Source organism: Metopolophium dirhodum, chromosome 1, assembly GCF_019925205.1.
Source record: "Metopolophium dirhodum isolate CAU chromosome 1, ASM1992520v1, whole genome shotgun sequence".
Classification (NCBI taxonomy): Eukaryota; Metazoa; Arthropoda; class Insecta; order Hemiptera; family Aphididae; genus Metopolophium; species Metopolophium dirhodum.
In genome coordinates, this window is record NC_083560.1 from 24,085,457 (window position 1) to 24,229,635 (window position 144,179).

General features: G+C 28.5%; 6 protein-coding genes, 1 long non-coding RNA gene and 5 pseudogenes across 8 annotated transcripts; 5 read left to right on the forward strand and 7 right to left on the reverse strand.

Annotated features, from left to right (window-relative positions):
* Positions 1–17,596: 17,596 nt before the first annotated feature.
* Positions 17,597–20,847, reverse strand: LOC132936357 (uncharacterized). 2 transcript variants are annotated; one of them, XM_061003076.1, is made up of 2 exons: positions 20,674–20,847; positions 17,597–18,818 (listed from the first exon to the last, which is right to left on the reverse strand). In XM_061003076.1, the coding sequence occupies exon 2, from the start codon at positions 18,591–18,593 to the stop codon at positions 17,766–17,768; it is 828 nt and encodes a 275-aa protein (XP_060859059.1). In that variant the 5' UTR covers positions 18,594–18,818; positions 20,674–20,847; the 3' UTR covers positions 17,597–17,765. The 2 variants fall into 2 exon arrangements, with proteins under 2 accessions (XP_060859059.1, XP_060859058.1); XM_061003075.1 differs by having other exon boundaries at positions 20,629–20,847.
* A 5,391-nt stretch (positions 20,848–26,238) lies between these two features.
* Positions 26,239–29,616, reverse strand: LOC132936894 (tRNA selenocysteine 1-associated protein 1-like). The gene is given in 6 exon segments (XM_061003697.1): positions 26,239–26,452; positions 26,455–26,513; positions 27,758–27,917; positions 28,032–28,191; positions 29,020–29,208; positions 29,278–29,616. Coding segments are annotated over 6 exon segments (837 nt in total). The 5' UTR covers positions 29,482–29,616; the 3' UTR covers positions 26,239–26,387.
* Positions 29,617–36,951: 7,335 nt separating this feature from the next.
* LOC132934732 (chromobox protein homolog 5-like) lies at positions 36,952–39,731 on the forward strand. Its single transcript, XM_061001072.1, has 2 exons — positions 36,952–37,212; positions 39,191–39,731. The coding sequence occupies exons 1-2, from the start codon at positions 37,202–37,204 to the stop codon at positions 39,729–39,731; spliced, it is 552 nt and encodes a 183-aa protein (XP_060857055.1). The 5' UTR covers positions 36,952–37,201.
* A 1,695-nt stretch (positions 39,732–41,426) lies between these two features.
* On the reverse strand, positions 41,427–43,687 carry LOC132934739 (uncharacterized; annotated as a pseudogene).
* Positions 43,688–44,307: 620 nt separating this feature from the next.
* On the forward strand, positions 44,308–47,965 carry LOC132936139 (heterochromatin protein 1-like). The gene is made up of 3 exons (XM_061002828.1): positions 44,308–44,319; positions 44,416–44,655; positions 47,527–47,965. Exons 2-3 carry the CDS (start codon positions 44,645–44,647, stop codon positions 47,945–47,947), a joined length of 432 nt encoding a protein of 143 aa, XP_060858811.1. The 5' UTR covers positions 44,308–44,319; positions 44,416–44,644; the 3' UTR covers positions 47,948–47,965.
* A 13,423-nt stretch (positions 47,966–61,388) lies between these two features.
* Positions 61,389–62,541, forward strand: LOC132934755 (uncharacterized; annotated as a pseudogene).
* Positions 62,542–65,997: 3,456 nt separating this feature from the next.
* LOC132934765 (chromobox protein homolog 5-like) lies at positions 65,998–68,777 on the forward strand. The gene is made up of 2 exons (XM_061001107.1): positions 65,998–66,258; positions 68,237–68,777. The coding sequence occupies exons 1-2, from the start codon at positions 66,248–66,250 to the stop codon at positions 68,775–68,777; spliced, it is 552 nt and encodes a 183-aa protein (XP_060857090.1). The 5' UTR covers positions 65,998–66,247.
* Positions 68,778–71,796: 3,019 nt separating this feature from the next.
* Positions 71,797–73,071, reverse strand: LOC132934774 (uncharacterized; annotated as a pseudogene).
* Positions 73,072–75,474: 2,403 nt separating this feature from the next.
* Positions 75,475–78,979, forward strand: LOC132937072 (chromobox protein homolog 1-like; annotated as a pseudogene).
* Positions 78,980–84,276: 5,297 nt separating this feature from the next.
* Positions 84,277–85,114, reverse strand: LOC132933882 (uncharacterized). The gene is made up of 3 exons (XR_009662953.1): positions 84,994–85,114; positions 84,756–84,928; positions 84,277–84,332 (listed from the first exon to the last, which is right to left on the reverse strand). It is a non-coding gene; the product is annotated as an uncharacterized LOC132933882 (long non-coding RNA).
* A 10,332-nt stretch (positions 85,115–95,446) lies between these two features.
* Positions 95,447–109,765, reverse strand: LOC132933482 (endoplasmic reticulum chaperone BiP-like; annotated as a pseudogene).
* On the reverse strand, positions 101,677–107,139 carry LOC132933483 (uncharacterized). The gene is made up of 10 exons (XM_060999752.1): positions 107,065–107,139; positions 106,233–106,352; positions 105,886–106,048; positions 105,685–105,815; positions 105,101–105,168; positions 104,584–104,875; positions 103,497–103,657; positions 103,078–103,318; positions 102,866–103,017; positions 101,677–101,895 (listed from the first exon to the last, which is right to left on the reverse strand). The coding sequence occupies exons 6-10, from the start codon at positions 104,729–104,731 to the stop codon at positions 101,800–101,802; spliced, it is 798 nt and encodes a 265-aa protein (XP_060855735.1). The 5' UTR covers positions 104,732–104,875; positions 105,101–105,168; positions 105,685–105,815; positions 105,886–106,048; positions 106,233–106,352; positions 107,065–107,139; the 3' UTR covers positions 101,677–101,799.
* Positions 109,766–144,179: the final 34,414 nt, after the last annotated feature.

Genomic DNA, 144,179 nt, shown 5'->3' on the forward strand with positions numbered 1-144,179 from the left:
CTGTAATATTATTCAGGATAGGTTAGCCTGATAGTATTGTGTATATAAACATACAATAACAAGAATGTATGTATGTTCCCACATGTATGCACATTGTAGCATGAGCCTGTATGGAAAATGACTAATAATATGAAAATGTTTAATTGTTAAATTGATAAAGATGTTGGTAAGATAGGTACTACAGATGTGACGTTAATTATTGTATATTTCTAAATTTAGGTAATAAACCGCATAAAGTATCTGCTGAAATGAGAGATATTGTTAATAGTTCTTAATTTTCCGATATTATAACTTATACAATAATATATGGCGGTGGTGTTATATGTCTGTGTGTATGCACACGGTAAAATAAAAATATTATACAAGTGATATGACTGTTGTACGTATGTGCTGATAAAATATACGCATCGGCCACTTGAGTGATATGTAAGTTGTTGATGTGCAAGCACATATGCGTTTTCTCATATGTAAGCGTGAAAAAATATGTTTTCGAGAGTGTTTCGTTGGTGGTGACTGTGACTGGTAATGGTGTGTGTGTTTTTCCCGTGTACGTGCATGAATTAATATATATATATGTCGGTCAGGTTATTGATAATATGTAAGTTGTTGTATGCGCGTTCGTGTATGTGTTTTCTCATGCACAGGTATGAAAAATATAGAACACGAGATCAGAGGATCGAGGGATCAAGAATAAGTGATAGGTAATGATTAAGGATTAGTGATCAAGAGGGGTATATGTGTAATAATAATATGGTAGGTGTGATACATAATGTAAAAAATAAATATTACACAAGTGATATGGCTTTTACATGTATGTTTTTCTCATTCGTTCTTAAAATATATCAATTGTTGATTAACAATAGTTAAGGTTTTATTAGCATACAAACATGTAGATGCATGACTAGTCTTGATGAGTGTTGTTTTTCTCGGATGTATTACATAACAATTGATCAAGACGTTGTTTGATACATAATGTATCCGTTGGTTCGAAAGTATAAAGGAGATATGAAAATTAATATACCGTTGGATATATAATATACGTATCATATACGTTTTTATATATTATTACCTAGAAGTTGACGAAATACCGAGAAATATATGTTACTCAGATAATGATACAATTTTATAATCCATTTAATGGATAAGTAAGAACCTTGTAAATATTTATTGTAAACCTTAATATTATTTTAATAATTGAAAATACTTTTTATATATCGTGTCTTTTTGTTTCATATAAATTATTTAATTTCCTATAAATATTAGAATAATCTACGTCTCACATTGCGTAGGTGCTGGTGCGGGGTGTTTGGCGAATGTTGATTGAGACGGCTGTGGTGTAACCTTATGTAGCATTATTACCAATAAATAAAAAAACTTTGTATCATGATCGGGGGGGGGGGGGGGACGAGCAGTTAAATATAATATATTCAGGGAGAATCGTAGGATCCTATAGATATAAATACCATAGGTTAGGGGCAGATATGTAAATATCAGAATCTTAAATAATATATTTAAATTACTAAGATTCCATTTCAGTTATAATTATGGTTTATTGTCTACTAAGCACTGACAAATAATAATAATACTCGCAAATATAATATTCCTAAGCTATGTTCTATTATAATATGTGACTGTATCGTAGTCATACATAGTCGTAGTGTGTATTGAGATATGAGGTGTATAGTGAACTGCTTTATTAATCCATGGTGTGTGTTGGTCATAGCCCTTGCAATTATGTGTGTGTGTTTTAATATTAATGTATCGATCAGCAGTTAATCGTACATAAGGTAGAGTTCGTATTATATACATAAGTGTTATGAAACATATAAATATGTTATATTATTATATTTATAATTGTTACAACTTGTTTTTAAATATCACGGTTGTTTTTATTTTACACAAAAATTAAAATATTAAAATGAAAAGTAAGTATAAGCATATTTGTGTTTAATTCAAATATATTAGATTAAATGTTGTATTATTTCAAACATTAAAATAAATGTAGTAGGTATATAAACGGTGAAGTCGAAATAGGATACTATAATTTTTGCATTTAGTGACCAAACTATATACTCAAAGACGACGTCCAAGACCCTCAGAGTCGATATCCTCTATTCTCCTTAGTCAGTATACCTACTAGTTACACAAATTCATAATATTGTGTGTCATAAATATATAATTTTGTGTATGTTGTCGAGTAATCCTTTGAGCTGTATAAAATAGTTAGATCTATGTATTTTAATAGGAATTACAATTTTGTAGTCGTAATTAACGAGGGATGGCGTGGGTGAAAATACTTTCTAGGGTGGATGGATTGGAATGTTTAAATGCATCTACGTAATTGCGACTATGTTTTTTGTAAGTATGACTTTTGTGTCTTAATATATTGATATGTACCTAAGCTGTATAATATGTTTGGTTGTGTGTGTGTTTGTGATGTTGTATGTGTGAATATATGTACATAAACTAAATATATATGAATACTGCATATACATATATATTATAATATGTTTGGGTGTTTGTGATACCTGATGAATGTGTGTATGTATGTATATAATATGCGACTATGTAAGTATCTAAATATGTATGAACTATCCTATGGGTATATGAGTGTAAGTGTGTTGTGCTAGAGAAATGTGTGAATGAAACTCATCATCATCTGTAAACGATTAAACGATTCACCATATATACATATATATATATTATAATTAATATTTCCGTATGTTGTCGGGGAGAGGAATGTGTGAATGCAAGCGAATGTACCTATATTCCGACGTGTATATTTTGAAAATAAATATTTTTACGAGTTTATGTCTGTGTGTGTGTGTGTGTGTTTGAGATTTATTCTCATGTATAACGAAGGACTGGGCGGCTTGTTTGTATACTATATGGAATACTGGAATCGCGTGTGTGTGTGTGTGTGTGTGTGTGTGTGTGATGTGATGTGATATGAATGTATGTATCTATGCATGCATGCGTGTACCTATGTATGATAAGGTATATAATATATATGTTGAGCTTGTGTGTGTTGTAAATATTATCATATAAGTTCAGAATGAAAACTGATGAGTACTGTATGGTGTGTAATACTATATTATAGTTTGTATGTGTATGGTTATATCATATTTATATGAATAAATATACCTATGCGTTTTATTGATATGTAAGTAATAAGTATATAATATTATGGTATAATATTTGTATATAGGTATGTGTGAATGTGTGATGTTGTAGGTACCTTATATTATATTATGAGCATAACGTATGTTCGTATATATATATGTATGTATGTGTATGTGGGTATGTATGTATGTATGTATGTATGTATGTATGTATGTATGCATGTATGTGTATGTGTGTATGTATGTATGTGTGTTTGTATGTAAGTGCGTATGTGTGTTTGTATGTATGTATATATAAGTTCAGAATGAAAACTGAAGAGTACTGTATAATGTTTAATAGTACCTATATTATAGTTTGTATGTGTATGGTTATATCATATTTATATGATGCGTTTTATTGATATGTAAGTAATAAGTATATTAATTGTATAATAATATGTTCAGGGGTTTGTGATAATGATGTGTGTATAATTGTTTAGATATATGTAAGTACCTATGTATATTATATGTAGACTATATTATAATATATTTGAATGTGTTTGTTTGAGATGTATAACGTGTGTGTTTGTATGTATGTATAGATGTGATAACTGATAACATAGATATGATAACGCGGTGGCGAGCTCGCGCGCGTTCGCGGCGGCCCTTTGTAAGGTTTAGTGGCTGTGGTGGTGGTGGGGGAAATTATACATCTCGTACGTATGTGAACGATTGTCGTAAACACCAGTTAAATGAGATAGAATATACCTTGTAATCATAAGGGAGTAAGTTGCGCAGAGGTGTGGTTGTCGTCTGGGAAGCGACCTGTTCGAGTTCGAATCCCGGTTCGGCAAAAAAATTTTTAAATTATTTTCCGCGGCTAATTGATATGGAAGAGTGGCGGGGGGGAATATCGTACAAGTGCGTGATTGATGGTGGGGGGCATACGAAGAGCGGGGTAGCGGGGGGAATCTCGTGTACGTATGCGATATGGGTTGTGCAGAGGTGTATAGATGTATATGGGTTGTGCAACGGGCTTCGCGGGATGTGCCATCAGGTATAGGGATGTGCTAGCAGGCAGGATGCGGTTTCAGAACTCTCTTTTTTATCATCCTACTTTAATACACAGAATTATACTGGAAGTCATAAAATGCGTGGGCTGGAACGATGTTCACTCAAATCACATCCGTGAGCCGAGATACAGTATCTATAGGCAAGGGGTACGGGGAACTTCATATAAAAGGGAGCCCGAATCGGCCTGTTTTCAGACGTGTACTACCACCCATTAGTGCAAGCACCTTCACGCCACTCTGTACTACATTATTTTGGACTTAGAAAATTATCGAACAATATAATAAAATTCACAATAAACAACATTTGTCTTTTATTTATTCAACAACCACGACTTCAACATCAAATAAAGTGTCTGCGACCTGCATCTATAATATCTTGGCAGCCACTTATCTACTATCAGTACTACGATAGTAGGTACCAAGCAGCCAAGCATATTACAAATTTATTATAGTGCATATTATACTATTATGTACCTGTCGTGTATTAGTAAATGAGTATCTTCTAAGTACAGACAAGGAACAAAAATATAGGTGAGTAGGTACCTATATTTTTGTGCCTTTTGGGCTCTTCTGGCCTGCTGAAATTTTATAACTACCTACCTATCGACAGTTTTGTAAAGAATACATTTATTACAGAGTACTCCCTGAGTAGTATAAAATTATCAGGAATTTTAAAATATGGTCTTCATTCTTCAGGTATACTTAAAAATTCTAAAAATCAGAATAAATGCATGTTTTAAAAATAATTATGTATATTACATATTTTTTTAAAATCAGACACGGGCCAAACCTAATTTTCCAGAATATTTTAATCTGCGATTAAATAGTTGTACGCAGACGATATTCCAGATCAAAATTTGTTTTAGCGGATTCTAACGTTATTTGTCGTACACAAACGAGTTGTCAGTGTTTAGGTAAAAAAAATTCTAATCTACGCAAACGAATATCGCCCTTATGTACTATCCAGGATAGTCGGTATAATTGCCATAATATGGGTATTTTTTTGATGCAGGTGACCGAGCGCGAGGGTTCGATTCCCCTCAAAAAACGTTTAGAACAGTCGGTGTATAATTATTATTAAAAGTGTCTGCGCAGTGAAATAATTTTGTCGTCTTCACCTGCGTAGTTATATTTTATTTTATTCACAGTCAATAACCACACGATAAATGAGCGCGAACGAGTATCCAGATACAAAATATTTGTTGCATTGTACTGAGAAGGGAGATTTGTGGAAAAAAAAACGTAAATATATCATAATAAAGGTATACAAAAACCGATGTCGAACGACGGATTCGAATTTACATTCCATTATCGTGTAACATTGTATGTATACAGAGTGATTCGCCAAGTATGCTCACCCTTTTTCTTCAATAATGGAACCATTTGGAATCTGATTTTTGGAATATTCAAATACACCCAAGGACCATATTTTTAAATTCTTGAGATATTTTTGTGCTACCATCTTAAGGAGCGTCCCATTTGAAAAAACAGAAGTTTGTAGTACAAAATTCAAGTGAAAATGTTAGTAATTATTATTGACCTATCAATATAAATAGTTTTTAACAATGATCCAAGTATAAAAAAAAAAAAACAAACACGCTACACCTAATATTACATATACCTAGTTTGTATTTTTGTAAAATCATTTTTAATACAAACATTTTTATAACTCAGACATTACTCAATAGGTTTTGATTTTAGTTCCATAAAAATTTTTAAGAAAATTATCCGCTAAATAATTTTTAGCAAAAAAGGAGTTTTCATTTAATAAATAGACATTTGTATCGCCACACGACACTCCTTCAGTATGAAAATATGATCTTTAGGTAATATTATCATAAAATGTTCATATGAAAAATAGAAGTGAGTATGTTTGATAAAATCACCCTGTATAAGAGCATAAAATGTGGTCCGCGTATGAGTAGGCGCGTGAAACGGCAGGGGAGTGACGCAGTGAAGCCGTAGGTATTCGGCGGCTGAGTGTGAAATTCGACTCGTGATCTTGCACGTGCGTGTGTGGGTGGTTTATATGGGTTTACGTGCGTTAGGGTGTCTGTGTGTGACCGTGTGTTTGGCGTGTGAAAAACCTAAATGCCTATAGTTTTATGTCTAATACACGACGCGAACATTTCATTTGTTGTTGGCGTCGTTTTGATTTTACCAGAGGGGTCGAACACATCATATTACGCAGTACCGTCAAACGGGCCAACTTGGGGCGTGTGTTTAACTTAGGCCAAAAATATTATATTTAAGTTACCTCCATAACGGTCTCTAATCAATTAATTAACTAATGTGATACAAATATTCCGTTATTATCTTAACAATATTTAAAATCACTTTGGTAGTGTTGGAGCATCAAATTTTGAACATATAAGTAAGTAATAGTTTTAATTAATTAATTTTATGTTGAATGTCAATCGTTTTGAAAAGGTCTGAAAACTTACACTAATACTCATTGAATTAGACGTTTTACATAAAAATTGATAGTAAAAAATATCTTCGGACGTGTGTTAAATTTACTACTCTATATTATAAATTATTATAATCCTGCATACATTTCTGTAAACTACATTTTAGTTATTTAGTCCAACTTGAGCCACTGTTATAACACTGGTTTTTTAATATTATTTACATATTATAATACCTACTTATTTAATTGGTCAACAAAAATGTTTTAATTTTTTTTAGTATACTCACTATGTACAAAAAATATTTGTTAAATTCAGATAATTGTATAGTATTTTTTAAAAATTTTAAATAGTACCCTTAATTGGTTTAAGTAAATTATATAATAGGTTTTTCATAAGAAAAACACGAGTCCATGTACAATTCAGTACAATATGGGGCATGCAGAAAAATACTAAAATAACATAGAAGGAATAATTTGTATGGTTCGAATGCAACAGAAATGAATAAATCAAACCTTAACTAAAAAAAAATGTTACATTGAAAATATCTCTAGATTAATTCATATTAAAGTTATTTACAATAGGATTTCAAAACTGACCCAAGTTGGCCCTTATGACAGTATTAAACACACGACTGTTAATATTGTAAAAGTAAAAAACATTGAGTAAGTACCGATGATCCTGAGGTTTTTTCCTATTGAAATTCTGATAAATTCGGGAGTGGTTGTTTTTTTTTGTATCGTGCCAGTTAAATACATACCGACGTCGGAATGAAAAAAAAAATTTTAAAAATAAAACATTATGATATTATATTGTTGTTGAACGCGTCCGCATTCAAACCTTTGTAAGCCAATAGTATGTTCACCTGCGTTTTTTTTTCCATTATAATATTATAATGAATTCAATCTCTGATTTTTAAAAGAGCATTAAATTATACAGTACTACACACAAGAGTACAATACTGTTAATTGAAAAAGTAAAATAAATATTAAGTAGGTTAGTATCTTACCATCTGGAGTTTTTTTTCGATAAATTTGATACTAGTTGTTTTGTATCATGACAATCAATTACAAATGGAATGAAAAGAAATAAAATATTTTGGGATTATGATATTATACTGTTGTACGTACCCTCATGCAAATATTTGTAAACCAAGCATGTCCACCTCCATTTACGAACAATCTCGAGAGTTAAAAATTATTATGTCCATTAAATGTGATTACGAATTCCAAAAATCAGATTTAGAATGTCTGCGTCGTTGAAAAAAAATGGGCGAGCGTGCTTGAAATTAACAGGGACTGAGTTCCGGCTCGCAATATTAGGTTTTGCATACGTTCCGGTTGGTTAAATTTAGAGTTCAATAGTTTTGGGTCGTAGAAATATTAAATAAATATTGAAAAATAATAAATAAAATTGCCACTCGGTAAGACGTTTCCAACATTAAGAGGATTAAAATAAAATTATCAAATTTCCTTTTGATAAATAATAATATAATAGAAGTCGTCCAACAGGCTTTAACGTTGCCGACTGTCGTTCTTTTCTTCGTCTTATAGCAATCAGGGCCTCCACAAAGAAAAACTTAAATTGTAAAATTTAAGTTATATTATGTAATATTGTTTTCAACGGGGCCCGAGTTAATTTATAGTTCTGCTTTACCGAGATAAAAAAAAATATGTGGGGGACTGATTTAAATAAAGACATTTTGATCGAAAATTGTACCTATGCATTGTACCTAATATAAACATAAATTAAGTTCCGTTTCGTAAAATTATCTATTTCAAGCACTGTGAATAACTCTGTATAAAAATATATTTTAGGTGTCTTTCCGTTTGACAGAAGAAGAATAATAAAACAGTTATAGCTTGCACATATTATTAATAATTTAATATGTAGGTAGGTACGCATAATTGTATGTTTCATCATACACATACACAATACTCAGATACACATCTGGAGATCTCTAAACGTCGTATATAATATGCGCCTATAGGTCCCTATATATTATTCAAACTAGAAAACAGTGACAATAACGAGATGCGCAATTGGATTGTCTATTGACACTAATATAATTTATACACATATGTATTGAATATTTTATTTATAATTGTATGTATATGTAGTATTTACATGTTATATTCATATTATATTGTATAGGTAGTATTGTAAATAACTTCTCAGCAGTCAGTGAAAAATAATCAAGATGGACTTTACTGCGTATCCGTATAATGTATGTTATCTATATAGATATTGAACACGTATAGTTTAGGTAGGTCTACGTCTACGACCATTGGCGTAACGATGGGGAAGTAACTACCTCCAGAATACAACAACTAGATTCACTTTCCTACCAAAAAGATATTGAGGTTGAAAATAGAACGATAATTTTATTTAGACTACCTACATAATATTATCGTGTAGGTGCACAGACACACAAAAAAACATTTTTAAAACATCATTGTAAAATTATTGATTTTAACATTCATCATTACTCCGCTCAGAATCTAAATTAATTATAGTCCATTAATTATCAATTTAAATTTATATTATTATACATACTATTGTTTAATAATGATTAAATACAATTATTATTCGTATTAATAATTAAATAATTATTTCGTTTACATCTTGTATTTTAAATAAGAGAGCACAAAGTTAAATAAAACGTCGTCGACTCAAATGTACCGTCGTTGGTTATTCAGTTATTGGTAGGCATATAATATATGCAGTACGTATACAACAATTTAAATACACGCAGTTAGCTTGGCACATTTATTTAGGTCACCAATTAATATTTTTGAAGGGCCTCATTAGGAATCTGAAAATTTTTCGAGGGCCATTAAAATTCTAAGTACATATTTTCAACATTTAATACTATAATAGGACAATAGGTATTATTTTAAAATTGGATGTAATGAGAACATTATTTTTTTATTTATTATTTTAAACATTAAGAACATAATTAATATTACAAACATTTGAAAAAATTAACTATATATACAATAAAATAGAAATTTGTTTAGTGAGAAAAATGACAAATCCTGCTCTCGAATGACTGTTTAAAATTGGGGGTCTGGTTAGTGCATGCTATCTTCATAATCATTTCAAGATGTTTGTTGGTTAGCCGGGATCTGAACTTGTGTTGAATAATATAATTCATTTTTGAAAAAGATGATTCCAAAACATACGTGGAGCCAAACATCGTACACATTTTTAGTATTAATTATTTTAGCGTTGGGTATTTCTTTTCGGACACATATTTTAACCAAAATTAAATAATAATAATAAAAATTAAAAATAATAATTTAACCAATTAACACGAAAAAAATTACAATGTAATACAACGGCGGAAATCGACGGACTGACTACGTAGATGTAAAATCAACTAGCAGTCACCCAATGACACAATTAAAGTTTAGATAAGATATGGCGATATGCTTTGCGACCAATTTATCAACAGTTGTCGGTGAAAACCAATAATATTTAACAAAAATAATAATTTACAACAATAACACATAGAATTTTGTCGATATATTTGTTTTATTTTTTGTCTGCGGGCCGGATAAAATTTGTTTGAGGGCCGTATGCTGCCCGTGGGCCGTTATTTAGTGACCTATGCTGTATAGTATGTAGGTAAATAAAATGATAGTTTTTAGGGTACTTTTGGCTTTCAGTAAGAACTATAGGTATGTATGAGGAACCTTTTATTACATTTTCAAATTATTAGTAGTTAGTTATAAAAATTTTATATATATTTGAACATTTGAACTTCAAACGATTATTAAAAAAATTTGCATTTCATATTTATTATTTTTAAAATGCTAAAATTTCCAAGCTTTTTGACCAAGCATATCTAATTTTATCAATAAAATATGAATTAAAAATAAGTGGTAATAAAACGTTGGAATGTGCTAATAAAACATGCAAGGCCAAATTGGTCTTCAACAAGGAAAAAACTCTATTACAAGAAAAATCAGTTTTGGATCATAGTCATGAAGCAGATTCTACAATATTGAACGTCAAGCAGTAAATAATAATATCAACCGAAAAATATCTGAAAGCAATATAAACGCAATGCCATCTAAAATAATGAGAAAAGAACTTCGTAGGTAGTTTAGAAAACGACACACAATATTACTGACTAATGATATTTCATATATTCGTAGAAATTTATATAATAAAAAACCAAATATCACCCACCACTTCCCAAGGATATTAATAAAGTACACGAAGTTCTAATAAATATGAATATTTGATGACTAAGAAAAATGAAAAATTTTTGCTAATTAATGATAACTGATAAGGAAACAAATATAATTATATTTACATGTCTCACAAATTTAAAATATTTATGTTCTATGGAAAAAGTTTTTATGGGTGGAACATTCCAGTACTGTACTAAGTTTTTTACCAGTTTTTTTTACTGCATTGTTTTCAAAATGGTATATATACGTCTCTGGTGGGACTAGGACGACGAGCCGACCTCTTACGAGTCGACAACCGACAAGCCGACGGTGACGTTGGGTATTATTATTGCGATAAAGATATTATTATTAAATTATGTACCTACCTATATAATTCCAAATTATATCGATATTTATCAAAGCAATTATTTGAGATAAGATATCAGCCCAATATACAATATTAAGCTCAAATGTTATAATAAAACAACGAAGGTATCGCTTACCAATAAAAAAAACAAACTTGGACCTATTTGGATCTAATCTAGATGAAATGGTAACCCTCTCTGTAAGGCTTAGAACGCCAATTGAAATTGATAGCGCTATTGAACAATTAACTAACAATGTTATTAAGGCAGCGAAATTGGCAACACCTGAAATACCATCAAGAAGTGAATCGTGAAATCACATACCCTATGAAAATATTTTCAAAATTGTATGGTATATAGAAAATGAAAATATAAACATTCAGTAAAATTTTCATGTATCTACAGTCACTTTTTTTTTATTTACAACAAAATAAGAATATTGTTACATGAGAAATCAAATGAATATCAAATGTTGTAAAAATATGAATTTCAAACGCTTAAAAAAATTTAATTTGACCTTCTTGTAGACATTTTAGATTCTGGCGAAGCGATGAATGTATTGATTTTACAATGATGTGTGTTTTTCATCACTTTTTAGGACAGTAAAAGTGCTTGGATTTTCTTCAACAGTAACTTTTCTGATAGAAAAGTGAATTAAGTTGGTACTTTGGGGGGGTCAAAATTAAAAATTTCTCAGTAGTTTTCAAATGCGACGTGAAAAACAAAAGAAAAATTAAGGGAAAACGGGAATTTTTACGTAAAATCTGTTTTCGAGAAAATCGATTTTGGTTTTTGGTGCAACTCTAAAACAAATGACCGTAGGTACATGCACTTTTGACTAAATGTTTATGTTAGCATTTTCTATACACCATAACATTTTCCAAATATTTTGACTTATTTTGAGCTGTTTACGGACATTTTCAGTATTCATTTTTTTTTAGTTTTTTTTTTCTATAAATATCAATAAAATTTAATCTGTTTGGTAAAAAAACTTGAAAATTTATTAGAATGCTCCTAGGTTATTGTTTTAAAGGCAGATGAAAAAAATTAAAAATACTTAGTCACAGGAAGACAAACTTATGGATAGTCTTATATTTTGAAATCTTAGATTTAAAAAGAAAATTTTTTATGAATTCTCAACTCAAAATAATTTGCTAATTCTTGTGATTTTTCAGTATTTTTTCAAGATTTGAACTTTAAATGCTTATAAATAAAAACTGTTGCTCTGGATTTTTATTTTTTTTCATCTTTGACACAATAACCTAGGAGCCTTCTATTAAATTTGCAAGCTTTTTTAATCAAAAAATACAATTTTATTGATATCTATAGAAATTCGCATTTTATACCGTGGTACACAATCACTCATTTCGATCAATGTACTGCAAAATGACTGCACATCATCTCTTTTAAAACAAATTTATAATAAAACATTTTCTTGTGCGATAACTAAGGCTGAATCGATTGTTTTAAATGTGTTAACTCCTTTCACCATGCAACAAATTTGTAAGGGAATAGAAAATATAAATTTTGCTTTAATTATGATAGATACTTCTAACTACAAGAAACTAAAATTCGTACCCATTTTAATACGTTATTTCAAACCAAATTCGAGAATACAAATCAAAATTTTTGAAGTAACAAATTTAATAGGAGAAACAGCAAATATTTTATCAACTTATATAATTGAAAGTTTGAAAAAGCATAAGTTGTCAGATAAAATTATTTGGAGATGTTTTAAGAAAAGGTTCAAATAATGTTTTTTCAATTTTAAATAAGAATTAAAAAACGAATATTTTTGGGGTAGGTTGCGCTGCTCATATTTTGCACAACGCAATGCAATCAAGTGCTGATGTGTTACTTGTTGATATAGAAATCATAGTTAACAAAATTTTTCAATATTTTCATATCTATACAGTTCGAGTTGAACATTTGAAAGAGTTCTGTGAATATGCAAATGTTGAATATAAAAATATTCTTGGAAGTGTAAAAACTCGTTGGCTATCCTTATTACCTGCAATAACTAGAATTATTGATATTTACCCGGGCTTAAAATCATACTTAGAGAAACAAGGAAAGTGTCCTACAATATTAAAATCGTTTTTTAATGATCCTATGTCTATAGTTTACATTTTTTGCAAAGCCAAGGTTCACAGGTTGTCTGTGATACTGTAACAAAAATAGAAGGATATAAAATATCAGCCTGTGAAGTTGCAGAGGAATTGGAAATTTTAGTTGGAAAAATAAAAAATAGAAAAAATCTTAACTTTCTTACAACAAATATTTTATTGCTTTTAAATGGTTTAAAAAACAATGTGTAATGAAAACTCATTTAAAAAAAGTACTGATCTATTTTATAATACTTTTTTATCTTACGTAGAAAAATAGGGTTGCCACTTTGACCACTTGGACCCAACGAAATATTCTGTCCTACTTGGGAAAATGTTCAAAAATGTATTAAATTTCTTATGGAAAACAACCAAAATAATTCTAACTTAAAATTGGATGAAGATAATTTATTTGATGAATTCAGCCATGTAGAACAAATTTTTAAGCCACAAATTCATGAATGTCAAGAAATTCAGCCAAAGAAGAAGTTAAGTAGTGTGAAATATTTGAATACACTTAAGCTCATAACATTGATACAACTAACATATCAAAAATTTTAGAATATTCTTTGGCAATGCTGGGTGCAAATGCTGCAGTAGAACGGATTTTTTCAACCATTAATGTGTTGTGTTTTTTTCTGATGAAAAAAATCGTTTTTTGGTTGAAACTATCAAATCAATTATAATTGTAAAAACACATTTTAAAAACTTATCTTGTAATGAGTTTTATAAAATTCTATTAAAAGAAACTAAGTTACTCGATGAAATCAGTTCAGCACAGAAGTACACAAAAACATCAAATGAAGAAATTTACCTACCATTGCCATAAAAATAATTTTTTTTTGGATTTTTGTGTACATATATTAATATTTTAATTGTATTTAAAAACTATTATACAGCATACATTTAATTTGTTTTTTATATTAATATATTTAGTTAAGTAACTTAAGTGTCCCGTATTTTTATTTTATTTTTATAGTCACCCTATGCTAATTTAAACATTCAGTCAAAATTGCATGTACCTACGGTCATTTGTTTTAGAGTTGCACCAAAAACCAAAATCGATTTTCTCAAATACAGATTTTGCGTAAAAATTTACGTTTTTCCTAATTTTTCTTTTGTTTTTCACGGCGCTTTTGAAAATTAATGGGAAATTTTTACTTATGATCCCCCAAAGTACCAACTAGATTCACTTTCCTATCAGAAAAGTTACTTTTGAAGAAAAACACACTTCATTGTAAAATCAATACATTCATCGCTTCACTCAGAATGAATATACAATATACAACAGAAAAGCCGATGTGTTATGCTCTAATGTTATATTGAATCAGTGATGTTTGTACCTTCATCGTATTTTATTTTATAATATTGAAGTGTTATTTGTTGAACAATAAACTTATTATAGATGTATATGTATGGTCCAAAAAAAGTGCGTAAAAATCGGTACAACTGGGATTATTTCTATTACGTGAGTCTAAAATAGAAAATGATTAAATATTGATTTTTTCAACTAAATTTGAAATTGAAAAACTTAAAAGAGCTAAATTTTGAATCATGGAGGGGACTTTCAAGACATTCACAAATATATTTTTACAAATGTACACTATTCACGCACCAGTTGGAGGAATAAACTCGAGAATTCTTCCACTCGTTTATTTTTTAATATCAAATAAAAATCAAAAATATTATGGATATTTATTTCAAGATCTGATTGAGATAGGCAAAACTATGGTTATAAATTTTATCCAGCATGTATTATTACTGATTTCGAAAAAGCAGCAATTAATGCAATACACAATATATTTCCAGAATGTGTCCAATAAGGGTGCTTTTTTATTTGGCACAGAATATCTGGAGGAAAATTCAATCGTGTGGATTGGCTACTGAGTATGGCACCGATAAACATTTTAGTTGAAAATTACGCTATATTCCTGCATTGGCATTTTTACAACCAAATAAAAAATTAGCAGCATTCAATGAAATAAAATAGTATATACCAATCGGGATTTATAATTGGTTTGATGAGACTTATGTAAATGGAAAAATTCGTCAAAATTTAGAAATGGAACAATATTTCGGTCTCCACCCTTATTTCCACCATAATTGTGGTCAGTAAGTCATAACAACAAATTTGATATACCTCGAACTTTTACAAATTTATTAACGAACAGCGGCAAATGAAAGAAGATGGGTGAATTTCAAGATATGAATTTTTGAAAAAAGTATGTTTTAAGAATAAACAACAAAATGTTAATTAGGTATTGTTTTATTATTTTATTTTTTAAATTAAAATTTTTTTTTTGATTTTATGATCACTACGACCTCTTAAAATAGTTTTTAGTAATAATAATATTTTTCAATTTTAAAATTGGTTTTTCTTCTATTGAGTATATGATGTACCATGATGTTAATAGCTACCGATAAACTACGAATTATAGCTGTCATAACTCGTATTATACCTAATTAAGAGGGCGCCACACCCGTATGTGTTGTCTCCGTCTTACAAACGCGTAACATACCAAATTTACCCTCAGAAATTCAAGTTTTATGCTGTTAGTTTAAAAATTGGAGTGAATCGACCTATTATTAAACTTGATGGTAAGAACATTACCTGTGTTTTGTTGGAAGTTTTTTTACGATGATTCAGTTTTTAAGTGAGTTATGGCGTGTATAATAAATGTAAATTAAAAATGCTCATAACTCACTTAAAAACTGAATCATCGTAAAAAAATTTCCAACAAAACACAGATAATGTTCTTACCATTAAGTTTCATAATAGGTCGATTCACTCCAATTTTTAAACGAACGGCATAAAACTCGAATTTCTGAGCGTAAATTTGGTATGTTCCGCGTTTGTAAGACGGAGACAACACATGCGGGTGTGGCGTCCTCTTAAACGATAAATGTATATATAGGTTATCGTATCGATATGTATATATGTAGTATATAATATAGAAAGTATATAATATAAATTGCAGCAGTTTGTATAATGTATCTTATCGGTTTTGTCGCAGATTCTGTAATGTTAATTTATTTTTCGCTGCAGTTTACATATCAACTTTTAGAAAAAGGTTAATTTTACCGCAGTTTACCGTCTCCCGAAAAAAAACCGAACGGAAGAAAAGCACATGGAAATAAAGCCCACGGATAAGAAAATCCACCGAAAAAATGTTTAATGTAAATATGAACACAAATAAATTCTAGGCTAAAATGCACTTTACCAACCCCCTCACATTTTCAATTTTTTTTTTAAATGACTTGTTTTTTATGCTTAAAACGACGTTGTAAAATTTTTTACCGGAAACAATAATTTTAGAAGCTACAGCCTTCCAAAGTTTGCGATTTTACGTTTATGTGCTTATGCGCGCAACACTACCTACTGGCTACTTGACTGCCACGCGAAGCGCTTATAACAAATTTTTAAATAAAAATTATAATATATAAAAAAATAATTTATAATTTATATATAAAAAAAAATAAATTAAAAAAAATTTTAAACCCATATACTGCTATAAAATATATCGAGTGGTAAGAGGTCTGTGGTTTTTAACTTCTGTATGTATTCATACACTATTCTCTATTTACAACCTATAAATTATTTTAGAAGAATAAAATTATTAGAAAATATCAAAAGAAATATATTATAATGTATTTTATTATTATTTATGATGCGATCAAATGTTTCAGACTGAATGTGATATTGGTGCTGTGTTTGGTCTTGGATTTCCTCCGTTTACTAGTGGTCCATTCAGATGGGTTGATTGGTATGGTGCTAATAAGCTTGTGTCAAAAATGCAAACATTCCAAAACAATAATTATGGTCAACCATTTAAACCTTGTCAATTATTGTTAGATACCACTAAGGATAAATCCAAAAAGTTTTATCCATCTTGTATTATTTAATAGTTGTTAATAAAAATACTGTGATACCCATAGATCTTATACTAATAGACAGATTATGCATGTAGTTCCAGAGGCCAGATGTGAGTGCACTGTTCTGGTGATACCACACTTCATTACACATGCGCCTAAGAATTTTTTATTATTACAATAACTGTATTACTGCAAACTCTAAAGCATGAAACCACACTACCCATCGGTGAATTGTTTTGATGCTCTGTCTAGTACTATAATGGCTGGTGCTACCAAACATTGAATATCATAATGAAGTATACATTTATTGATAACAGTAGATGTTATATTATCTTTACATGTTTTTAAAGTACAGTACGCTAGTACCTAATCCATACAATATATTTTATATTAATAACTTTATTTAAATATTTCAAATTTACAATGAATATAATACAGTTCAGTACGATAATAATAAATAAAAGTACATTATAATAGTAGTATTGCAATATCTAAAAATAACTAAATTATTTAATTTTAAACACCTTTCTTAATCATGTTAGAGTTATATGTCATGAATATTGAGTATAGAATATAGTACTATATACATATACAAAATAACTCAATGGTATATAACAAAAATATTTACTTGTTTGTACACTTACATTGGTATAGAATATTTATTCAATTGTATAAATTAGATTAAATGGACATCCATTTTCATAAGCATACTTCAAACAATCCAAATGTCCTCTCTCTGCCGCTTTGTAGCTTGTATTTATATCCCATCTGCAACCATTTTCATGAGCATATGTCAAACACTTTAATTGTCCACCCGATGCAGCTTGAGAACAGGTATAAGCGTCCCATCTGCAACCATTTTCATGTGCATATTTCAAACAGTTAATATGTCCATTATACGCTGAGAATGTACAAGTGTCTTCGTTCCACAAACATCCATTTTCAAAACAATACTTTAAGCATTCCAAATGTCCATTAAAAGCTGCCAGCATACATGTTCTTTCATTCCATGGACATCCATGTGTGTGAGCATATTTTAAACACTCTAAATGTCCACCTTTTGCAGCACTGTCTGTTGTACTGAAGTTCCACAGACAATTGTTTTCATGTGCGTATTTCAAACAATTTATATCACCATTACGCGCAGCATTAGAACATGTGTATTTGTCCCAGGCACAGCCGTTTTCATGAGAATATATTAAACAATCCAAATGCCCATTTTCGGCCGCAGTAGAACATGTCCTAGTGTCCCAAGAAAATTGCATCAAACGAGCAAATTTCAAACAGTCCAAATGTCCATATTTTGCGGCTCTGGCACATACTAAAGTATTTAATCTATGGATTTGTTTTGTCCCCTTGGTTATTTGAATAAGATCATCACAACAACTTTTAATATTGATTTTGATAATATTCTTGGGGACAGTGTTATACCAGTGTCTCTGACTTTTGTCGCAAGAATAATATGCTAACTTAGCTAGTGTTAACATGATATATTTTGTATAATAATTTTATTTACAACCGTTCGGTTTAAGGACTTTTTTTTATCAAAACAGAATTATAGATTCTGATTCTGAATAGATCTTGATGTAAGTTATATATAAATTAAACCAATTATTAATCATATATATTTACTTCACAATTTTCATTCCCTAAGAACTGCACATTTACCATGTTGTCTGATATATTAAGTACCACAACAATTAATGTATAATCTGAAAAAAAAAATTTTAAAAAACTTATTATTATAGTTACATAAATCTTATTATTATCTATGCTTAAAATGCATAAATAGAGACTAATATTAAACACATGTTAGAGACAATGTTAAAAATCATAAGATACGTTCTAATAAAAATAATAAGTACTATCAAAAGGTAGGTAATTAATAATATAATTATTAATTTCATTCAAATTTGAACATAAAATATCTTTTAAAAAGACTGTGATTATATAATTTTTAAATTTTTTGGTTATACTACGAAATATATAGAATATATAATGTTTCAACTGATAACAGTTATACAACAACGGAGCACGGCCATACATGTTACATGGTTATTGGTAGGTGGTAGTCACGATCATAGGAAAAAGATTATAAATGGTTATTTTATATTATTTGTTATTATATATTTTATATTTAATTATTAATATTTTTCTGATAAATTGTTTCAAAAGTTCCAGAAAATGTTTAAAAAAAGCTATTAATTTTCTGTATTTTACAATAAATTTGTTCTCTTTTTTTGTTAAAGTTTGTTTTTATTAGAACTATAGTGTTTGGGGTCTAGACTTACTAGTTGAGTAGCCAGTAACCAAAGTAAACACTTACTAATTAAATCATTACATAAGTACTAATTAAAATTACTGCTAATATTAAAACCTAATATTCAAAACTTAGAACCAAATCCAATACATTTTCATATACGTATTTACTATTAGTTATTAATTTATTACCAGACTGCCATTACATAACTTATTCATCAATAAACTGGAATATTATTGATATTACATTCTTATTACACTCTGGTAGCTATATATTTAACAATTATCTAAACTCCATACAGTTTTTGTAAAATACTATGTTATACAGGTATTATACAATTAAAAATAAAATACAGTATTCTTACATCACTAGGTATAACTAACGTCTAACAGTTTTAAAATGTACTTTTATGATTTTGTAATTTATTATAAATCTGTTAACTATTATTTAAAGATTATTTACCTATTCTAGAACAATGTAAGTTCTAAGAGCAGCTATGTTCTAAACTGAATTCGATTTCAGAATCTCATACATACTATCTTATCTCACTCCTACTTCTTGGTGGTCAAACAACGTATGTTGTCTAGTTTCCACATTACAATACGGTATATCTGATCAGACACAGTATCTAAAGTATATGATCCTGCTTTGACAATAATGTTATTGTTTAGCTGTTTATGCTTAATATTAATATGTTCATACTTATAACAAATTAACTTCCTATGCAAAATATATTTATAATATAAAATAACATTAAACATCAGTTTATACTGTTACTGGTCGATTATACTAATTAAATGAAAATGTACCCTATGTATGATATATTATATATGGATCTGTATAGAATCTAGAGATTACACGAGCTTCCTGTATTGAAAGCCTGCATCGTAGTTTGAAATTTGAATCATATAATACTGCATCATAGACTAATAATATATTTTAAGTTTATGGTTTAAATTAGCTTTTAGAATGTATTGTTGAGACCAATTGAGCTATTACAAAAAGTAGGGAGGGAGAAACAACTTTTATTAACATTAAATAAAATAAAATCGAGCTGCTCAGTATGCAAGTTTCCAATAGACACAGCATACATATTAATTAATACATAAATACATATGGACAAAGTGAAATTTACAGTATTTGATAAAAATAGTAATTAAGAAGTCATAACAAGGCGAGAATCGGTTAATAAACAAAATAACGTTACAGTCTAAATCACTCGGTCATTTTGGTAATCAATAATTCAAAAACATAGTACGTACCTTCAATAAAAAAATTAAAAGACGATTGTACCAAATAGTACCTACTTGAGAAACTCGTCAAGACAACAAAGTATGAATTAAACGGCAACTATCGCTCCATCCTCAATGCATACTATTAAATTACTTCTTAACGTGTCGTTAAGAATCTAAGCTTAAGTAGTTAATATTATGAAAACGTGATTTTTAAATAAAATAATAAAATAAGTTTACGAGGATTACATTATTTTCATCGGGTATTTACGACTAATCACGATGTAGAAAAGATAAGGTGATAACACTCGTCACAGCGTCTTAGTTGAAATAGAATCCATCAAGAGCGCCACAGTATTCGAAGGCCTATACTAATAAGTTATTGTAATGGCCGTGTTACGTCCCAACCGACGTCGATATATACATCAACGCAGAAATGAATACGTGATGTACTAGGTTATGATGAATGTTTATTAACGAAGTACAAAATTACAATATTATAATTTATGGTGTAGAAGAGTAGTGTTACGACTCTAATATAGAATTTAAACTGTGAGTGGTGTTACGACCTGACTCTGAATGTCCCTAAACCGTTTGACGAGCTCTTGTCCTGGGCTTCTATATATATGATCGAGTCCTTTGGAATGGGTAAGCTTTGTCATGAGACAGAGTTCGGGTCTCGTACTTGGTATGCTGGTCGACTCGTATCCTTCGTATGGGTGTTAGCTTTCCAGGGAAGATACGTATGACGACACCTTCTATAGTTTAATTATTTTCACTACGCTTTTGCAATGACCTCCGCATGATATTATATACCAATTGCCTTATTAGTTATATTTTCAAATATTATTAGAAACGTGCGCTACGCTGTACATAGTTAATATATGACTTAATACGTAGGTACTCATCTGTACTCATTCATGATTCATATACGAAGTTAGGAAACTCAAGTTAAGATTTTAACTTAAATTACGTATATATAAATATGTTATATTTTTTAAAAACTCATTTGGTATTTTGGTATTATTTGTGTAAACGCATAAACAACTGATCATTTTAAAAATAAAAAAAAATTAAAAAACTTTTACTATAAAGCACATTTAACTTATTTAGTAAGCAACTGCGTTTTAAACTAACACAGTTCTGATTGTTTGTATAAATTGTTATGTTTTTTATTTATTTCTCTAACAGAATTCGCTTCATTGCATACAAACACATTCTGCTCTAAAACATAATTATGCATCGGGTCATTTCTCTGGAATTTTCTTCACATTCGAATGATATAGGTAATGTTTGATTCTGTCACAAGATGCTTCATTACACTGAAAAGTAAATCATTGTGCAGATGTTCAGACGTCCAGTAGTAAGTTTTTTGACAAATAGCGTCTTCAATCTGTTTTAAAAAGTGTACCTAATATTTGGTATCAGTTTTTTAAAGATAAAATTGTTCCAATTACTTACCTGATAAATTGTTTCATAAAGTTCTTTTGATGGAACTAATAAATAACCAATATTTTTGTGATTTTTGTGAAAATTTGAACTTTAAATGCTTATAAAAAAATTGTGACTAAACTGCTTTTGTTCCATTTGAAAATGGTGGGAACAAATGCACTTTACCAATCCCTCACGATTTTCAATTTTTTTTTCTAATTGACTTGTTTTTTTATGGTTAAAACAACGGTGTAAATTACCGTACATTTTTTTACCGGAAACTATTATTTTAAAAGTTATAGCCTTCCAAAGTTTGAGATTTTACTTTTATGTGCTTCCGCGCAACGCTTCTTGACTGCTACGCGCAGCGCCTATAACAAATTTTAATTTTTTTTCTTTTACGTATTTTAACAAGTTGTGGGACATTTTTCTGGTGAAAAAAAATGTTGGTGAAATAAAATTTGGGGCCCGAATTTAGTTTTGAAGTTATAGCTAATCGATGTTTTCAGTTTATATTATTGTAACCGATAAATACTCAATATGCTACATTTTTCATCGGCTGAACTGTTGCAAACTACGCTGCGCTCGGTCAAAAAAATCGAAAATATCCCTCGATTTGTTATGTAAAACCACGTTAGGTAGGCCTCGGGGTTCTAGGTCACTTTGTACGGTCGAGCATTAAAAGTGCGAAACGCGGACACTTTGTACTATTATATACATAAAGTATACATATTATAAATATAGGTTATATACCTAAGTAGTAAGTATATATAATATTATAAATTATAATGTAAATTATTAAAATAGAAAAACTAAAAATAAAAAGTAAATTGTTTCTATGACTAATTTCGACCAAAAGGTCGTCAATAGGTAAAAACGCCAATGAAGTCATTTATCTACATTCTTTGGAAATCCGTTCATTTTCTTTATACAATTTTACTAATCCAAGTTGCTGAATTTGTCGCCATACAGACTGGCATAAATGAAAAAAGCTACCTTGAATCTGGATGTCATTAAAAACTCGATTTATTACGTTTATTACACCTAACTCGTGAAGATGTCGGTTGTGACAGTTATCATGTGACAGTGTGTCTTAGTGAAATGCATTTCAACGATAAACGCAAATGACAAGTATTTAACGTAGATATCGCGATTGTGAAATGTATATGTACCCATGAGATTCCCCAGATTATATAAAATGTATTTATAAAATTTTTAGTAAAATTTGTCATATATAATATATAGTATTATTTACTTGCTAACTTAGGTATATAACTTATATTTATAATATATATACTTTATGTATATAATAGTACAAAGTGTCCGCGTTCTGCAAAGTACCTTTTTACCCGACCGTACAAAGTGTCCGCGTTATACATTTTGAACAATGGTCCGTACAAAGTGACCGTTTACCAGGCCTCGGAATTAAACAATGTTGTTAAAAAGCAATTATCTTCAGATAGATGACAGGCTGATAAACCCTACATAAAAAAAAAATAAAATTTGTTATAGGCGCTGCGCATGGCAGTTAAGTACGAAAGCACATAAATGTTAAATCGCAAACTTTGGAAGGCTATAACTTCTAAAATAATAGTTTCCGGTAAAAAAAAAAATACACCATCGTTTTAATCATAAGAAATTAATCGTTTTGAAATTAAAAATATTGAAAACCGTGAAGGGGTTGGTAAAATGCATTTGTTCCAAATTCTGATTGCACCATTCTACTTACCTCGTTGAAATATACCAATAGGTTTAAATATCAAACTAAACTGCATTATTACAATATATTTTTGCAATATTAGTGTTTATTACAAAGTACTTAATATTATCTTAATTACAGCAACCATAGCTGGGGATTTAGGTTTTTATTTGTTCTTTCTATAAAATATACTATATTAGTACAATAGTAGGTACCAAAAAATAATAATATTTATTTAATTAAAAAATAATACATAAATATGGTTTGCCAGTTATGCGTGGGCTCAGGACCTAAAGGATTGAATTGATATTTTTGAAAGTCCACTTTTTGATACACACATGTTTAATGTTTATGTATAAATGTATAAGAGTATAAATATATAATGTATAGAGAGTGCATATTATATTTTTATATAATATATACTTTGTTAATAAATAAATAAAATAATATCGTTTGACAAAAAAAATGAATTTCATACAAAACTCGATTTATATTATAAAGATAAACCTGGCAAAAAACCTCGCAAAAAACGATACAGCTTCGACGAAATGAATTCTATGATACAAAATTTAGTATAAGCCAAATTAAATAAGTAAGTTATTTAATTAAATATTTAAATACAATCAATATATATTATCTACAATTAGAAAAAAGAAAACGATGCATGAATTTTATCTTTTGAAAAATTTGATAAATAAATATTATAAATATTTATGTCATCGAGCCACAAAAGATGAAGAGGTCTATAAAATTATTTACATATGGTAAAGAAATTGGCACTATCTAATATTTTACAATTCAATAAACCTTTGTTTGGCCAGGCTTGTCCGCATTTACCTAATAATCCAATAATCCCATTTCCAATATGGTAACCTTCGACGTCTGTAGTTATTTTGTCATATTTTCTTGTCTTGAAACGTTGTTTTTTATTTTTGTTAAAGTTTCTTCAAACCAATAATTTAAATTTTATTTTCTCCGAGTAGATTTGTCATAAATGGCTTGATCGGTATAATTCTCCAAAAATGATTTAAATTCGATCTTATTAATTTATTTTAATATTATATTAGACGAAAATAATATGACTTACATGCAACAAAATTAAATGTCGATTTTTCGTAGTTTGTTCGTCTGCAGTTCGATCATCTATATTATTGTCTTCGAAACGACCGTTTAAATTTCCACTGCTGCTAAACGGAGTCGTCTGTAATATAATTTTGATGTATGCAGAAACATTTTAGTTTTTACAATTTAATGACAGGTGATTCAAAGACAAAACGATATTATATCTTAACAAATACCAATTGCGTCTATCCTAACTAGTAACTATTTACCATCGCGTTTCCACGCAGTGTGTCTCCTATTTCCATTCAATTAGCAATCACCGCCTCTTGTTCATATAAGTTGTAACAGGACTATTTAACAAATTGTCATAACAAACGTTGGTATATTTGTCAAATAGTCCCGTTACAAACTGTATATGTTAGCGTTAAAGTAGTACAATGGTGATTATAATGGTGGTATTTCATGAAAACCTAGCCATTAAATGCTACTGCGTATGGACCCCACTTCGCCCATACATATAACTATAATATACTTTATGTGATATATACTATATAGTATATTACTACACGCAATTTTTTCAAGTTAAGTAAGAAAATCAAAAAAAAATTTAACAGCGATTATTATTTTTAAGTTGTTTATGCTATTATTTTTTAAACAATTTATATTTTATAAGTTTACTACAGTGCATTTTACACTGTAATTTTCGAAACACTTAAAGTACATTTAAAAAAAAAGTGGATGAGTGGATGTCACTCTGCTGTACAGTAGGTTACAAATGGGTCACTGTAATGTATGGTGTAAAATTTGAATTCAATGATATAATATCATTGTATAAGAAAAACGAATCTGAGCGAAAACGGTCAGTCAGCCTATGATATTACCAAGTATATTGCATGATATTATTGCGAATAAAGTAATTTATATATAATCTATTTACGTGGAGCCTTGTTTAAAATGTTCAATCCTTAGCCATAAAAGTTAAACATTTTATACATTTTTAACTACAAAATAATTAATAAATTATAAATTTGATAAAAGTTGTCAAAATTTGAACTTAAATGCTTATAAAAAAAATGGTGCCTATGTATTTTTAATATTTTTCAACTGCTACTAGAACGATATATCAGTAGCCTTATATTAAATATTCACGCTTTTTTATGCTAATATAAACATTCAGTGAAATTTTCAACTATCTACAGTCATTCGTTTTTTAATTACAATAAAATAAGAAAATAATTGTTACATGAGAAATCGAGTGTAACTTATCCACTCTGTTGTCTATTTTAAACTTATGCAATTGTATAATTCATTTTTGCAACAGATATTTTAAAAGACTCATTGTTTTATAATTTTAATCAAATAATTAATATTAAAAAAACATATACTACAATAATTGACACAAAGTTATTATTTTTATTACATTATAAAAACATGATTGGTAGGAATGATTTAAAAATATGATTCATAAATTAGAACACCAATCTGAAATGTTAAAATAAACTTGAAAATGTATCTAAATACTTTATATTGTTATTATTATTAATATCATTTAAATATCTTCTATAGTGTTGAGTCGTCGCCATTTAGAACATTCAATTCATTTTTTTACTTTGCGGTCTCTTTCCAGATTGAGCGAGATGCGAGATGCATGATGCCAGTAGCAGTTTCAAAATATTGTTCATCATCTTGACTGACCTTCCATCCTTCAGAGTCATTTGAAGCACTGAAACAATAAATTAAATAATAGTACTGGATTTCATATTTCAATTACACTACAGTAGTATTTTAAACTAATCAATTATCACAAAATTAAAATTAAAATTGTAATAAAATAGCATAACGCAAATTTATTTTTTTAATACCTTAACCAAATCTATGAAATTACTTAACTTTTTTATACCTACCTTAAAATAATAAATAATAAATAATATAATTAGTTAAATAAAATATTTATAGCTCTTTCAAATTTTTTTTTTTATTATTCAACTTTTATTATACCTAATTATCATAATTAATTATTATTCATTTATAAAAATACCATTAAATCACAATTACTTAAGTACCAGTAGAATACATAATTTTTTAGGAGCAAAGGATATAACAGGAGTGCCCAAACGAAGCTCGCAAGCTGCATGCGTATCTTAAACTAGTTTCGTGTGGCTTTTGAACTAAGCTTAGACTAAAATTAATGAATATTATTCCGTAAGAATTGTAAGATAGCGTTTTCATCACCGTTAGTTTTGTTTTCATTACAGTCGATATTATAGATTAAAACAGCAGCGGTAGCTGTGATTTTTATTATGTGTAGCCAAAATTGTGGAGCACATGTTCCGGAAGAAAACTACCCAAAATTGTGTCTTAATTTTATAAACAAAGCTTTATAATGTGGCCCGCCTCGAATTAGCTTTATAAATTAGGGTTAGTGGCCATCTCCGGGATATCAATACAACTTATTGTACCTAATGTTCCTATTGCATAATATGTAACTGGCAAGTACCTATTATATTTTAATAAAATAAAAAAATAATTTAGCAAATTTTTAAAGAATTAAAAATAATATTAGTATTTTTAATGATTTTAATCATAATTTAGTAATTATTTTAATTTTAATATTTATACATTTCGTGTTTCTATGGGAAAATTATTTATGACGGGGCGGAGGGGACCTATTACTAACTACCGTGTGGGAACTACAGCGAGTAGATAATAGAGTTGTGTACAAAACTGTGAAATTTATGTTATTAGAATACAAAGAGGACCTTACCACAATAGTTAATTCATTAGTAAAACACTTACAGTTTAATAACAGAGTATGCAAGTAATTAATTTAGACATCCCTTTAAAGTGCTTATAGTTTCAAATTAACAAATTGATATTATTATTTGTTAAAGTAGTATTGAATACTTTATTGTTATACATTTGAAATTGTATTGTGAAGTTAATTAAAAAAAAAATAAGCAATCTTACACAGGAAGTTTTGATTTTGGTATGACACTGCTAACCATAATGGGTTTAGAACCAAGGCCTGAAAAACCGTTCATATTGTTAAGACAGTGTTTTTGCTCTTCTTCACTGCCAAAATTAATAAAACCATATCCTTTACTGAAACCAGCACTGTCCAAGACCACTGAAAAATTATAACTGCATATTAAACTACTATTATAATGAAAATGCGATTTATAAATAGAATTTTTAAGTACCTATGTATGGCAATCGTATTATTACAAGCTATCATTATTACCTTTAGCTGTACGTATAGATGAATAGCGACAAGCAAACGTCTTAAATAACTGATAGTCATCTACACCTGGGCTTAGTTTACCTAACCACACAGAAAAATCTCTATCGCTTGCAGTAGTTTTTCCAGGACTTCCAGCATGATTGAGTTTGAATTTAACAGGCTGTAAACAATATTTATACAAAATATTTATGAAATTCTAAATTCTATAAACTTTATTTCCAACAAATATCTAAGGAGTATTAATTGTTTAAAAACAGTTATTTACACTATTTCACATTTAAAAAATAATTATTTATATTTAATTCATCTTTAATATTACACAATGTTGAACAAAAATGTGTTGTTTACAAACAAAAATGTATTGTATAATTCTTTATATTATACTTATATTTAAATATACATTTTTAATTTCATATTCCAAAGCAGATTTTTATTCGGAGTATAGATGGATTTCCATCTGATTAAAATTGAAATTAATTAAGTGACATAACATATCTAGCAGCAAGCATTTATTATGATTTATGTTTTGTTGGGCAGACATACTTATACTATTTTATTTTGTAGATTTAAAATCATATAGGCAATGCAGTTAACCTGCGGTAGTTGCAATAACAAAATTGAATTTACTGAACAATTATATAGGTAGTCGCTAGTCATGATAACTATTAAGCCTAATTACCACACCAACTTACTGCCTCTACTGTATAAATATTGTTATTCAAGAGTTTGAGTGTCATATTTTCCCGCCCCTAACAATATAATATTATAAGTATTTTGAAAATGATGACCTCTTACTAAAGTGCTGGTTAAGTGTCGCTACTTCTTGTATATAGGTACAATTAACTAAATATATCGTATATACATAGATATATAAATATATGTATAAATAAATCCCTTGTTTTTGCTAATTTTTCAATAGTAAATTTACCACTAGACTTGGCTCAATGATTACTAAACAAGATAACTAAAAACCAAAATCACAACTTACTGGAATAGTACCAGGTATATATTTTCCATTGAGTTTATGCATAACAGATACTGGATCATAGAAATCAACAAATGCGTAGCCAGCAATTTCCCCAGTATTTTTATTAGGCATCAACTTAACATTCGTTGGATATTCTCCCATCTTTTGAAATGCACCTGTGATGAAACTTTCAGTCATATAAGGTTCCACCTAGAATAATAATATGTACTTCGTAGGTAGGTAATGATTATAAATTACTTATTATTTCACAAAACATACGCGCCCCATCCATATACTTGTAACCTTTTTGTCAGGAGTTGATGCTTGTGGCTGTTTGCCAGGTACTGTTGGCCTTATAAATGTTGCAGCTGTTCGAGTTGGTTGTGGAGTGCTGTAAGCCTGTTGTTGGTTATAATTGTACATTTGATTGTTATTAGATGGACATAATTGCTGATATTTTTGAATGTACTGATTTGTATACATTTTGATTAAAATTATACAAATGGAAGAACAGTAAAAAACTAATAACTTATTATTGAAAAATTATTTAGTTTTCACATGCAAATTCCAAATATTCAACAATTGGAATAATTATTTAACACAACAACACAGATAACATAATGGTCTCATATGCGCACTGGGAGGTTAGCCACGACCGGAGACGCCACCGTTACCGCGCTATCGCACCACGATTAAAGATAAACAGGTTGTCAGCTTGTACAGGTTGACTAGCAAAAATTAACCATTAGCGTTCCAAGTGGTAGTATTACAATTAACTGATTATAGATATTATATATTATGTGTATAATTTAGTTCTAAATATCGACACATATGGTAGAATGTTGACATCAAGTAGTTAATTTTTTTAGCTGTTTAATGCAGTCACTTTGTAAATCGATCTGAAAGCTGTTTATTATAGGGCGATGTGCAACCGATATATCTTTAATCGTGACAGGCACACAGCAAAATAAGTCATAAATCATAATCATGGTTCAAAATTTGAAAAACTTATCATTACAGCAATATTAAATGTATTAATAACTATCTACTTATAATAAATAATAATCAATTATTAATTAATAGTTGCCGATTTTGATGTAAACAAATACTAAGTTGTATGTAGATATAATAAAAAATATAATTTTTTACATATTTTCGAATATTTTGATAATTAAAATGTATATTTTACAATTTTCTTATAGTATACTATAAATTCTAACTCAAATTATTAGCGTGAGTGGGGTTCAATGTGTATACCTGCCGCTAAATTACAATCTCGTACACACATGCACTTGTCAATAACTCGATATCACTATATTAAAATTTTTAATTCACTGTATAAATTTTATTACAACACAATTATTGTTTTGAGAAAACCAAAGTTACCAACTTAACGTAGTCTGATTTTAAATCTGTTAAAATATTTGAATCTAGCAGAAGAATTTCTATAGATCGTACGGAACATTTAATATTTTTAATTTTTCATTTAACTACAATAATTATTAGATGAATCCCGTTTTTACGTTTTCAATTAAAGTTTAAAATTAAATGAGATTAAATTTGTTTGAAGTGGGACTACTAATACTACTTAGATAGGAATCACTTATCACCTACTACTACATAATACTTACCACTTACCACTACTATGCATCTACGTTCGCATACGCTCTATGGACATTTTTCTGCATTGAAATGCATAGCCTGAAAAATCCTTTCGAGTCATCGTAAATTCAAGTCATCATAAATCGACTCATACCTATTCGAATTATCGAAGTACCATGTATTTGGAAACCACAATAACATTACCCGGCAATGTGGCTGACCTTTCACACCAATTTCTAATTGCAGAATTAAAATAATATGGAAAATATTATGGTACTTGTTTTTGTTATAGCCCCTTAGCTTAGCTCGCCTCCACCCAAACTTGTAATAGCCCTGCAAAATAAATTATTCAGTTGTTTCTTAAAATATTAATAAACCTATACAAATTCAACTGTATTTCATATCTCCTGTATTTTTGTAAATGTACTTACTTTAAATGTTTCAAAAAATACAGTGTAAAATGCACTGTAAGTAAGTAAACATAGTATGAATTGTTTAAAAAATAATAGCATAAACAACTTATAAATAATTATTGCTTTTAAAAATTTTAAATGCATATGAAAAATAATTATGCTTGTGTGTCTTTATAATATTTTTGAACTATTATTAATATAATTTATGAGGAACCTTGGATTGAATTTTCAAGCTTTTTTAACAAGTGAAAAATAAATTAACTAAATTACATCAGTGAGGGTAGGTTATTATTTTATTATTATTTTAATTGTAGATTATTATAAATTCAGATATTTATGTCGTAATTTGAATTTTTTTTTTAACATAAGGTTATGTTTTAAAAACCTGATACACTGATATAATACAGTCAATATGTTTATGCAGCTATCTATTAATAACATATTAATATTAATAAGAGTCTTTATAATATATGCCCACACATATATTTATTTATTATATAATATATACATAGGTATAATATAATATTTATTTAGTAGGGTAGGAATGATTGGTGATTTAATCATAACATGCCAAGTGATAAAAGAAGATAGTATACTCTAAGATATATTTTATATTTATTTAACTCCCTTTCTGTGTTTGTTGAAATTTAGGTTTTTTTGCATTGTTATGGTTGCACCGCAGACAAGAGTTGTTGACAAAGTTATAGGTACTTCAGTATGTTGCGTATCTTGTGCTGACTATGCTGGTTCTTTAGTTGATTTGAACAGTTGTACCCAGGAACAAACGTTTACATGTTGTTGATTGTACGTCTTTGTGAAAAAATGAATAGGTATAAAATGAATCAATAGTCAATAGCTTATAGAAGTTCGTTACTATAATTATGATTACAAGACTTAATAAATTAAGCAATTTTACCTATTCTTATCAATATGTTTTTTTTTATTACCAAAATGTACCTACTTGGCTACTTATATGGTAAAAAAATATTATACACTATAAAGTTAAAGGTACCTACTAAGAGATACTATATGCTATTTTGCTATTATATTCTTACTACTTAAAATTTGTGAGCCATAACTAATTTTTTTTCAAAATTAAAATTAGACAACGTTAAAAACTTTAATTTTGTTAAACCAATAAATAAGTTACTGTAAAGTTCATAGAGTAAATCTTATATTGCAATAGAGTTATTGACTTGTGCATGTATCATGTATATAGTAAAATTTCATGAAATTTAAAAAAAAAATGTTTCGGTATTTTAATAAATAAATAAATTTTGTTTTATTTTTAAATAAGTTTTATATTTACATATAATTGTCATAAATCACCTTCATAATTGTATGGTACCTAAATATATACCTAACCTTTGGTATAATACATTTAAAATGGTATTCAAATTTTTAAATATTTTAATGTTTAAATAAAACAAGTATGTTTACCTACTGAATTCTTACACTAGAATTTAAAACTCTGGACATTGTGTTAAAAAAAAAAATTGTGTTTTTATTTGTGTAAAAAGAATTTCAATGTTTCACGTTTTTGTGAAATATTTCAAAATGATATTTCAACCATATACTTCAAACGCTACATGTATGTATGAGATCAGCATTCATTGAACCTCCCTCACTATTATAATCATTTACAACTAACACATGGATCCCAGGTGACTTTGACGAGAATAGAAACTGCCCCTTAAATAATTAAAGGTAAAATTGGTAAATTTTATTGAAATTTGATTTATAGTGTACATATTAAATTTCATCTCAATATTATAGATTATTATTAAAACTCCCAATTGTTTTCACCGGAAAATCAAAAAAAAAAAATTAAAATAGCCTAACTACTTGGCCCCATAAAAAATGTCTAATTGAGGCTATATTTTTATATTGTGGATAAGTGGATGTTGCTCTGCTGTACAGTAGGTTACAAGTGGGTCACTGTAATGGATGGTGTTAAATTTGAATTCAATGATTTAATATAATTGTATAAGAAAAACAGTTCTGAGGGAAAACGGGTCAGTCAGCCTATGATATTACCAAGTATATTTCATGATATTATTGTGAATAAAGTAATTTATATATAACCTATTTACGTGGAACCTTGTTTAAAATTTTCAATCCTTAGCCATAAAAGTTAAACATTTTATACATTTTTAACTACAAAATAATTAATAAATTATAAATTTGAACTTTAAATGCTTATAAAAAAAATGGTGCCTATGTATTTTTAATATTTTTCAACTGCTATTAGAACGATATATCAGGAGCCTCTATTATTTATTTTTATTTTAGATTTTGGGTTTTCGTTTGATCACTACGAAACTCGAGATTCTGTTCTTTTGGTGCACGAGGATTCAAAAAGGTCCTATGATCGAAATACGTACGACTATTATTTCACCCATAATCGAAGTAACAAATGTTGAAAAACGCATTATGTGATTATTCGTATAACCATACGTTTCCTATTATGGTATACGTCTGTTTAATGTTCTAAGTAATAATTATTTTGAAATTTTTTTTCGCATTTATTTTAGTAGACGTGTAGCTCATTATTTATTATTGTAAATCGATAGGTATATTAGAATAAAATAATAGATAAATTCACTCATATATATACATTTTAGCTAACAACACAAAATTGGAACGGCTGGATGTACATTTCGAAGTACTAGCTCCTTCAATATTGGTTGTATCGTCTTGAAATCTTTGAGGTTCAATGTAGTGAGAACTCTAGATCATATTTCTGTTCTAAAAAAAGCCGCGTATCAATTTTAAGTAGGATAAATTAGAAAAACAAAATTTCCCGCCAATTTTTTTTTTTGAAAAATTTAAATTTTGAACACGTAATTTACCTTCTTAATAATTGTGATAAAAAACTTTTACTAGCTGGAAAATTATCTACGTACGCTTCTGCTTCGATCCTTGAAGGTTTCATAAAGATAGGACTTTTATTGATGGATTTAGGTTTTCGATATAATACGAATTTGAAAAACCTATCTAAAAACATAAATCATTCAATAAAAGTCCTATCTTTATGAAACCTTCAACCTACTCCGATTATGGGCGAAATAGTAGTCGTACGTATTTTGATCATAGGGCCTTTTTGAATCCTCGTACACCGAAAGAACAGAATCTCGAGTTTCGTAGTGATCAAACGAAAACCCAAAATCCAAAATACACGTAACTACGTAATTTTCTAAGTACAAAAAATACACGAAAAATCTTAACTCCCGAACCAAAAGTCGGATGACCTCGATCTCGATACCCATCGATACAGCGCAAAGTCCTCTATAACAGCCGACTACAAAAACGGCTAAATAAACCTTTTCCAAAGGAAGGGGGGGGGGGGGGGGGGGGTTCGAGGACCTCCGACTTCGGGAGTACGTTTTAGAAGGGCCTAAACCGAAACGTTTGGGAACTTAAAAGTATAATATTATCTTATGTGAACGTCATATACAACTTATAATGGATTTATTGAACTTAAAAACTATTATGTACATATTTAGATACGTTTTTTGCATTTGGTAATTACGCCAGCAGCATACAACATTCTATGCCAGATTGCCAGTAGTTTTCCTAGAAGTAGTTACCTATTCATATGATCACATAAGAAATCTATTTAAGGGTGTTCAACATGAACAATTGTTTAAATAATTGATGAACTTTAAATTTCAATCATCAAAGGTAATGTATGCGTTTCGAAAATAATTATAATTAAAATAAATGTATTTTGTTATAATACGATAATATGACATGTCTGATGTCTTGAAGTTTACTAACGCTGGACAATAGGTATAAACGTTTACTAAACTAATAAATAACAGATGTATATTATAATATTAGGTATATACTCTATTCAAAACTATTGTGGTCGTCTGTTTGTGCATGAGATTAATCACACATAGGAGAACGAGAAATGGTGAAATCTAAAGTTTATCGATAGAGAATTTTATGGAGATTCCATTTAAATGATTGGTGTAACGAAATTTACAGTTGTTAAATAGAAAGCTTTCAAAAAGCATAAAAAAAACCCAAAAAACCATACATAAATTGCTTTATCAATAAATTTTAATATGTCAATGTAGATTTATACACAAGTTTATAGTAGCTACTGTGATGTTATATGTTATATTTTATCATTTAAAGTATGATCAATATGTGACAATATATTGTATTAGTACTATAGTACTATATAATATTATATTCTTTTTTTATTAATTTTATTTTATTTTGTATAAACTGATTTACCTATAAATTAGTTAAGTATTATTTTTTTACTGTGTTATCACATTTAATAAGATAACAATATACAATTTTTAATTTTATAACTTAATTAAATTAAATTTAAACAAAATGCCTCTTTAAAATACCGTCTTGATCCAATTATCTAAAAGATAAGGTTATATATTATGTTGAAATCGAAGCACTCTTTCTGGTAGAAATTTTGTATAGGTACAGGATAAAAAAATAAAATAAACACCATTGTAAAACCACTAAGTGAAAATGTTCCAAAATTATAATTTTTGATTTCATGGAGTATGATTAGAAATTTACATATATATGGTACACATTAACAATTGTACCTACATGATAAAGTTTGTGGCAATAATTGACGATTAATTTTTTTTGTTAAAAGTCATTTTCATAGATGTATAGGCGGTATATAAAGGCGTAGCCATCGCCTTTGTTCGATAACTGAACAATAATAATATTATGACTGTCGAGACTGTCTGTGGTATGAATATGTTTTATAATTTAGACAGTTCACAGTTTATTAAATGTTTATGTTGTGTTTATTACATATGCGTGTTCAAATTTGATTATTAGTTTAAAATCTAAATTAAATTAGTTTCTTACTTATTCTTAATATAATAAACACTTATTCAGTTATTCCGAAAAAAACTAATTTGTAACAATTAAATTTAAAAAAATTATTATTAAAAATTAGTTCTAATTGATTACGTTTTGTATGTTAGGAAAGTATAGGAAAATGTGAGTCTACCCAAGAAAAAAAATCAAAATCCTGAGTGTACCCTTGTACATCAAATAAATTCAATATTTAACTACCTATACATGATAAATCTATATTAACTATAAATATTTAACTCCAAGGGCCTAAAAACAATGGCGTAAAATATGTCAGAGATAACTATGAAAGCATACACGTTCTTCAAATAAATTAGTCCGCACCATCTCTAAAATCAATATATTAAATTAAAAATATAAACAATAACAAAAATGTTACACCAATAGCGGCTATAGGTTGGAAGAGTAGGGCATAGGTGGTATAAATTATACTAAGAGTAGGTAGCGAAGTCAAATCGGTTTGGCGGTGTGATTTCTGAGTTTCCAATCACGATTACAAAATCGATTACCTATTAATTGAACTTTATAAGCTTTTGATATTTTTGAATATTTAGCTGTTTTTTATATATAATTATGACAAATTCCCAAAGGCATGTAAAATAATAGATGTTTAGCAATGGTTTTCAATTTTAATAACTTTGGATTAAAGTTATACTTAAAGAAATCTAAATATATTAAAAAAACACAAAAATAAAATTGTTCAATAGGTTTCTTTTTTCTGTGAATGTCAATAAAATTTTATTTGTTTGGTAAAATGGCTGAAAATTTAATACAAGGCTCTCAATATATTGTTACAATGATATTATTTGAAAAGTATTTAAAATCCATAATCACAATTTTTTTATAAGTATTTAAACTTCAGATATTGTCAAAATACGTAAAGTGTGCAAGTTATTTTGAGTTGGAAATTTAAAATATTTTTTTTTTTTGATAACATGATAACATGATGTAAACAAATCGCCCCTAAGACACCGTATTACTATGTACGGTATAATATACAACGTCTTAGTTCGTAAACGTAACCACTACCGCTATCATGTCGACCATGACGACTGTTGTCGATTTATTTTCTTCCATTCGGGCGTCGCTGTTCCATTGTTGGGTCTGTCGTTTCACTTATTGCTCCTCGCTCGTCGTCTGTTGTCTGTCCGCTCATCACCACTCCTCAACAGTACCAAACAGCTAACCACATTAAAACGCAGCCGAAGCAGTCGCCGTCGTTCCTGTGGCTACGCACCTCTGTCCTTACGAATCCCGCCGAGTGGTTGAAAGGTATTTTCCCGACGCTGAGCATTTGTTTCCGGTCGATTCATTCCTTCGATATGTTTTCAAGGTGAGTGTCAACTAATATTCACGCGCGTACACGGTTTTTAAAAGCGGATTTCATCGTTTGCGCTCACTGTTTCCATATCATCGAGAGTACATTTTCGCGAAATCTAATGAAAACATTAAAAACGTGACCCATACACAAACGCTCAGATACACCTCACCCTTCCCCTTCACCGCAAAAGCAACTGACGCCGCCGCCATCGTCCAAATATTATATGCTGGTTACGGAATAACATTTGAAAAATTACGAAAACCAGTTGGAATATACGGTGGATATCAACTGTTTATGGTCTAATGTTTGTATCTTACACCTACGTAGTTTGCGCACAGCCCGAAAAACAATATTGAGAATATGAGAATACGCGTACGTTACCGCCGTCAAACTGTTCGCGCGCACGCATCCCCGCGTTCGCTTACAAATAAAAAATAAATACATTACCTATAATGTTGTGTGCGGACTGTCGGCGATCCAAAAGACGATTGTTTTGAATAAAGGTTGAAGTCAATTAAACAATAAATTAAATAATTGTGGTTTTTCAATATTATGAATGTATTTTCATTCGTTTTCGTGTTACCTACTAGTAGTGTGGTGCTGCTATCTTTTATTATTAACTATTTAAATAACAAACAATCATATTATGCAACTAAAATGGTGTCGTAAAAGCAATATTTTACTTGGAATGTATGATTTTCATTTTAAGGTTTAACTTCATTTTTATTTTATTTTTTCAATACAAGCATACTTGCAAATTATTAACTATTTAAATAACAAACAATTATATGTAAATCAATCAAAGTATTATTTAACTTGGAATAATATTTATTTTTTGTTAGTAATTGAACGTAATATTTTCTGTGGTTCATATTTTTTCGCACGTGGTTTATACTCAAGAGTGGATCGGCCCACCAGGATTTCGGGAGTTTTCACATAGGATTGCCCACTAGCAATTATATTTTTGTGATACCAATACTTAATTTTGAATAGTTAAAAAAAAAAAATACAAAATATTACAACCCCAAATTTTAAATTGTTGGAACAAACAAGGATTTGAATAAGTCTTATATTATGTAATACTACCCTAGTACTCTATCACTAAAATTTAAGCACACTTTAAACATAATATAACCTATTTGTTGAGTAAAGCTTAAATTTAATTAAGTTCCTATATTGAAACTTTTAAATATTTAAATCAATCTTAAAACCGTGGAAGGTACTGAATATTCATTAGATGTATAATATTTAATGATACAATAATAGGTATGATGATTAACTTTCATTTTCTTCATCATTAGGTGTAGCACTATATTATGGAAAATTGTTTACGTTTGGGATTTGTTGTACTATATCATTTGTTAATTTTAACAATGTATAATACATTTGTTGTCTCATAAAAGTGCGCAAATTTTACATTTAGCAGATCAAGTTTAGCTCCGTTAGTTTAAAAATTAGAGGGAATTTACCTAAATTAAAATATAACAAAAAGCCTAGGAGAAGCCAGTTTTACCTTTATATTTTAATTTTAAAGAGATTAATCAGTATTATAAAACTGTAAATTGTTTGTTTATCTTAAAATACTCATATCTTGCTTCAAAATTAAAATATGATAAAAGGATTATGAGATGCCCTAGATAATAATCTTACCTCTAAACTGTATAAGAGGTCAATTAACCTTAATTTTTGAACTAACGGAGCTAATTGTGATCTGCTGGGCGTAAGATTCGGATTGTTACAAGCTTGTAGATCGGAGACAACAAATGTCTGTGTAGCGTCCTCTTCAATAAAAAATAAAAAATATGATATACCAATAATTTCAGTGTTTATTTGAAATAATGCTTATTTGCTGACATACTTAAAGTAATGTCCTATGGATAACAATTTACGTGATGTTTTTTGGTGTCATCATTTTTCCAAGTTATTTAAAATAAATTATATATCTCTTTTGATTTATTATCATTAACATATTAATGTATTTTTGTTCCAGAACTAGAGAAGCCGTTGCAAACATAGAACCTAGTGGTACTGCTGCAGAAGAGGAATATTCTGTGGAAAAAGTTTTAGATAAACGTACAAGAAACAATCAAATAGAATATTTACTTAAATGGGATGGCTACAATCATCATCATAATACTTGGGAACCCCTCGAAAATCTTGATTGCAAAGACTTAATAAACGAGTACGAAGAAACGGAAAGAAAAAGAACGGAAAAAGTTGGGCGTGGTGGCAGTGGCTATAAACGTACACTTTCAACTTCAATGGTTAAAACTGTTGGGTTATTAAAAGGTCATCGTAAGATCAGGAATAAAAAGAACAATGTAATTGACAATTATGACTCGGACAATGACGAATTACCAATTATGAAAATTCCAGAAAGAATTATGGGTGCAACTGATGCTAGTGGCCAATTGATATTTTTAATGAAGTGGAGAGGAGTAAAAGAACTCGATTTAATCCCAGCTAAAGAGGCTAATTTAAAGTGGCCTCAAATTGTTATTCAGTTCTATGAAGAAAGATTTGAAATATGAATCTTGAAATATAAAATGGTGTTTGACTATTATAATGTGAATAAAGATTACATGTGCTCAAAAAATAAAATTTTTTTTTTTTATCAAATCCTATGGTAAATGTTATCAATTATTTAATGTGTTGATTATATGTGGCAGTTATGCCTTACAAATGAAAATATCAGATTCTCTATTATAAAATACTTCAATGTAAGTAACTATATAAAATTTCATAAACTGTATCCTTATTTTAATTTTTTTAAGTGGTTATAAAATATATAAAATAGGGTAATATGTGAGATTTGCAATTTTGAATTAAGTTGTTTTTAATTAAATAATATAAGTGAAAAAAGTTGTACAATTAGTATGCATTTAAAAAATACAATATGTTAGATGTATACTTATAGGTTAGGCACTATGTATATTTAAAATTATTATTATTAACTTGCTACAGTTACTCAAAACTAATGTGAAATAGTTTTTAATAAAAATTAAAAAAAAAATAACCTTTTAAAAGGTAAATCATAAAAATAAGACATATCAGTTATATGCATATTATACAAGGTATAGTAAAATTAAGAATAAAATAATATTGTATTGAAAAAATATAGTCTAAATTGTGAAAATAATATTTTCAATATGGTTCTAATCACCTCATTTTATATGAATGTAGTTAAATTTTTAAATTTCCATTAGTTGTATCATAGTCTATGTAGGGTTGCCATACGTCCCGGTTTTGCCGGGTGTTAACGCCCAAAGCAGGGGCTACCCGAAGGACCACTCGGTGATGCCCGAGCACAATTTCTCGAATTAAGTAGGCCCAAGTAATCACTAACGCCGGCAATTTCGCTGGGTAGGCTACTAAACGTGCCTTCGTCTGATCTTATGGTGGATAGGCAATTCTACGCACGACGACGACGACGACAACGACGAGGAGCGGGAGGGATCTAACGAGGAATGACGATGGTGCAAGTTAATTATGGGGGGGGGGGGGGGGTGTCTCTGTGATCGATTCGGTTTGGTGCAATGACCACAGAGCTCACAAAATCAGGGAGAATACTTAAGACTACTTAATCCTAATGAGGGCTTGAGAGGACGCTGAACTGGAGCACTCGGTAGGGGTCGACCTGGACGACCTGGGCGGCCTCTCACACAACGTATGTGTTGCTGGCGGACTTACGCGTCGGCACTCTCATTGATCGTGACGTGGACTCCAGGACAGCAATACACAATAGTCGGGAGACACTGACTATGTTGAGCAGATGAGAGGAGGTAATATAAATTTAACAGTACCTTAAGACGTGCGCTGGGTCTTTATTTGAATGTAGTGAACAATAAAATCTGTGCGTTCACGGATGTGTATAATAGTATATGATATAATCTCTTTGATTGATGAATTTTAGAATAATAATAATACTTATGAATCGCAGAATAATAATAATAATTTTAATAAATACTATGCGCTCAATGCGACTTAAATAATACAAAAAAAAACGACGACGAAAAACACCGCTAGCGAGACACGAATAAAATATAGTTTTTACGTAAAAAATAATAATACGAAGAAAAAAAAGGGCGTTGGCCGAATAATACAAATATCACGAACAACAAAACAAAAACAATGATAATCGCGAGGCCAACGAACGAGCAAATGATTGCACACAGAAGACAAAACAAAGAGCATAAATAAAATAACAATTACAATCATTTAACAATTTATACATGACGGAATGGTGGATAGACGAGGAGTACGGTGGGTCTGGAAGGGAACCATAATTCTCTTTCTGGTACCCGTTTGTCGTAAAGTTTTTCATCTTCATACCTATGGTAGTAAGACATACATGTTTTATTAGATGTGTTGTATGATGTAACCTTTTTTGAACCATATTCAATTCATACGATTCAAACAACTCAACCAAAGACACAGAAACCTCTAATTTTTTATTAAATAAAAAAATCAAATATCGATCTTAAAAACAAATGTATCTTTTAATAACATTATTCATACCCATTTGGAATTACATATTCAACTATAGGGTTTAAGCTAAACCATCAAATTTACAAAAACATTCAGGTATATCAATGATTTTCACTCCACCTAATAACACTATTAACAGATACACACTACTACATCTCCAAACACACTTTAACAAATCAATAGAACAAAAATATCACCATCAACCCTTAAGGCTTTAAAAGTTTTAGTTTAACATTTTATGATATAGTAATATTATTAATATGTGTGTAATGTGTTATTAATCAGTGTCAAAAAATGAAAACATATTAGAATTCAAGTAATTCATGTTCTAAAAATTTAAATGCTTGCTATTTAAATAACTTATCAATTAAATCAAAAAAATGTATTACCTTTTAATTAATCCTCTCTTAAAAGCAATTACCAATTGTTTGCAAAAAACTATATTTTTCATATTGTTTAACGATTTATGTATTGAATTAATAGTATGGAGCAAATATACCAATATATTTTTATCACCCAGCAATATGTCTAAAGCTCTAGATACAGGTTTCATGACCTAAAATATAAGATAATCTTTAGAATATATTTTAAACATATTAGGAAATAATTATTAAATATGCGTATTTATGCATAAAATTTACATTGCAGCATTCTTTTAAAAATGAGACTTCCTGAAGTCTTGAAATAGTAGACCATTGCAACAATGGATTTTATAGCATCATATTATGAATTCCATCTAAACATAAAACATATGATATTATTATTTATTAATAATTAATTTTTTTTTTAAGGCAAAATATTAGAAAAATAATTAGAAAATACCTTGTGGGATTAGACGTTATGAGATAACGACCAAGATGATATTTTACGATATCTGCACTTAAAATAGACTAATTTTGTTTGTTAAAAATTGCTTGGCACTTTTGAATACTCTCTTACTGATTATGTTATTTACAACGTATTTTTCAGCATTTTTGATATCAATTGAAGCAATTAAATTCACTGTGTGTGCATTGTTGTTGTTGTTGTGTGTTGATGAGTGGGTAACAATATTCTTAAGAAATTATCAACAGATGGTGGTTCACTTTCAAGAGTATTTGTTCTTTCTACAGAGACTTCATTTTCTTCAGTTACACCAATCATCATCATAACTGTATACTCTAGAAAATAAAAATATTTTTTTTGCTTAAATATACTAAGAAAAATTATAAATATTTAGTTAATAATTATATAGATACTAATATACTATATTTATTTTAAATTATCAGTGTTTCAAATATTATTACCAATCTATTAATTTGCGACAAGTGGATCAATTGTCTCTTAAGCTAATGTCAATTGAAACCAAAATAATCATTGAGTATTTATATTATTTTATTATCTTATATCAATTATATTTAAGTATTAATTTACCTATAAGTTATATTTTTTTTTAATTATATTTTGAAAATGCTTAACTCATAATTTATAAATTATTATTCTGAATTATAAGAAAAATTATATTAAATAAATATAAATGCTAAAATATTAAAAAAGAAAAATCACAAATATCATTTTTAAATACTTACCTACTATAAAGTGATATAACTATATAATTAAGTATTAATGTACATATTGCATATCTGTGTTGTTGAACAAAAATTAAATATATTATTTAAATACTGGAAGTACAAAATTGTTTCCAACAAAATCTATAAAAGAGTTAGCATAGCATAAATAAAAATATACAAAATTTTTAATTGATTTATAAACTAAAATATGAATTATAAGTTATAACTAATAATTGTAAGATTGTTATTTGAGTTCATAATTTAATTTATTCAGTAATTATAAACAAATTCATATAAAATAATAATCATAATCATAATTACCTAAAACTTTTGACAAAATTTGCTGCATTGTCAGTGACTTTTTATGTTGTTTTATTCTGAATTTTAAATTCGTTCAGTACTTTGTATATAGATTCAGCAATATTGTCAAATGTGTGTCTTCCTCTCATTTGTCTACATGAAACAGTTGTTTCTAATATAACTGACTTTGGATAAGTGAACGGGTTAACAATACGTTTTTAATGACAAGCGAGGCGTGGTGACTTTAAATATTAAAAAAAGGTTAGATAAGTTTTATCATCGTAATAAACACGACTTGAGATTATAGATGATAATTAATAAATAATAGATACGACATACTTGAGGACGGCACGGTCCTGAATCAGACCGTATTTAACCTTTAGTGAGGAGATTTGTTTAGATATCAATATATGATAACTGAATATTTATTATTTTAAATACTGATGAATAGCGGTGCAGTTACATTTGAAGACAACTGTAGTCCATAAAATTCATAAATTGATAGGTAAAATACAAGACGTACTGATCCAACCGTCATTATAATTATAAAGTATAAACACAGATCATATAGAATGTTCACATTATAATCATTAATCTGTAGTGTAAACTATAAATTAGACATCGCTTTTAGTTTTTTACAATAAGTAACTTACTTGTCGTAGTTTTGGATTTTAAATTATGTATTTAAATTTTAGAAATGAATATCAACATATCTCACGATGTCTTATCATATTATCATGATGCAAACAAATCGCTGCGAGATGTCGTATTACCATGTCCGGTATAATAATATACAATGTCTTAGTTCGAGGGCCGTAGGCGTAACCACTACCGCGACTATACCGCCACTGACGTCGATATATTTTCTTCCATTCAGGCGTCGCCGTTTCTTTGTTGAGGCTGTCGTTTCACTTGTTGCTCTCCGCTCGTCGTCTGACGTCTGTCCGCTCTTCACCGGTCCAAACAGCTAACCACATTACATCGCAGCCGAAGCAGTCGCCGTCGTTCCAGTGGCCACGCTCCTTCGTACTCACGGATCCTGACGAGTGGTTGAGTGGTATTTCCCGACGCTGAGCATTCATTTCCAGTCGATTCATTCCTTCGATATGTCTTCAAGGTGAGTGTCAACTAATATTCACGTGCGTGCACGGCCGTCCACCTCCCGTTCACTCGGTTTTTACCCGTGGGTTTCATCGTTTGCGCTCGCTGTTCACATATCGTCGAAATAGACCGCGCGAGAGCTAGGTGGAAGTTGACCCGTGTACATTTTCTCGAAATCGAATCAAAAAATTATACACGTTACCCATACATCATCGTTCAAAATGGCGTCGCCGCCGCCCCCCACCCTTCTGCCGCCATCATTCAAATATTTTATGCTGGTTACGAAATAACGTTTGATATATGTCGAAAACCATTTGGAATATACGGTGGATAAACGATATTCCGATCGCAAATCTCAACTGTTTATGATCCAATGTTTGTATTTTAAACTTGCGTAGTTGTGCTCAGCCAGAAGCACAATATTGAGCTTTTCGGAATACGCGTACCAATGTTATCACGGCCAAACTATTCGCGCCCGCGTCCACGTCTGCTAACAAATAAAAAATAATTAATACATTAGGTACCCATATTGTTGTGTGCAGACACCGGACGGTCGGCGATCCAAGAGACGATTGTTGGGTATATTTCTAGGTTACGGGAAACCTTTTTTTTGCATTTTTTTTTTTTTTTGAAATATATGAAGTTAAGTACGCTGCAAATGATGGTGAAGTCAGAATTTGGTGCTTGGGTATAGTTTCAAAAAAGCATATAATACGTAAAATAACTTATAAATGTAACGTCGCCAAACGGGCCGTCGTGGCCCAGTACTCAATACTCAGTGGTGGATTGGCCCACCGGGAATTCCCGATGGATTGCTCCCTATTCAATAATCTGTTTTTAACTATTTTTCTTTAAGTGTTTTATCACTTAAATACAATTTTTGATAACGAAATAGAAAATAAAAAAACACCTTTCTTGTGCTTATTTAGTGGTTGGATGCAACTTATATGGGTACGTAGGGAGGTGCTTACTATATTTTTGGATGGAAATATATAGTATGCACTGTACTGTGTATACTGTAATCTAAATACCCCAGAATAGATATAATATATACCTCACAAAATATATTAAGCAATTAAAATATTGTTTTTAGTAATTTGTTAATAAATAATAATATTAAATAATTTTTTTATGTGATTATCATATCATTACCTAGTTAATGCGTTTTTGATGTTCAGAGTGTGATATCAATACTCAATTTTGAATAGTGAATAAAAACAAATTCAAAATATTACTACATAGGCCCCAAATTTCAAATTGTTGGAAGTAACAAGAATTTGAATAAGTCTTATATTATGTAAGACTACCCTAGTACTCTACCATTAACATTTAAGCACACTTATAAAAATATTACCTATGCGTTGAGTAAAACCTAAATTAAATTTAAATTGAAACAGTTAAATATTATAGACCAATCCTAAAACTGCGGTTGGTATTGAATATTCATTAGGTATATAGTATTAAATGATACAATAAAATGCATAATAATAAACTATTGTTTTTCCAAAAAACCAATTAACAAAGCTTACTATGATAAATCATGCGAATAGGTATATTTATTTGTATGATTCTTCTGAAACGGTTTCTTCAACTTCTTGTAATCAATTACAGTGAATGCTAATACAATTTGTGTGCTTATTAATAGTGTCAGTGTTGTATAAAAATACTTTTAAAAAGTATTTGAGTAGTATGTTTTAATATACTATTAAAAAATATTATTTAAAATATTATCAAAAAAAAATGTTTTCTTTTGTATTTATGTCTTAGGCATTAAATAAGATTTATTTTTATCAATTAGTACCTACATTTTACTAACCAACACATGGATTTTTTTTCATCAATCTTCCGCATTTTAAATATTAGTTTATTATAACTCCAGTAACATTTTTAATTGCAAATATCAGTAAAGCTTTGCTTGAAGTTTCTGACAGTTAAATTTAAATTAAATATTAACAAAATAATAGTTAAAAAAAATTATTCATTATAGCACTATATTATGGAAATGCGTTTACGTTAGGGATATTGATGTACTATATTATTTATTAATATTACCAATGTATAATATATTTTATAAACCAATTATTAGTATGTAGGTAGTAGATGAATACATTTCAAAACATTGTTTGTTCGATTCAATGACAAATCAGTAACTATAAAAAATGTTCCTAACCATCAAGAAGTTAAAAGGCGAACTATTTACAATATTTTTCCACACCAAAATATTTCCCAAATCTGCCCCTGAGTATAGGTACTTAATCGTTTTGTTTTTTCTATCAAAATGCACTTAAAAGGACACTACTCAGACATGTTTGCTATCTCCGTCTTATAAGTGAGTCAATTTTACATTTAGCAGATCAAGTTTAGCTCTGTTAGTTTTAAAAATTGATCTCTTATACAATTTAAAAGCAAAATTGGCAAATCCTAGCCTTTTTTTTATTTATATTAAAGAGATTTATAAGTATTTTAAAATTGTAAAATTTTTGTATATCTTAAAATACTCATAACACGCTTTAAAATTAAAATATAATAAAAAGCCTCTGAGATACCCTGGATAATAATCTTATCTTTAAACTATATAAGAGGTCTATTCACTCTAATTTTTAAACTAACTGAGCTAACTGTGATCTGCTGAGCTTAAAATTTGGTATGTTACAAACTTGACGGAGACAACAAATGTCTGTGTAGCGTCCTCTTAAATAAAAAATAAAAATATTGAAGTACCTATAATTTCAGCGTTTATTTGAATTAATGCTTATTTGCTAATGACCTATGGATAACAATTGACATGATGATTTTTGGTGTCATATGTAACCAAATTATTTAAAATAAATTATACATATCTTTTGATATATTATAATATTAACATATTAATGTATTTTTGTTCCAGAAAGAGAGAAAGCAAGAATTCAATAAACGAGTTCAATACAAAACTAAGACAAGAAGAAAAGAAAAGTAAAAAGAACGAAAAAATTGGGCGTGGTGACTGTACACTTTTAAAATCAACAGTTACAACTAGTGGTTCACTAGAAGCTTGTCATCAAAAAATCATGATTGCAAAGGATGATATTGACAATATTGATACCGTCAATGATTTTTCTGACAAACCAAATATGAAAATTCCGGAAAAAATTATCACTGCAACTGATTTAAATGGCCAATTGGAAATTTTGATGAAGTGGAAAGGAATAGAAGAAATGGAATTAATCCCAGCTAAAAAGGCTAATTTAATGTGGCCTCAAATGATTATCAAGTTTTATGAAGAAAATATCACATGGAGTTTGCCCTCTGGAAATATAAAAGGTGTTTAACTATTTTAATATGAATACGGATTACATGTGTTCAAAAAATAACATTTATTTTGTATCAAATCTTATAGTAAATGTTTTCAATTATTTTATTTTTTGATTTTTTGTAGCAGTTATGCCTTACAAATAAAAATATCAGTTAATCAATTAAAAAATACTTAGATGTTAGTTACTAAATAAAATTTCAATTAAGATTGATAAAATGTAATGATATTACATATTATCATTATCCGTTTATGTTAATAATTAACTTATTAATCTTGAATTTTTTTATTATTTTTTTGTTTAAATTAAAATTTAATAGTGAATCATTTAATCTTAAACGCAAAAATTATATGTTTATTTAAGTTTATTTTTTTGTTCATATATTGGGCTTAAACATTCTTAATTTGTTTTATTTTAAACATTAAAGTATTTTTCACCATATTATTTTATTTTTTATTATAACTTTTAAAGATAAGTTAGAACTAATAATATCTTTCAAGAATTCCCATTTCAAATCTTCAATTTTATTATAATATGGCGTATTGTAAGCGAATGTGTATCTATGTTAAGAGGACGTGATACCCGCACGTGTTGTATCTGTTTTACAAGTAAGTAACATAGCAAACTCTACGCAAAGCAGAACACGTGTAGCTCCGTTAGTTTAAAAATTAGAGTGGATTGACCTCTTATAAAATCTAAAGGTAAGACTATTATCTAGACAACCTCATGGGCTTTTTCTTATGTTTTAATTTTAAAGCAAGCTATGAGTATTTTAAAATTGTAAATTGTTTGTACATTTTAAAGTACCCAGAACTCACTTAAAAATTAAAATATAGTATAAAGCTCATGAGGTTGTCTAGATAATAATCTTATCACTATCGTCTTTGATTTAGTTTAAACAATATTTTTAGTTCAATATAACCAATATAAGTTGGGGTGCCGTTTGCGGCAATGCATACTTATAAAATATATAATTATAATACTTGTAGTTAGCAGCGGTACATTGGTTAAATGGTTAGCCTAGTTATAAAAATGTTGATGAGTTCCTATTAAATTTACTCAACAAAAATATTATACAGTATTAAAACTTTTACGGTGAAATTCCCACCTCTAGTTATAGTCATGAATCTATACTTTAATCACGTTAAGGAACTTCGGTGGCGATCCAATTTTAGTCGGACCACACCAGTTTGTCCCGCCTACCAAGCCAACCATCTTTGTGGTAAAGCTACTCCTCCGTGCACAAATCGGCCACCGAGATTCCTTCTTATCTTGAACGGAGTATAGGTAAATTCATGGTACGAACATGGTTTGTTTTATAGAACGTTAAAAATTGGGTATGGGGGCAAGGGCCACATAAGCATACGATTCGCCACTCAAAATATTGAATAGGAAAATTATATATGAAGAACTCAAATTAAATATTAAAGTATAAAATGTTGTCAATATCTGTTGTATAACTGACAATCATGGGAAATATATTCTATACTGACTTGTCATCTATTGATTATTCATTTAGGTAGGTACCTATTTAGAGATTAGACTACCGTCACTGGCTCACTGTACCATAATCAACTGCATGTGTATAAAATTGTTAGCACGAATTACGTGTTGATGTGGTTCAAAAATTGATGAGCATCTTATGGTCATCCGTTATTATAACATAGAACAATATTGTTGTATTGTACTAACGAAAAATGAACATTGCACAACAAACGTCAAACATTGTATTATCAGTATAGATATTATGAATTATGATAGGGTAAAATATTTGTAAATACTAAATTGTAACCCAGTTACTGTGAATCACACGAGACGCCACAGATTAGATTTACAATTACTTAGTGTGTAATCGAGAGTAAAACAACATTTTTATCAAACTACAGATTGTTTATTTATTATAATATTATTTTTGAATTTTTACAATAAATGTGTATAATATTATAGATTATAGAATATATGTATAGATGATTAATTTGGTAGTAGAGTTAGTAATACATGTATTGCTAAACTATTATTTGCTGGTATCTTGTGAAATTAAGTATAATTTAAATTTAGCCTTTGTAAATTAGTACCTACCAGTAAGATAATAAATTAAGAAAAATGTATTGAAAATAAACTGCATACTAATTCTATATTTAACTGGCACAAATCTAATACAATTTACATACCTAACAAAAAAAAAATACTTTGAGATATTTTGAGCATAATTAAAAATAAATTGAATTACAATGAAAAATAAAACAAAAAAAAATGTTCTAAATTAGAAATAATTTTTTTAAATAAAAAAATATAATACAAATATGACAAGATTTGATATTTCATGTATGTGTATACGTTCATTTTTTTAGAGTTATGCCAAAAACGAAAATCGATTCAAATTACTTAACTTTTACGTCGTTTTTCACGGAATTTTTGAAAACGATTGATAGTTTTATGATTTGACCTCTGGCCCTTGCAACTGCAGTAAGGGTAGTGTGTTTTTTCATTCTGAAAATAAAAACTTTTTTTGTTAAAAACATTTATTTCAGTTTAATACGAATAAATAGTTTAAATTTTAAACAGTTTCAAACAATGAATTAAACAGTAGGCATTTAAACAACACAAGTAGTAATTAAATAAATAATCTAAAAAACTCCACTCAGAATCAAAGACATGAAATTTAAAAACTTATTTATACTTCACTTTTACTAAAATATAATATATTTTAATTAATAACACATTTAAGCAAATTTACGATATTACGATCATTATAATTTATTGTAAATCTTATGAAATCAATTTCACTATACAGAGTGTAATAGAAAGACCTTACAAATAAAAAAAAAAGATACAAGTTAAACGTAGGTATGTCAAAAATGATGAACATTTTTGGTTATGAAATAATTATTTATAAAATATACTTCAGTGTCAGGAAATTCCTATAAAGAATATTTCGAAAAAGTTATTAATTATTAGTTTTTACTATTATAATATTATGTAACAAATTAATGTACTGCAAAAAAATATTGATATTTTAAAAAATTGTAAAAATAATCTAGTTCAAATATAGGAAAAAATTAGTAGTTTTGAATTTTTTCAAAAACAAAACTGAATTAACATTTTTTTGTCTTTGGTATTATAAAAAATAAGCAATAGATGTACTGCTCTCAAGCAAGGTCTTGTATTTGAAAAAAAAATTCCATTTTATGTTATTTGCAATTAAAACGTTACACAATTTTTGCGTTTATTGTTATTTAGAATTAAAACGTTTTTCAACTTTTGCGTTTATCGTTATTTAAAACTAAAATGTCATACAAGTTTTGCATTTATCGTTATTTAAAATAGTGTTAATACCTATTAAATTTAAAAATAATAACTAATGCGGGTAGTTATTTCCGGGTATGGAATATAACATAATCAATTATTAGATTGTTTGCATGAAATAAATGTTTCTACAAAACCAATAGACCTTTTAAATACATAGATTTAGAAATAATTCTCTCTGCGTTATTTTTTGATCATTGATATTCTATAAATTACGTTTTGCGTTATTTTTTGTTTAATGATATTCTATAAATAACGTTTTGCGTTATGTTTTGTTTAATGATACATAATATATTTTGTTAATCGTTATGTTTTTTTTTTGCAGTATTAAATTATTTTTGATTATCACTTTCCGTTTTAATTACGTTTACAAATTTCAAGAGTTTTTTTTATCAAATATAACGTTACAATCATAAAAAAAAAAAATATATTTATATATTAGAAAAAAAAGCTATTTCATTTTTCATGTTCGTCCGTTACACTGCACTGTATTTCACTATAATGTTGTCGATATTTTGTCGATTTACTGTATATTTTCAAACTAAATAAAAGTTCAAATGTGAGATATCATGGCATAATATTATCACGTAGATACCTAAAACAATTATAATTTACGTACCTACCTAGTTTTGGAATACAGTTTTCCAAAAGCATTTGATGCTGTGATTAAGTTTGAATGTATTTCGATTACTTATTCAGAACACTTTTATTTTATTTTATATTTATTGTTTTGCTGTAGTTCATAAATTATCTCAATTATCATACATAGGTACCAAGACTGGGAAGTTAATGATTTTTTTTAACTCAGTTAAGTTAAATTAATATGCACCAATAACAAAAAGTTAAAACTTATAAGTTAATTTAATCATAGGTTAACTCAGTTAAGTTAAAAGTTAATACACACTTTTTATTAACTTATTATTAAGTGAAAAAAGTTAATTTGTTTATACAACGCTAGCGTACTTAATTTTTTTGAGATTAATTAAAAACAATAATTATTATTATATTCACCTGGTATGTATCGATACATATACTAGCAATAACAGACCATACTTCATCATTAGTCTACAGGCCTCAATACACGTTCCAAAACTTCTATATTAACACCTTCATGACACACAGAAAGTTCTTCAACTAGTTAGTTCATGTGTGGGATCATGACGTTTGACAGACTTCAAATGTTTCGAAAAACCTCCTATAATATATCTTGTAGTCTTGGTAGTAATCTTGATACTTTCAGAAGAAAAAAAAACAGTCTTAGCTGATGATCTTTTTTTTCTGCTCGTAATTAAATGCTTGTTACGTGGTGAACTATGCCAGATGCCGGCAACATACCAGAACTTAAAATTTAATGATTCAATAATCAATAGTGATTAGTGAGCTAATGGTCCCTTAAACAAGATTTAGTGGCCCACGATTGATCAATTAAATTTATTAAATTGTTTAATAATGTGATATGGTACACAGCATAAATATAATAAATATTTTCTATTTATTCTATGGTTTAGCCAACATATTATCTTGATATTTGTATTATAGTTTATATATATTATAATATCACGCATATATACCATGGTATACCTAAATATAGTATTTTAAAATTTAAATTACATACATCTAATTAATTTGTTGATTTTTCACAAATATACAAAAATTCTAACTGGAATAATATTAATTATTTATTTTATTTCGTATTACCTATTATTTATTATGTTAGTATCTATAATTTTACGTTGACCTATTGTCCATGCATTATAAAAAGTAGCGTGAATTGTACATTATGGCAGATAATTTGTAACAGGAATATTTTATTATAACAATAATATTATTATCTATCGTGCTATTTATAACGGCTTGTGGCCCGCATAATAAATTAATAATGTGTTATTTAAAAACAAAACATAATATCGGTAATCCATGACGATAACATTGTTTTGCAAAAATAGGATATCGTCAAATATATTGAAATAAATGTCGTATACTTTTGAAGACCTATGATCAAAAAAAAGTTCTATAGGTAATTCTACAATTAAGTTTTTATATTAAATTTGAATTCATTGATAAATCATTGTATACGTCACGATGAAATATGATTTTAAGCGGAAACTCAATGTTAATTTATATTGTTATTGCCTATGATTAGTTATTAGAACTAATTTTTGCCAAAACAAATCCCACATAATATAAAATATATCATATAATATTAATTATTAATTTAATATTTCCAGTTGTTGTCTTAAGAGGATGTCACACCCGCATTTGTTGTCTCTGCTGAAAGACATAGCATAAACTGTTTTAACAAATGAAAAAAACCAAAAAACCAAATGCTTAGAAGCAAATAACTTGTATTGTATTTATGTTATCTAAAATATGAGCACGCTGATGCATATAATGATAAGTTCACGGTATACCTAAATACATAATAAAATTATAGCTTAAAATGTGTTTAAAAATTTATTACGAAAATGTCATTGTGTATAATCTAGGGACACGTAAATATCATAAATATTTTCTATTTATTCTATGGTTTAGCCAACATATTATCTTGATATTTGTATCATAGTTTATATATATTATAATATCACGCTTTTGTTTTACCTAACCTAGTAGAGGTACGTAGATATTTAAAATAACTATTGTATAATTGAAATATCAAATATCTCTGGACTAACGTGTTGACAATTGACATAATATGCGTCTGATTTAAGATATCATCACTTATAATTATATTTTTAGATTCTGAGCGAAGCGATGAATGTATTGATTCTACAATGATGTGTGTTTTTTTTTTTATTTTTTTTTTATTTTTGTGTCTGTCATCACCTTTTAGGACAGTAAAAGTGCTTGGATTTTCTTCAATAGTAACTTTTCTGATAGGAAAGTGAATCTGTTGGTACTTTGGGGGGTCAAAAGTAAAAATGTCCCAGTAGTTTTCACAAGCGACGTGAAAAACAAAAGAAAATTTAAGGAAAAACGGGAATTTTTACGCAAAATCTGTTTTCGAGAAAATCGATTTTGGTTTATGGTGTAACTCTAAAACAAATGACCGTAGGGACATGAAATTTTGACTGAATGATTATATTAGCATTTTCTATACACCATAAAATTTACAAAATATTTTGATTCTTTTTGAGCTGTTTACGGACATTTTCAGTTTCCATCTTTTTTAGTTTTTTTTCTATAAATATCAATTAAATGTTATCTGTTGGTTAAAAAAGCTTGAGAATTTAATAGAAGGCTCCTAGGTTATTATTTCAAAGGCAGATGATAAAAATTAAAAATCCTTAGTCACAGTTTTTATTTATAAGCATTTACAGTTCAAATCATGACAAAATACGGAAAAATCACGAAAACTAGCAAATTATTTTGTGTTGAGAATTTATAAAAATGTTTCTTTTTAAATCTAAGATTTGAAAATGTAATACAATATTATATATAAGTTTGTTCACCTTTATCATAAAAAAAGTGTGTACAAGAAAGTCAAATTCAATTTTTATGAGCGTGCTACGTACGGGATCTCTCTACTCCGCCACTACACATAGTTATAATATACAAATATCTAATATACTACAGTAACACATAGGTCATAGATAGTCGAAATGATGTCTGTGTTGTGCACGAGACCATGGGAGAGCAAAATTATAATTGTTATAATAACGGCCAGTTCAAATATTGACAAAATTTATCAAATTTAAAATTTAATATTTATTTTGAAATTAAAAATTAATAAAATATTATATATAAATTACTTTATTCACAATAATATCGTCAAATATACTTGGTAATATCATAGGCTGACTGACCGTTTTCGCTTAGAATCTTTTTTTTTATACAATGATATTATATCATTGAATTCAAATTTAACACCATCCATTATAGTGCCCCACTTGTAACCTACTGTACAGCAGAGTGACATCCACTTACCCACCTTTTTTTTCTATGAATGTCAATAAAACTTTATTTGTGGGGTAAAAAAGCTTAAAAATGAATACAAGGCTCCTACTATTTGAAAAATATTAAAAATCCTTAGTCACAGTTTTTATTTATAAGCATTTAAAGTTCAAATCTTAACAAAATATGGAAAAATCACGAAAATTGGCAAATTATTTTGAGTTGAAAATTCATAAGAATTTTTCTTTATAAATCTAAGATTTGAAAATGTATTAAAAGATTCCTCATAAGTTTGTCTACAAGCAAATCAAATTAAATTTTTATGAGCGTTTAAAATTCATATATTTTCAACATTTGATATTCATTCGATTTCTCATGTAACGATTTTATTATTTTATTGTAATAAAAAACGAATGATTGGTAGATCCTTGAAAATTTCAATGAATGTTTATATTAGCATTTTCTATACACCATACAATTTTTAAATAGTTGTAACAAAGTACATAAAATTCATCACATTACATTCAAAATTAGTTTTATTGATAAGTCCTTCGTCCTCAAGTTTTATTACGAGATTTTCAATTTTCTACAAAAGGTCTTCCATAATAATCATTAAATCGATCGCCGATAATTTTCAACTTTCAGCTTTCTTTATATACGAGTTTATAGTTTTTAACTGACTACACAAAAACGTATGCCATAATAAAGCACTTTCGTTTTCAAAAAAAATGTTGAGGGCATTTGAACAATTTTTTTGAGACAAAAAACATGATGTACAAGACATTTTCCGCGCAAATAATACGTACCTATAGCAATAGGAATACGCATCAAAATAGACAATTTAACAATAATAATCAAAACACAGCGTACAACTATCGTAATAACAACAATAACAATAATATAAACAGAAACAATACCTACGATAGCAATACTAATAGAAACCCAAATCCGAGGAACAACAATTTTAATGTTAGGTGTTGTCATACGTGCAATCGCGAAGGACATTTTGCGTCACAATGCCGAATGAACAATGTCGCGTATAATATTAGACCACCCGAAAAATGAGCATGTTAAACCTAATGGAAACCCACCATCTAGTATGCAAAATAGACCACAATATAACTCATAGTCACGACCCAGTAGCGGATGCAACTATCACCAAATGTTTATTTAATTATATTATAAAGGATATGGGACCAATGCAGTTAATATATAACTTATGCGAAACAGATTTAGTAATAAAACAATTGTATTAATCAGGAGTGTCAATTCAATAATGCAGACTATACCTATAATTGGGAATCAGGGAGTACCTAAGTAAGATTCTACATACTTGAATGGACATACTCTAGTTAAGAAATAGATAACCTTTTAACTAACGATTCAATCATTAAAACAAGAAGGAACCATATAAGACCAATAGAATATAGGACGGATATATAAATATGTAATAAATGTTATAATTTTATAATTTTAGGTAATAGCATAAGTATTTACATATATAAACTTGTAATAGTTATAATAATTAAATTATATAAATGTAACAGAATACATATATTAACCACACATATATGACCACCATGTACTAACACTAGACTAAGAAGAAAATGTAAAACAAAAGAAACTATATACTTATATAGTTAGTTAGTCAATATCCATATTCATAAGAAATTACAAAATTATTATTTACAATAACCAAAAAAAAATAATAAAATTATTTAAATATGTTTGAACCTATTCCTTTTTTAGTTGTGCCAGTGAATCTGGCGACCAGATTACCACTCAGCAGGCATTCGTATAAAAATTACCGACTTGGTACAACACAGAAATGGCGGCAAACTGAAAATCGCCGGTTACAAACTTACCTACGGTAGCAAATAAGCATACTGTACATGGAGATCGCGAGCTCTCGTTGGCTGCAGTATTACGTTTGTGATAACATTATACAATTATCAATATTCATTATTTGTTTATAATGTATATGACTCGTGAAAGTGAATATTGCTCATTTGTTCAACATTTCCTAGTCAGTAATTAACATCCTCAATTATTACGATTATTAAGGTATAAGAATAATGATGGTGTAGATAATACATAATATCTAGATAGTACATGGACCTCTAAGTTAGTTTATAGGTCTATGAGATTGTAGATAGGTATATGGAAATTCCACTGAATGATTATATTCTCATATTCAATACACCATATAGTTTTGAAAATATTTTGACTTGTTTTGAGCTATTTACACCCTGGTCTTGTATTGACAGACAAAAAGTAATATAAAAATAATGACAATAAAATTTAAAATCGATGTTATACTCTCAAAAATATTATCCTTTATAATTTTTTATCTCACTTTAAGATGACTAAAAAATAATGAAAAAAAAGATTTTAGGCAAAAGCTTTTTATCTATGTTGGGCATGGGTCTGTGAGAGCAAACAAGTATAATAAACTCTTAATATTTTATTATTAACAAAAAAACTATTAAATTATGTTTATAGAATATTATTAATTACATATATAATATAAGTAATGATAAAAATCCAGACAAATATTTAAATGTATTAAGTATAATCGGTTAACGCACATAAAAAAAGTGTACCTCACTAGTGTACCGCCTACTGACTTGAATATAATATTATACTTAATATAAAACTAAAGTGAAAATAATGAATTAAATATTTATCAAAATCCAAACTAGAAGTCAATGTGTGTTGAGGAAGATCTTCATGCGTGATATGGTACTTGTACTTGAAGTTGAATTTATAACCTAAACTATAATATTTAATAATGTATAGTAAGAAATATTATATTTAATTATCAAACATGAGTTCCTATTTAATATATTCAAATTTATACTTTTTAAATTTCAATTCAACAAACAATTTGACAAAACAACTTATATTAATATATTAATTTGTGTTAAAGATTATACACGAGGCATGTATACCAGCCATTACTATAGTTGTGAAAAATGAATCTGAAAATTTATTTAAGTTTTAAACTGGCTAGACCCAATTGTATACATAATAATAATAATAATAACAACAATCGATCGTTACAGTAATATTATAGTTTTAATATTGGTGACCCAAACCTCTTGTTTAACTGTATTTAGTTATTCAACCTTAAAATTTCATATTTTATATTATATACATGATAAATGGTTATCATGCATATCAAATTATCAAATAATGTAATATTTAATAATTTATACAGTGTCTGTCAGATGGTGGTGTTGGTGTTATTTGGTTTTAAACTAATGACATACTATCAGTTTTAAATTTTTTATTTACAATTGTAAAAAAATAATTAATAATTAAAAATATAGTGAACCACTTTTATAACAATAACTAAAAACTATAAATACTTAATTTGTTCAAAAAAAATTTCAGCTGACAATTCCACCTTGGCCTATTTATGCTCGTAATCCACTCAAATGGCGAAAAGTAAAGAAAGTTAGAAAGTTAAGAATAACTTAACCTACGATGAGTATAAAGAAGATAAAAAGAAAGAAAAAAAGAAGACAAAGTGAACTAGTTTATAGAATTTTTTTTTAATACATTGTTTTTCCTATTATATTATATAATTTAAATCAATTATTTGAAATAAATTTATGCTACATATATGTTGTATTACAAGAATTTATAATTACATTAAATATTATGATTATGGCAGGAACTTAAACCTCTTAAAAAACAAGAAAAATACTTCAAAAAATGGGGGGAAATAAGTGTTTGAAAATGTTATTGTGGTATAAAATGTGATAAAATACACCAAAAGTTTTATGCACTCCCAAACAGTTATAAATGTTGGTTAATGTTGAAATATACAATTAATATTAGTATTCAAACCATGTAAACACACGTGCATGTACAATGTCGTTTTCTAATAGATACTTATGCAGCTACGATATAGCTGTGTAACACCTTTACTATCGCTTTCTATATTATATACGGATACGGGATGGCCTCGATTGTTCATATAAATAGGGCCTTTGATGTATGTAATAATCACTTGCACAGACGCTGTCATACCGAGTGTACGCGGTGTGTGCGTATAATCACAGTTTAATTGTCCAGTTGTACGTTATTATATATTATACTTATACATAATCATATTGTCGTGTTATTACTTATTATATTAATGCTAACATCATTAGTCCGTCAAGTTCCACTTTCAACAGGTTATGGGCCCAGAACAATAGCCCAGAACAATAGCCCAGGACAATAGCCCAGGACATTAGCCCAGTCAATAACCAAGACATACAGTCTAGTGGATTCGTGATCGAAGTATTTTTATATCTGTATTAACGCAGAAAACTAGTCGAAAACAAATAAAATATCCGTGTGCAGAGACATTATATTCGAAGACGAATGTAATAATTATGAAAATGTAATTGCTGACACAATAGAGTTTACAGACACTCAAATTAATTCAACGGGCGTGCGTGAGAAGGACGAAAACATAGTCGATGATAGAAATGTTATGGTTCTACGTGACAGGAATACACTTAAGAAGCCGGACAGGTATAATGTTCAGACTTTTATTGCTAACTGTGTCAGTCCATTGAATTATGATGAGGCAATAACTGGGTCAAACAAAAATGAATGGAATAATGCTATGAACGACGAAATTAATTCATTACACGAAAATCAGACTTGGACTCTAGTCGTTTTGCCACAGGATAAAGTTGCATTACGAAATGCATGGGTGTTCAAAACAAAATATAAAACTGACGGTAGTATAGATAAATTTAAGGCCAGATTGGTCATTAAGGGTTGTTCACAGAAATATGGTATAGATTACCATGAAACATTTTCGCCAGTGGTCAGATACGAATCAATTAGGGCGATATTCGCAGTAGCAGCTGTGGAAAAATTAATACTACGACAATTCGACATCAAGACAGCATTTCTGTACGGAGAACTACAGGAAGAAATATACATGGTACAACCAGCAGGATACGAAGATGGATCGAATAAAGTATGTAAGCTTCAGCGTAGTTTATATGGCTTAAAACAAAGTCCAAGATGTTGGAATATACGTTTTAAGAATTTTTTGAATGCATTTGGTTTACAATGTACCGAAGCGGATGCATGTGTATTCAAAGCTGATAACAGCCAAATTATTCTTGCAATATTTGTTGACGATGGTTTAATCGCGGCAGATAATGAAGATATTATAGAGAAACTTTTAACAAACTTGGAGAAAGAGTTTGAGGTTAAAAAGGGAAACTTAGAATATTTTCTAGGTATGCAGGTAAACTTAATGAAAAATGGTTCATTATTTGTGCATCAGACAAATTATGCATGTAGCATAATTAATAAATTTAATATGCTGGACGCCAAAGAACTTTCAATTCCGATAGACAAATCACATACTATTGAACAAAAGGAAGAATCGGAGATATTAAGTGAAGAAATACCTTATAGGCAGGCAGTAGGTAGCTTACTGTTTTTATCACAGGTAACGAGACCAGATATAGCATATGCAGTAAACTTTGCTAGTCGTTACTTAGCAAAACCAACTAAAGCTCATTGGAACTTGGTAAAACGGATTATACGATATGTCAAACGAACATTTAATTATGGCTTGTATTTTAATCACGATACACAACTGTCATTAGAAATATTTAGCGATGCAGATTACGCAGGTGACGTTCAGACACGACGTTCAACGTCAGGATTTCTATTCAGATACGGGTCAAGCATAATTTCATGGACATCACAGAGACAACATTGTGTGTCATTGTCATCGACAGAGGCTGAATATATTTCGGCCAGTGAAGCTGTAAAAGGGATCATGTGGATTACGTGGTTGATAATAAGCTTATCAAAAACAGGTGATAAACAACCGGCATTATTCATTGATAATCAGAGTGCTATTCGTTTAGTTAAAAATCCGGAGTTTCATAAGAGGACAAAACACATAGACGTACGATATCATTTCATACGGGAGAAATACGAAGAAGGACAATTTCAACTACAGTACATTGGAACAGAGGACCAGATTGCGGACATTCTAACCAAGCCTTTGGTTAAGGAACGATTCGAGAAGTTGCGGTCAGCTGTAGGAGTGACTACAATTAAAGAAATTATTAATTGAGGGAGGGTGTTGAAATATACAATTAATATTAGTATTCAAACCATGTAAACACACGTGCATGTACAATGTCGTTTTCTAATAGATACTTATGCAACTACGATATAGCTGTGTAACACCTTTACTATCGCTTTCTATATTATATACGGATACGGGATGGCCTCGATTGTTCATATAAATAGGGCCTTTGATGTATGTAATAATCACTTGCACAGACGCTGTCATACCGAGTGTACGCGGTGTGTGCGTATAGTCACAGTTTAATTGTCCAGTTGTACGTTATTATATATTATACTTATACATAATCATATTGTCGTGTTATTACTTATTATATTAATGCTAACATCATTAGTCCGTCAAGTTCCACTTTCAACAGTTAAGTATTTTTAAAACACGAGAAGAAATCTTGTGACCTGCCTTACCTTAAATTGTAATTATTTGCTATAAATCTTTTCTAACTTTAATTCTTTATTTTTATACAGGGTGCGAATACAAACATTTTCAATACGAAACTGGTAAAATATATTTGGCAAACTGTTACAAAACAATGATGTGGCAACTTAAGATCCATAACTATACTATCTGCAGTGTTGTTAACTCTTAATTTAGTCGTTATATTTGGTAAGTATACAGGATAATTTTAAATAATTTTAAAATCTGCAATAGTGTTTAATTACTTTCCATAAGAAGTAATTGCTACCAATTACAAAACAACCGACCCAGATCCAACAACAACATTTTGTACTATTCAACAATTTTCCATCATATACAAAAGTGAATGTTTGCGGAAAGTTACATGACTGTACAAAAATATCCAGTCCTATCTTTTGGTGCTTTTGATGGAAATTGAATAGAAGAAATTGATAAATATTTTTTTTTCTGAAGAAACAGACTGTATTGAATGTTCATCAAGAAGAAAACACATAGTCAATGCAAAATCTCATGTATTGATTGAGCTTTTGTCACTTCCAAAAGGTAAAATAAACTATCTTCATACTAAAATTATTATAAATTACTAAAATTCTTAAAAACAGATTGATTTATTAACTTGTATTTTGTAGAACTTGAAGCATCTACAAGTTCTAGAGACATTACTGAAATCTGTAATGTTCAACAAAATTATGCAAAAATAGTTTTTTGGAACTTGGAGGAAATTCCGAAAATATTAATAATACGAAGAAATACTAAAGAATAGTCAATAGTATGGTGAGATAATAATCAGTGGGAAGTGCATGACGACCTCAAAGATATAGCTACAAATCCCCATGGAAATAAACAAAATGCAGAATTTTTAATATACACTATGTAAAGTTTTTGATAAATTTTATTTATTTTTTTATAAGTTTATTACCTACTATTAAAATATTATAGAACATAAATTCGATATAAAAAAAAAACAGAACTAGACCAAAATTTGACAATTGCATGATGGCATTAAATGGAAGTTGACAAAAAGTTGGCTATCTGAAGAAGAATAATCAAAAAGAAAAATTTAAAAAAAAAACAGTTCTGTGCTTAGATAGAGAATGACAGTCAAATAATGAATATAGGTATAAAGAAAAAAAAATTTTAAAAACGTATTATCATTTATGTTCTAGATTCTAGTTTATAATAATTTAGTACATAATACAAGACTTGAGTTAAATTAAGAACCAATAGAAGTGTTATAGGTGGTAAATTATGAAAATAGAGTAGGATAAAATATTTGAATTTTGTGCTCCACCTTCTATGAAACAATGGGCTGCCGTTTGAGAATTGTACAAAATAAATTACATAATACTGTACGGTTAAAAATTGAATTTTGTGAAAAATAACTGATCCGAGTGCTGGGATAACGTATTTCGGGGGGATTCAAGGGTACAAAATTTAATTTAAACAAAATACCTCATTAAAGTACCGTCTTGATCCAATTATCTAAAAGATAAGGTTCTTTATGTTGAAATCGAAGCACTCTTTCTGGTAGAAATTTTGTATAGGTACAGGATAAAAAAATAAAATAAACACCATTGTAAAACCACTAAGTGAAAATGTTCCAAAATTATAATTTTTGATTTCATAGAGTATGATTAGAAATTTACATATATATGGTACACATTAACAATTGTACCTACATGATAAAGTTTGTGGCAATAATTGACGATTAATTTTTTTTGTTAAAAGTCATTTTCATAGATGTATAGGCGGTATATAAAGGCGTAGTCATCGCCTTTGTTCGATAACTGAACAATAATAATATTATGACTGTCGAGACTGTCTGTGGTATGAATATGTTTTATAATTTAGACAGTTCACAGTTTATTAAATGTTTATGTTGTGTTTATTACATATGCGTGTTCAAATTTGATTATTAGTTTAAAATCTAAATTAAATTAGTTTCTTACTTATTCTTAATATAACAAACACTTATTCAGTTATTCCGAAAAAAACTATTTTGTAACAATTAAATTTAAAAAAATTATTATTAAAAATTAGTTCTAATTGATTACGTTTTGTATGTTAGGAAAGTATAGGAAAATGTTAGTCTACCCAAGAAAAAAAATTAAAATCCTGAGTGTGCCCTTGTACATCAAATAAATTCAATATTTAACTACCTATACATGATAAATCAATATTAACTATTAATATTTAATTTAAATTGAATATTAACATTTAATTTTCAATGAATACAAAGTTAAAATTAAACAATTAATATAATATTTGATTTTCAAACTTTAATAAGTATTTATCTTATTAAGTTAAATAAATGTTAAATATTAAAACTTATACAATTTAAAATACGTATTAATATTTAAATATGTTATCTTTTAAATTAATTAATTCTTATTCAATATTTAAATTTAACATAAAAATAGCGACATTATAACCTAGCCACATTATGATACGTTCGTGTAATTATTATTAAAAATTATAAAAATTATTTTAATACAAGACAAAATGTATATTTTTTTGATGACAATTGTTTCCTTTAAAAAAATATACGTTTAAAGAAGTCCAACAATGGAAACAAAAGATGATAGGCAAAAAGAATAAGTAGTAGATTTACTATACAAAATTGAACTCATACAGTATACTCAGTACAAATCCAAGAATTGAGCCAAAACTGTCAAATGCATACAACACGACTAACCTAAACTAACAGCTGAATAATAATAAAAAAAAAATATATTTATATTTGAGAATGGGGTTTTGTAGCCAACTCGATAGTCAGTGCACAAACATGACGTTGACTAATAATTAGTATCAATATGTACAGAAAATAATATTATAATTAAGATTGAGTTCAATATTTAAATAAACCAACTCAACATGGCATATCATGTTTATTTAAATATTATTTCAATGAAGTTTAATTTGTATATTGTATTTGTTATATTGTAAAGTATGTAATAATAAAAGTGAATACAAGGGACATGAGTCAAAGTCCCTAAAGTGGGCAAGTGTACCTTCGGTAAATAATTATAGCCTACTGCCAAACAAAAAAAAAATAATAATTACACCTATAGTCCTGTATACAATGTAATCAATCATACTTGAAACACGGTGATTCAGTGAATTTAATACGAATTAGTCGTTATTTGGTTATTGAACTTATTTAATTCAAATAAATAAATAATATATTTTTGATTTCATTGTCTGAGAAAGCTCTTGATTTGCAATCGGTGATGTCAACTATTTACCATGATGCAGCCATAAACAATGCTCCATAGCCACCACTCACAGCAAAAACATTTTTGGAGACAGACTTGGCATCGTAAAAAATACACTGTATTCTACTACTGTATAGTTAGATATAACCAGACCTTATATTTGAAGCGATGGTACAAAATAATATATTTAGTGCATAATATTATAATTTAAGTACGTACCTACATGGAGATTATTTCTCACCTGAGATTCCTGTTAATAACAAAGGCAAGCGACCAATTACATCACTTCAAGGGCCTAAAAACAATGGCGTAAAATATGTGAGAAATCACTATGAAAGCATACACGTTCTTCAAATAAATTAGTCCGCACCATCTCTAAAATCAATATATTAAATTAAAAATATAAACAATAACAAAAATGTTACACCAATAGCGGCTATAGGTTGGAAGAGTAGGGCATAGGTGGTATAAATTATACTAAGAGTAGGTAGCGAAGTCAAATCGGTTTGGCGGTGTGATTTCTGAGTTTCCAATCACGATTACAAAATCGATTACCTATTAATTGAACTTTATAAGCTTTTGATATTTTTGAATATTTAGCTGTTTTTTATATATAATTATGACAAATTCCCAAAGGCATGTAAAATAATAGATGTTTAGCAATGGTTTTCAATTTTAATAACTTTGGATTAAAGTTATACTTAAAGAAATCTAAATATATTAAAAAAACACAAAAATAAAATTGTTCAATAGGTTTCTTTTTTCTGTGAATGTCAATAAAATTTTATTTGTTTGGTAAAATGGCTGAAAATTTAATACAAGGCTCTCAATATATTGTTACAATGATATTATTTGAAAAGTATTTAAAATCCATAATCACAATTTTTTTATAAGTATTTAAACTTCAGATATTGTCAAAATACGTAAAGTGTGCAAGTTATTTTGAGTTGGAAATTTAAAATATTTTTTTTTTTTGATAACATGATAACATGATGTAAACAAATCGCCCCTAAGACACCGTATTACTATGTACGGTATAATATACAACGTCTTAGTTCGTAAACGTAACCACTACCGCTATCATGTCGACCATGACGACTGTTGTCGATTTATTTTCTTCCATTCGGGCGTCGCTGTTCCATTGTTGGGTCTGTCGTTTCACTTATTGCTCCTCGCTCGTCGTCTGTTGTCTGTCCGCTCATCACCACTCCTCAACAGTACCAAACAGCTAACCACATTAAAACGCAGCCGAAGCAGTCGCCGTCGTTCCTGTGGCTACGCACCTCTGTCCTTACGAATCCCGCCGAGTGGTTGAAAGGTATTTTCCCGACGCTGAGCATTTGTTTCCGGTCGATTCATTCCTTCGATATGTTTTCAAGGTGAGTGTCAACTAATATTCACGCGCGTACACGGTTTTTAAAAGCGGATTTCATCGTTTGCGCTCACTGTTTCCATATCATCGAGAGTACATTTTCGCGAAATCTAATGAAAACATTAAAAACGTGACCCATACACAAACGCTCAGATACACCTCACCCTTCCCCTTCACCGCAAAAGCAACTGACGCCGCCGCCATCGTCCAAATATTATATGCTGGTTACGGAATAACATTTGAAAAATTACGAAAACCAGTTGGAATATACGGTGGATATCAACTGTTTATGGTCTAATGTTTGTATCTTACACCTACGTAGTTTGCGCACAGCCCGAAAAACAATATTGAGAATATGAGAATACGCGTACGTTACCGCCGTCAAACTGTTCGCGCGCACGCATCCCCGCGTTCGCTTACAAATAAAAAATAAATACATTACCTATAATGTTGTGTGCGGACTGTCGGCGATCCAAAAGACGATTGTTTTGAATAAAGGTTGAAGTCAATTAAACAATAAATTAAATAATTGTGGTTTTTCAATATTATGAATGTATTTTCATTCGTTTTCGTGTTACCTACTAGTAGTGTGGTGCTGCTATCTTTTATTATTAACTATTTAAATAACAAACAATCATATTATGCAACTAAAATGGTGTCGTAAAAGCAATATTTTACTTGGAATGTATGATTTTCATTTTAAGGTTTAACTTCATTTTTATTTTATTTTTTCAATACAAGCATACTTGCAAATTATTAACTATTTAAATAACAAACAATTATATGTAAATCAATCAAAGTATTATTTAACTTGGAATAATATTTATTTTTTGTTAGTAATTGAACGTAATATTTTCTGTGGTTCATATTTTTTCGCACGTGGTTTATACTCAAGAGTGGATCGGCCCACCAGGATTTCGGGAGTTTTCACATAGGATTGCCCACTAGCAATTATATTTTTGTGATACCAATACTTAATTTTGAATAGTTAAAAAAAAAAAATACAAAATATTACAACCCCAAATTTTAAATTGTTGGAACAAACAAGGATTTGAATAAGTCTTATATTATGTAATACTACCCTAGTACTCTATCACTAAAATTTAAGCACACTTTAAACATAATATAACCTATTTGTTGAGTAAAGCTTAAATTTAATTAAGTTCCTATATTGAAACTTTTAAATATTTAAATCAATCTTAAAACCGTGGAAGGTACTGAATATTCATTAGATGTATAATATTTAATGATACAATAATAGGTATGATGATTAACTTTCATTTTCTTCATCATTAGGTGTAGCACTATATTATGGAAAATTGTTTACGTTTGGGATTTGTTGTACTATATCATTTGTTAATTTTAACAATGTATAATAAATTTGTTGTCTCATAAAAGTGCGCAAATTTTACATTTAGCAGATCAAGTTTAGCTCCGTTAGTTTAAAAATTAGAGGGAATTTACCTAAATTAAAATATAACAAAAAGCCTAGGAGAAGCCAGTTTTACCTTTATATTTTAATTTTAAAGAGATTAATCAGTATTATAAAACTGTAAATTGTTTGTTTATCTTAAAATACTCATATCTTGCTTCAAAATTAAAATATGATAAAAGGATTATGAGATGCCCTAGATAATAATCTTACCTCTAAACTGTATAAGAGGTCAATTAACCTTAATTTTTGAACTAACGGAGCTAATTGTGATCTGCTGGGCGTAAGATTCGGATTGTTACAAGCTTGTAGATCGGAGACAACAAATGTCTGTGTAGCGTCCTCTTCAATAAAAAATAAAAAATATGATATACCCATAATTTCAGTGTTTATTTGAAATAATGCTTATTTGCTGACATACTTAAAGTAATGTCCTATGGATAACAATTTACGTGATGTTTTTTGGTGTCATCATTTTTCCAAGTTATTTAAAATAAATTATATATCTCTTTTGATTTATTATCATTAACATATTAATGTATTTTTGTTCCAGAACTAGAGAAGCCGTTGCAAACATAGAACCTAGTGGTACTGCTGCAGAAGAGGAATATTCTGTGGAAAAAGTTTTAGATAAACGTACAAGAAACAATCAAATAGAATATTTACTTAAATGGGATGGCTACAATCATCATCATAATACTTGGGAACCCCTCGAAAATCTTGATTGCAAAGACTTAATAAACGAGTACGAAGAAACGGAAAGAAAAAGAACGGAAAAAGTTGGGCGTGGTGGCAGTGGCTATAAACGTACACTTTCAACTTCAATGGTTAAAACTGTTGGGTTATTAAAAGGTCATCGTAAGATCAGGAATAAAAAGAACAATGTAATTGACAATTATGACACGGACAATGACGAATTACCAATTATGAAAATTCCAGAAAGAATTATGGGTGCAACTGATGCTAGTGGCCAATTGATATTTTTAATGAAGTGGAGAGGAGTAAAAGAACTCGATTTAATCCCAGCTAAAGAGGCTAATTTAAAGTGGCCTCAAATTGTTATTCAGTTCTATGAAGAAAGATTTGAAATATGAATCTTGAAATATAAAATGGTGTTTGACTATTATAATGTGAATAAAGATTACATGTGCTCAAAAAATAAAATTTTTTTTTTTTATCAAATCCTATGGTAAATGTTATCAATTATTTAATGTGTTGATTATATGTGGCAGTTATGCCTTACAAATGAAAATATCAGATTATCTATTATAAAACACTTCAATGTTAGTAACTATATAAAATTTCATTAACTGGAATTATTTTTTTTTCTATTTAATATTGAAAAAATTTAATGATATTATATAGATAACAATTGAATCTCCAGGGGAAAAAATACATTAAACTTTTTTTCAAGTTTAAACCTCAAATACTACATAAAATCTATTCAAGAGGCAAGATAAATATTTAATTTTTTGAGACTTCTGTATCTAAAAAAAAAAATGCAGAATTATTTATTTATTTATAAACCCTTAAATGTATGTTTTGAAAGTTCATTAAATGGACAAAATTAAAAAACCTGTGTACGAGTTATTGTAAAGAATCTATACTTCAGTCATGTAAAGGAACATCAATGGCGACCAGTATTAGTCTTTTAGTCGGGCAACACCTGTTTGTCACTCCTACCAAGACAACCATCTGTGCCACTCATCTGTGAAAAAATTGGCCGCCAAGCTTCTTTCTTAACATTAATGTATAGGAGAATGCACGGTGCCAACATGGTTTGTTTTATAGAACATTAAAAATTGGGTATGGGGGCAAGGGCCACATAAGCATACGATTGGTCACTCAAAATATTGAATAGGAAAATTATATACGAAGAACTCAAATTAAATATTAAAGGATAAAATGTTGTCAATATCTGTCGTATAACTGACAATCATGGGAAATATATTCTATACTGACTTGTCATCTATTGATTATTCATTTAGGTAGGTACCTATTTAGAGATTGGACTACCGTCACTGGCTCACTGTACCACGATCAACTGCATGTGAATAAAATTGTTAGGACGAATCACGTGGTGATGTGAATTACATACATTTATGAGCATCTTATGGCCATCCGTTATTATAACATGGAACAATATTGTTGAATGATACTGATGAAAAATGAACATTACAACAACAAATATCAAACATTATGTTATCAGTATAGTTATGAATTATGATAGGGTAAAATATTTGTGAATTGTAACCCAGTCAAGGTGAACCACACGAGCCACCACAGATGAGATTTACAACTAGTTAGTGTGCGATTGAAAGTAAAACAATATTATTAAAAAACTACAGATCGTTAATTCATTGTAATATTTTTTTAGTAAGTAACTTAAGTTACATAGAAAAATGCATTGAAAATAAACTGCATATTAATTCTATATTTAACTGGCACAAATCTAATACACTTTAAATACCAAACAAAAAATAATAATTAGAGATGTTTTGAGCATAATTAATTAGAATTTGATATACAATAAAATAAATAATATTATATAATATTATGTTTTAATTTAATAAATTGAATTATTTCTATGACAGGATAAAAGTTTACATCTATAACTCAAATCAAATTTCTTTTGACGATTTTGGTAATTTTTAAAAACTTTTCAAAATCATATTCTCCATTGGGTTTTACAAATATATTTACCGCATTTGAAGCTAGATTATATACTGCTACTTATCAAATAAAATATACAACATAAATAAGAATAATGTGTATCTAGTATAATATTTAATGATAATAAAAATATGATAGTTGTTGATCTCTTCTTCCAAAACGTACTGAATGACTTAGGTATAAAGATTGCTACATTTAATTGTACCAAGTTTTTTCTGATTGCTTTTAGCATTACATGCATCTTTCTACAACATATACGGCATACCAGTTTCAATTTGAGAAGTTATTATAAGGAACCATAATTCTCTTTCTGGTACCCGCTTGTCGTAAAGTTTTTCATCTTCATATCTATGGTAGTTAGACATATATGTTTTATTAGATGTGTTGTATGATGTAACCTGTAAATAGCTATATTTTAATAATAATAATACAATATAATATATAATAATTATAATTTTGTTTAAATAAAATATTCCTATAACTAGGTTAAACAAATCAATAAACAGGAAAGCAGAGGGTCCATGAGTTGCCGACAGAATTAATGAACACCTTCACCAATTCCACCTGCTTTACACGCTTAACAGAACTATTCAATAATATATACGACACAGGTTACAACCAGATATGTCTACATTTACATTACAGTATACAGTCTACAGTTTACATTTGTAGCAATAAACAACCATTAGTAAATAGAACGGACTATTGTACAATTTATATTATTAGAACAAAATACTATTTAATTTTTACTGTTCCAATTGACTACGAATTATTGGAATCATCAAATTTTTGGATCACTGACGATGCAATATTTATATTACAACATACTTTTATTATGAAATGTAATTACATTACTCGTTACTTAAAATTTTTATATTTAAATTACAATTAAGTTACCTAAAATTATTTTTATCACGTTATATTATTTTATCATTTTTTTTATATTATTATTACTTTTTTTTATCATTGTAAACAGTTATTTTTTTTGAACCATGTTCAATTCATACTATTCAAACAACTCAACTAAAGACACAGAAACCTCTAATATTTATTAAATAAAATAATCAAATATCAATCTTAAAAACAATTTAATCTTTTAAAAACATTATTAATACCGATTTGGAATTACATACTCAACTATAAGGTTTAAGCTAAACCATCAAATTTACAAAAAAATTCAGGTATATCAATAATTTTCACTACATCTCCAAACACACTTTAACAAATCAATAGAACAAAAATATTTAGTCACCATCAACCTTTAAGGCTTTAAAAATTTTAGTTTAAAATTGTATGATATAGTAATATTATTAATATTTGTATAATGTGTTACTAATCAGTGTTAAAAAATGAAAACATATTAGAATTCAAGTAATTCATGTTCTAAAAATTTTAATGTTTGCTATTTAAATAACTTATCAATTAAATCAAAAAAATGTATTACCTTTTAATTAATCCTCTCTTAAAAGCAATTACCAATTGTTTGCAAAAAACTATATTTTTCATATTGTTTAACGATTTATGTATTGAATTAATAGTAGGGAGCAAATATCCCAATATATTTTTATCACCCTGCAATATGTCTAAAGCTCTAGATACAGGTTTCATGACCTAAAATATAAGATAATTTTTAGAATATATTTTAAACATATTAGGAAATAATTATTAAATATGCGTATATATGCATAAAATTTACATTGCAGCATTCTTCTAAAAATGAGACTTCCTGAAGTCTTGAAATAGTAGGCCGTTGCAACAATGGATTTTATAGCATCATATTATGAATTCCATCTAAACATAAAACATATGATATTATTATTTATTAATAATTATTTTTTTTTTAATGCAAAATATTAGAAAAATAATTAGAAAATACCTTGTGATTAGGTGTGATGAGATAACGACCAAGAAGATATTTTACGATATCTGCACTTAAAGTAGACTAATTTTGTTTGTTAAAAATTGCTTGGCACTTTTGAATACTTTCTTACTGATTGTGTTATTTACAAGGTTTTTTTTCAGCATCTTTGATATCAATTGAAGCAATTAAATTCATTGTGTGTGCATTGTTGTTGTTGTTGTGTGTTGATGAGTGGGTAACAATATTCTTAAGAAATTATCAACAGATGGTGGTTCACTTTCAAGAGTATTTGTTCTTTCTACAGAGACTTCATTTTCTTCAGTTACACCAATCATCATCATAACTGTATACTCTAGAAAATAAAAATATTTTTTTTGCTTAAATATAATTAGAATAATTATTGTTTTAATTTATAATTTATAGGTTATAAATATATTTAGTGCTCAATAAAAATTTGCAGCTTTTCTATATAAATAAATGTTAATTGTTTAAATATTTAATAATCTAAAAATAATAATCATAATCACAATTACCTAAAACTTTTGACAAATTTGCTGCATTGTCTGTAACTTTTAATGTTATTTTATTCTGAATTTTAAATTTGTTGAGTACTTTGTATATAGATTCAGCAATATTGTCTAATGTGTGTCTTCCTTTCATATGTCTACATGAGAGTCCTTTCGAACATCTTTCCAACGTTTGAGGATTAATCCAATGGATAGTAAATCCTATATATGATCTTAAATAATAAAAGATAATAACTTAACATAATATTATATGAAATAGGAAAATTTAACAGATACAAAATGTCTAAAATATTTACTTGTGGAATATGCTCCAGCATATAAATACATATTTAATTGTATCTAATTCACTGAAGATTTAATTTATCATTTTATTGTATAAATGTTCAACATAACGAATTAAGTTTCTTCGTGATACGGGCACTTTTTTTGATGTAACTTGGCATTATTTTACAAATGCTCAATGAATGTAATACGTGCCACTGTATCAATTATATATTTTAAATTAGCCTTATCAAACTTGTTTGATCTAACTATTTGTTGGTTGAACTTTACCAAGTTTGCTTTATTTCAGTTGTATATGAGATATTTATGTAAAATCTTTTCGTCTCTTTTTCACACAATTGTTAAATTCTGTCAAATCATTTGAGTGCTCAATCTGAAAAAAAAATTATAAATATATTATATTATATTATGTACGAGAATGTACCTAGAGATTATTTTAAAACTTGTTAATTTTTATATATAAACAACAATAATCATTACAAATGATTAATAAAATATAAGCATTACAATATAATAATTATTCTTCTTTAACATGTTGACGAATTGTTTAAGATCATAAATCATAAATTTTAGTTACTGCACAATGTATGAACAAATAAAAATATGAACATCTATGACTATGTTTTGAAACAGTTTTAAAATAGAATACAGACATAAATGAGTATTTACAAATAGAGATACAGAATTTGATATGTGTTCTAAGATTTAAATTTGATGATTTAGAAATAGAAATTCGTTTTTCTTTTGGTCCACACAAAATGCATTTAAAGATCAAATTGTTTTTGTTTAAATTTAAATTGCTTTATTTAAGTTGTTCAAAATAAGGAGTTATTGTTGGTCAATTTGATAGATCATTAAAGCTGTTTACTTCTTGATTCTCTACAACTGAGAAAAAATGTAAGACATTATTTGGGGTTCTGATGTGTGAACACAAGATAATATGATGGGTGTAAATCCAAAACGTAGGTGCTGTTGCAATAAAACTAATGGAATTGATACTTTTTGCATAATTGTACATTTTAAAATGCAAAAAAATTGGTTTTTTTTATCCTAGTTTAAAGGTACCTACTTAAAAATGAATATTATTTACAAAAATTGCTCTTAGTTATAACTCATTAACATGTAATTTAGTCATTAACGTACTAACTCGTTAATGCAAAGCCTTGCTTAGAACGTTTCTAAGGAAAAACCATAATGTGAAAATGTGCATCGTAGTTATATTTGTATTAAAAATTAAAATAAGAAATAATAATTTGTAAATAAATATTACAAACATTACAAAATAGTCAACTAAAACCAGACTTATTTCCAGATTTTCAAGTGGATGGGTATATTAAAACCTAAGTCACCAAAATATGTCCAAGTCAATTTATGCATGCCTGGGACAAAAGTTAAAATATTGTTAAAACCATAATAATATGTCTTAACTTTATATTTACTGAGGACAAAAAAGGAAATAAACTAAAGTTTTTGAATATTTGCCTGATTAAATACTAAGCTTAAAATACCAGAAAAAGTGCATTACCTTATATTTGGTTAATTGATGAGTAGTTTTGTTAAGCAATAACTTTAAAAACAATTTCAGATTTCTTAAAGAAGTAACTTTTGTTTTTGTTTGTCGAAAATCTTTCAATAGTTCTAATAAAACTTTTCATTCAGGCATCGCTTCCAAATTTTTTTCAGCTATGAAACCAGCAATGAAAAATACAAATATTAAAAGGAAGAAAATTATCTGAGTCCATTGAATGTTTGTTAATACTTACCTACCTTCAGAAGTTGGTTTTTCAGAAAAGAATTTCAAGTTCAACTATGAATCTATTTCAGCACTAGTATCTTTAACTATTTCTACAGTATCGTCAAACGTCTGTTCAGGTTTTGAAGTTTCTCCATCCATCCATACAGCTATACAAAAAAATATAATAATATTTTATTCACAAAATAAGTAATGCAACATTAATATAAGTAATGCAACAGTCTTCTGCCAAACACTCACGGCATGTCCTGAGGTGTCCTGCCAGCACGCAATACGTTTTCCTTGCCAGCGCTTGATGGCTGCTTATTTACATGCTGTGTAAAAACTTTCTATTGCCTTTTATTGACACCTAATATATGAAAACACCAAATGATTATTGAAATTTCATTTTGGCGCGGACGAGCATCGAAACGACCACCGAATCTCACTTTTTTTTATCGGTTTCCTCATTGGAAACAGTTGTTTTTAATATTAGGGACTTTGGATAAGTGAACGGGTTTACAATACGTTTTGACTAACAAGCGAGGCGCGGAATTTTAAAAATTAAAAAGGTTAGATTAGTTTTATCATCATAATAAACACGATTTGAGATTATAGATAATAATTAATAAAGAATAGATACGACATACTTGAGGACGGCGCGATCCTGAACCAGGTTAGTTCGTGGGCCGTAGGCGTAACCACTACCGCGACTATATCGCCACTGACATCGATATATTTTCTTCCATTCAGGCGTCGCTGTTATATAGTTGGGCCTGTCGTTTCACTTGTTGCTCTTCGCTCGTCGTCTGACGTCGGTCCGCTCTTCACCGGCCCAAACAGCTAACCACATTACATCGCAGCCGAAGCAGTCGCCGTCGTTCCAGTGGCCACGCTCCTCCGTACTCACGGATCCCGCCGAGTGGTTGAGTGGTATTTCCCGACCCTGAGCATTCATTTCCGGTCGATTCATTCCTTCGTTATGTCTTCAAGGTGAGTGTCAACTAATATTCACGTGCGTGCACGGCCGTCCACCTCCCGTTCACTCGGTTTTTACCCGTGAGTTTCATCGTTTGCGCTCGCGGTTCACATATCGTCGAAATAGACCGCGCGAGAGCTAGGCGGAAATTGACCCGTGTATATTTTCTCAAAATCGAATCAAAAAATTATATACGATACCCATACACCATCGTTCAAAATGGCGTCGTCACCGCCGCCTCCCAACCCTCTGCCACAGATGCAACCGACGCCGCCGCCATCGTTCAAATATTTTATGCTGGCTACAGAATAACGTTTGATATATATCGAAAACCATTTGGAATATACGGTGGATAAACGATATTCCGATCGCAAATCTCAACTGTTTATGATCCAATGTTTGTATTTTAAACTTGCGTAGTTGTGCTCAGCCAGAAGCACAATATTGAGCTTTTCGGAATACGCGTACCAATGTTATCACGGCCAAACTATTCGCGCACGCGTCCACGTCTGCTAACAAATAAAAAATAATTAATACATTAGGTACCCATATTGTTGTGTGCAGACACCGGACGGTCGGCGATCCAAGAGACGATTGTTGGGTATATTTCTAGGTTACGGGAAACCTTTTTTTTGCATTTTTTTTTTTTTTTGAAATATATGAAGTTAAGTACGCTGCAAATGATGGTGAAGTCAGAATTTGGTGCTTGGGTATAGTTTCAAAAAAGCATATAATACGTAAAATAACTTATAAATGTAACGTCGCCAAACGGGCCGTCGTGGCCCAGTACTCAATACTCAGTGGTGGATTGGCCCACCGGGAATTCCCGATGGATTGCTCCCTATTCAATAATCTGTTTTTAACTATTTTTCTTTAAGTGTTTTATCACTTAAATACAATTTTTGATAACGAAATAGAAAATAAAAAAACACCTTTCTTGTGCTTATTTAGTGGTTGGATGCAACTTATATGGGTACGTAGGGAGGTGCTTACTATATTTTTGGATGGAAATATATAGTATGCACTGTACTGTGTATACTGTAATCTAAATACCCCAGAATAGATATAATATATACCTCACAAAATATATTAAGCAATTAAAATATTGTTTTTAGTAATTTGTTAATAAATAATAATATTAAATAATTTTTTTATGTGATTATCATATCATTACCTAGTTAATGCGTTTTTGATGTTCAGAGTGTGATATCAATACTCAATTTTGAATAGTGAATAAAAACAAATTCAAAATATTACTACATAGGCCCCAAATTTCAAATTGTTGGAAGTAACAAGAATTTGAATAAGTCTTATATTATGTAAGACTACCCTAGTACTCTACCATTAACATTTAAGCACACTTATAAAAATATTACCTATGCGTTGAGTAAAACCTAAATTAAATTTAAATTGAAACAGTTAAATATTATAGACCAATCCTAAAACTGCGGTTGGTATTGAATATTCATTAGGTATATACTATTAAATGATACAATAAAATGCATAATAATAAACTATTGTTTTTCCAAAAAACCAATTAACAAAGCTTACTATGATAAATCATGCGAATAGGTATATTTATTTGTATGATTCTTCTGAAACGGTTTTTTCAACTTCTTGTAATCAATTACAGTGAATGCTAATACAATTTGTGTGCTTATTAATAGTGTCAGTGTTGTATAAAAATACTTTTAAAAAGTATTTGAGTAGTATGTTTTAATATACTATTAAAAAATATTATTTAAAATATTATCAAAAAAAAATGTTTTCTTTTGTATTTATGTCTTAGGCATTAAATAAGATTTATTTTTATCAATTAGTACCTACATTTTACTAACCAACACATGGATTTTTTTTCATCAATCTTCCGCATTTTAAATATTAGTTTATTATAACTCCAGTAACATTTTTAATTGCAAATATCAGTAAAGCTTTGCTTGAAGTTTCTGACAGTTAAATTTAAATTAAATATTAACAAAATAATAGTTAAAAAAAATTATTCATTATAGCACTATATTATGGAAATGCGTTTACGTTAGGGATATTGATGTACTATATTATTTATTAATATTACCAATGTATAATATATTTTATAAACCAATTATTAGTATGTAGGTAGTAGATGAATACATTTCAAAACATTGTTTGTTCGATTCAATGACAAATCAGTAACTATAAAAAATGTTCCTAACCATCAAGAAGTTAAAAGGCGAACTATTTACAATATTTTTCCACACCAAAATATTTCCCAAATCTGCCCCTGAGTATAGGTACTTAATCGTTTTGTTTTTTCTATCAAAATGCACTTAAAAGGACACTACTCAGACATGTTTGCTATCTCCGTCTTATAAGTGAGTCAATTTTACATTTAGCAGATCAAGTTTAGCTCTGTTAGTTTTAAAAATTGATCTCTTATACAATTTAAAGGCAAGATTGGCAAATCCTAGCCTTTTTTTTTATTTAAAATATTATCAAAAAAAATGTTTTTTTTGTATTTATGATTTAGGTATTAAATACTATTTATTTTTATCAATTAGTACCTACATTTTACTAATCAACACATGGATTTTTTTTCAGTTCCGTTAGTTTATATTATCATATTAATGTATTTTTGTTCCAGAAAGAGAGGAAGTGTTGCAAACATAGAACCTAGTGGTACTGCTGTAGAAGAGGATCAAGAAGAGGAATATTCTGTGGAAAGAATTTTAAATAAACGTATAAGGAATAATAAGATAGAATACTTACTTAAGTGGAAAGGCTACGATGACAAAAGTAATACTTGGGAACCCAAGGAAAATATTAATTGCAAAAATTTAATAAACAAGTTTGAAAAAAAAACTAAGACAAGAAGCAAATGAAAGAAAAAAGAAGAAAAAAATACCTAAAATGAAAATTCCGGAAAAAATTATGGGTGCAACTATTTCAAATGACACATTGGTATTTTTGATGAAGTGGAGAAAAATGAAAAAATATGAATCAATCCCAGCTAAAAAGGCTCATTTAAAGTGGCCACAAATCGTTATCAAGTTTTATGAAGAACATATTTCATGGAGTTCCCATTCTTGAAATATAAATAGTGTGTAACTATTATAATATGAAGAAAGATTACATGCTTTCAACAAATAACATTTATTTTATTTCAAAGCCTATGGTTAATGTTTTGTGGCGGTTATGCCTTACTAATAAAATATCAGTTTATCTATTATGAAATACTTAGATGTTAATTACTAAATATAATTTCATAAAATGGCATTTTTTTCCAATGAAGATTGATAAAATTTAATGATATAATATATTATTATTATCTGTTCATGTTAATAATTAATTTATTAATTTTGAAATTTTTCATTATTTTTTGTTTAAATTAAAATTTAATAGTGAATCATTTAATCTTAAACGCAAAAATTATATGTTAATTTATGTTTATTTTTTTGTTCATATATTGGGCTTAAACATTTTTAATTTGTTTTATTTTAAACATTTAAGTATTTTAATTTTAAAGCAAGCTATGAGTATTTTAAAATTGTAAATTGATCGTACATTTTAAAGTACTCATTACTCACTTAAAAATTAAAATATAATAAAAAGCTCATGGTCATGATGTTGTCTAGATAATAATCTTACCTTTAGATAGGTTAGGTTAGGTTAGGTTGTAGGTATACCAAGTCAACCATATGTGTGGTAAAGCTACTCCTCCGTACACAAATCGGCTACTGAGCTTCCTTCTTAACTTGAATGGAGTATAAGTAAATTCATGATACAAACATGGTTTGTTTTATTGTCTTATAGAACGTTAAAAATTGGATATGGGGGCAAGGGTCACATAAGTATACGATTCGCCACTCAAAATATTGAATAGGAAAATTATATACGAATAACTCAAATTAAATAATAAAGGATAAAATGTTGTCAATATCTGTTTTCGAGTATAATGTTTTAATTGAGTTAATATTTTTTTAATTAATAGTTGGTATTTCTGTTGAATGTTTATGAATCCTAACATTTTAAATTATTTTTTAACTTAAGTATTAATATTATGTAATATCCTACAATTATCAATTTTATAATAATTGTAAGTAATACAATTATCTAGAGGAGAAAAAGTAACAATTATTTACTATAATTATTTATATTTGATATAATAAGTATTGTAGATAAACTATCAGATGATAATTAGTTCATAAGTTTGTTTCTATTCCACTACTATATTATTAGTGTATAGGTGTGAAAAGTTTATCACTTTCCTCGACTAGTTGCAAATAATGTGTATATAATATAATCTTTTTTGTGTGAGTCGATGCACGTTATTATCTTACAATTTTTAGTCTACAATATCTATCCAACTTAATATATACTATATTTGTAAGTATGGTTACCATCTTAAATGTTACTTACTTGTATGTTGTTATATTGGTATTCAAAATATTTTAATTGTTTGGTAATTTACTTTATACCTTATTTAGTTTGTTAAAATATATATTAAAATATTATGATTGGATAAAATGGTATCATTATGAACGATATAGGAGGACATTATAGGCAGTAATGAAAATAACAAGTGTTTTTTAGTTTATAAAGATTAAGACGAATATACCAATATAAGTTAAAACCTGGTGTTTAAATTAACGCAATATAGTAAGATGTTTAGTATATAAATTAATTAATTTAACTTTTAAATAATAAAAAAGTAGAGATTAATATATGGAGTTGTGTTAAAATTATTTTACGAGGACGTAGGACATTGAGCTTTGTCTTCATTGAATACAGCCTCCGTATCATACTGCTTCAAAACATTGTGCTGTCGTGATATAATTGATTCGAGAATGAGTCCGTCCGAATAATCCAAGTGATCCGAAGAGTGTCCGTAGAGTATATGAAAATGAAACGTGTGAATTCCCAGAGGAAAATTAGTATTCCGAGCGCCAGTCTTCTTCGTATAAAACCTTGGAGCTTTTTTTTTGAATTGTAGGAGGGGTTATTTTTATACCTACCAAGTTTTTGTTTCTGGTTCTTGACATTGTGGTTGGTGATGATGTAATATTTGTTATTACTGTGGTTGATTTTGAATGTGCTGCTTTTCTGGTTGAATCCGTGATGTTGATTGTTAGTAAAGCGGTTTTCAGATCCGCTTCACTATGTATAGAATCCGTGGTGTTGGTTGTTGATGTTTGTGGATTGTGTTAGTCGACTTGCTGCTGTGATTTTGTTACGTACCCACGTATTAAGTAGGCATATATTAACTATGTACAGCGCGCCGCACGTTTCTAATAATATTTGACACTATAACTAATAAGGCAATTAGTATAGTATAACATGCGGAGGTCGTTGCAAAAGCGTAGAGAAAATAATTAAACTATAGAAGGTGCCGTCACTTACGTATCTTTCCTGGAAAGCCAATGCACATACGCAGGATACGAGTCGACCAGCATACCAAATACGAGACCCGAACTCTGTCTCATGACCGAGCTTAGCCACTACTACAACCACCCACTCCAAAGGACATAATCATATATATAGAAGCCCAGGACAAGAGCTCTTCAGACGGTTAGGGACATTCAGAGTCAGGTCGTAACACCACTCACAGTTTATATTCTATCTTAAAGAGTCGTAACACCACTATTTTACACCATATATTATAACACTGTAATTTTGTACTACGTTAATAAACATTCATCATACCTAGTACATCACGTTTTTCATTTCTGCGTTGATGTATATATCGACGTCGGTTGGGACGTAACAATTTCATATGTTTCGATTTCATTGAATTGTTATCTCCTAATTGATTGGTATGTCGTCTTATTGGATAGTTTTAGGAACTTTGAATACTTGACCATTGGCCTGGCTGAGATGTCACCGTGATTGGATTTTCAGTTTGAAAGCTGGTGTCCAATAATCTTTTTATTTGTGTAATTGATTTTAATAATAGTAGTTGAAGTTATGATTATTTTATTCATAGGTACCTACTTTAATGTTATATTTTCTTTAGAATTAAGTATATACATATTATGTTTAATTGTTCTAGTAGTATTTTCACAAATAATTTAAGTTAAATATTTATGATGAATTCCCTTTGTATTATTGTAGGTAAAATTATTGGTAATTTATTATGATTCAATTAATTTTATTAAGATTATTAATAATATAAATTTCTCATTTTTTGTTTTATGTTATTTTTTTGTTTTCATTTTTTGTATTTTGTATTATTTTGTATACTATATTATATTTAAATTGTATTTATGTAATACGATTATTAAGTACTTATAATAATATATCTCTTTTATAATTTACCTTAATATTTATTTTGATCTAATAATGGCTTTTTATTAGTATATAATAAACTATTCTTATTTGTAATAGATATTTTGTTGTATATAAGACATTTGAATTGCATTAATTTCTATTCTTAGTTTACATAAAAGTATAATTTTTAATTTCATCTAATAATTTGGAAGTTTTTTTATTTCATGCCTCGCTATAATATTTTATTTTTCAATATAATTCATTCAATATAATTATTAGTTTTTCTATCGAATATTTCACATAATATGAAAATATTTGATGTATTTTGAATATTATTGGATATGTGCTGGCAGCTAGTAGAATTTTTAAGGTATGAATTTTTATTTGTTGAAAATTATTACAATTGAGTATAATGTGGAAAAGTAAAGTAACCATTTAAATTGGTTGTTTTCTATTTGGCGTATTATGTTCTGACATATTGTTTCCTTGGTTTCTGGTGGTTTAAATTCAAATTTAAATTTATATTTAGGGTAAAGAATAGTTTTTATTTTAGTTGATAATATGTGCATACATTGATTTAATGAGTTTAATGGTTTAACCCATCGCTCTAGTTTTATATTATTGAAATTCGTTCTTAATGTTTCATAATTATATAATTTTAACTTGTTATATATAATACATATTTTAGTTTGTGATTCAATTTTATTTTCCATATAATATAATTCTTGATTACATTTTCTTTTGTTGTTCATTATTTTGATATAGATTTCGGAATGCATCATTTTATCAATAATTTTATTGGGTTTGGAATTGTTATTGATACATTTTTAACAATGAATTGATATGTTATTAAATATTCAATTACTGATTTTTAAATCTATATTTTGTAAATTGGAGTTTACTTAGTATAAGATAAAATAAAAATATTAAGATAAGATATTAGACAAAATAAAAAGAATAATATAATGTATTATACGATACAAATAATAATAAAATTTAGTATTTACCAATAAACATAAATCAATCACAAGTGACAACAATTAATCCTACATTTTCCAGTATATCTGGACAAGCAAAGGATCCACCTTTAACATATTCTTTCAAATATAGATCTCCTAAATCTATGGCAAAAGCGCTGGCTTGCCCTCTTATTGCCCAACACAGAGCTTCACCGACTCTTGATTTTTGTAAGCTTCACATTCACTTTACAAACACTAGAAACTAATAAAAACAATAGTTTTAGTTGATAATATACTTTATTAATTAGCAATATATTTTAATCAAGTAAAATAGTTTTTTTCTTAAATTTACTCACCAACATTATGTAAGCGCCTGGCTGTAGCAGAATGTAAAATTGTTGACATTCTCAAATCTGATGTTATATCTAACTTTGACAACAACATTGATAGATGTCCTTTACCTACAGCTGAACAGTAATCTAAGTAAGCGACACCAGCTTGTCACAGTGTGTGATGAGTCATGAGAAATGTTCCATAATCAAAGAGATACTTTTCATTTGGATTTGTATTTTCTCTGTAAATGAAAAATATAATAATTAAATTACCAAACAAATATAATATAATACAAAACATTTTAATATAAACTAAATTTAACCTACAATTATTATGGAATGCCATTTTTATGACATTAAATTGACTACAAAGTACAAACTATGTACTAAGTTAGTACTACTAACCACTGACGATAAATGAATAACGAAAACAATTTAGGATACTACTATACGATTAATAACTGATAAGCACTTGTCTAAAAAATGATAAGAGTGGTAAGAAAATGATAAAATATAGTATTTTTTTCAAATTTTGTAAATTATTTTTCAATTAGAAATTCATAAAACTTTTTCTTTTCATAGCTAACATTAGACATTATAATAGAAGGTTCCCAACAAGTTATTTACCTCTTACGAAAAGAAAAATTTCACCAGCAATGTACGCTATATTTTAAAGCGATGTGATAATTAAGATTTATATTTTATTTTTATAAATTTTTATGTATAATTATGCATACAAGTATTCTATGTTGACACAAAGTCACCGCTCAGAATCGTTTTTCGTATTTAATGATTTATCATTTGAAAATATATATAAGTTGAGCGACAAGAAATTGAAACCAAGTTGAACAGTGACTCCACAAATAATCTGAAAATTAATTTTTATGGATGTACCATTATAATAAACATATAAATATATACAAAACTGAACTATATACCTTCATAAAATCATTGAGTTTTAAATCTGATAAGAATATACCACATTCTAATTTGGATTTTGAACTTGATTGCCAGCCCTTGAATCTAGATGTATATTTTGGTATTGACAGGCCACCATACATCTAAAAATTAATATTTGATTATTAATATAGTTTTGATGGACTAAATTGTTGTGATACCGTTGACTTCAGTGGCAGGTTGAATGGGGTCAATCCCCCTAACATTTATAGTTGTATCATGTAGGCATACAGTTAATAGTAAAGCCTGATTATTTATTTTATTAACTGCAGTATTTAATTTTGATGTTCGTTCAATAACATAATATACATTTTTGATGACAATAAATAATTTTTAAACAATAAGCTAAATTGATGGCAAAACTTAACGTTTTTATTTGTTCTATATGTTTTAGATGTATGATATCCCTTTCAGTTTTATCATCACCTGATGAGTTTTTATTGTTGGATGGTGCAGATATTTTGGTTTTTACGTACGATATTATTAAACATAGAAGTAACTAGTAAGTGCAACATTAAAGGATGTACCATTTTTCACCAATTTACAGTGATCAGCCAGCAAAGACCTCCCTCACATTGACATGTAAACATTTTTAATTTCAACGAAATACGAATCAATGGTCTGGTATCTGTGCCAAAACCAGGCTTGCTTCCAAGCAAACATTTGGCAAAGTATACACTTTTGTCTCTTACGGATTTTACTGTAAAACAATAATATAATAGTTTATATAAAAACAGTTTAAACTAGAAAATTTCAAGTTCTTACCAACTGCTCTAGACTCATTCACAATATCTCCAATGAATTCACTTTTGATAACATCTTCAAAATCTCTTCCAGCTAGACGATGATATTCTAAAAATAATTGTTGTAATTGACAGAAAGTATAGCTACACAAGATCATGTTAAATATGGAGTTGTCAATTCCAAACTATAGTTTACTCATCAAGTTAAAATAATTTAAAAATATAGTTGGTTCACATTTTTTTAAACAATGAATGACATAATTTACCACCTTGTATTAAGTTTTGTGCAGATGCAACGTCAACAAATGTATTTTCATTGCATTGCCCCTATACAAAAAACAGTAAAATTATATTAAGATCAAGAAACAGTAGGTACTAAAGAAAAAACAAACCTGATAAAGTGACACTAATAATTTGCAGAAACTTCCCGATGTTTCTCCCATGAGCACTTTTTCTAAATCATTTCTTAATAGAAACTACAAAAAAATATAATAATTAAATTACTAAGCAAATATATTATAATACAAAACATTTTAATATAAACTAAATTTAACCTACAATTATTATGGAATGCCATTTTTATGACATTAAATTGACTAACCACTGACGATAAATGAATAACGAAAACAATTTAGAATACTACTATACGATTAATAACTGATAAGCACTTGTCTAAAAAATGATAAGAGTGGTAAGAAAATGATAAAATATAGTATTTTTTTCAAATTTTGTAAATTATTATTCAATTAGAAATTCATAAAACTTTTTCTTTTCATATCTAACATTAGACATTATAATAGAAGGTTCCCAACAAGTTTTTTACCTCTTACGAAAAGAACAATTTCACCAGCAATGTACGCTATATTTTAAAGCGATGTGATAATTAAGATATATATTTTATTTTTTATAAATTCTTATCTATAATTATGCATACAAGTATTCTATGTTGACACAAAGTCACCGCTCAGAATCGTTTTTCGTATTTAATGATTTATCATTTGAAAATATAACATATTCATTACAATTACATGCTCGACAACTACTGTACAGCAAAGAGCTACCCCAATGGCAATGCATCTAATTACGCATTTAAAATTGGCGCCAAAAAAGCTGATAGAATTCGGTGGTCGTTTTTTCCCCAGTTTGGCTTCTAGAATTTGAAGGTGAATCGACGGTGTAGTGGTATTAAGTCGGTATAAGAGTTGTTATTGAAGCTAACGGAAGTCAGCGTACTCATTGAAAGTAATACCTATAATCTACAATCACACTACTGAAGATCGCGAAATAAATCCAACTTAGAGACGTGTCCAACTCCAGAATCTATATAGGTAATCACACCAACACTGTTCGATATAACTGTCGGATTTTGGGATTTTCGTGCCAAAAGCGATTAATTGTAGACTCGAAGTTAAGCAAACTATTTTGATTTGTTTTCGATAAAAGCAATTGATCACTTAACCCGTTGTATAGACTGGGAAATGTCGTATTCCGAAGGTATAAGACTTTGGAATTGTTGATGATATCATAACGCGTTTCTGTCTCAGCGGCAAATTTTGATTGAAAAAAAAAATTCGTATTCTAGTAAAATAATAGTTATATAGTCGGACGGCAATTACAGCAGTACGCGGCACGGCGGCCGTGTGGGAACGGACTGGTTTCCATGACGTATAAAGTCGGTTTGTTCATTTGTTGTATGGCGTACCACCTCGCCACCTCGTCCGTGCCACGCCGTCGTTGCCGTCTCCCTCACGCCGCTTTTCACGTATTGCCACCCAACCCGCCGTCGTCGACGACACAATATGTTCGTGTTTTTCGATCATTTTTCGGTCACCAACGGGGCCAGGGTCGCGTGCTAGTCACGAACTAGGCCTTTGTCACTCGACGTCGGCATTTTCCACGATAAACGTTACGTTTGTCGGCTCCGCATCAGTTTTCGATGGTGAACGACTGAACACCACATATGGCGGCGTCGTTAACAGCGATCGCATCTTGCAACACCAGTGGATGGAACGAGATTTTTTATATTTTTTTTTTTTTGGTGGGGAAGTGGAGAACATGTGGACTTGGGCGCGGTTCTATGCGGCGGCGGCCGTAGACTCTGTGCAACATTAATGAGCCATGTAGGCCAAAAGACGCATTCCTATTTTACAAGACTCATAAGTCATAACGTGCAACGCGGGCAAAATACAACGAAATAAAGAATACGAAAATATTTTATTATTATTATTATTATTATTATTATACTACAATAGTATATTATTGTACATATCATTTGAAACAGGTGTAAACTAGTTGCCCCCTACAGCTATTATCGGGTTTTTAAAAATATACCAGTTGCCCTCACTTATTAATATACACACGGTTGTAATATGATATAGTACGTCAAATAGGGGAGGTAAATATATAAATAATAAATAAAATTATTTATAAAAATATAGTAAAATAGTACAAAATGATTAAAAAATATAGTATAAGTATAAAAAATTCATATGCTTGGAATTATATTATATACCTAATATTGTATTTTGTAATAATTACTAAAAAAATAATACGAATACAATATAATCAGTAAAATAATAAATACCTATTATAATTATAATAAGTTCGATATTCAACGTGATAATTTGTCAATAAAAAAAAAAATAGTAAAAAAATTAGATATAATATTATGTATCATGTTTTGTTATAATAATAATAACAGATTTTACAAAATCTAATCTACTGATATTCGTGGTTTTATATTTATTCATAAAATCTTTGATTTTGGCTTTTTTGTTGAAGTATGTGCGATTAGTAATATTTTTAATTTCGTTTAAACTGCTCATAGTGTATTTGTTTTTACTTATTTTATAATATCTATTACGAAAGTAAAAATATTCGGATGTGCACTACTGAAGTTCCTCGAAAATGACGAATGAAATGATTCGCATGCATTAACAGTCCTTTCTGAATCAATTGAATTCATAGCCAACAGGCCACAGTGAAGGTGGAAAAGTCGAACTTGACGAAATATATGTGTCAATTAAATAACCAACAAATTCAATAAATTTTTCTGAGAAAGGCTGAATTGACATCAGATTTTCCATCATGTTAACAACGTCAGTGTTTTTTGTCTACTAAAATGTACCTATCAAAGACGTAGGTATACATTGTATCATATTATAAATATTTCTAAAAACCATAAAAAATACTAATAAAGATATAATAAATGATAATAACAAGCGTATTCCGATATAGCCTAATATAACTGTCAACAACTAACAAACTGTAGGCTATTATTATTAATACAATTTTCATTTTGCCCATATTATTTGTATAATATATTATATTTATTATTTATTACAAAATACAATATAATATGTAATTACAAATATCAAAATTTGATTCTATCGTTTTATACTATTTTACTTAAATTTTATAAATAATTTTATATTCTATTTATTATTTGTATATTTACTTTCCCTATTTTACGGGCTATATATTATATTCAGGCACATAAACATATGAGGGAAACTGGTACATTTGGTACTTTTGTGGGGGGGGGGGGGCAACTGGCACTTGCCCTTTAAAACGTGATTACAACAGTTCCGGAAGTAAATATTAATAGAGTTTGTACGACAATGTAATAAACGGGCACCGTTGCGATGTAAGATTCATTTCGTTCTACGTCTTCGTATTCATCGAATTTCATTTGGAAGCAACTTGGTGTCTATCTAATGTCAAATTTTGAGTACGACTTGAGCGATTTGGGGGGTGGCCGATGGTATAAACCATCAACGTGACAAAATCCTCTCCCGCATAATATTTCTAGTTTCGTAAGGCCTTGTATAAGTTACAAGCTACAACATTTATTTACTACGCCCAAGCGGATAGCGGATATCTAAATTCTAAAAATTGCTTAGAACATTATGACGCACATTAAAAACATCGCGATTTCTGTGTTTTTAGAACGGAATACATGCGAAATTTATTTTCATCAACAATACCAATGCCTGGTGTTTTTCAAAAATATTTTTCTATACATTTCAATTTTCATTTTCAACTAACACTTAAGACCTCACTACGTCAGTTTCAGTATACTTCATTACTTACTTTTACGCACCTTGTGTCCTTGTCGTATTATTCATGAAACCATATTATAACAATTAAACTATGCACAATGTATAAATAATATAATATATATATATTACAATTTACAACTTTACTGTAACATCTGGGTTATTTCTATAGCCCTAATCCTTTTATGGATTGTCTAAAATTGTACTTGAATTCGTCTATTCGAACTCTTCACACTCATCTTTTAACCTTAATACCGTTTTTGTATTTTTTACTTTTGTTGAACAATCTCAAGTTATTTCATGGTTCTTTCTCCCATAACTAGTTTCTTTTTTATATTTCCACTATTAAACACCCGAGCATGTAAAAATTTATTTATAGTAGGCGTAGAAATAAACAAACCTCTTTACAGAGGTGGAGTATTATTTTTAAACAAGGCTTATTGAGTAAGTTATTAAAAATATTGCTTTGTTTTAAAATATTATATTTTATAAAAATGATTTGGTTAAACAGTATTAATTTAATTATTTTCATTGATGGTTAATTTAATAAGGCATTATTAAATACTACCTATACATTTTACAATAAAATTTATTTTTTATTTTTTTTTCAGATGATTATTCAGACCAAAATGAATAAATTACTAATGATGATGATTTCGACAGTTGCCTTGCTGACACTATGCTTTTGTTATGCAGATGAAATACAACAGCAATTAATCAGACAGATTCCTTGCGTTCTTAAACAGACTTGTCGTGAATGTATACAAACTCCAACGTACGCTTGGTGTGCGCAACCGGTACGTTCAGCAAAAAAAAAACATTAGTCATTGATATTTGTTCTTTGTTTTGTCGTGTTCTAATCATAACAATTTTTATGAAACACTGATATTTATATTTATTATAGGTTTGTTCATAACTTTATAAATTATTGCGATTGTATTTTTTATCTTTAGAAATTTGATGGAAAACGATGTTTTTAATCAACCATTAACTCTAACATCATACAATGTAATGAACGCTGTATTAATAATCCTAAAAATGAGTACAACATGTTGGATTCGCGTGAACTTCAAAAAGCCAGGAAAAATATAAATTCTTATATGTCTAGTGTTAGTAGTTCCAGTGGCTCCTCTTCTTCGGCTTCTGCTTGCAATATTTCCTTTTAGTAAACTCTTATTTTTCTTTTTTTTTTAGGCTGAAAATCCAATTTTCAGACTAGCCACGTCAACATTCAAAAATCCTACTTATATGGGCAAATCTTAATATCCAAATGTGTTCAAAACTACATGGCGTATACTAACAAAATCTTAAACACAGAGTGTCTGTCGTTTTACAGCTTTTGTTAGAAATTAGAGCACGTGTCATAGATGTATAAATCATGGTAAATTAACACTTTGTTTTTTTTTTTTTTTGGTAGTATCGTATTGAAACTAAAATAATGATGGTTGTTAAAAATATATTCATCTGGGCCCCTTATTGGTTGACGAGAGGCTCTCTCTAGCAACTTTTCCGGTTCGTTTGATTTTAATACCACTCATAACTGTTTCTCGTTCTGGCAATATTTACTACATTGTTATCCATGTACCCTCTTGTTTATCTTGTTTTCCCATGAGTATTTCCTTAACCTTTAATTATTTAGGGTATTAAAATTAATATATTCTATCAGTATTTAAAAATAAATATTAAACAACATGATATTTTTTATATTCAAAATGTAAATAATAGGTTAAACAAAAATATTACTTTTATAAGCATTTTATTTATTTTTATAATTTTTTTTTCTGTTGAACATTTGTAAGTAATTGTGTAATTGTATAAATTGCAATATTTTTAGTTTTGAATTAACAATATTTGTATTGTGTAAATGTAGTAATCATACAAGTTGGAGGAAATATATGTCTTAAAAAACCCTAAGAGTTGTGATACAGATATTGAAAGATATTTGTTATCCAAATGAGTTAATTAATGTGATGAAACAAAACAATTTTTCATGCTTTTTTAGTACATTTAGTTTCCTTATTTCTTTTATAATTCCTTGATGTAACTTTATTTAACACATTTACGTCTGGGGTTAAAATTGTGTGTTCTTGTTATAACCCAGAATCAAAATATTAATTATTGAATACAATTTTACAAACAAAAATGTAAATATCTGAATCAAGCAACTTCAGCTATTTCCAAACTAGGGGGTCGCACATGCGTTTATAGTAGATTGTAAAACTATAATATATACATATACTCTTTTTTTATAAATAATAATAGTGTACAATTATCTTTTTACAAAACAATATTTAACTATTTAAGTAACTGTAATAAACATGTAACTTTAAAAATGTCGATTTTCTTAGTAAATTGATTTTAACTAATGTTTAATGTGTCTGGGTCAAAATCCCAACATACCAAATCACCACAAATCACAATCTTTATAGTTTAAAACCCTAACAGTTCAAAATACAGACAGTTTAAAATCACCAAATAAAATCTAAAATATTAACAAACATATTTACATGTTATATTCATTATTCAACAATTTGATTTAAAAACAAACAAGTTTACATTATATTATGATATTTGTGAATCATTATTTAATAATTTAATTTAATAACATAAAAAAATTTATATTAACGTCAACCTTGGTAACTGAAATAATTTTATCATTATTTTGTTATTCTGAACTAAATAAATATCACAGATATCTGTAAAAAATTGGATTCACAGTCAACAGATATGTATAATATAATATTATATTTCATACATTGCTACGATTGGAATATAATAGTATCAGGATCTATAAAATTATAAAAAAAAAATAAAGAAATAATATGTTTGTGGGGTCTTAGGCTCCTAGCTCTCCCTCCCATGTACGGGCCATATGTCCTTATTTTATATCCTTAGATAAATAGATTATACAATTATACAATTCACTATAATATATTTAGATTATCTACTTAAAGTCTATAGATCTTATCAATATAGTATACACGGTATACTAATTATACCATATAACTTTTGCAATATGTATACTATAGTACTATAGTATTTGTATATTTTTATACAAATATATTATTTACTTTTAATTAACATAAAATATATAAAATACTATATAAATTTGTAATTTACTGAAACTCTCAGTAAGTACTTATATCAGTAACTGCTACAAATATACAATTTTTTTTTTTAACTTAATCCTGTTAACGTCAACCCCCCTCAGTTAACAGTTTATACTCCTTATTATAATTTTAAGACAATTATGTAATCTAAAAGTTAAAATAATATAGGTAAGTACTAAGTTGTATGAAGGTCTTCACAACAAGACTTTAGTTAGGTATGCCTAATGCCTTAGAGATTCAGCTGGTATACTATATTTTCTACTTTCTAGGTCTGTGCAAATTACAAAAAGTATAGGTAGGCATAATAAAATATATATTTTCATAAATTCAGAAATATGGATTTAAATGCACTAACATTTTTAATTTAAGTGCTCCAAATATGCGTGATGTAAAAAAAATTACAAATCAACACTTGGTTGTCGATTGAAAAAAAATCTGCACCAAATGTAAAACGTAAAACTGGGGTCTTTAGAAGTTAGAAAATTTATGTAAAGAAAGTATAAATCTATAATTTGTTAAAATAAATAAAAAGAACATTTTGGAAAATAATTGTGTTACAATAAGAGAAAAATGTTTGTTTAAAAAATATAAAGTAGGTAATACAATTATTGTGATGGAACATTTTTTAATGAGATAATATTAAATGTTAAACGTAAATTATCAGAAGAGTATTACATTCAAAAATATAGTAGCTACTAGCCGCTACAGATAAAACTGGGTTACCCAAGGCTCCCATCCCCCATCCCCCAATTAGTTACGCCTATGGACTTTTAAGTTGTTTTCGTATTTGGTATCACAATTAATTTATTATAACACTAACCTAACCATTTTCAACAATTAACCAAAATTTATAAAATGTATTTATCTATTATCAAAAACAGAATATTTCGTGACTTATGGTAGGGGAGATCACCCCCCTCCCCTCCACAGGGACACCGTCAAATGGAAACGTTCAGAGGAATCAGTTTACTCAAACGTCAGCAATCTCTCCTTCCACTCTGACCTCAAAATCCCAACCATTCATTCACTTGCCATGCCTCCTACTATTACAAACCATTCCACAAAAACACATTCAACCATTATAATCCCCTAATATCAAACAAGCCTATCCTTTCTTACACTTCCCGATAACTCACCACGCAGTCTTATACAAAATCAGCCTAGGGACCTAGTCAAAATTTAAAAGAAAAAAAAATTTAAAAAATACATAGAATTCTGAAGTTGAGTCAATGGAGGGGGGCCTTCTACCATGCCATCCAATCATGTATAATTGTACCCCCCCCCCCCTCACCATATTACCAGCTATTGTAAACATTTTATTATCGATTGCAGTATATATTATATTCTTGTTTGTTCTAATAAAAAAAAAAACGACTGATGATTTTGATTGACGAATTCTACTTGTCTCAGTCAAATATAAAACATAGCAAAAACTGGTTTTCGAGGGTAAGAATCACTCAGGTTGTAGTCCAAGTTAATCAACCACATTTTGACACTAGAACTAGGAGAACATTGACCGTGCATCGATGTTTTTAATTTTTCGATTTCACAAATACAAAAAAGTTCCTATTGTTTAAAAATGTATTATTATTGAGTTTTTCGAACTTGAATAATTTGTTTTTTAGTTCTGATTTCGAAATAATAATAATAACATTGTATGGTAAATATTCAGATCTTTATAGTGTGAGATTTTGGTTGCTTAGCTTGGACATCTGAGTGGTTTTTACCTGCACAAAACAGTTTTTGCTGTTTTACATTTGTGAGACTGAGACATCACATGCGAGTGTAGCGTCATCTTAAAAGGTTTTATTACTTTTATTATTTTGTTGTAATTCATAAGCTAATAATAATTTTTGATACTAGAAATTGTCACCAATTGTTTATATTAAATATTAAAAATTTCTTAACACAGTATAACTTTCAAAATATTTTTACCCTTTTTGAGCTTCTTTTAACATATTTTGCTATTATTGATTTTTTTTTTATTAATATTGGTAAACATTTTTTTTTCTGTTTCAAAAAACAATAAGTTTTAATACAAGGTTATAAAGCTGAGACTGGAAAAGTTTATACAAGATTCCTCAAAGTAACCATGTATCTACAACTTTTCAAATTTGAACAAAATTAGATATTTAAACAAATAATAACAATTGTAGTCATTTTGTTGCAATTCAATAATGTTCGCACAAATTTAAAACTTTTACGTAGTTAACTATATTATTAAATTGTATACACACAATAGTATTTTAAAATGCAATGTTTTCTGAGTATCATTTAATTAGCTATATTTCTATTGTCTAATAGTAAAATAAATTACTTTAATAGCAATATCAATATATTATAAAATATAAGTTGGTAGGTAATAATGTAGCCATATACGGCTTTAGTAGGCTGACAGACAATCTCCTTTCAGAAATATCATAATTGTTTTTCTAATCCAGTGGCTCCTCTAGGGGGGAGGGCATTCCGTGCAAATCGTGCCTCGTAACCTAACCTAACCGTGCGTCGTATCTACTTATTTGTCGTTTTTCATAAGTTTATAAATTATGGAACGCAGGAAAAAAATTTGATTTATGGCACGCAACTGAAGAAAAATATTTTGTAAATAAGTAATACAGGTAGTTTGTTTAATATGTTTATAAATATAAATTGTTTATATTTGAATTCAATGATAAATCATTGTACACAAAAAGTGATTGAATTGAGACATTGTATCAGCCTACTATACTTGTATCAATAATAACCTAATAGTTAAAAAAAAATTAATAAAAATCTAAAATATCTCAAGGCTATAAATAGCGGAACTTTCTAGTGAACTTTTTCTTTTTGATAAAGGTATGAAAATTTGTTGGGAAATTTCTATTAAAATGTTTAATGTTAATTTGAAATAAAATTTCTGAATTAAAGTTTGCATCTTCGGGAACATAATATATAAATTGTTGGTTTTCAAACGAAAAATATTAACCTCAGTAACTGAGTGGTTGTGAGTGAGTGTAAGCAGTGGTATATACTAACCAGTAAAGTGTAAGCAGTGCTTAAAATGCTATTTTCCACCATACATCCCTATAATACCTACTCTAGTCATGATATGAACACTTCATATGCTATAATTTGGTGGTACAAGTTAAATTTCAGTTAGAAATAAGAGTACAAGACCAAACTTAACTTTAAAATATATAGAATATATTAAGTACAAAACTCAATCAAAAATTATTATTTAGTCATGAAAGGTAATTAATCATACATTTTTAAGTATTTTTAAACAGTGTAACATGTTAATTTGTTGTTACAAATGAATGAATTTTAATATAGTTAATATAATTTGTGCACATTGCCGCCAGAATTTAAAAAATAAAATTAATTCAGCTTAATTAACGGTGTTATCAAATGGATTTTAAATGTTTGTTGTACAAAAAACCAAATAACTCGAACCATTTATAAAATGATGAATTACATACAAAGAAAAAAATATATTAGCTAATTGTTAACCTAACTGCTTAACATACATAATCTAAAAGGAAGTAAAACTTTTGCAGTCTTATGTACAATAAAAAAATTTATAAATTATTCTATTTTTAAAGTTCATCCTTTTCAGCATCTCCAGCAGGTGCAGGAGGAACACCACCAGTACTAGCATATAATTTTGATATGATTGGGTTAACAACACTCTCCAATTCGCTTTTTTGTGTTTTGTATTGTTCAGGGTCAGCATCTTGATTTTCATCCAACCATTTCATCTTAGCATCAATAATTTCTTCCATTTTCGTTTTTTCAGAATCTGACAACTAAACACAGAACATATTATACATGAGAAAAATTTAAAAGATCAAAAAAAAATGATGTTTACCTTGCCACCCAATTTTTTTTTATCACTAATTTGATACTTTAACGAGTATGCATACGATTCTAGATCATTTCTAGATTCTACACGTTCTTTCAATTTCTTGTCATCATCAGCAAACTTCTCAGCTTCCTTGATCATACGTTCTATGTCATCTGGAGTTAACCTATTTTGTTCATTGGCAATGACAATCTTTTCTCGGTTACCAGTTCCTTTGTCTTCCGCACTAACTTTCAGAATACCATTAGCATCGATTTCAAATGTAACTTCAATTTGTGGAACTCCTCTGGGTGCTGGTGGTATTCCAGTAAGATCAAATTTTCCAAGAAGATGATTATCCTTGGTCATTGGTCGTTCACCTTAAAATACTTGAATAGTTACAGTGTTTTGATTGTCAGCAGCAGTAGAGAAAATTTGACTTTTCTTCGTCGGTATAACTGTGTTACGTAAAATCAATTTAGTCATAACTCCGCCAACTGTTTCAATACCCATAGTTAAAGGATTTACATCCAAAAGAATGATTGCATCTGTATCTTGTTCACCCGACAAAACACCAGCTTGAACAGCAGCACCGTAAGCTACAGCTTCATCTGGATTAATACCACGTGATGGTTCCTTTCCATTGAAATATTCTTTAACCAGCTGTTGTACTTTAGGGATTCTAGTACTACCACCCACCAACACAATCTCATCAATATCTTTTTTATTCATATCAGCATCCGCCATGACTTTTTGAACAGGTTTAATGGTAGATCTAAACAAATCAATGTTAAGTTCTTCAAATTTGGCACGAGTAAGAGTCTCAGAGAAATCATCTCCTTCGAAGAAACTTTCAATTTCAATTCGCACTTGATGACTGGCAGAAAGACCACGCTTGGCCTTTTCGACTTCACGTCTCAACTTTTGAACAGCTCGGTTATCTTTTATAATGTCCTTACCCTTCTTCTTCTTATACAACTTAATGAAATGATCCATTACTCTTTGATCAAAATCTTCTCCACCCAAATGAGTATCTCCATTTGTAGACACTACTTCAAAGACACCATTATCAATTGTCAACAATGATACATCAAAGGTACCACCGCCCAAATCGAATACAAGAACATTTTTTTCTCCTTCCCTTTTATCTAAACCGTATGCTATAGCTGCCGCTGTTGGCTCATTTATAATTCTCATGACTGTAAGACCAGCAATAGCTCCTGCATCTTTTGTAGCTTGACGTTGACCATCATTGAAATAAGCAGGTACAGTGACGACTGCATGTGTTACCGTTTTTCCCAAGTAGGCTTCTGCAGTTTCTTTCATCTTTGATAATACCATAGCAGAAATTTCTTCAGGTGCAAACACTTTAGATGTACCTTCAATAGTTTCAACTTCAATGTTAGGCTTAGTATTTCTTTCAACCACCTAAAAAACAACACAAAATATGAATACAAGTTATAGTAAATTAATAAAAATGTAAACAATTACCTTGAATGGGAAGAATTTAATGTCATGTTGGACATTGACATCAGACCAATCACGACCAATTAATCGTTTAGCATCAAATACTGTATTTTCAGGATTTGTAGTAAGCTGATTTTTAGCTGCGTCACCAATAAGACGTTCTCCTTCTTTGGTGAATGCAACATATGATGGAGTAATTCTGTTACCTTGGTCATTAGCTATGATTTCTACTCGCCCATTTTTATACACTCCAACACTAAAAATTAATTAATTAACACATTAGCACTGTTCAAATTGTGAAAAATGATTTAATTATTTATTTAAAGAACATCATTATTATAAATAAAAATGAATGCCAGAGTTTAAACAGAGTTCAATTTTCCAAATTTTTAAGACAAAAATATAGTTATAAATAAATATATATTAACATATAAATACTAACAAGAAGTACCTATATACATTTAAGAATTCAACAATACTTGTACATTTAAATAACACCAAGAATAAATAAAATATTTACTTGGCAGATACAACATATTAATATTCAATTGTAAAAAATACCTTACTATAAGTAATTATTAGGTTAATTGAGAAAAATATTTTATTCTAAATGTAAATCATTACCATATACCTAGCCAATATATATTAAATGAAAATTTAAAATTGAGAACATAAAAATCTTGAAAAGGCCACCTGTACAATATTTTTGATGTCACATATTTATTTCAAGTTAAATGTTCAAAATGAAGTTTAAATCAAAGTTAGACACATATTCAAAAATAGAATTTATTTATTATAGATGGCATAAAACGATTAATTACTAGTAATAACTAAATAATAATCCCTATTAATTAAATATTTATTTATTTATTAATCTAGCATTTGGTTTGATAGCAAAGTTATAGAAATGTTTATTTCAAGTAATATCAAACAATAAAATGTGAACAGTAATAGGATTGCAGATAAATCAAAATGGTATTAAAATAAATAGATTAATTTTATTTAACATAAGTAAACAAATTAATGAGGTATAATTACCATGAATACGTTGTGCCTAAATCAATTCCAATAACAGTACCGAGTTCATCTTTGGATTTTGATCCTTCCTTAGACGCGATAGGGCTGACTAAGAAAAACAGTGCCCAAAAAGCACAAATGGCCTTTCGGTGGTCCATGTCCAGGTTTGGATGTCTGTAAAAAAAAAACAGTCAGTTATTGTTTCTATCCGCTATTCACAATAATATAATATTATCAAAGTTAATTTCGTTATTCGAAGAATACCGAGAGATATTTAACAGCAAATAAAATATATTTACCAAAACTATGCCAGCAAATCGAATTGAATTACGACGAGGGGGTTTAATAAAATAAAAGTTAAACTGTGTATCGAACTGTAATCGAAATCGCGTCGTTGATGACAATGGCGAAGTGCAAGTAGTCTGACCGAAGTTGTGATAAGAAATAGGAATAACTGAACACTAACGCAATACAAACAAGAAAGAGAAACGAAACACCGGAAAACCTGGTGTCTTCGTTTCATATCTATAAACAGTTATACAGACGTGTGGGCTGTTGTTATTGTTCGGCCACCAATCACTTGTCTCCTTCTCATTGGTCCACGTCTGATGACGGAGAGGCGTAAAATAAGTTCGAAAATCTGACATAACCTTAAGGACTTGTATACCGCGAGTATCGGCCTGTTACGTGGTATACGGTAACCACATATAAAATTATTACTATTATTATTATTATTATTATTATTTTAATCATGGCGTTAAATGTCAAGTAATAAGTAGGAGCAGGTGTTTTTAGATTAATTGAGCTACTGGAAGTTATGTTAGGTTTTATATCTCTTTTTAAAAACAATGGGCTCAGACGAGGGCACGAGGGCCCGCTCACCAAACCCTGCTTTCGCTGTTGGATTCAGTGATCATGATAATTATAGCTTATGGATTTGTCTTCAAAGTTAAAATTCTGTAGGTAATATAAATATATATATATATATTTTTAGTTTTTGTAATTTGGTCTGTGAAGTTAATAATAATTATTTATTATTTTGCAGTTACAAATATTTAAAAAATGTCATAGTTTATTATTAAACGAATGATTCCTCTTGTCTAGCGTTAAAATTATACACAGTTATTTTTTAAGTATGCTCATCCTATTTTTTTACTTCAATAGTACATTTTATTATATTTGAATTCTGATTTTTAGAATTTTTACCAGTAGTTTTTCAGTTATATAACTTGGTACTTAATACTAATTACCATTGATTTATTAAGATAAATTATTTGTAATAATTATTAAGTGGGTAGGTATACTTTAAGTAAAGTATTAATTTATTTTCATTAGTATAAACATTTTAATAATTCAGCAGCTACTTATTAGAATTTTCGTTTAGATACATTTACAAGAACAAATTACTAATATTGCTAATTAATTTGCAGTAAAAAAAGAAATTTTCATTTGAAAAATAGAAGTCTGTACAACTACAGGACACTCTTTTATAGTAGTACTAAAAATTTCAGGAATTTTAATAAAATATGGTCTTTAGGTATACTTAAAAATTCTAAAAATCAGAATTTGAATAGATGTTTTTGAAGAATAAAATTTGGTGAGCATTTTTTCACCAAAATGTCAAGTAAATTTTGTATTTCATTATGGGGCCCCCTAAAAAAACTGATCCATGGGCCTTTCTTGTGCCAAGTCGACACTGAAGCACAGTATAACAAATGTATAATAATAGTACCTACCTATGTTAATTATTTATTATGCTTTAATACATCAAATTTATTTGTATTGACTTGTAATACTTAACTAAATTGAAAATAATAAATAATAATTTCCTTTATTTTGCACAATTTTGATATCAATCGATTTTGTCATTTCACTTCTTAGTGTTAATATGTATTTGTTTTTTGGTTTCCAGTTGATTACAATACATTCTATTGGGTCTTAACAATCAATAAAAATGAGATAATTTGAAAGTAAAAATCGCACCTGCAACAGCAATGGTAAGCTTATTAATGCATTAATTAAGAGAGAGTATATACACTCAATTAACGTGGAAAAAGTGTTTAGAACTGTCAACCGAGGATTGTATTATACCAATGGTAATAAAGTAAAAGCCTGTATTGGCAATTGAGAGATGTTCATTTGTGTTCACCACGTTATTATGCTACTGTTTTAGAATGTTTGGATCTCCACAAGTGTCATAAGGTTTTAAACATTGGTTCTGGAATAGAGGGTATTTAGTACTCTAGCCGGCCTTTTATTGGGTAAGCTTTATCTCAATATTTATTCATTGTACTCCAAATCCAATAATACTCTTTAAAGTTTAAATTGACTGTAAACATTTTTCCATATTTTTTATAGGAGTTAATCATACAATGAAAATTCATAGTTCTTTGATAGATATTGCATATCAAAAGTTGGAAGTATTTAAACAAAATTCTGCAGCAATTGATTATTTTGAATTTTATGAACCAGTATACATTAAAGGTATAATATGATACCTAATTCATATTAATTAAATAAGCGGGGCTGGAAGTAAGTCACTTTTTAAACTAAAAGTCAACCTTTTAAAATTGAGTCACTTTAAGTCACTTATTTAGAAAGTTTACCAAAATTTAAATAACCTTGTACTAATACAAAAATAAATATGTTTGTAATTTTTTATTTTTTTTCTGATTTTATTTTGTTTAAAAAAAAATTAGTATTATAATTATTATTATGTCAATCAAAATAAAGACAGTTCCTAAACAATGATCTTGAGTATTATTCTATGTTATAGACATTATTAATTTAAATAAATGATATGATTTAATTATTTGTTTTTATATTTGTGTTAATTGTAATTATTTTTTGCTGTAAAGTCTACAAAAATAAGTAAGTTAGAATCAATTAAATTATATGTAGGGATTCAAAGACAAATGTTTAATAACAGTAAATTGTAATGAAACAAATTTATGTAAGACATTTTTTGGTCACTTTTATGAATAAATTCAGTCACTTTTTTTAATAGCTTTAACCACATCCAGCCATGAATAAGTACTCATAAATAATTAAAATCCGGTGAAAAAGGTCTGATCAAATGTCTAAAAAATAGGTTATAACTTATAACTTATAAGTCTCTTGAAGATAATAGTATTTATTATTTACTTTACAAAATCCATTTTATAAAATAACTTATAATATTATAATAAATTATAAAAACCTGGAAAGTTGTTCTTCTGTTTAATAGTAGCTGTAGAGTCTTCTTTATTTCTTTAACAGTGTAATGCATGTTATAAGTTTGAATTCAATTATAATATATTGTATCCGTCAGTATTTTGTTAAATCTGTATATTGATATTATATTCTACTACTCCGTACTACGAAACAATGCAATTCGCTTCTGCATATAAATTATGGAACTTTGCTGTCTCGAAGCTAAATTGCCAACACCATCTCTTGACCAGTTTATGTATCTGAGAATATGATTTTGTCCGATATACTTTAACATAAAGAAAACTGACTGGTTTTCTTGAGGGGTTGGATTAACAAAGTTTGACAAATTGAATGTGCCCCCAGAGTGCAATCCCTTGTAGCATAGGGTATAATAATTTATTTTTCTATTAGTCATATAAAAGGTTTAACTAATTTTTGACAAAAACATACCCTAATACGTCATAACCTATATAACATATTATTAGGTATAATAATAAATAATAATATATCATGTATTGTGATTATCATAGGCGTGTCCAGACCTCATCCGCAAGTCGTGCACTACAATGGCATATCCAGGTGAAGGTTACATCACCCCTTACCATCACCAACTTCATTTATGAAGGCTCTCATTAAAGTACTGTTTCATTGAAAAGATAATCTTTAATGATAAAATTAAATACACTTAGATTGGTGGTGTATTAGTTATGCTATTCAAAAGGATCCTTGTAAAAGTATCGAGGAAAGATTAACACTTGTGGAAAACAATTCGAGTCATTTAAGTATCGATACCAGATCTTATTGTGGCAGAAAAATTAATGTAGTAGTATAAAAGTTTCAAAGTTTTGTATGTTAATACATTGTAAACTGAAAATAAATAAATTTTAATAATATGTATATTTTTCAGCTACTGGTGAACCATTGAGTTTACAAGAGTTATGCAGATCAAACATTTGTGCATCCATACGAAATTGCTTGAATGAAAGTCAACCTGGCTTGCAGATGTGCACAAAATATACACAACGTATACAAGTATACACAACAGCACTAAACATCACTGAAATTCTGTCAATGAGTATTCAATTTCTTCTTATTAACAGCGAATAAAGGGAAATCTCCAATCAAAAAAACTATGTGCAATAAAATTAATTTATTGCAGCGTAGCCAGCTTAGTCAATTTTAATCTAACCCTTTGAGTACGGTTAACAATTCTGTTTGGTTTTAACTTACGAATTGTTCATGTTTGACATATTTGTCATTGACTACACTACTTTGATCAGAGCCATTTCGTTGTAAACACGAGAGTTTTCTTTTGCAAGGTTTTGACCTCAATGAATCAAATTCAGGTTCATTATAATATGATTCACTCACCAATATCAGTCCTGAAACAATAATTATAAAATTTTAATATTAGAGTAAGTATAAAAATACATTTTCACCACCTTGTATTGATAATAGATGCTGTAATAAATTTGAATCATTAGGTGACCAAAGTTCAACTCCTTGACCAGACCAAGTACCCAAAAGACTAAGGCATACTTTTCCATCTTCGTATAGATTTGGATTCAACCGGTCTACACAATAACTATAATAATGACAGAGTGGAGGTTGGATTGGATATGTGAGTGGAATTTTGACATCAAATAGAAACAAACCACCAGCATATGGCTTTTTTCTGGTCCTCTAATCATTATAGAAAACAAATCCAAAAATAATAAATAATTAAGATACAAATAGAGAAATATTTATTATTTTGTCAACTTATTCTAACTATTATTCAAATAATAATAATACTTTACTATTGCTAAATTAATAAACTAATTTAATTTTATATTCATAAAACTAATAAATTATTAATTACCACACGATTTTCAAAAGTTTTCACCCAAATTCCTGCCGTTAAACTTTTTTGAAGTATTTGGATGTCCTTGGCAATAACTTTTGGTAACGATGGATTTAAATTATCTTGATCATTGATGTATTTGTGTGAATTATCCATAAGTGTTACTACCACATCAAAAACTGTAAAAGAGAATAGATAAAATTAAAAATCATTTCATTTTTTTGACTTCAGATTTTAATATATAAACTTTAATAAAATGCCTATGACCCTTTCCACGTAGACGCGCGTCGTATTTGTGAGTACGAAATGCACAACTTTTGGTAAACATTGGTTGAGTTAATAAGCGCCACTAAATGGGAAACGCAACAGTATTGGGGTGGCGCAAATAAACTGAAAAGCGCAGGTATAATACATGACCGTGTGAAACATGCTTAATAAGACATCAAACACGCATGAATTGTTTCTGCTATACAAACCTACATTTAAGGCTATTTTATTCTACTTAAAATAATATCAACTGTAGGGACTAAAACTTACAGCTATTGCTTATATTTTTATAATTTTCTATATACAATGAAATGTTCAAAATATTTAGACGCGCGTCGTATTTGTGAGTACGAAATGCACAACTTTCGGTAAAATTGGTTAAGTTAATAAGCGCCACTAAATGGGAAACGCAACATCATTGGGGTGGCGCATATAAACTGAAACGCGCAGGTATAATACATTACCGGGTGAAACATGCTTAATAAGACACCAAATTGGATAGTGCTATAAAAAAAAAAGCATGCTGTAGCACAGATAAAGTTCTTCTCTACGTGTTGTGAAAATCTGATAGTTCTACAATAGATATGGAGCGAGAAAAGTTGTCCAGCGCAAAACAGTTTTTGCTATGTTGTACATTTGTAAGACGGAGACAACACATGCGGGTGTGACTTATAATTGCGTTTATGTATCCAACAGCGAATCGATTTATAAAATTTAACATACAAATTATGGCGTAATGTAAATTGAAAAATAAAAAAAAAATGTTTTAAGATTTTAATTTTTAATTTTAATTTATATGTAGTACATAAAAATGTAGGGATTTATAGTCTGTACAAACCTCCAGCTTCTTCGGGTTTGGTTATACTTTGGTTATATTCTGGTTTGGTTACTTTGTATACTGGATCTGTATCCAATGTAATAAATCGAAATTCAGCAGGATGTGGTTTAATTACTGGAATTACAGATGCTGGCTCAGTAACATCCATTATTTCTCGACTAAAGTCATCGCTTTCATCTTTTGTATCACAATCTGTTATTATTCCATACTTAGAACGATATGATTCATTGAAAACAAGATTAACTTTCTTTATGAAATCTGACACAAACTGTTTTAATTTAGTTACACTGTCCTAAAAATAAATAAGTAATTAGTGCTGGGTTGCTTGAAAAATTGTTTAATTTAATGCTTTAATGAAATTCAATGGACCAACTATAGACCACTAAATCGTATTTAAGAATAGCTAGACTATTCATGGACTATTAAATGTTTAGTGATTTTTCATTAAACTCGGCATAAATCAATGCAATATAATATACTAAATAGTATGAACTTAAATGCTATTTCAATTATTTACTTTAATTAAAATCTCATATGGCAGTTCTTCTTCTTCAACTAATTATCTTTCTTCTCTCTCTTTAATATCTGTAAAAATATACATTTGATTATAAAATAAACTTAACATAGATCATTATCAAGAACGGAGACATTATTGATCATGTTATGTAAATATGCAACTTTTAACCATCTGACTTATCATTACAGAACAGTTAGGTATATACAATACGGAAACTATCCATTAATAACTTTGAAATAAATTTATTCTATGACAAAATTACTTGTGCACACATGTACAGTAATAGTGCTATTAATCTAGTTATGTTCTTATAATTATGGCTGCATCTATATAGAGTCCACGCTAAACAAACTAGCGGTTGGTGACACTATCCAACGCGAGGCGTTCTACAGCTGGTATTACAAATTTATTTGGCGCGCTATACACACCCATAGGAATGCAGTTTTTGTGTGTGAAAAATACCCTAAATATATACCCTTTTGATTGCAAATGTCGGATGGGGGCAGAGTCATTACCGCCAGTCCGTTTGGCATGGACTATAATACCATATGATCTATGAAATTAAAAACAATAAAATATAATACCTATTTTTGAGATTATTTTGTTTATTAATTTTGAGATATTATCCATGAGATCCTTGTAACATGTTTCTATTTCTTTTTCTTTTTCTTTACATTCTGAAGTTGGCCACAATGAACTAAGGTTAAATCCTAACCTATGTATCAGTATACCATTTTTATACTTAAAATAAACTCAAAATCATTTTAATTTAATCGACAAATTACCTATATTGTTCCAAAGCTTTTTTTAATTTAAGAACTTTATCCATGTCACAATTTTGTTTTAACAGCATCTAGAAATAATTTTATACTCGTAGCAGATTGCTCTAGTAATTGGACTAATAGTCTTGCATATTTCCGCTCATCGTGTAGTTGTTCACAGCTTTTACTATATAACATATACAAATAAAATATTAAAACAATTACTTGGAAAAATATAGCATTAAGAATATATATTTTGAATAAGACACTTAAATTAAATTCTGTGTTTAAATTATTTTATGCAATAAGATTGTAATGTTTTCATGGTTATTTAGGTCATTATAACTTAGCAAAATATAAGTTTAACTTACTTAGATGATCCAGGACCGGTTATAAACATCCAATCTGCAAATAAGTCATATTCTACATCTTGAAAACTGAAGCCATCGCCATTTAGTTTGATAGCAAATTCTTGTGGACAACATTCCACCCTATTACAAATATACAAAGCACTCATCTTATCTAAGCTAAAATACAATTCTTTTCTGTTCATAAACGTTTAGGCATCTTCACTCAAAATGATAGATATCGTACACAACAGGGGCCTAAGACTGGTCTCCGGATCCTATCGCTCCGGCCCGTTTCCCAGTGTCCTCAACACGCTCGCCACCGAACATCTTAAGAAAAATAGATACTGCAATCAATACAATGCGAATCGGACATACATCGTTAACCCATCAACATCTGATGAAGAGGGAAGATCCCCCCCCCATATTTGTACCAGCTGCGGCACACATCTCACAAATAAGCACATCATAACAGAATGCCTCCAATTTGAGACAGAAAAACGGGAAGCAGGAGATGCCTATAGCCAGACAACATACAAAACACCATCTCAATTTTAATCAATTCTAAGTTAATCAAGCTCCTGTAGCATATAATTTATAACTTGTATATTAATATTTATGTAATTCAACTAAAGATATAATGTAAACATTATAAATCTGTTATATCCAATGGCTCTAGATGCCGAGGCTTAAATAAATAATAATAAAAAAAAATTACTTGGAAAAGTATAGCATTAACAATATATATTTTGAATAAGACACTTACAGTGAAATTCTGTGTTTAAATTTTTTAATGCAATTAGATTGTAATGTTTATTAGGTCATTATAACTTAGCTAAATATAAGTTAAACTTACTTGGATGATCCAGGACTGGTTATAGACATCAAATCTTCAGATAAGTCATATTCTAAATCTTCAAAAATAAAGCCAACACCATTTACTTTGACAACAAATAATTCTTGTGGCCAACATTTGGTTTTTTCACCATTAACCCACATCACTAAGATCTAAACAATTAAAACAAATTATAATGTTGACAATTTACACAGATATATTATTATTTAATGAATTGTATAAAAACTTACCTTGCCATCAGGCCCTGCACTTAATACTTGTCCAGCAGTTAAGGTCTTTAAATCTGGGTTTGTATCAGGATTAATATGTATAACGAGATAACCAGATTTAAATTGGACATTCGAATGATGACTTAAGTCATATACACTAAAATAAGTCTTTTTAATAGGATATGGCCTAAAAATCAGTTATATTAAATTCAGTAATGGTTTTAAGAATTATTAACAAAGTTAATTCATACAATGATGGATATTCAGGATAAACTTTAAACCATTGTACATGAGCAGTGCGTTCTGCATGGTCCACAGATTCTACAACACCATAAACGTCAGTTGCAGGATTTTTTTCAGTAACAAAATCACCAGGAAAAAACTCAAGGTCATCAAGAGTTTGTACTGAGTAGAGATCAGTGGAAGACACTCCGATTTCTTTAGTACCATCCTATAAAACAAATAGCTTTAATATAAACTAAAAGATACTGGATATTATATTAATATTAAATAAACTAAGCATTTTGAATGATCCCAATTTCTCCTTTATGACCTTTAGTAATGTTCTGCAGTTTGTTTTCCGTATGTTGTGCTCCAGGCAGAATCCCACTTTTACATTATATTCTATGCTTTTGTAATAAGTCACTAATGATCTAGTATTAATTATGGTTGGGAATCTCCAAGTTAGGATCATGTAACCATAAACTGAATTTGGTCAATCCTTGGTATATTCTTATTTAGATTTTAGAGTATAAAAATGTATTCAAATACATACCTGTCATGTAACATCTATCATCTATTTTGCGTAACAAATCTCAACTACAATTTTGGAATTTGGTTTGGTTTTTACTTTAGGTATATTGAATTGTTTACTTTTTTTAATTAATGATATCCACAAACGGTTCCTCTTTAGTCTGTTCGATTTTAATGTATGTACACAACTATCGCCTAAAGAAAATATTAGCAATTTATTTCAGTTTTATAAAATAGTTTAGTATATATATATTATAACATATAATAAATTTGTATAATAAATTACACAGAAAGATTTTTTTTAACATGTACACCTTATTTTTACAATTTATTTAAACAATGATTGTTTATTTTATGATTTTTCAATAGTTATGTATATTTTAGGTTCCAAACCCCATTGCATACCTATTACAAAATACATATTATATTTAAAGATCCAGTATGACAGTATACAATTATTCTTATTACATAAAATACAACGCAGAAACTAACTAGTATTTTTTTTTAAACACCGTTTAAATTTTAAACATACCAACATATAAGCGTTCTAACATTTTTAAAGTGAAAAAATAGAAATGTTAACATGAAAAAAAAATTGTTCAACCACTTGACAATATTAAGAGTTGTCCAAAACCCAAGAATTAAAAAACAAAAACGGTGGGCAAGTGAGTGTTGCACTGATGTGCCGTAAGTTACAAGTGGGTCACTGTAATGGATGGCGTTAAATTTGAATTCAATGGTATAATATCGTTGTATAAGAAAAACGAATCTCAGTGAACACGGTCAGTTAGCATATGATATTACCAAGTATAATTGATGAAATTATTGTGAATAAAGTAAATTGTCCATAACCTATTTACGTGGAACCTTGTTTTAAATTTTCAATCATTAACTATAAAAGTTGAACTTTTTATACATTTTTAACTACAAAATAAATATTAAATCTTTAAATTTTGATAAATTTTGTCAAAATCGAACTTTAAATGTTATGTATTTATTTATATTTTTCAACTGCTATAGTAACAATATATCAAGATTCTATTAAATTTTCACGCTTTTTTACCCAACAAATAAAATTGTATTCACAAATATAGAAAAAAAAAACTAAAAAAATGGATAACTGACAATGTTTGTAAACAGCTCAAATAGAGTCAAAATATGATAGTGTATATAAAATGAAGATATAAAAATTCAGTGAAATTTTCATGTATTTACAGTTATTCATTTTTGAACAAGAAAACAAAATCGACACATGAGAAATCGAGTGTTTATCCAATCTTGTAAAAATATGACATCAAATGCTCATAAAAATTTAATTTGATTTGCTTGAGGACATTTGTTATTTTTGATAAAGGTAGGTAAACTTAATAAGTATATGTATATAAGAATATGAGAAATCTTGTATTACATTTTAAAATCTTAAATTTAAATAGAAATTTTTTTATGTATTTCTGAATCAAATTAATTTGCACATCTTCGTGAATTTTATGTATTTTTGTCAATATAACTTTAAATGCTTATAAAAAAAACTGTGAATTCGGATTTTCAATATTTTTCATGTGTCTTTGAAACAATATATTAGGAGCCTTACAAGCATACTTGATAAGAAACATAACTATTTAGAAAAATATAATTTAAAATTACAATATTTTTATTATTTTACCGGTTGTCCTTGTAGATGGTTTAAATCGACATTTTTTGGATAGTAATGTAAATTTACATTCCTTATTTAATATTCTTTCATTTTTTTGTGTTAGGACAGCTGAAATGTTTCTACAAGATCCATTTTGTGTACCTATAAAACAATATTCAATAGCATATTAATTTTTCTGAAATTTACTCTATTATTATTACATAATAAGGTTGATTTAGAAAAAATATAATTCATTGTTTAGTTATACATTTTAATTGACAGAGTTATTTTATTTGAAAGAAGAGAAATCGATAAAGAGTACAGATGAAAGTTGAAAGATGAGTTTGAAATTGCATCAGTTGAGATTTCTTCAATTAAATTGACTTTTCTTTAAAAAATATTTTGGCAAAGTAATGAGAATATCAAAATATTGTTTGTACCTACTTCCCTTTATTTAATTATTATTTTTAACGATAGCTGATTTTATAACACGCACCATTTTATTATTGAACATTGAAAAAAAAAAAACATGAGGGATATATCCTCCCCTCCCCCCTTTGTTAGACCACCAATGATTTGATATTATTTTTCTGTACGGCCACGGTTCCATATAACCAGAAATTTCTTGAATTTTTGCCTCTTAAGAAATATCTTGATTATCTTATTAAATGTAAACTAAAAACTGTCATTAAAATAAAAAATAAACATTGTCAGTATATACGTTTAATATACCACATATACATACTTAATAATAAGTTATCTATATTTATAGGATCCAACTCAATAGGATGTAAACTCTTTGATGGTTGTTTGGTACCTAAAAGTTTATTGTGGTTCTTATCGTTATTATGTTTACCGTGTATTGTACCTGATTCAATATTAAAAGCTTCTGTACATTTAGATCGCCACTGTTTCATTGTCATATAATTATCTGTATCTTTAATTGTATACCAATGTGTGTCTCCCACATGAGTTGAACAAGACTCAAATAGATGAATAGTTTTAAGTCTAAAAATATAAAAACAGTTAAAACTATTCCATAATAAAATAAATAATATCAAACTATTTATTTGCATTTATGTTTAATAATATCCACATTGCAATACCATGTTATGCACATTAATTTTTGAAAATAACATATAAATACATTGTACAATTTTGTGTTCACTTTATTGATGACAATATTCAAAAAAATAATGATATTACTAACAGTTATTACAAAAACAAAATGATTCTGAACCAAACTTTTTAAAACTAAACTAACTAGAATTAAACAATTTCTCTCTGCGCCAAGTGTTGATGAAGTGTTCGTCATGACAGAAATTTATTATTCTACTTAAAATTTAATAAATATTATCTATTGTATTAATGGGTTATCTAGAATATAATTCAGAAGTTGTAAAACATATTTTTAATGTATTTACATGGAGTAGTTAGGCTGAGTGGTTGATTACTCTAAGAACTTAATTTAAGGTGCAAACATTTTGAACGTGGGTAATAGATAAATATGTTAATAAGTGTCATATGTATTATAGAAATAATTTGTTGACTCATTATTTGGAAAAAATATGGCATTTATGCAACAGTGACTTATGTTTTAAAATCCACAATTGTAAATAAATATTAGATTATTTTTTTTTAACGCAATATTTGTGGTAATTATATAATTGGGGTGTGTGTTTGATGGTTAGTTGTTATTCTCTTGGCCTGCTCCCAAATAAATGCCTAAAAGTTAAGGGCATGAATGATCTAAAAAATAAATCCAAAATATTGATCATTATTCATTTTTTCAATCTAACATTTTAATAATAATAAAAAATATGCAAAACATAACATGTTCAGAAATGAAAATAATATGAAGTATGATAATGATTACAATAGTAATCATAATAACATCTAAGATCATCAAGGATATTGCTAATATTTCAATCAATGCATCAAATATAATAAATAATCGTATTAATGTTATAAGTTATATTTTATAACCATCAACCAGCATAACCTCATAAAGTACATACAGAATATTATTTTCTACAACAGCCGGTATCTAGATATGGATAGGCATATCTCATACTGCGGAAAAATACACTCTGTTCATGTTAAGAAACACCAGTTTATCACACCCAACAAATCAACCATTTACCTTGTATTGTAGTATTGGCACTCACCTGCAAACACAAGTCGGCCGCCGACTGTATTTCTTTACTTGAATAGAGTGTTAAGAATAAGTATTAATAAACATAAGTACGGATGTCATAGTTATTAAGCAATTGGAAATAAAGTATTTGTACAACAAGTATAGTATTACGAAATGAAAGAGTTATCGTAAATTAGAATAAACAAAGTAAAATCCCAAAACTGTAAATAAACACTTATTATATAGGAGGGATCGCCGCTGTGAGTAGGATCGTATGGCGTCATGCGTGATTTTAAAGACGTCGTAACTATTAAACGGAAACAATTTTATTGGTACCATTACAGTAGTCATATTTCTTGTGATTTTTTAAATAAAAGTCGATATTGAGTGTTTTATAGTCCTTTAAGATATAAGTTACGTGAGTAATGAAAGATGGATAGTGGAGAATGGAGAATGTGCCGCCACAGTACATGTTCAATTATTAAAAATTAAAAACCTATTGATAACTGATTAAAATGTGTTTGTTAATTTAATATTACCAAATCTATATTCTAACTCTACGAGTATGAGGCTAAGGTCAACCGACATAAAACAAGGGTATATATACAATAACTTGGTATTTATCATGTTGGTATTTAACAAGTACCCATAACATTAATATTAATTTTTTGTTTGTATTTACTTTTTCAAATTATCACCAGTAAATAATCTCTCTGGCCAATATTCTTCACGCGGTTTTGTTCTACCTAATGTTTGGCAGTACCATTCAACTTCAACTGATGATACAATAACATCTTGAACATAAACTTTGACCAACTAAAAATATGTATGTTATATATTTTAGTATGATGGGAACATCAAAACTCATTTATATAATTACTTTATTTAATTACCTTGGACCCAAATTTATAGCTGAAATTCTTCTTATGATCGTGCAATAAACATTTCATTAGGTTACTGATCGTTAAAAATTTTGCATTTTTTAAGTAACTTAGATACATTTTAAATTTTTGCCCATGATAAAATGCATTGTCATCGATGGGAAAGCCCTAAAATTTTAAAACATAAGAATTAAAAGTAATTTTTGAGCTATTTTATAAATGGTAATATATTGGGCTCGGAGTTAAAGTACAATTAATAAGAAAAAAAGCATACAATTGTTTGGAAAATGGCAATAAAAGTTTGACCAACAATTAACTTAAGCTAGGTATAAAATTTAATAAAAAAAATCGAGATATTATTTTAAATTAAAATAAGAATTAACTACCATGTATTTTTTTTAGATTTTAGCAATGAAAACAATAATAATCCAATAACCATTTATTCTGGGAGTTTACATTTCTTATTTATTTAATTAAAATTGTTTTATTACTATAGCATAAATGCATAATAATCATATTAAAATGCCACAGCTGGAATATTTGAAAACAATCAATAGAAAAGCAAAAATAGTATTTACATAGAAAAAAGCAAAAATAAATTGGTTTATTTGGAATTAGAATGACATGAAACAAATGTATGGTTAAGAATTAGATTTCTATCTTATATATAAAAAAATAAGCATAGTATGCTATAAAATCAGAGCCCTAGTAATAAATAATATGATTAATAATTGATAAACAATAAAAAAGAAATGTATAAACAAATATTTTTTTCAAAATAGGTATTCGTATTTTTCTATATTAGAATAATTAATATAAAAGTTGACTTACATCACTTGTAGATAGATTTATAAATTCTCCTCTATATGGATCCTCCAATGTAAAAATAGATCCATCTTGTGAAACAAATGTAACTTTACTTTTGACATCATCAACTCCACCAACCCATGATTCATAAAAAACCGAGGAATTGATTGCAAAGGGCTATAAATAAAATGTAATAATCAACAAATTATACTTATAAAATGTGTAGTTATAAATTAACTAAAACTGTTATTATGTATCAAAATAACATTTGATATCAATAAAAAGAAAATTTCATTTCCATTTTCTACAATAGGTATATAAAATGTGCATCATACATATTTTATAACACTTGACGTTAGATTTGACTGATAGAATACAAATTATAAACTTACTAAATAATCTATAATCTATAATAATCTATACTAAATATAAATAGATATAGGAAATATCTGAAAGATCTACAAAATAATAAAACAGATAAACGATATAGTTGGATAATTTAAGGAACACAAGAACTGATTTTATTATGATTTATATCTGTATCACATTATTTAGTCATCGATTATTTCCCACACAAATTGTGGGAATGTATAGTTGAATATTAATGTAATTTGATGAATTCAAGTATTCCGTATTCGTATATAATTGTCAAATACATGAACCATGAGAACCCGGCTTTAGCATAAAAATAAAACATTATCGCTTAAAGCAAAATAACATATTTAAATTAAAAGAACTTTAATTTATACGTGTAAATATTAGTGAGGGGCAAGGTCAAAAATTTGCTTTACATGGCTAGTTGAAGAAAAAAACTTGTTACAATAATTCCCGATATAATATCGATATTGTTGCCCATCACTTGTAAATATAGCTGCCTAATATTTAAAATATTAATTATGTACATACTTTTGTGTGAGTAAAGTTTCGGGAATTGATATTTTCTATTATTTTGTTGGTGTTAAGTATTTTTACTGTGGCATTTATATCAATATTTTCACAATATCCAAATTGACTTGGCTTGCCTTCACTAAATTTTCGTACTGCATTGCCAGGCATTAATGATCGATCCATTAACACAACCTAGGAAATTAAAAAAAAACAATTAAAGCTCTAGTTTCAAAACATTTAAACAGTCAATAGATGGGTAATATACTTTATCATCGGAGATAATTTCTTCAGGACCATTTGGATGCCAGATCACTTTGATCTCATTACGATTTTTATATGAAGTCTTTCTTAACACGGTTAGTGATCGCGATCTGTTCGTCGTTGAAACCAAACCATAATATACTAGACCAGTATTTGAAGACACCTTGGCCACTTCATCTTCGTCAAAGAACTTTTCATCATCTTTCTCCATTATTTTATTGCACCTTATAATACATAAATGAAAGGAGGTTTGTGTGAAAATACTTACACCGGCTTACATCAATGCACAACGTACATTATTATTTTTATACAATAAAAGTTGGAAACTTGCGACTTAGTTATTTAAATGTATTGAAATTCCTAATTGCCAATCTGAAAAGAAATTCTGTTCTAAATCTAAATGACTCATATAGAAATACTGATAAAAGTTATAATTATTTTTTTAAGTGATGCAATGAGTGATCTTAATGGTAACATTGATTTGAGATTCTCAACCAAATTATATCGAACTACAAGGACATTACATATTATTTGTTGTCAACATATTTTTGAAATAAATATTTTAGACCAATGAACATATTGATTTTACGATGTTTTTTTTATTTTTTGTGGGTCATTTTAGAGCAATAAAGATTCTTTGATTTTCTACTTCAGAATTTTTCTTCAGTAGAAAATTAAATCTAGTTGGTAAATTGGGAAAGTGGACATTTCCCCTCCAGACTTTTTCCCCTGACTGTTTTCGGTCTAGTGGGACATTCCCCCCCCCATTTTTTTAAAGTTTATTATCGACTAATAATATTGAATTTCATAATACAATATTGTTTATTTTGTAATATGAAATTATTTTTTTTAATAAAATATTAAATATATACATTTTTTTATTTTTGTAAATATAATAGATTATAAATGTCTATGTTTAATCTACGATCCACAGAACTACTTAAAACAATAAAAATTTTAAATAAAATATAATTAATAATCAATAATAATGGCTAAAAATTCCAACATAAAAATGATACATCTTGTAAATAACATTTGATTACTGATTCTTTTGTTATTTCTAAATTCTAAACACATATTATTTATTTTTTTTTTTTTTGTTAAAACTGTACCATTTTGGATGTTCAACAATTTAATAATTGCTTTTGAATTTGATTCAAGTAGTTCAGTTGATCAAAAATATACGTACGTCTATAATTTATTATATTTATGAAAATATTTGAAAATAATAGACAATAGTCAAAATAATAATTTTATATTAAATAATAAAATAATGAATAAATTGTAAATAAAAAAAAAAATAGAGAAAAAATCAAAATTTTTACGCAAAATCTAGTTGGCGAAAAAATCGATTATGTTTCTTCGTAGTAACTTGAAGACGAAAAACCGTAGATACGTTCACCAAATGTTTAAATAGAAATTTACCATACATAAGAATTTTCAAAATATCTTGACTCTTTTTAAGATATTTATAAGCATGAGACATCATCAATTTTTTTAACCTTAGATGGGGTCAATAAATTAATATTTGCTCGGTTAAAAACCTTGAATATTTAATACAACTATACAGAGTATCAAATTCCCTCATAAGTTTTTATGAGTTGTAATTTTGAAAAAAAACTTGAGCCTAAGTTCACATTTTCATGACATTGTTTTTATGAGTGCCTGAAAATAGAATTTTGATGAAAATCGTCAAAATCCAGAAATGTGCAAATTTGTTTGTTAGAAAATCATAATTTTTTATTTTTAGCGACTAAACATTATGAATATAATTTATAGTATTTACAGTGACAATGTAACGAGTTACTATTTTTTTTAGTTTTTTTTGAGGGGGCTAAGCAATTAAAATTTAAAAAAAATAACTAGGTATAAAAGATTACATTTTTTCTGAATTTCTTAAAACCGATATTAACCAATATCAACCCGAATAAACGGTTATTAACACGCAAAGGTTTGTTTAATATTTTCATTATGGTATTTAAACACCCGAATAGATACAGCAACCATAATGTGTCATCCTTAAATCTGAACTAGAAGTAATTTAAATAAATATAATCTACTGGACAGAAAAATCATGTTAAAATAGTTGTGACAGTGTTGTTTTTTCTTAATCCATTACTCTTTCACTCTATATTAAAATATAGTACATTTGAAATTAGTGTTAATATATCTTGTACTGTGTTGAGGTTTTGGAGGTCTGGAAATTCTTTACGATTTGTCTAAAAATGTTGGCCTAGATGCCCCTACGCTCACACCAATGATTATCAATTATAAGTAACACAACGACATGGTCGAAGACCGAATGCATAATAAGTTGCCTATAAAATGTTTTATAAAATCTATTAGTCACGAGGCATTATTAAACACAAATGGATGGTCGCAGGCAAGAATTGTGTAGAACCATATATAAAATTGCGTATATTGATGCTTTTCTGCAATTATTTTCATCATAGTACTTTCTTATATTTTGTTAAGCATGGGGGTATTATTTATAAGTAAAATTTAAAGTGAAATAGTTTAATACATATAATATGATCGCGATTTAAAACGGTAATATAATAAGGGAATCCTTACTAAATAGTAAAAGTGATGTTTTGATTTTCCAATATATGATGATCATTACCAGTGTAAGAAGAAATTTAATTTCTTAATATAATTGTTGGAAAATAGGTTATTTATTATTATTTATATTGTGAATTGTCTTTTATTACATTTTAAATGACTATCATAATATTATTAATGTATTAAACTGTTTTACTTTAAATTTACTAATAAAATATAAATACATAGTTGATAATATGGTATTTAATTTATTGTTTCTCTAATACCGGTTTTATATAATATAAAATTATTTACAACAATTTACAAATAGTTATGATAATAACTATAGAAATAATTATAATTATAACCATTAATATAGTTTTATATTCTATGTACAATTATTTATTACACTTGATTATCCATATTGTAATTATTTTACTTTGTTTTCCCCATTAATTAAAAACTCATGACAGCATAAGCCATTGGGATTCAAAGTTTGTAATTATTGTTTGATTTTAACTGTATAGCTTTTCTTACTAAACTAAAGGTGGCAGAAAGAAACTGGTAAACAAGTATTTTTAAAGGACCTCTTAAAAATGGGGCTAGGAGGCAAATACTGCTCCTATGTATAACAAAATATAATATAATATTATGTATTATAATTAAAATAATTGATTTAGATAATGATAATGATTTTATATATGTTATCACTTATCTTTTTTTGTTAATATTGCAGAAAAGGAGCCAGTATAGACAATTTTATAAATGGACCCAAACAATTCTTTGCTGCAAAGATCCTAGAATATCTCAACAAATTAAAATTGTGCAAAAAAGAAATTTATACTTAAATTTAAATAAAGATTATTCATACGCTATGAGTGACAAATATCTTCAACAAAGTAAATAGGTTTTATATTTTGTAGTTTTTAGATTTAATAAAAACAATACAATATAAAGTTATTTTTTCAAAATGTAGTAATACTTTTTTAAAATTATTTAATTATATTATAAATTATTATAGGTGCCTATTATAATATTATATCATTATTTTAACTATTTCTTGTACTGTTAAAAATGCTTAAGACGTTATAATATACATTGTACATAGTTAATATACTAATATGATATTAGTTACTATGTTACAGATGTTATATTAACAATGTTGGCCTGGCTAAAAAATAGCCCAGGCAGTATTTTTGTAGCCCAACCTACCTTATGTAGTTATCAAATTATATGCATGCAATTTCAAGTAAGAACATAATTCATACTTAATGTATTTTAAGTTAATTCAAATCTTTATTTAATTTGAAACAATTTTTAAATATTATTTTTGAAAAATCTTTTTGTCTATCTTTGGTTTATTTGCAAAAAAATCATTAATTATTTTACTTTGATCCTTGCATATTTTATACAAATATAAAATTTCTTCAATGTTACGTTTATTTAAAATTTGATTTTTTAGCGTTGTAACCTTTGAACAGGCTTGCATGTTTTTGTTAAGTGACTTAGTTTGAAGATAAACATGGAGCGGTGTAGATACACAAAAATATAGGTATGTAAAATGAATGAAGCTATTTGACAATTTTTTAAATAAACTGTTAACAATTTCCACAAACTTGTTGGAGTTATTAAATTTTCAATTTGTTCAATTTATTGGTTAATTACTAAAATGAATTTTGGATAATGGTATTAGTTTCTGAAATTGAAAATGTGTGACTAGTAATTTATAGTAATACGGATCAACGTGCTTGATGATCAACTGCGTATATTTCTATATTATCTTACTATCGTATTGAAGTGTGTTGTACCGTCGTGAAGTAGGATTATAATATTAGTGCTTTTTATTCATTTAAAATATTGTATGGTCCAGTAGACCATCGTGAGAACCAAGTCGATATACACAGCTGATATACCCTGAGTTAACACATTTGTATGCTAAATAGAAATGTTCTATACGCACATGGCTTACATGCACACAATTACAACACAGTATGTTTGGAAATATACATGCATTCTATCTTGGTCTGTTGCCTATCTGCTACTTATACTTTAGTTATTTTAACTCAATAGTGTTTTTGTTCTCATAATATTTTATGTAGTCAAATTAAATAAATTAAATTAAATCTATGCTTAATGTATTTTGGTTAAAAAAAAAAGGTTAGGTGTCCGAGCAGCGATCGCTGCCTAGCTGCCTTGACCATGACGACACTGCAATATTAACCCACATATTTAACTTACTTGCAGACAAGACATTGACCTTTCCTTTTGGTATTTCTATCCAACCCAACTCGTTATTGTTTATTCTGCAAACTCGTCCATCCATTTTAGGAACGAGTCAAAATCTTTAATATTAGATTGAATCTCGTATACATAGTTTTTGCAGCTTACAATTTAATTTATAAATTACGTAGGTAGATGTTTGAAAATGATTATTTTAATTAATATTATGCTTATATTATTAATATTGTAATACAATTTTAAAAAAAGGATCAAGGTAGACAATTAGTACGAAAATATAATAATACAAATTGTTGGTGTATTTTGTTGATAAGAGGTATAAGAGATAAGAGATAGAACTATACGACAACATTATTAGCGTGGGAAAACAAGTCGATTTGAACCGACCATTGAGAATGATGCTGCTGCCGAAATCGTGATATTTTTGTGGTGAAGTAAATTTCGTCGGCACTACTTCCATAAGTAACAGGATATCAGAGGCTGGCGCTACTCGTTCTTCGGTTTCGATGTGGGCGGCGGCTGCGGCGGACACGGCTGCAGCAATAGCGGCTATTCGATAAAAGACAACCGTGGCGGCATGCGTTCCTGTTACTTATATTCCTTACTTATATTTTACTTTCTGTTACTTATTTACCTGTATTTAGATTTTTCTCGGAATAATAACGCGTTTTTAAAACGAATTTAAAATGCACTCACAATGTTTCATAAAATAGTAAGTATTTGCTTCCTATAGTTCCTACAACGTAGCAAACTGAGCCAAATCAAATGGCTCTGATTATGACGGCAACAATCATCTCAACCAAAATTGCAAAATGTACCAATTAATACCGAAATGTCAATCATGCCGATACAATGATTGAAAACTGATTTGAATTCGTTAATTATTATCGAATGTCTACTTGAGAGATTAATTAATTAGGATTTAAAATGTAAAACAAGGTTCCGCATAAGAAAGTCTGGACATTAACGAGTTAATAGGTTTAAAGTTAAGTTATTTTTAACTTATTAACTTAACTCACTAATTAACTTAACTTAAACTCAAATCATTTGTATCTACGTTAACTTAAAAGCATCTTATATTATTTTTAATATTCATTATTAAGTTAATTTAGAACTTTCTTACTATTCAAATAATATTATTTATATAAGTTATAAGCTCGTAGAACATACAAATAATATTAGAATAAAGAGATATAATTATGAAAAATTTCATACGTATTTTCATTAATAAAAACTAATAAGTCGTATTAATTAGGTACTAATTAATAATAATATAGGGGTAACAATGTAACGTAACATTTTTTTAGTCGCTTGTACAAAGACATCAATAGAAGTCCACGAAGCCCAGATTCATAATGCCTACCTATTAAGTAAGTCACATTAGTTATTGCTTATTATTTATTTTTATATAATACCTATAATTTATTACCTGTTAATGTACAATAGTCCTGAATATTGTGACCATTTCGATTTATACATTATATTTTATATTATAATTTATTATTGTATTATAAAAATACCTACCTACAAAATGCTGATGTATATATATGTATAAAAAAAGGTATATTTTTATATTCCGTAACATTGATACTTTCAACTTTGATAGGTATAATACAATACAACTATACAAGTGAGTATAACTTATTTTAATACCTTTGTAATGATTTTTTTTTTTAAATTTCATTAACTTGTTAATTGAAGTTATGTTAAGTTAATAGTATTTGTTAACTTAATTTAAAATTAATTAATGTATTAAAAATGTCTATGAACTCAACTTTTAATTTAATTGAGAACAAAATACTTAACTTAACTGAGTTCAAAAATATCATGAACCTGTCCAGTTTTGCGCACAAGTAGGTTATTCCGTAATTAAAAAATATAAAAACAGATTATTTTTATAGTGTCTTATGTTAAAATGTGTACGAAACTATATAGTAGGTAGGTACATATTAAGTAACCAAGAATAACTTTTTCAGTTATTTTGTTTTAATTTAAAAATATTATTCGTGGGTAATTTAAATAGCTCGTGTATATTATTATATACAAATATTGAAATAAGATAATAAGCAAATAATATTAATTCCACTTACCGGCTATCATATTTATAATAACAATATAAATATTATTTGATATTCATGTCATATGCGGTCTACCATCCGTTTCTACACGTCATATGAGGTCTACCACATAGTTAAAAATATTAATGAATACATAAATATAGAATATTACAATATATTACAATATATTTATTAATGTAGAATTTTAATATAATATTTAATAATACAAAAAAATATATTAAAATATACATTAATTCATTATAATATGTAGGTAAATTTAATTAGTTAGTATATGTATTAAAAACTACCTGACAAAAAATGTAAAAATATATAGAAATATGCATTAAATTAGAAATTTAATTACCCAATTTAAATTAGGTACAATATAATTTCACATCTCTTAAAAAACAATCAAATGTGTTGTCATTCTTGTTTTTTATACGCCACCATTGTTCCGCTAAATACGAGGGCAGCAATGATGGAGATGTACTATGCATTTTTTTAATAATTCGAATTTTTAGACTTCCCCATATACTTTAAATTCGTTGTGTGTGCGCTAGTGGGATCGAAAAATAATTGGGAATAATTGACGGATTTATGTATGTACCCTTTATTTTTTATCGTTTTATATGCAAGCCATTCATCTGAGTGTATTTCTGTACCAACTTCAATTTCATTTTGAATTATTTCGTGTACTGTTGATTTGTCTCTTTTTTCTACAATAAAGTATCTTGCATCAATAACACCATTTTCATCTTTTTGACAAATACCAATCACCCATGGACCAGTTCGTTTTTTACGATTTTACATATTAAATTCAAAATCAAAACTGTAAAAAATTGGAAATTGTCATTTTTTTTTTTTAATTGAAGTGTTTTACACCATTACACACCCAGTTTGACCTCCATATTTCTAGCACTTAGGTGTTAGTGTTGTTAAGACTATAAGTTGGTGTCCGGGCGCGCGTATTATTATTGTACGATCCCAAGTGATGGGCAGGTTAACGATTTTTTTTAACTCGTTAAGTTAAGTTAAGTTAAAAGTTAATCGTATTTTTATTTGTTAACTCGTTAAGTTAAAATTTAATTCATTATTATTTAATTTAATGGTTGAAATTAACTTCAACTTTGTTTCAAACCACTATCTTATAACAATATTTTAAAACTCATAAAAAAAATGTTTTTACTCTCAAAATAATGCTAGGAAAATTTCAAGTAAAATATTTCAAATTCAGAACCCTAATGTATGACAATAATTAATATAACATTCAATTCTATGGTATTAAATAATTGACTCAATAATGTAAAACTGTTGTCTAATTAGATAAAACATTTAAATGTATAAATAATTAAAATCCTTATTATTGGTTTTGATAATATATAATTTCATTGGAATTTAACTTTAAAATGTCTGTAAAATAACTGTGTTAATATATTTTTTATAGTTTTTGGTAACAGTATGAGCTTTTAATGAGAATCTTAGTTTTATATTTTAAATCCTAAGCTATAAACATTGAACGTTTTATAATTTTGTAATCACAATAATTGGTTATTTTCTAGATTTTGATAACATTTGATGTTAACTTTAAATACTTATAAAAAACGTCGTGACTATGGATCTTTAATATTTATTAACTGCTATTAGTACAACTAATAGGAACTTTGTATTACATTTTTAAGCTTTTTAGAATAAAAATCTAAAAAGATTGAAAATTACAAATTAATATACGTAAATAACTCAAAACAAGTAAAAATATTTAAATATGATGATAAAATAAACATTTGATGAAAATGTCAAGTACGTATAGCACAAAATTCAACCCTTATTATGCCAAAAACACATATTATAACATTTAAAAAATTTATATAAATTCTTTAAATTGATTAAATTGTTTTCTCTTTATCTCTTCTCATATACCTTAAAAAATTTCAAACACTAAAAAAAAGATTTTCATTATTTTATAATTATCTTCAAATAAGGTACATATATAATACAACTATTTAAATCAAACCAATATTAAAATCAGGGCTTAGCACCCTAATAATTTCTTGGGGATTCGGGTTTCGGTTCCTGGTGCTCAAACACAGGAATAAAAAAATTTCAACAAACATTCGGGTTTTCAAAACCACCATTATTCGTATTTATATTGGTTTATATAGGTGTTGACTGTTGAGTAGTCTGGAAAATACATAACTTTTAATGATCCCCCCCCCCCTTTATTATTAATTATAACAGCAACAAAAATGCGTGAGAGGTGCGTCGTAGTACGATACAAATTACAACACGTGGGCTTGGAATAAAATAGTTCTATGTATATTGTATATCAAAAAATTTCAAAAATTGTTTTTTATCTGTTCAGTCAAGAATTATTTTTCTCTATTTTTTAGTCTTTTAAAAATTTAATCGATCTCATATTTAAACAGTAATCAGAAACAAAAGGTTCTTCGAAAATAAGTGTATGTAAATATGCAATAATTAGGGTGCATCTTTGTTGTTGTTATTTATAAAAATCAGCGCATTTCACAAGCGGTACGTCGATGGTACTAAAATACCGAAATAGGTACCTACCCTAGATGATCAGGTCAGTACCTACCTATAATGATGCACCAAAAAAAAAAACACATTGTTAAAATTAAGTTATAATAAATCAATTAATTTGAAATCAATATGTTCTATCGAAAGAACGTTTTATTTTTCAAAAATACAATTGGGAACAAAAAGTTCTACCAGTAGAACCTTTTGTATCCAAACTATGAATTTTAAAGTTATTTAATATTTTGAGAACTTAAAAGGATTTATTTTTACAATACCAATTAATAAATTGATCGCACGGAAATTTGTGGATTTTTTGATGTCAAATATTTCAAATTACTTGTGCAAAAATACGTTATTTAAATTCTTAAATCTTAAAAACGCTCTACTGAACAATTTTGATATTGTCACATAGAACTTTTTGATCCCGAGCCCGCAAACATACAATTTACCACTTGTGAAGTCGACCGATATAACAAAATATTTAAAATGGGCGTTGAGCTATAGAGAAATAAAATAAAATATAAATGATGATTTCACGATTTCCGGAAACTGGTAAATATTGCCACGAATTACGAAATTTGTTACTAATTTAGTTATAATAATACCGCTTGGGAGGTTTGTAGCAAATAATACTAGGTACCTATTATTAGTAATTACTTATTAGTAGGGCTCGGATGTTATTGCACTTAAAATGTTATAAAACTGATTGCATTGTTGCTATGAAAAAACCCAAAATTGTGCTTAAAAATAGCAATAAAAAATTTTTTTTTCTTAAAAAATTAAAATAAATATTAAAAATTATTTTATGAAATGGATTATGGAATTTTATTAAGTAATATTATAAAGTAATTTCATTAGATAGGTTTTAAACATGTAAAAAATTACAAAATTAAACTCTTATCATTGAAAATCTGGTAATTTGTCTGGTATTCTTATTTTTTTAGGAACCTACAAATAATGTTATCAAAATTTAAAACTTTTCAATTGTTTTGTTGTTTTGTTTTTTAAAAAAAGGTAATTACCTTAAAAATTATTGTATTGTACTATAAACGACTTGTTCAGGTTCAAAAATTGTATTGAAAAGGTGGACAATCAACAAAATAGCAATGAAATTAAAAAAAGTGCAAAATCTTGCACTTAAAATGTTTAGATATTACTTTATACTTGTTTGAAACAAATTTATAACTTACTTAGCAACGAAACCGAACAATAGAAAAAAAGTTGCAAATGCAATAACATCCGAGCCATACTTATTAGTATTTGGTATTTTGGCCATGACTGTCAATAGGTTATTCAGTTTTGTTGAGACCATAACTATATTATATATTGTTATTAGCTATATTTGGGTTTATTTTATATACTTATAAAGTAATAAATTATATTATATACCTATTAGGTATAATAAGATTTTATCGGATTTTATTTTAGTATTTTGTAATTATTGAATTTACCTCTGATTGATTGTAAGATTGTTCCGGTTAATTATTATTATAAATAAACAACTAATTACAGAATCAAACTCACTACAAGAAATACATACAAAATGATATATCAGATGAAGAGTTTGAAAAAACAAAATTATTTGGGTTTCGGGTTAACCCGAATGATTTATTTGGGTTTTCGTTAATACGGGTGTTTTGAAAACAGAATCATTCGGGTTGTATGGGTTTCGGTTGTTTGGATTTTTAAGGGTGTTAGGGGTTCTAACCCGTGTAAGGCCCTGAAAATAAACATCTGATATAAATTTAAATGTCTACGGTTATTCGTTTTTGAATTACCTACAACAAAATAAGAAAATTCCTGTATGAGAAATCGTGGGACTATCCAATATTGTAAAAATTTGAACTTCAAACGCTCATAAAAATGTAATTTAACTTTCTTATAAACATTCTTTTTGATAAAGGTAGATAGCATACTAAGGAATCTTGTATTAGATTTTCAAATCTAAGATTTAAAAAAAAAAATTTTTAGGAAATTCTAACTGAAAATAATTTGCAAATTTTCGTGATTTTTACGCCTTTTGTCAAAATTCGAACATTAAATGATTATGAAAAAAATTGTGACTATAGATTTTTAATATTTTTCAAATATCGTTGTAACAGTATATTAAAAGCCATGAATTAAATTTTCTATCTTTTTTACCCAATAAATACAATTTTATTGACATTAATAGAAAAAAAAAAACTAAAAAATTGATAATGTCCGTAAATGGCTTATAACAAGTAGACATATTTTTGAATATTTTATGGTGTATAGCAATAGCTAATATAAATATTCAGTGAAAATTGCATACATCTACGGTCATTCGTTTTAGAGAAAAAACCAAAATCGATAACATAAAGTTAAAGACAGTGAATAAAGTAATTTATATATAACATATTAACGTAATTATTCGTAACATGGGTAAGCTTCGATTTGAAGTGATTGATGCCGATAAGTTACGAGAGGACTTTGAAACAGTTTACTTTGGTTGTAAAATGTTGGCAGGTTAGTACCTACCGGAGTCAAATACGCACATAGGTTTAAACGATACCTTTATTGACCAGAAACCTAGCGTCTCAACTATTAATTTTCTACCAATTGAAAAGTTGGCTATTCCAAAGTTTAAAGAAGATCCAAAAGAACTTACGACTTTACGTAACATGTTCGATATCTATATACACGACAATTCAAACATAAAACCAGTGTTGAAGTTCGGATACTTAAAAGCATACTTGGAAGGAGAACCTTTAAGACTGATCGGAAATCTTATGTTGTCTGATAGTAATTACGAAATAGCGCTATCCCAATTAAAAGCCAGATATTCCAACCGTCGAATCATTACAGAAAGTAATTTGGATGAACTTTTTAATGCACGTAAAGCTTTCCTTGGAAATGGTATTTCAACTCGAAATTTACTTAAAGTACTTTCATGTATTTGGAGATCACAGTAACTGAAAATCCTATTTTTGTAGTGGGAATAAAAAAGGTAAGATAGTATATTCTGATTTCAAAATTTTAAAAATATTTGTATATACTTACGTACACCGTTTCCGCACATTTATGCAACAGAGGCTAAAATGTAATTTTTTCGTACTAGACACTTTAAATTAAATTTGGAGCTACCGTGGGGGGAATTGCCCCCCCCCCCCCCCCAATTGTAGGTATTTAATCTATACGTATAATCATAGAGTAATCAATTTCTATTTTTCTTTATCTACAGAGTCCAGACTACATCACAATAAAACGATTTATGACGGTATATCGGTACGATTATTAATTATAATACATAATTTTACAGTAAATGCTCTGAAATATGCACTATAATATACAGGTAGTGAATTGCGAAATAAAAATCCCCGGAAAAGTGTCCCCAGACTACAATATTACTCAAAATTACATGATATTCATTAATCAAATGTTTTTTTAAAAACTATTTAGTATAGTAATTACTATATTGTTAATATTTAATTACAAATATACAAAAGGTTAAGGGTACCATTAAAAAAATTAATATACCCGTTTCCGGGTGCTGTAAAAACGTTGTCATCCTGGCACCCGGAATCACCAAAAGTCAACCGATCGATTTCGGACTTATCTAATTTTTTATACCCGATTTGTACCCATTTGAACCCTTCTGAAAAATTGTTGTACCCCTTTCCCTTTTACACAAAAAAACCAAATCCCGCGCCCGAGTGATATAAAAACGTCGTCCTGGCTAAAAAAAAAATTGTGCCCATGTATTTTTTATATTTTTTAACTGCTATTAGAACGATATATCAGGAGCCTTATATTACATTTTCACGCTTTTTTACACAACAAATAAATTTTTATTTATGTTTATAGAAAAAAAACTAAAAAAATTGAAAACTGACAATGTCCGTAAACAGCTCAAAAAGAGTCAAATTATTTTCAAAATTGTATCGTGTATAGAAAATGCTAATACAAACATTCAGTGAAATTTTCAAGTATCTACAGTCTTACGTTTTGAAATCTACTAATGGGGATACCCAGAGGTTCAATTAGTTCCAAAATATTGGTGAAGATTTGAAGATGATATGACTACGTGGGGTGGGCCAGTGATGGGGGGGGGGGGGCAAATGCCCCTTTTTTCCGCCCTCTGGATCCGCCACTGGTTGTGCTTCGGACCTTCTTGTGGAAAATACTGTTCGCGAGTCGATTCTGTATGATCCTTATGTAAGATGATTTTGGTGTGATCCCTTCTACTGATATGCATCGATTGATACGTTTCTGTTTATGGTGTTTCTGAATTTATCTTGAGCGGCGTGACAAAGGTAATTTGTTGTATTATTACGTCCAAACGTCTTGATCTGAAAATTGTCGAAGAAGTCTAAGAAGGGTCTTGAAGTGTATGAATTACAATGGTGTCGTCTGGAGTCGTTGACAATTGATTATTTTGTTTTCACTAAATGTCTGGACTCAGAGAGGTGTTGAATATTATTTGTGTTGCATGTATCACATGCTCAAGAGGATCTAGAGAGTATATTTTAAATCTTATTAAAAGTTATACAGATAATTATATTGCTAAAGAAGAATACAACGAAGATGATAATGAGAGCGATAATTATGCAGATATCAATACCAGTGATTAAAACACAGAAAATTCAATTTCGAAGTTTTTAAATATAATACACATAAGAAGCCAAAACAATTCTAATATTCAAGGCAACCGTATATCTGCATACTATTTGCCAGAGTTAGTCACTCATGTTATAAGAATATGCAAACATTTTCCTATATGGACAAATGTAATGTGTTCCGTTTTCAACACACCATATAATGTAACATCGTCAGCAGCAATTGAAAACGATTTTAAGCAACTTAAAACGCAAGTTTTAAAATTTGAAGTGAAACCCATGAAGGCAGATAAATTTGTTATAACGCATCTTTAGAGTATTGAAAGTAATGCCAAATTATGCGTAATAACAAATTTATCGTTGTATTTACGTTGTATTTGATCTAATTCTCGAAATACACGATCTCCAGAGCCCTTCGAAAACCTGGAGGAAGGTAATAGCGTAATTTGATTACTCTAACTTTACTATTTTAATATAACTATCGACAGTTTTTATATTTATCTACTGTATTTCTACGTTACTACAATACCGGTTCACTTCATTTACTATGAAAAAACTATTGATTATATTATTTAAAACATATTTCCGAATACGGTACTATATGAATGTAACTACAAGCATTTTTGTAATCGATGTAAGATGTAATGTGCTACATATTGTAACGAAATTTTTGAGTGATTTACCATCAGCAATTGAAAAAATAACATGTGACAAAGGATGCACTTATAATGACTTAGCATCTCCAAGTATTATAATTAAATTATCAAATGGAGTGGATTTACTATAGAAAGATATGAATAACTATTTAAGTCCCCAATATTTTCAATGCACCCAGTGTTGTGTTTGCAATGCATCATCATCAAAATATCTGGGACAACATTTATTCATTGATGTTGAGATGTACTTTGAAAAAAAAATTATGAGTCTGGAAAAAATTACCGGTAGAAATAATGGCCCAGGGAAAAAGGTATGTAAAATTAACAGATCTCTAATCTTGAATAACAACAAATATGATTGGAATTCAGCCTTTATACTACAGATTTTTTTACTGGAACCAAAGGATTTTAAATATATGAATAAAAATATGACAACATAATATAACTTTAAATAATTATGTGACTATATAATGTTAGTTTGTATATTTTTTACGAAAAATCATGTTAAAAAAATTTCTTTTACAGTCCATTTTCTTTAAGTATTAACATATTTATTGAATATTATTTTTTAGATATTTGTTAGTTGGTGCTGTGCATTATGCTCATGACCATTATGTTGCATATATAAAGAAAGTAAATATTTGGGAAGTACATAATGACTTAACAAAAAAAATAAAAAGAATTAAGAAATGTAAAATCAAGCCACACGTATTAATGTATGATTTGAGTGATTAATTCTTTTTATATTTTCCTTAATAATTAATTATTAAAATTAAGAAAATATGATGTAATTTTTTTTTATGCATAGAAGAAGCAGATTTTTCTTTTATTTACCTGCAGAAGGTTATGTTTTAATTGTTTTTTATATATAGAACAAGCAGCTGATATTTAATTCTTTTTATACTAGAAGAAAAAGGTATTCATTAACTTTATATTATGTATTAAAAAGTATACCTATAAATATGCTACGAATGTATTTTTTTTTTATTTATAATATGTAAAAAAAATAATAATTAAAAGTTAGAACCCAAGTTAAATCATCGACAAATTAATATTGTAACACGCAATCTTAGCAAATATGAAAACAATAATTATTAGTATAGGTATTATCTTACCTATCCCAACTCCTAAGTGTCAGGTTACGTTTTTTTTTTTATTCAATATTAAATAATAGTTCAAAATAAAACTTCATATTAGATAAGTTGTAACATTTAAAGAATTCCTATAATATTATAACTAAGGAACTATTATATTAAAAAAAAATTGTTGATTATTATTTTGTTTAATACCACTTATAGGGAACAATGGAATTTTTTACTAGCCAGCCCCCCCCCCCCCCATCACAAAAATATTGATATCAGTTAAAGTATGGAGTAGTAAATTACCAAAATCGTGTTGCAAATAGTTGCAAATAAGTTGTAAAATATTGGCATAGGTTTGGAGAGGATAGAGTGAAGTCGGGGGCCAACTTCACAGACGTTCCTTAGCAAGCAACTATAAACAATTTCAACGATTAAAAAGAATAATTAGAATTACAGTTAAGTCATTAAAATAATTTTAAGTACGTAATTATTATTTATTGGATCCCGTTTGATTTAGATTAAAGCTTATCTAACACCACTCGGGTACCTACTTTGTGGGTGCCTAGCACACAGATCGCGACTATAACCTTACTGATAGAACCATGATTGAAAAACAATTGTTTAAAATGTTTAAGAGTATACGGTCCTGTCTCTTGTAGTCGTGTGGGACCTGCCTTGTACAGGTGTTAAGTTAATAACAGTAGGTACATAGCGTACGTACAGGTATGGACAATACACGGAGGATCAAACGAGATTAGCTTAGCACACGTAGATACATATATGTGGAAATTTAGCACTAAAAAAAGGCCATTGGGGATCCATCTCCCATATCACCCCCATGTACCCAATTAAAACCTAACTAATGAAAAGTTTATTTTATTATTTTTCATGATAAATTAAATACCTATATTTTGTGTTATATAGTTTGGAATGCTCTGTTTTAATAATCTAGGTAAAAAGGGAATTGAAAAAAATGTAACGGTCAAATGAATGAAAAAAAACAAATTAAATAAAAGCAGTAGGAATAAAGGCTTATAGGTAGGTATAGAAAAAGTCAATACGCAGTATATTATACTATCAATACGCAGGAATATATCTACCTACAGTATGTAAACACTTCTATTGATCAAGTAGATATTTAATTGAAAATTTAAAGTACCCATCTACATTCTAAAAACAAATCTAATCAAAAGACAAAACTGATTTTGTCAAAAACTGGTTTTGCGTATAGAAATTACTGTTCTACATATTTGTTTTTATTTTTCCAATGCTTTTGAAGCTACATACTGAACATTTTCTATTTTGACTTTTTAAAATATATTTTTCTAGTCCATAATATCCTTTATTGGCTTGTTGTATCCTTGATGAAACCTTTGTCTTGCCATAGTTATCCTTCGTTATAATCGACCCTAGATATTTAAGTTATAATAACTACCATTATAAATTAAATAATAATATATATATAGCATGGTGAACTTCATTAGCTTATGAAGCACAATAATTTATATAAGTAATTAATTATAAATAGTTATATAAGTAATTACGCATTTACGTAAATGGTAACTGAGAAAGATTGGCTTAGTCTTAGTACACACTTAATAAATTATTTTAATATGTGAAATGCCTCTAGTCTCCAGGACACCCACCACCCTTTAAACTGAGGCACGTGCCTCAAATAAAATCCTTTGTCACGCCACTGAAGTGTTGGTATAATATTGTGTATAATAATGACACGAATATTTATCCCAATTACATTTCACAGTAGTCAAATAATAATAATATTATAACAATAGCATTGTTGTATTCGGCGTTGTCCCTGCGATGACCTTTTCTCGCGCACGCGTTTAGCAGCTGTCGGCTGCTTGGTCGTCGCATGGGTAACCTACACGGCTACCCCCCAGAGCGTATATAAATCGCGCCGAAATTACCTTTTTATCTTTGATTGCACCGCACGTCAACTTCTCCGAACTTTTTTTATTTTGATTCCGCTGACTATCATTCGATGAATGTTTGTAAATTATTTATTTTAATAATAACTAAACAAAATGTGAAAGGCTTACATTTATATATTTAATGTTAATATGATTATAAGTTAATATGATGCACTTACCCACCTTTTTATTTTGCTCTATTAAGTAAACATACAAAAAAAACTATGTGATAAATTTAATGATTAATGAATAATATAATATTTCAGTCGTTTGACAAAATTATAATAATAATAATACATACAATATTGTGTCTGCCATCAAGGTACGGTCGACGGTGAGCTACCACCGCATATTCTCCTGGTACAAAATCGGACGGCCAAACGTATTTCCTTTCTTCGTTCGTTGACATTTTTTTCGGATCGTTCCCCGGTTCGATAACGACAGCAACCTACACTGACCGACTGTCATTGAGTTATTATTGAAACTATCATCGAGTATCATAGTAATATAAACTTTTACAATAACATGATATTATAACTCAACTAAATTATGAACGACGAGCAGAGAAAATATGTATGAAACACGTCCAAAACCCGTATGAACTAAATACAATAATTAATTGTATTAATTTATAGATGTAAATTATTCTCGCGGTTCACGTTAATAATTATCGTTTCAAATTTTTTAATGGTATTATCAAATTATCTGTACCTATAATCCTATATTTTATAAATCACAAAAGTATGGTAAATTTAAATAGCTAACAAGTATCACGGTAATCATGGCAATTATGAATAATTATTAACAACCGAAAATTAGTATATTATGAAAATGCTGCGGCCATGTACGCCATGTCGCCATGATAATGTTGTCGATGGGAAACTGTTTTTACTTACCTTTAAACATGGTTGGACATTACAGTTTTACGCGATCATGAAATGCAAAGTCTCAATATTAAAGTATACAGATGCAATTTTGACCCTAAATTGAGAAAAATGTATTAATTTCTCTGTTACGTAGCATATTTTTTTATTTTTTTCTAAACAATACAGTGTATTAACTATTAGTGTAATATTAAGAACATTCGAAAAACAAATACAATTACGGAGGTTTAAAATTTGATAACTTCTATAGTAATAACTTTATCAAAAAAATAAAAAAAACCATGTCAAGGATATTGTGTAAAAACTAAAAACGTTGTTTTTCGAGCGGTTGTGAAGAACGAATGGGCGGCAGTGGTGTACGTAAAGACAAATTATTAAGGCAATTATTTATATAATTAGTTAGACACCTAATGGACACTCTGATACATTGGTTGTTGAATTGTGTCCTGAGCAACCAGGGTCCCATACCGTAACGACGCCGTTCTCGACGAGTAGCCGCCCGACACACAGCGGTAACTTAACCTTTAAATGCGGTATACACACGTTGAAACTTCATTCTACATGTCAAAAACAAAACAAATTTAAATTTAAAATGTATCATTTTTCCAGATATATACAATTCCACTGCTGTCCCGCGTCGGGTTTGTTGCATAAAAAAGTTGAAGAGTGGTAAATATTTTTAAGTGGGCTTGGAGAGCTAATGATAGCAGGCACGGAACTGATCATTAAGCAAACCAGTCGTCGTTTAATATAAAAAAAACAAAAAAACGAACCCCCTTAACACGAGGTTGGTATCACTTATATACTTTACCTACGTCCAACATAGTACGACACGTACGACGTAGTTATTTTTCGTTCACCAGTTTCAATATTGAGCTGTTAGTTGTACAATGAATTTACCTATTATTAATTAAATTATACTTAAAGACTATCTGTGTTCTCTCGATCGACTTTTTACAATATTTTAATTTTTAAGCAAGTTATGGGTAGGTATGTACAATATAAGATAATGATGCACAGACCATTTTCTTACCACCCCAAGTTTTATAATACACAACAATACCTAGGTCAATATTCATATTTCACTCAAACATCACAACAAACAGCACGCTATTTAAACTGATAAAATAAAAATTGCTACATCATATGTCCTGGCACCCGGAACTACCAGGGGTCAACCGATCAAATTCGGACCTATCTCATTTTTTTTGTACCCGTATTTTACCCATTTGAACACTCCCTAAAAAAATGTGTACCCCTCTCCCTTTTACGCAAAACCAAATCCCTTGTCCGGGTGCTGTAAAAACGTCGTCCTGGCACCCGGAACCGCCAAAAGTCAACCGATCGATTTCGGACCTATCTCATTTTTTTGTACCCGATTTGTAACCATTTGAACCTTCCCTAAAAATATTTGTTCCTCTCTTTTACACAAAATTAAATCCCCTGTCAGGGTGCTGTAAACCCGTCGTACTGGCCACAAATATAATACAATAAACTGTAGGCACTTGTGTTTAAAATTTTTATCATGTATACTAAAACTTTAACCGGTAACTCAAGCGAATTATCATGTAACTTTTTCCCACCTATAGTTGTCAGTAAAAATGCAAAAATCGGACTGTTAGGTTTTCAAACGAATATTTCTATACCTAATGTTAACGACAAGTGCGATAAACTAGGTTTCGTATATAATAATCTCGATGGACGTGTAAGCATTAGTTACACAATACCTACAGGCTCTTACGAGTTGAAAGAAATTGAGGCGGCAATAAACGTTTATTACCTAAGTCAGATATTTTATTCGTGTTGAGCACAGATAATAATACATTAAAATGTTCAATGTTTTGCAGTAAAACTGTAGATTTTTCCATGTCTAATAGTATTGGTCTGTTGTTAGGGTTTAAAAATCGTAAATATGATGCTAATGTCAATCACGAATCAGATACGTTGGTTAATATTACCAAAACAAACTGTATATATATCAGTTCAAACCTGGTTATGGGTTCATTCGTCAACGGTAAGCAGTGTCATACAATTAGAGTTTTATCCGAATGTACATCCAGGGTATAAAATAATAGAGGTACCAACACATTTGGTATTTTACACACTTAATTCTACATCTATAACGCACGCAAGTATAATTTTGAAAAATCCAGACAACGAGTTGATCGATCTACGAGGCGAGCCAGTATCCATACGATTATTAATTCAAGACTTGTGATAAACAATGCAATTTTATAATATAAATAGGACTGTATATGTAAAACCTGTCAGTCGTATTCAAAACCTTAATAAGGTAACAACTCCTAAGAAAAAATATTCTAGACGTCAACAAGTTGGACATAGTCTAATGGCAGAAAATTTGGCTTTTCTACGTTCGTTAAACGCAATTTAATATGGACGATATGTATTTAGATGTTACAGCTGGATACACAGACGATTGTAAAAAAAACTCAAATTGAATATCAATCTTTTTTACCTTATTCAACGTCTGCTCTTTCTAATAACGACGATGTCCGTATTGCTTTACATAATACAGAGTCTTATACTTTACCATTTGAGAGTTATATTTACATCAAGGGAACAATAACCAAACCTCCAGAAATAACTGATGAGATTAGATTTATAAACAATGGGCTGTCATTTCTTTTCTCTGAAATGAAATATGAAATAAACGGTACTTAAATTCAAAAACTTGTTAACCCAGGAATATCGACTACATTAAAAGGATATTGTTCGTATAACAAAACCAATATTTCCTCATTTCACAACTCTCCGTGGGATAGCGATATTCAAAATGCCAATAAAGATTTTATTGATGTCAATAATTTTAACGGATGTATTCATTTTAAAAATTTGTTTGGTAATACAATTTAAAAGAAAGTAATAAAAAATAGACAATTAATACGAAAATATAATAACAAATTGTTGGACGTTGGTGTATTTTGTTGATAAGAGGTATTAAGAAATAAGAGATAGAACTATACGATAACTGTTAATTATTAGCGTGGGAAAACAAGTAGATTTGAACTGACCATTGAGAATGATGCTGCTGCCGAAATCGGGATATTTTTGTGGTGAAGTAAATTTCGTCGGCACTACTTCCATAAGTAACAGGATAGCAGAGGCTGGCGCTACTCGTTCTTCAGTTTCGATGTCGGCGACGGCTGCGGCGGACACGGCTGCAGCAATAGCGGCTATTCGATATAAAACAACCGTGGCGGCATGCGTTCCTGTTACTTATATTCCTTACTTATATTTTACTTCCTGTTACTTATTTACCTGTATTTAGATTTTTCTCGGAATAATAACGCGTTTTTAAAACGAATTTAAAACGCATTCACAATGTTTCATAAAATAGTAAATATATGCTTCCTATAGTTCCTACAACGTAGCAAACTGAGCCAAACCAAATGGCTCTGATTATGACGACAACAATTATCTCAACCAAAATGGAAAAATATACCAATCATACTGATACAAAGACTGAAAACTGATTTGAATTCGTTAATTATTATCGAATGTCTTCTTGAGAGATTAATTAATTAGGATTTAAAATTTAAAACAAGGTTCCGCATAAGCAAGTCTGGGCATTAACGAGTTTATAAGTTTAAATTTAAGTTATTTTTAACTTATTAACTTAACTTAAACTCAACTCATTTGTATCTACGTTAGCTTAAAATCATCTTATATTATTTTTAATATTCATTATTAAGTTAATTTTATAAGTATGATATTATAATAAATATTAAATTATATAACTGTGTTCAAATAATTGTGTTTCTTTGGGCCAGTTGTACCAGTCTAGTTTAAACTAGAGATTATCTAAACTTGGTTTAAAAATTAAACCTAGTTTACAATTTGCCATGTTGTTCAACGGTAGTTTAAACTACAGATAGTTAAACTAGGTTTATCAGATCGGTCAGTGGATTCTAAGAACGTTGGCACAGCTACACCACATCAATACTATTATTATCAGTGCATTATCACTTCTTGTTTAATAATGATAGCATAATAATTAATAACATTAATTTAGAATTTAGAATTTCAGAATAATATTATTCTTTTATACCTTTAAAGTTTTATTTATTTATTTTATTTCATACATATATAAAATTATTTGCTAATACATAAGAATTATTAAGAAATGACTCCAATTAAAAACAAAGCCACTAACTTTTCCTACAAAGAAGAGAAGACTTTAAGTTTATAAGTTCAACAAAATCCTCATCCTCCGATATTTCGTTATTCAATTTTAATTAAGTATAAATAATTATTTGCACAATAAATTTTTATAACACAAATTATCATAATATCACAGTATAATAATTCATAGTTGTCAACAAATATTGCTAAACCTAGTTTAAACCATCAAGATCGATGGTTTATCTAAACTTGCTTTTAAACTGGGTTTAAATGTTAAACTAGTCTTGTACAACATATGATTTGGTCTTAAACTGAGTTTAAGAAAAATCTAATTTAACCTTAGTTTAAACTAGACTGGTATAACTGGCCCTAAAATATACAATTTTATAAGACAACAGTTTTATTGTTGATTTTCTAAATTGATTACCTAATTTAATATAAGATACCTTTTCCATTGATTTCAGTAATCACTGGTGTAAGTCGTTTACCGACTGGACTATCCGCCTATGACACATTGGATACATAGTTCCGTCTGGTGTTTTTTGGTGCGTTAAAAAGTTGAAAGTTGAAAGCCATACATTCGTTGACCGTTGTATAGTACGGTGTTCGTGCAGTGATTTTATGTCTGTAAAAACATCGTAGCGTAAAAATATGTACAAATGTATGTACATATGTATTATACATAATATGTATAAAAAATATAAAGTCGATAGCTGTATTTCAATGTCTAGCTATTAATCATGATCGGTGTAAGACATTGACCCACTGGGCAATCCACCTATTGGGCATTCGATACAATGATCCGTTGTTTATCTGATGCTCTTTGATTTGCATGCAATAAAACCACCTCGGTAGACAATAGGTATGCGAGGAGTTTATTTTTATCAAATATGCAATCCACCTGCAGTTGAATTAGGGTAATCGTGTTAACAGGAGCAAAGAATAAACCTCTAACACTGTACGAATTAATTTAATTTAATTTAATAAAAATTAAAAAATTATCTCATGAATTTGAAATTAAAGTATTTGTTGAAAAAATATTTATTTTATCATACTGCCAAATTACAATGTTAAATACATTTTTTAACAGCAATTTAATGCCAATATGCTTCAAAAAAACCACTTTAATAACGAATAATGGTAATAATATTATAGTAATACAAAATCATAACATCTACAAAAGCAACAAAAATTCATCACCTGGTAAGTAGGTATGTACAATGTACTCCATTTAATTATTTTATTTTATATATTTTTTTAGTTCTTGTATCATTAAACAGTAAAACTGAAAAAAGCTATAAATTACAGTGAAATAAATAAAAAGATTCTAAAGGAAAAAATTACTAAATTACTTATTTTCCTAGACAATGGATATTCCATAACAAATATTGCAGAATATAATATATATTATTTACTCCCCTGTTACTAGTCAACAGGATTTGTCAATTTATTGATATACCATATTATATTGGATAAAATGCTGAAGGTAAACAATTATTACAGTTATATATATCAAAATAAAACTGTCAGTATGCATATTAGACTCTGAGGGGAACGATGAATGTATTGATTTTACACTGAAGTGTGTTTTTTTATTTTTGTTTTTTGTGTCGATTAGTAGTCAAAATAATCGTAAAAATATCAAAAATCCAAATTTTATACATTCATAGAAAATGTTTATTTAAATTTAAGATTAAGATATATTTCTATTTAATTTTAAGATTTAGGTATATGATTTTTTATATGTTTGTCTATATTTATCAAAAAAAAAATGTCTACCAGAAATTTAAATTAGATTTTTATGATACGAGTGTTTGAAATACACATTTTTTAATATTTGATATTCATTCGATTTCTTATGAAGTGATATCTTATTTTACTGTTATTCAAAAATGAATAATTGTAGATATTTGAAATTTACGCCGTATGTTTATTTAACAATTCCTATACTTGATAAAAATTATAATCAAATATTTGATTGTCTAGAAGGGTCGAAATATTTCAACATAATGGATATGCAGCAGGAATTTCTGAACATTCTACCGGGTAAAACAGACCGATATAAATTAGCATTTATTACCCCATTTGGATTATATGATTGGACAAGATTAACATTCGGATATAAAAACTCTCCAAGACAATTTTCTAAAGCAGTGGCTACTGCTCTCTCTGGACTACTTTATTTAGGAACCATTAATTATGTACACGATATTGTAAATTATGCAAAAACATTTGAAGATCTACTTATAATTTTAGAAAAACTATTAGGACGAATTAGAAAAACAGGGTTCAAATTGAAACCAAAAAAATGTAAATTTGGATATTTTGAGTTGAAAATACTAGGGCAAATCGTTAATCAATATGGAGTTAAGCCAAATGAGGAGGGATTGGCAGCGATAAATAAATTTCTTATTCCAGAAAATATAAAACAAACGAGAAGTTTTTTAGGATTATGTAATTTTTTTAGAAAGTTCATACCAAGATATGCTGAAATTGTAGCTCCTATAACAGACTTAACTAGAGGCCACTTCGAATCAAAAAAAATCACCGGTAAAATGGCTAAATAAACACACGGAAAGGTTTAAAATACTGTAGCGAGCTGTGACATTTTAACTATTTATCTAAAATTAAAACCTAAAAGACGATAGATCAAAGTCATCGTATATAGTAAGAGCCGCGTAATAATTACGTTAATAATAAAACTAGCAGATGCGCTGCCGTATTACCTAAAAATATAACACTAATTTAGGCGGTGTAAATGCGTATACATAATCGTATATCATAGTACGCACCGCGTATCATTAATAGTAATAGTAATAGCGTATGCGCTGCGTGTGTAGTAGTACAAACGAATAACGAGCGCGCGACCATGAACGGCATGCGTCAATCTATATATGACTACTTATATAAATAACTCGCATAAAATGTCCATATAAAATCGTGAGTATTATGGAATAAAGCACCGCGCGTGTACAATAATAGCATATATATATGTTCAACTTCCTGCCGGGTGCGAGCGCGTGCCGAGGACACAGATGACCATATACGGTTATCCAGAATAAGTAGGAATAGGGAAAGACCCATCGAGGAGAGCTCAGGGACAAGCGTTCATCAGACGAACAACCAACGAGCTTAGGAGCAGTCATCAGAACTATTGTCACATCTCGCTATCTTCTTACGTATATTTGGACTTAGAGTAATTTTTACATAATCTATCTCAGTTGAAAAAGTTAAATAAAACAAACATATTATACTAAACACTCGAGATTTACAATTATTCCATCATCTTTCAATCCTATTGACTGGGGCACGTTACAATTGGCGCTGTGGACAGGGTATCTCAATAGATACTTAGAGAACAGATACTTTTCAACGATTTACAATAGATTATATTGGCCTAATTAATCCACCAAGCAATGGAAACTCATATTGTTCGGGCCGGGACGATACAAATATAGACCGTTCGCCCGGTACCACGGATTTCGCGCAACGCTCACACACCGACCGACCTATGTATTTGTGTGTATATCTGTTATAGCTCAGCTAGAATGGCTAGGTTGGGTTCGCCGCGCAAATACTAGTGAGCTATGTGGTGTGGTGATGTGTAAGGTGTGTATATGTGTGGGTGTGTATGCTTAAAAACTAGTGACAAAAAAGGTAAGTCTAATAAATAAATAAATGAGTAACACGGTTGCTGGTAAAAATGAGTTGCTGTATTGTACACAATAATCAAAAACAGTAATATATAAATCACAGCAACATCAAGTATAAAATATAAAAACAATCTAGATAGATAATAATATTGACCGTTTTAGCTGTAAGCTCGTAAAGGTGTAATATAAGCTACTGGCTCAACAATACAATAAACTAATAATATGGCAAGCTATTTGAGCTGCTAAAGAATAATATATTTATGTGGCCCAACAATATAATAATTGAAGGCAGCTAATTGAGCTGTAATATAAAATATATAATAACAATAAATAACTCACAGATCGTCAGGGGCGGAGTGGGAACCAAATCCAGGCCGGGAGTTTAAAATTTATCCAGGCCACCCACCAAAAATTTTTTTCTCGCTACGCTCGAATTTTGTTTTTCTATTCACCTATTTCATAACTATTATATAAGTAGATTTAATTCTAGTGCAATTTATAACTTGAAAAAAAAATTTATTTTTTTTTTTGTTAACTTTTAAATTTAACTGAAGCCTGAAAGCAATTTAATTGAATTAACTTAACTAGCCAGACTTAATTATTTTCATTAAATTGCCCACCTTTTATTAATATACTACTAATACACCTGAATGTCTGAAAAATAAAATTTGTAGGCATAGTTTAATAGTTGAAACCAACGAAATATTAATAATTATATATTGTGTTTTCATGGTTTAGGTATAGTAGGTATAAGGTAATAAGTAATAAATAAATACATAAATTATAAACAATATAATAAAAATTAAAAATGGTTTATACATTTATAATAATAATTTAAATAATAGTTTAGATTTCTCACCAACTGCATTTATGATAATATTATTATCAATTTCCATGAGAATTTTATTTTCAATGGCCATTAGCATAAAAGACTCAAGATGTTCATTGGTCATTGAATTTCTCAGCCGGTTTTTTAAATATTTCAATGTTGAGAATGACCTTTCACAAGAAACTTGCGTAACAGGGAGGGTTAAAATATATTGATATGCTATAGTTAATGTCGGGTAAGCATTTGCAAATAAATTATATTTAATTAAAACATTATAACAACATATTACACAGTTCTTAGGTAGGTGTACCTTTTAGAAAAAATGAATCTAATTGATTACATTTTTCAGCACATTTTGCAAGTAATTTTTTGTTTTTTTCGCGATCTCTTCCTGCCACCCCTTTCCTTTTTTTATTCATAATTACAATATAATATCGTACGATCAATAATATAAAACTAAAATTTTCATTAGAGAGCAAACAAATTAACATGTTAAGGGGATTCGATACCGTGATTTTCTGTTTTTGTCTAACACACACGCGACATAGTATTTTAGACGTGTTTTTTGCCAAACATTCCAATTGATCTATTGAAGCGATAAGAATTCTGAAAACAGATTTGAATTCGTCTACTTGAAATCGATTTTCCCACATTTTTGATATTATCCCCCAAATTCCAAAAAACGTCACATTAAAAAAGAGTATTTAAACATTTTTGAATTTCAATTTTTGGAGAAGCTAAAATCAAAAAATCAAAATTGTGGGAAAGTCGATTTCAAGTAGACTTGACGACGAATTCAAATCTGTTTTCAGAATTCTTATCACTTCATTAGATCAATTGATATGTTTGGCAAAGGATCCGTCAAAAAACCTATGTTGCGCGTGTGTTGGACAAAAACAGAAAATCACGGTATGGAATCCCCTTAACAACAACTGGATTAATAAAAGGAAAAACGTGGATAAACGACACTGTCGACACGCTCAACAACAAGTGAACAGTGTACAAATATCAAACACTAATGACTAATTTGTTTGGGCTTATTATAGATATTATTTATAAAAATAACAATGACCAACGTAAAGGGACCAATAATACAAAATTAATATGTATTATCATTAATATTGATTATATTATTATAAATACTAATATTTTAGACATTATTAGTATTATTAGTTATTATTAGCCATTAGGCATTGGCGCATTGCTATATTCGTCGCCACTCTGCAGTCCTACTACAGTCTACAGATAAAGGGTACAGATAAACAACTTGTCGGTTCAACAGGCGGAGATGCGTCGAATCTGGGTGTCATGTTATAAAAATAACCAGCCTATATCAATATAATATTGCTTTAATTTTATTTAATGTCTATATTTATGTACCAAATACTTTGTAATTTTATATCCAAAGCTTTCTCATACGAGTATACGATTGTACGAGGCTATTACAATGTTCTATTATTACATTAATAATATTTGTAATACAATAGTTTAATAGACACACATTTTTGACACATTTAGCATTTAGCATTAACTAATATTTTGTAAATTAAATTAAATTAAAAAAAAAAAATTTAACAAAATGGCCAGGCCACCAGGCCATAGTATGGTCCAGGCCATCTGGAAAATTCCCATTTCCAGACCGGCCACTCCGCCCCTGCAGATCGTGGAGCGCAGACTGGCCAGCTGGTCCTGTAGCTAATCACTATACAATGTTAACACAATAAATTATGAGAAATATAATAATTGACAAGTTACAATGATTGCAAATTTTGTATAATATATGACAATAAATAAAATAAGTCTTCGTGGCGATTTGCGCTAACGACAATAATACAAATTCGGTGACGATTCGCGTCCACAACAACGGTATAATAGATAGTAGTTGGCGATTTGCGCTTGCACAATATATTATTATAATAATACTTTAGTAGCGATTAGCGCTCACTAAAAATGAATTAATAAAAATACAAAGATGGCGATTCGCGCCCACAATTTTCAATATAGTATATTGTAATAATATAAAAAGAATGGCGCTTTGCGCACGTAAAAATTATAGTTCTACTTCTACGTTAACACTACGTAACGGACTGGTGACATCTTGGGCGGCCGTGCTACACGTACCGGCTCGTCCGCCCTTTCTAATCTACATATTATATAACTCACAGCTGACACGGACAATTATACTAAGATAAAAACAATAATATCAACATAATATAGGGACGAACAGGTAACAGATATTATGTGTGTGTGTGTGAGTGTATGCGTGTGCCGGCCGGTGGCGAGATATACGTTACGGTCTTAATACATATATTTTGGTAGGAACTTGTGTAACTACTAAATACGCTATAGCAAAATCATACAAAAACGCTGACGCAAGGTCAACAGTTGCATATTTAATAGATATAATTTTACAATTCAGA

Excerpts from the sequence above, each read along its gene's own strand:
- LOC132936357 (XM_061003076.1), bottom strand. The coding sequence starts at position 18,593 with ATGTTAACACTAGCTAAGTTAGCATATTATTCTTGCGACAAAAGTCAG.
- LOC132933483 (XM_060999752.1), bottom strand. The coding sequence starts at position 104,731 with ATGGATGTTACTGAGCCAGCATCTGTAATTCCAGTAATTAAACCACAT. Across the intron at positions 103,319-103,496 it reads AAACTTTTGAAAATCGTGTG|AGGACCAGAAAAAAGCCATA; the intron begins GTAATTAATAAT and ends TATAATGATTAG. Across the intron at positions 101,896-102,865 it reads ATGTCAAACATGAACAATTC|ATACATAAACTGGTCAAGAG; the intron begins GTAAGTTAAAAC and ends TCATATTCTCAG.